The sequence below is a fragment of the Neopsephotus bourkii genome, unplaced genomic scaffold (genome assembly GCF_033783945.1).
Source record: "Neopsephotus bourkii isolate Nb327-2 ecotype Australia unplaced genomic scaffold, CSIRO-AGI_Nbou_v1 NB_372, whole genome shotgun sequence".
In the NCBI taxonomy this organism is placed as follows: domain Eukaryota; kingdom Metazoa; phylum Chordata; class Aves; order Psittaciformes; family Psittacidae; genus Neopsephotus; species Neopsephotus bourkii.
In genome coordinates, this window is record NW_026900878.1 from 2,236,415 (window position 1) to 2,380,593 (window position 144,179).

The window sequence follows — 144,179 nt, forward strand, 5'->3', positions numbered from 1 at the left end:
GTCCCAACACCAACCCCTGAGGAACACCACTTGTTACCTGTCTCCAGTTGGATATTGAGCTGCTGACCACAACTCTTTGTGTGCAGCCATCCAGACAATTCTTTATCCACAGGGTAGTCCATCTATCATACTTATGTCTCTCCAGTTTAGAGACAAGGATGTTGTGCAGGACAGCATCAAACACTTAACAGAAGTCCAGGTAGATACGTCAGCTATTCCTCCCCTATCCATCAGTTGTGCAGCCCCATCAGAGAAGGCCACCAAATCATTTGCCCTTAATAAAGCCATGTTGGCTGTCACCAACCACCTTGTTGTTTTTCATGTGCACTAGCATGTTTTACAGGAGAATCTGCTTCATGATTCTTCTAGGCACAGAGGTGAGACGGACAGGTCTCTAGTTCCTCAGGTCTTCCATTTTCCCCTTCTTAAAAATGTGGGTTATATTTCCCTTTTTCCAGTCATTGGGAACTTCACCTAACTGCCATGATTTTTCAAATACAATGGGCAGTGGCTTAGCAACTTAATTCACCAGTTCCTTCAGGACGCCTGGACTTGTGCCCATTCAGGTTCCTAATATAATCTCGAACCTGGTCCTTTCCTATAGTAAGCCTAAGGTCTTCATTCTCACAGTCTTTGCATTTGCTTTCCGATACTTGGGCAACGTGATAAGGGCACTTGCCGGTGAAGACTGAGGCAAAGAAACCATTGAGAACCTAAGCCTTCTCCAAATCAAGGGTAGCCAGTTCTCACGTTTCCTTCCAGAGAGGGCCTACATTATGTGTTCGGCTAATTTACATGATGAATGGTTAAATGGCTGGCATATAGACAGTGAAACTACCTTCTATTGCCCAGCTCCTGATAGAAGGACAGGAGCTTCCATTACTTGTCCTCCTTGGTGTATCTTTGATTTTTCCCGGAATGTTCAAGACATTCCATATCCAAATGAAAGTGCAAAGTGAGGGAAAAGAAGGCAGGAGATAAATAAGGAGAAAGTATGTCAGCAATAATAAAAGAACTGAAGGCATCTGATCAGTGTCTGGGCAATATGCCTGGGAGAGGTGTAATAGGTAGGTCTGGTACTACTCTGCAATACAGATTTCATTGGTCTTATGTATCCCCTTAGGCACCACACACACAAGTTTGTGCCATGTCTGGAAAGGATGCTGGAGGCTTCTGCTCTTTTGACCGTCTTTGGTTTATTTTCCTTTCTACAGACACAAACCAAGAAAGGAACAGAAAATATCAGTGCTGAGAATTCCTATTGTTTATGAAACAAAGTCAGCACAGACCAGAATTATGAGAAAAACTGCAGAAAGCAAGTCAGGCTGGGACACACAGAACTTGTGTTTCAGAATAACAAGTGTCACTCTCTCTTCCTCCTCCCAAGTAGGACCACAAAAATGACTCCAGCTGGCCCTGCTCAGAGGCAGAACTTCTGGAAGGAGAAAGCAACCCTGGTCACTTTTTTTTCCTTTAAATGTATGAAAATCAAAGCTGGAGACACTTTTTTTAAATGCTGAGTGCAAATGAAATACCAGCTTCATATCCTCCTTTTGGCTGAGAGGTCCCATGAACATTACTCAGTTCTCTTCTAGGACAGGATGCAGACACAGATATGCTCCTACAGATTTTTTTTTTTTTTCCAATATCCAGAGGATAATTCAGAGACATAGTTGTATCCTTTTACCTTCATTTGCTCACCCATTTTCCAAATCTGGGACTCCAAGTCATCTTATTCCAAAGAAACAGAGATCTGATTTTACTGACAGTTTTCTCTTGCTTTTCTGTCTGCTGCTGCTATCTCTGTTATTATATCCATTGCTGTTATTCCATCACCCACCTAAACCAGCCACCCACACAAGAACATACCTCTCCAGATTTACTTATAGTCATGACTTAATAATCTCCAGCACCAAAACCTTTTTTCTCATGAGATTTTTTGAATTAAATAAGAGTCTTCCTTCTTGCTAATAATAGCATGATTTGTAACTTCACCTGTCATAGTTCAGACTAAGGGGTGTCTATCTTTCTGTACAAAGAGAAACCTGTCTCAAAAAGTCATATTCCAGCCTTCTGCTACTCATGTAGCCAGGAATTAGTGGCAGACTGCACAAATCAGAGTGAAATAAAATTAGTGCTGATCATAGCAAATTCCAATGCCAATATAAAAGAATGAAGTGTAACTACTGCTAAGGTCTCACTGGAGAAGACCCTTTTTTACCCCTCCTTGCATGCTTCCTGCCCGCTCCTCCTCATTCACTTTTTGGACAGGACAGGACAGGTCTGATAGCCGATTAAACCCATTTATTGATGCCAAAATGCCAATGAACTTGGCAATCCTTCTGCTGGCAATCAGTCAAATTGTAAAAATACTTCTTTAATTTATAAAGGTTAGCCATAGGTGGACAAAGGTGAGTTAATTCTAATATTGTCACCCAAGTTATACATGCTATGCACACATACACATGCACAAAAAAATTCCTCATTATTAAATCACAAAGCAATTAAAAAATTAAAAATTTCATAAGACCCCACATAAAAGAAATACAAGTGTTTAATGATGGATTATAAAGTGAAAGTGAGAAAAAAGTAAAAGCTCAGCTGTCTCAGGGGCTTCTCTTGCAGTCTGTGATACTGATTTCTGTCTTCACCCTCACACAAGCCGCAAGAGCTAATAAATTCCTGGCTCCCCTGCCTGGGAGCCAAGGCCGATTAATATCTGCCTACCTTGTTACCTAATTCATTATGGAATAGCAGTTAATTTGATTTGATATTATTTTAATAAAATTCTGTAATATATTAGATTGTTTCAGGCTATCAAAATAATTTTCCAATTATTACGGTTACTCAAGCAAGTCTTTTTTTCCCTTCATGAGCGGCAGTTGGTCTGACTCAGAATACATTAGCTCCTACAGCTTCATCCTGGCCAGAGGAATACGAAGTATATGCATGATTACACCAGAAATGTTATTGCCAGTAATGCAAGCCTGCAGATCAAGGCACAGAGTCCAGATTGATGTGCAATTACAGGCCCCCATGATGTCATGACATTGCTGATTACTCCTCATCTACAAATGAGTTAATGCATACATATACATAGTTACATATGCATATATGTGCAAGCATGCATGCATGCATACAAGTTCCAATTATTTTCTGTATCCTACTACTAGCGTTTGAGGAGGAGCAATACATGAAGGCAATGTGGGATCGATGCTGCATCTCATAGGAACCTGTTACTTGCTTTTGGTATGGGCAGTACCAGTCTGGCCATCAGGAGAGGGCGGATGAATTTTGCAAGCAGAGGTTTTTGTTGTCATCACTTTTGGCCACTTCAACAAACAGCAACTTACATCTCTGCTCAGGAAGTGTCAGGCAGCTTTTTTCTCTTGGTTATAGCAAATGTCTAAGAGCCAGAAAAAAAGAAAGGACATGGGTGGAACTTGATTGAAATAGGAAAAGGCAGCCTAGACAAAAGAGCAGGTGCAAACACAGCCATTCCATTTGAAGATGCACTGAATGTCATAACATTCTGCCTGGGTATGTAAGAGCATCTTTATCACATGCTTCTGGGGTTGAGAGGGTGGCAAACCAAACACATGGCTTGATCTTAGTCCCACTGGACCAGGAAGGATTCTGCCATTATCTTCATTATGAGCAGAACTGGGTCTGCATTAGTAATTTAATGTAGTGTGAACATAAAAAGAATTGATTAGCAGCTATATCTCATCTTTTCTACAATACTTACTCGAAAGGCTTCTGTTCACATGAATATATAAAATATCTATACTGCCATGCTGTGAGGATCCTGAATTTTAAATGATGAAAGGAGATATTTGGTCCTCAAAAATGAGAACTGATGGGACCGGTTGCCTCTCTCTCAGATCATCATTCAAGTGAATACCTTGACATCTCCTCCTCATTCCTGAAGCAGTCTCTGACCTTGTTGGGGTCTGTCCCATGACAATGTTACAGTTCATGAAGGATTACCATTTTGCCATTCTTTCTTACTCTTTCCTCTCCTGGATTGAAAAAAGTAGTGTAAGCACCTGAGTTTAAGCTGCTGATCATATTTAAGTGATGGTTTTCTGCCTTATACAGTAACATCACAGCTCCTCTTTGATATTTTGCTTCTAAAAGTGGTTATTCCCATTCCATTCCGCTATCTTAGAAGAGTGGTGGCTGACCCATGGGATGTATGTCAAGTATGATTTACAGCCTTTTTCATGCTTCAGCAGAACTCAGCAGAAGCATAAATGGATCAGAACATACCCTGCATATGTGAGGAAATACAGCTTCTTTTTGTTTTAGCATTTGTAAATTGCCTTATTATTTCCATTGCTTAGCTATCATTAAGTGCATGAAATAGCACTGTTAATAGCAGGGTGATGGAACGACATTCACTGTGCAAAGAGCACGTTACTATGGGTAAACTGTATGCAACCTGCCAAGTGAAAGCACTATCATATCAAATGTAAAGGTTAGTATAATTATTCCTTCTGTGCATCAATATTTCTTAACTTATGTTCACATCTGGGTGGGTTTAAATTACTGAGACAAAAATGACAATGTCTACTGAAAGGACGCTAGTAAAAGATGGGGAATTGGCGTGGATGCCTAACATGAGGTTATTTGTCTCTCTAATCCTTGACAGTAAGAATGTTTGTAGGTTTTCCTTTTTAAATCCTTGCATTTTTCTACAAACTACATTTTTGTTAACCCTTATAGGGTAATAGATAATAAAATTGTTGGCTTGTCACAAAATTCACATATGCAAAATATTGTTGAAAGCATTTATGGTTTCAAATACACCCATTTCAAAAAGGAAACTCCCTATACAACATTCAATGACTAGAAATCTTGGCTTAAAATCTGTCTCTCGCCAATTTTCAGTTTTAGAATATGCTTGCATTTTTACATGACTCATATTCTTTAAAGATGTTGTAAATGTAACTAACTATCACATTTTCAAAACAGGCAAAAAGACTTGCAAAGAATCCTCACTTTATCTTTTGAAAAAAATCCAATGTCATTAATCATAACTGAAGTTCTTCAGTCACTCAGTATTAGTGATGTTGAAGTGAATTAACTAAAAGACTTTCATGCTTCTTGATCTTGGACCCCATGCCTGAAACCCTCATTCATTCAAATCTTCCTTACTTACATAAGTTGTCCTATTGAAGTCAATGTATCTCAGCATGTAAGTAGAGTTTGAAGAGAGGCCTTTGGTATATGAAAGCAGGAAACAGAGTTGGTTCTCATGATTCTTGCATAGAATCTGGTAGGTTTACATTCTTTTCAACATCCCTAATGCATAATCAGCTAAAATGATTTTAGATCCTAGAAATTGCTACAAGATGGTTATAAATTCTTTGTGTGGACAAGTTTTCCATTTGGTGGTAAAACTGGAAGGCCTTATCACTCTTTTATAACTTTTTATATAATTTTTATGAATGCAAACATAAGACATCAAAGACTGTAGGCTGAAAACTTCTCTGTGATCCAAACCAAGTGGCAAAATTAAGTCCTGAAAAAGTTAAGAATCACATCTGGTTTATGGTCTGCTTAGATGACTTGGCCTGAGAACATAGCACAGAAGTAGACTGATGCAGAATAAGGCTCAAATTTAATAATCAGGCTTGATTATTGAATACAGATATAAAGATGGATGAAATATAAAGCTTGTATTACATGTCTCCACTCATCACGTAACAAAAGAACATAAAATAAGGAGATGTTTTAGGGCTAAAAGAATGGACTGTGTCAAAAACACATCAGATGTAAGCAATATGGAATAAGACCTTATTACAGACAACACCCAAGGAAGAATGTAATGTCAATTTTCTGATACTTGGAGAGGGACCTGAGAACCTTAGGCCCAATCTGCCGTCACTCTGCACATGTGCTTCTCTTCATGTGAGTGACAGAAGGTCACAAAATCCTCTGTTATCGGCTGCCAATGGAGGGCTCTGCCAGCATATTACCACTGCAGAATGTCTGCTCTCCGCCCTTCTTCCCACCTCCCTTCCCTTCACTCCACTCCTCTTCCCCCCAGGTAGTCGTTCTCTTGGCTAGCTAACATAGTTGCTTTGGTAACTCTCACTTCTCATACTTCTCTGATCACAGCTCCTGCAATACAGCTTGTCTTGGGTGACAACAGTAGAAAAGAACATTCAACTGAAAAATTACATGCTGTGCTATTTTAATAACAATTACTATATACCTTGCTCATCTATTCAGCCACGTCTGCAAATCACATCACTGCCAATCCAAGATACATCTGAGGAGTTGAGGCACAGCCTATGGTGTATTGTCCCTTCAAACATCTTTCCATATGAACTGCTAGATAAGTATATTCAAAGGATATGCTCTTAGTAACATGCCTTTTTGGACTTTAATTGCTATTGCGCTTAGTGAAACAAATATGCACTTTATACCTTAGATTTCTCAGAATTAAGTCCTCTTTATAATATGTAACGATTTGAATAAATATTTTAGATAATGTTGCATAATATTCCTGCTAGATAAATTCCACAGTATTTTTCTGGGGTTTTTTTTATGAACACATCACAGTCATTTTCTCTAAATAACTTTCCATTTTAATACATTTTAAGGGTACGTAGACTGATTTTCTCTGCTTCTCTTCTCGTACTTCTTTTTAAGACTGCAAATTAATGCCTGTGTACAAGAGTAACAAAGCTCTGATGAGGTCAGTCTGTATGGAGAAAGCCTCATGGTATAGTGACAAATATCTACTTTTTCTATAGAACAACACATATAATCAGCATCCCAGTGACGAAAAAAGTCACATAAAGGGCAGTTCAGAACACATCCACATGGAGGTAAGAGTAGAGTATATGTTAATCAGTGCACAAATGTTACCAGACTTCTGAAATACAGAAGCATTCTTTGGGTTCAGAGGCCTCAGCATCCTCAGTCTACAGCTAAACAAGTTAGGAAACATTTCTATGGAGATAAGTAGTACATGTTCCTCTTCCATGTACTGGGGTATAAACAGTGGTCAATGGTTGAATGTGCTATATGGAAAAAAAAGTATAAAACTATTGTAAAGACTGAATAAGATTTTCTCTTATGTTAAATTTTAGATTCTTAAATATAAGTTCTTAAAGAGATAACTAATTATATCTGTTTATCTAAGCATATCACAACTTCAGGCTAAGGTCTCCAATTTTGTAACACCTACATGAATACAAAAGGTATACACATATCTGACTTCAGAGAAAACTGTAACAGAAGCCATTTTTGTGATTCAGAGAGAAAGGATGAATGAGGGCTAGAGATTTTAAGAAATGGAAGAGAGTGCATGCTTTTTCCTCTGTAGCTTTTCACAAGTCATTTAATGTTTAAGTTTTCCAGATGTAATATGAGTGCAATACCATTTCCATTTTCACAGAGGTGGTCAGAGGATGGACTTGTTGAGATACTGACCTGCACAGACTCAGCTGAATGGGGCCTGCAGAAGCGGTTGTACATTCAGCAGTTTGCCATCCTAATCAGCAGAAAAGGAGAGGCAACAATCCTAGAGGTGAGCAGTTGCACAAGAGACATAAAAGTAAAGTAATTAAAAATCATTGGGTAGAACAGTGATGAAGTTTGAGTAATTGCATTCTCCCTACTTACAAAAAATAACTCCCTGAAGCTTCAATTGGATCTACGATTTTTTTCTTTTTTCATTTGAAGACAACAGGTGTTGTGCTGTATCTTTGCGCATTGTTAATGAGTTGCCATGTTTCTCCTCAGCAGTGGATTGGCAAAGTGAATCCCTTTAGCATGTAAAACACTTTGTGGCTCTCTGAGGTGAAAGAATATATAGACGTTAAAATCAGCCTAGAAAGGCCTGATTTCTTAAAAGTCTAGAGCAGGGTTTCAGTGGTTAGAGCAGGTTTCTATAGAAGACAGCAGCAGGATCTGATTTCTCATGGGCAGTCTCAAGCTCAGCAATGCAGCCATATTCACCAGTTGCTGGTGAATTGCCCCCACAATTTTCTTGGTCAAAAAGACCATCACACAGATTTGTCAGCACCCAAATCAGTGAGTTTGGTAGAGGCAGTGTTGTAGGTTAGCACAGTTGCTTTCACATTCAGGTTAGTAAGGTAGTGAGGTTAAAAGGAGGATGGACTATAAAAAGGTTCTTTGTTTTCACATTAAGCCCAAATCTCAAATTAGGAAAGCAGAGAATTAAGGAAAGAGAAAAGAGTACTGGCACACCTGTAGCCTTCAAAAACTAGATTTCTTTCCAGTCTATTCTAGTCTCCAGTTCCTAAAACCACTTGCCAGTATAACATCTGAACATATGTATTTCATATGATAACAAATCCTTATAGGCCCCCTTCAGATACTGGAAGGCTGCTATGAGGTCCCCACACAGCCTTCTCTTCTCCAGGCTGAACACCCCCAACTTTCTCAGCCTATCTTCATATGGGAGGTGCTCCAGTCCCCTGACCATCCTCGTGGCCCTCCTCTGGACTTGTTCCAACAGTTCCATGTCATTTTTATTTTGAGGACACCAGAACTGCACACAATACTCCAAGTGAGGTCTCACAAGAGCAGAGTAGAGGGGCAGGGTCACCTCTTTTGACTTGCTGGTCACGCTCCTCTTGATGCAGCCCAGGATACCATTGGCTTTCTGGGCTGCAAGCACACATTGAAGCTGGCTCATGTTCATTTTCTCATCAACCAGCACCCCCAAGTCCTTCTCCGCAGGTCTGCTCTGAGTCTCTTCTCTGCCCAGCCTGTAGCTGTGCCTGGGATTGCTCTGACCCAGGTGTAGGACCTCGCACTTGGCATGGCTAAACTTCATAAGGTTGGCGTCAGCCCACCTTACAAGCATGTCAAGGTCCCTCTGGATGGCATTCCTTCCCTCCAGCGTATCAACCGAACCACACAGCTTGGTGTCATCAGTAAACTTGCTGAGGGCACACTCAATCCCACTGTCCATGTCACCGACAAAGATGTTGAACAATACCAGTGACATATACACACATAAGGAAGCAAGACCCAAAAAATCTCTATAGGCAAAAAAAAAGGAAATATCAGAATTTGTAATGATCCTTCATTCCCAAGCATTTATTCTGCAAACTTGCAATGAAACCTTCATAACACACAAAAAGGTATAAATTTCCACATAAGATTTTCGCATTACTTCAGGTGGTCACTTACCAGCAGACTTCAAGAATTGAAAAGCACCAAAGAAGGCAGAAAAGAAGTAAAAATGGCCCCTCCATTTAAACTTCCCATATAATTTTTTTTAAAGGAAGTCAAGAGTGAACCCAAAAGGGAGTTCATAACAAAAACAAATATATTCTGAGGTTTGTGATTTAAACACCGTAACACTAGATTGTGATCTTAGTTATAGCAGATAAATCTGAAGTAAATCCATTGACATCAAATCAAAACCAGAGTCACTGAAGTCAGTTACTCCGGATTTAGAGTGACATGGCAGAGATTTGAATTTGGCCCATGCTGTTTAGATAAGTCAATGTATATTAAGGGAAATAGAAACCAAGACAGCAGAGTGCAGAGAAACTGAGCTGATCAATAAAATGAAAGAGTTTACACATGAGAAGAGAATTACTTAATCTTGGAAGAATAATAAAGATGATTAAAAGGTGACATTACTGAGGTATTTAAACAAGTTGAAGATTACGATAAAATTAAGTTTGATGATCTATTTGAGTTTGCTGAAGAGATGAGAAGTGGAGGATTTAGGTTTAAGTAAAGTGGGAATATATGTAAGAAAAATTTAAAGAAGTACTATTTTACAGAGACTGATAAAAGAAGATGGAAGGTATTTCAAATTCAAATGTTTGAGACATGCTGTATTAATATTTAAGCAAATACAGCAAGACTATCTTCAACCTAATGCATTTAGGTGATATCAGTTAGTTTTCTACTTGGAAATAATCATTTTTAGAGAGCTTATTCTTACTAAGTTTTTACCCTGAATATCTAGATCAAACCAAAGGTACAAAGCTTAAAGCTGTGCACATTTTTGAGCAATGTCAGTTTCTACCAAGTGCAGATCTGGTCTCGTGTTTTTCTTTCACTTGGCCAGACTGGCAGACTCTCAGGCCTCCAGAACTTGGTTGCATGCATCGGCAGGGTGGCAGGAGGAAGCTTACACTTCTGTTGTCCACATATAACCTGTTTGGTGGGTAATTAAAGGATTTTTATCTCCAGCACAGTCAATCTGGCACCTTTCAATGACTCAAACTGACAGGAGCAGAAGACAAAAAAGAAAGAATGCTCTTTATTCTTATTGAAAGATTAAAAAAGTAGAAAAGATAAACAAGTCTTATGAACAGTGTATTACTGGATTTTTTTTTTCTGCATCTCTGAAACACTATTGAAGAAGACAAAGCTCAGCCTAATGCCTTACTTCCAAACATCTTTATGTATGTAATCTTCTGCCTTCCCCAATACGTACAGGTCTGCTACAACTTGGCGTAAGCATATTTTTAATAAAAGAAATCGACATGTGAGTCTAATCAGTGTTGTGCATCCGTGCAAATAAAAAGATAAATCTATAAAAGATCAAATAAGGAAATAATCCAAAGGTTTATTTCCATAGTCCCACTTTACATTTTGTCCTCCCCCTTTACTTTCCCAACCCTACAAGACTTAAAAATGAGTGTAATCAAGAGAAAGTTTTAAGTCACTGTAAAGAATGGCAATAGCAGAGATTGTTAATATTTTCTCTTTTTTCCCCTCATATTATATTGTAAGACTCTGAGGAAGTGTTATGTCTGTCATATGTAAAATCTCAACCCACCTCAGTTCCATAAAGTTTACCTTTTCACTCAGACTTCAGAGCTCCAGTATTGTTATGTGAATACGCCTCACACACCACATTGAAAAGGTTTTGCCAAGAGGACTTCATGAAGGGGTGTTTTTTGGTCATTAAATGTGTGATTCAGATGGGAAGTTTGAGGTTGAATTTTCTCAGGACACAAATGCTCCAGACTCCATTGCTCATCAGCAGTTACTCTAACACCTTTAAGCTATCAACACACCCAAACTGGTTTGTAAAGATGAAAACAAACCTGTCATTCACAAAGAAGGGAAGGGCAGGAAAAAGCACAGCTCCACGAATCCCAGCCTCAAGGAGGGGGAGCTTGGAATGTGAGTAGCAAAACTGAGGAGATAGATGGGATTTCATATGATCTGCAACCACTTCTTCCTTCACGAATCTATTTTGTTGGATATTTTGTCTTACCCCATTCAGGGTTGAGTCCATCCTATTTTATGTAAGCAATTAACTGAAAGTTGGAACCAAACTCACTATAAATTTCTTATATAAGTGATGAAGAAAGCTGTCTGTTTTCATAAGGAAATTCAACTTTCAATCCACTGCAAGGTAAATTGCCTTTTACACTTGCATCTGTCTTTCCCATGACTGTGTAGGAAGACTACAGTGGTTGCTCTCCTAAATCAAATATCTCAGTTATGCTCCTAGTTAGACCCCGTAGAGTGTGATTGTGGAGTCCAGTCCTGAAGTACCTGGGCGTTTTCAAAAGCTGCTATGTATAGTGAATTCGTTTGTGAATTTGACTCCTGGAACCTGACACCTAAAGTTAGGTGAGAAATCCTGCTAAGTCCCAGGGTCACAAAAGTTGTTAAATGAACTCATTCTACTCATAATTTAGGTTACTGTGCTAACCACTGTAACATCTTTCCCTCTTTTTAGTCTCATTTCCTTGAAGAAAGAAGACTGATGGGATTACATGTGCAGGCTGGCTGGCTGTCCACAGCTTTGAATAGTTTTTTCCTGACCAAATCTATTGATCAATTTCAATCACACACAAAATCATCAAGATGTTTAAGTTCCAACATACTCATGAAAATCATGAAGTAGAGGAAAGCAAATCTGATGTCTCAGGTGAAGAAAAAGAAAAATATAGTTCGTTGTCCACTCTGGCAACAGCCAACTGGCTGATCAAACACAGGTTGCGACGGTTTCTGCTCAAGAAAGATAAAATAAAGAGGAAGGATTGGGGGAGTATGCCAAGCAAGGGGAAGATGAGGGGACAAAAGACTTTTATCTTCCAGTTGATTGAAAGACAGACTGAACTTGTTCCATTAGTGGAACAACTTATTTTTCAACAAGAATGTGGTAGGTATTATTGCTTCTCCCATCATTTTTTATTTTTTTTCACTAGCATCTGGAAGGTAAATACATGAGGAACTTAATTGTCAAAAAAATTTTTTTTTAATTTGTTTTGCTCAGTTGAAAATATTTTGGGGACTGCACTTCATTACAAAACAGCAAATATCTATTTCTTTGTGCATACTTCCATTTCTGCACACACAAGTGACAAACGGAAAAACCTATTCCTTGGTTATCTGCAGCTGGGAAAATGGCAGAAGCAGTTTTAGGGACATACTTAATGGATCAAAAATGCTATTGTCACTTGTGGCAAAATGCAGAACTAGTACAAACTCATTTGGCCAATTCACACTTGTTTATTCACACTTGTTTGATGTATTTCAAAAGCATAATGCTATGCTAGATCAGCTATCATCTGTCTTGCTATAGCCACCATCAGCCCAGGATAAACACCATCCTAATACTCTGATTAATTTGACATAAGTACTGTCAAGTTCTCATACCTGAGCCAGATCACGTTTTGTGGAGGACAATACAGTTATGCACAGTCTGGTATTAATGAGGGCAGACCAAGGTCTAAACTACAGCTTCCTTCGCTGTTTAAGACATAAATGGTAGCCAAGTGCAAGTTACTGTCTATAGGTCTCCTCTGATGCTGTCCAGTTTTCCATATTCAGTCCAAGTACAAAAGCATTTTAGCACTATAACCATATGAATCTCACTTTCCGTTACGCTGTCCCAAATATTGCACTGAGCCTGCTTTACTCCCAGATGATTATACATAATGGGCAATGTCTGTTTGGAAGTGTGCTGCAGGGATTGTGAGCAAATGAGCTGTCTCAAACTTACAATGTGGGACTGCTCTACCGTTAACAGAATCTTCTGACATTATTTCAAGCAGTGAGATTATTAAGTGTCATACAGCTAAAGAGGAGAGGTCATTCAATGGAAATATCAGCAAACTCAGTCATACGTAAAACATAGTAGCAAGTGCTCTATGTGACATTAACCCATTTCTGCCATAAATCTATAGAAGATCTGTTTTAAACTGGCATGTGAAATAATATAATTTTATGTGTGGCATGGTAAAACAATGCCAACTGTGCATAACAGACTTTTCCTGCAGTGGAAAAGTCTCTATGCTTGGGCCCATGTCTTGCTGCAAGAAAGAAGGAAGAATGCATTTTAGGAATGCGAATTAAATACAACTTCATAGTTAAAGGAATTACGGTTACTAGACAGCTGGCAAGAGATAGATTTTAAGAATATTCATATTAAACAGCTGATCACAAATAAGGTTAGCACATCTTTCTAGATCTGATCAACTGGTCTCAAATTATGTGTATATATACATAAGTAATAGAAATAATCTCATGGAAAGCGGAATACACCATAAACCCAAAATATCAAACCTGATACCTAATCACTTCTCCCTGAACTTCAAAGAAGCAGCTTCAGACCTTGGTGGAGCCTGATCCCAATTTATGAAATAGGCATTGTGCTTGAGGGAATGGGGAAGAAATACTCTGAAATTAATTTAACCCAGCTGGAACATGTTGCATAACAACATAACTAGACAAAGTTGTGTCTCCAACTCAAGAAGAGAGCAACCCTTTCACTCTGCCCACTTAGTGAAGGACAAAAAAAAAAGCAGAGACCAACACAGAGTGAAATAGGATCTTGTGGAGAAAATACTGGGTTATAACTTAGATGCTTGAATCACTCCTAGCCTGCTGTGTGAATCTGTTGTTTCACGTTTGGCTTTCCATGCCATATGCATCTTTTCCCATTCCTTTGTACAGTTTCTAGTACAATGAAGCCTGCGCATGCTAGTATAATCAAGTGATAACAACAGTGGCATGGGATAGCCTGGCAAGATTAGAAGTGTGCGTAGGAGCAAATAAAATCTTGTGCTCTGCAATAGTCTGCTCCATCATGAAAGTGTTGCATTAAATTGCATTAGTCATTTGGAAGACTGAAAAGGAGATAGTGCTATTGTTAAACAGTGTTGGCACAAATAGTTCAGTACAATTCTTTTTATATGGAACAAAATGGTTAATTCCTGCATCCTCAGCCCCTCCTGTAGACAATAGTTGGTGTGAGACTTGCTGGAGAATTGAAAGCATTTCATCTTTTAACCCAGTCATGAGGTTCTACCACTAAACAGAGCTGAATATTATTTGCAAGTATTGCTTTGGAAACTAAGATGACAGAAAGGATGCCTTTGTGGTGAAGGGAAAGAATTATTTCTATAATGCAGGAAATTCAGTTCCAGCCTAGTTCACCAATGCCCATGTGACCTGAGGAACATGTAAGCTCAGGTTCTCAGTAGAGGTGCGAGAGTTTACCTACGGAAGGTGCTGAGGCCAGGTGTGTATTATAGGTCCAGAGAGGTGTTAGACTCATGCAGAAAGGCTAGCCTTTAAACATTATGGTCTGAATGACCTGGGTGTTTTCAAATCTCATCAAGTCTCAGTAGAGAAACTGAAAAGATGCACCAAGGAAAGATCTCTTCATAGTTGCTTTTTTCCCTTATGCTTCCATTACTGCCACTGCCAGAGACGATACTTAAAAGGTTGTTCTGCTGAGGAATGGTTGCTTTTCTGTTATAGCTGTGTTTTGATACAGACAATTCCATGTGAGTCTCAGATTCAGATCTCTGCAGGTCTCGGTTTCTCTCGTCCATCCTCTGACTTTCCTGACTAATTTGTTTGGAAGTTTGACTCTCGGCCCCACTGGCTTATGGGATTTTTGCCATTAGCTTTGCTGAGCAAAGATTTTCTCTTATAGTCTTTGAGCGCAGAACTGCCTCCTATTATATGTGTGATGTGTCTAGCTCACTGGGGTGCTGAAGTCAGTTGGGACTGCCAGATACTACTGTATGGCAAATAAATGTTAGTATACATGGAGGAAGAAGAGAGATTGTATAGGTTTTCTTTTAACCACTATATAAAAATTACTTCAAGCTTGAAGGGCTTTGAGATATTACATTTTAAACAGCACTTTTATTTTTATTTTTATTTTTTGCAGGATCTCCAGCATTTTTCATGTGCAGACTGATGGCTAACATCTCTTCACAGTATTTACAAGAAAAATACATAGTGCTAAATAATTGCCACATGCTGTGGGAAGAACTTCTGATTTTAATAAAAACAATCTGGTCTGCATCAATGATAAGGGGGCATAATTTCTTCAAATAGGGAGCCAGCTCTTTGAAAAGAATCTTACAGTCTACACTGATCTCAGATCAGGGTCTGCAGAGTAAACATAAATCAGAGGCCTGGCCGTTTTTATGAATGAAGAGTATTGTCCTCATTTGAAGGGAAATTTTGGCAAAGAGATTTTACTTGGAGAAAGAAGGTTATGGTGCACAGGACAAAGTGCCCTGGAGTATGTGGGGCTAATTGCTGCTCTCCCTTTCTTTATTTACTGGATGATTAGCTCTTGCATTAGGTCTTTGCTTTTTTCAGGGAATGAATCTTCTCAGTTGCAAGGTAGGGAGCAATAACTGAACAGAATTGCTGCCCACATCATGATTGCTTTTAGCACTGTCAACCCATATTTCATACATTACCACCTCTATTCACTGCTCTCTCACACAGAGCCCATCTCTCTGGTTTGTATGTGTGTGGGCTGCCCAATGCATTTGAGTCAAGCCTTACTGATATCCAGGGGACTTTGTCTGCACACAGTGATCCATCATACCAGGAGGACCAGGTAGCAGGACTGAGGTTTTGCTATCTTCTCCTCTTTGCTACATCTCTATCTTGCTGCTTGATAAGCTCTCCAGTCTCTCCTCTACTGTTGCTGCAGACACTGCGTCAGTATTCTCCACCCTGCATTTCTCACCAAGATACAATCAATCTAATCTTACTGTCCATTGTTTCTGTAATTAATGCATTGGTGCATGACAAATTGCTAAACAGAGGAAAAGCAGAGAGTTGTCTTTGGATTGTATGGATACCAAACAGAAACTGCAGGGATGAAAAGAAAAAGACAGCAGATGTCCAAGCAAACCAATTGTTGTCAGTGGACTCAAGGATGACATTTGAAGGGTAGGCACCAAAAGCAGATCATTTTAGGCAGCTGTACAGACAGTTACATTTGCTGCAAACACAGTGGGTTGCAACTAGAAGCACATTTCCTTGTTGAAGATCATTTTTCTAAATATTACAGGTGAACCAAATCTCATGGATTTTCTTCAGTTTTATAATAAACAATAAGGGCATACGTAGTGCCTTCATCCCACTGATCTTAACCTGTTCTATAAACTTTAAGCATCCTTCTTTTACATCTGAGAAAGAGCAGAGAAGAGATTTACTCAAAGTGACAATGTAAATTAACAATAAATTGAAGAACAGGACATAGGTCTCCAGAATTCAGCTCTACATTCATACCAATAGTTCTCAGTTGTACATCTGGGAGGCACCAGCTGATTTCATTTTGTGTAAAATGCATGTGCACAGAAACTTAGAATACAAAAAAAAACCAACAATTTTGTTTTAACTAATATGAATGGTTTGGGTCAGTTTTTTTGTGATTCTAAATGCATATGCTTTGAATACTTCCTTAGTTGTGTATTATTACATGTCTCAAGCAGCAGGTTGTATAAAAGGATACAATATTTTTCAAGTTTCTGCTATGGATGTGACCTCCAGGAAGACGAAAATTTCCATGGTGTTGGAAAAACAGAAAAACAAGACATATAGCCAACCATAATAATTACTTTTTGGCAAAGTGCTTGGTGGAAAATTTCCCATTGTCATTGTACAAACAATGCACGTTCTCCCATGAAACAGTGTCAGAGTGTTTCTCATAAACATATGCACCATTTCCTCTTCGGAAAGGTCAAGTAAAATAGCATCTATCAAGAGGAGCGTTTAGAAGCAACCCACCTGTTATTGCCAGCCAACAGCAACTCAGAGAAATGATGCTAGTGTATCTTAGTGAAAGACAACTCGGTCTGTCTATAGCGGATTTTTATGGCCTAAGAACACACTGGTTGAAATTCACAATCCATTACTTTAAACTAGCTTTGTGAGGCCCATTAAAGTCAGTAAAGATAAATCATTGAGGTTTGGATTAAATGCCTCAAAGGGAGTATTGAAAAGATATGTGCTAGTGTATCAATGGAAGAAGTCTTTTGAGCCTTCCTACAAGATGCTTCCACTTAGAGGCCTTCTTTTTTGAAACAGGAGCTACAACAATCAGCCGACATCTTGCTAACAAGAATAGTGCAGCTCAGCCGAAGTCTGTGTGCTTAAAGCAGTAAAGGCTGAACAAAATTATTTAGGCCATGTTATGCAGGACAGCAGACAATATTGTCATAATGATACCTTGGTCTTGATTAATCACAGATCTATACCACACCTTACAGACAATGATCTGCACATCCCTGATGATCCATAAATGAGATCTACAGATATGGAAAAGATGATTTTAAAAAGCAAGTTAATTTTCACTCTAGAGCATATTGTGGTTGGGCAATTTCTAAAGGAGAGAAGGGCACATTACCAGCAGGAAAATATTTATGACTCTACCAATAATGAGAGGTGAGAGATTAGCTACTGAGAGCTTACAAATAATCACACCCTGGTAAAATAAAAAAAAAAAAAATCAACAAAAAACAAACAAACAAACAAACAAAAAAAACAAACAAAAAAAAGCCAAGCAAACCAGCTTTGCTCTTTCAGCTGGTTGTGACCTTGGCATTTAAAAATTAGAATTAATCAATTACCAAAGTATCTTCCAGGAAAATTAGCCCTTCAGATTTCATTCCAATTTTCAGTCTCCCCAGTTATTTTGAAGCATCTCCGCAATGTGCATGTATATGTATTTTTATACTTATGTATACAGACCCTTTAAATAAAGTATCATTTAGGAACCTGCATTCAGGGGTTCAGAGGAGAACAAGTAAGGGTAGGCATTGAACAAACAGTAGTGAAAGGTTTCTGAGTGACTATAATGCATATGACAAATGGAAAGGGCCACTGAAATCTGAAGTCTCACAGAAGAGAAGTTTAATATGCGGGTCATCAGGGAGTGGAGGAAGAATCGGACAACTTGAAGGGCAAATCATGCTAGAATTCTGTGCAAGCCACTGAACACAAATGACAAATACACCCAGAGACAACACTCATGTGGACAAATACGCTGTATAATCCCAGACACTGTAAGAAACATGTAAACATTCAAGCTTGCATTTGCATACATTCTGAAAATGCTAGAGGACGTTTTTGCAAGCTATTATTTAATTTATTCACAAGGTCGATTTGGAAACAGTGTTCAAATGTTTTGGAAATACGTCAAGAACATCGTTTTATTTCATGGTATTGTGGTAGCATCTCATTATATTAGTCTAATATGAATGCAGCACAATGAAAAAGCTATTGTGATGGTATTGTACTAGGCTAAATAGATAGAATGTTATTACAGTACTGTAAAAGGAAAGATTTATAGGTTACCATTTGCATTTATGAGTAAGAACAGCACATGCAGCAACATACTTGGCTATTTGGACTCCCAAGGAAACTAAACCTTTTGTTATATTCAGAGTAATCAGACATTTGAGTAGTGAACGACCCTGTTATTGCTGGAAAAAAAGCAGCAGCAAGGGAGAATAGGTGTGTTGACTCTGCTTCTGGAACAGTTTCTTCTGCCACACTCCCCAGAGGCTTTATCCCCTTTCAACAAGAACATCAGGATCCCAGACAGAATAGGATCCAATTGCACATCAAAGCAGCCTTTTTTTTTTCAGGATGGACAACTAAGGGGCACAATTTTAATTTCTACAGAAATGCAGCCAGCAGGGAAACAGAACTACCTTGTATGAGCTGAGGAATGTCTTTGCCTTCTCCAAGATATTTTCCACTATGATTAGAGGCAGAGGTGATGGAGGAGAGCTGAGGGGATTTCTCTGTTTCCTTGCTAAAAACATTTTGCCAACTACAAGAGGTTTTCTGTAGGGCATCCCTTCATCCTTTTTTTTCCCTTGCTGAGTTTGGATTGATAAGATATAAGAGGCTCCTATTTAAAGGAGAAAATCCCTGTTTGCTTTCAACTTAGGTGAATAAATATGATCTGGAGAAGAAAAAATCCTGAGCATCAGATCCTCGGTGTTGTAATCACCATAGTTGTGGTGACTTGAATGAAAATACACTGATTTGTGTCAGTGAAGGCTCTGGCCCTATAACATGAATGAACCTTTGTAAGACATTTTTGTTGAACATTTCTCCATGCTTTGACTGTTGCTGCTGTCTCTTGAAAGAATACACATTTTAAAAACTGATTCCAACTGAAAATCTAATATAATAATAAGAATTCTTAAAAACAGGAAATAGCACTCAGCTGGGAACAAGGGCTTGATGGAGAGCCTGTGGAAATCAGTGGGGATCCTACTAAGACTTCTCACAGGTTTGGATTATTCCTAAAAATAAACGTTAAAAAGTGTATGAAGGAAGACTTTTAGTTTAGTGTGAGGTGTCCCTGCCCGTGGCAGGGGGGTTGGACCTAGATGATATTAATGTCCTTTCCAACCCTAACTATTCTGTGATTCTATGATTCTATGAAACAGGTGCTTAATTCTCAGTAAACTCTGCAAAATGAGATGTTATTTTCCTTAAGACCTATGGAAAATCCCAAATAAGATCACAAATACAGAAGACTTTCACATGTAAGTGAATTACAGAGAAAGCTTTTTACCATGAAATTTGCAAGTGAGGCTGGACTGATCCTGAGTGCTTTCAAGAATCCTCATGTTCACTTTGGCAACACATGCATCGATTGGATGTCAGTCAGGAAGAATAGGTTTTCAATATCACTTTATGGAACAGATATCTTTGTTTAAGAAGGGACACCAGGCTGTGAAGTGCTAGATGCTTTCTGCCAGGCACTAAATGTCTTCATTACTGCTGAAAGTGCTCCACATCCTGCCAAAGTTGGTCAGCAAGGCAGGATGAGTGTTTGGAGATAGCACCCCCTTCACAAAGGAGTCGTTGGCAGCCCATGCTCCTCCATACCAGCAGTGAGCTCATAAATACACTGGCCTGTGCTAGTAAAGTCTAAAATGAAGTAATAATGTTTTGTGAGATTTATTTTCCTTCTCCTCCATCTTTCAGTGATGGAAACAACTTGTTTCAAACTTCTCCATACAAGAGAGTATACCTCCTTTATTCATGCCAGCCCAGCTGCATGGCACTTCTGACACCCCAAGAATAAAGAAGGACCAGCAGTCCCATCACTGTTCTTCCTTAGAATATGCCACATGGTATGGGAGGCACTAACACTGCAGTCATGCAACACCTCGCTTACTTCCTTCCGTGAAGTCTGAGTCCATCCTTATTTGCTTACCATCTTACTTGCTACAGAAGCATAATAAAAGCAAGAAACAGAAATGTTTTCAGGAATTTTGAAGAAAGTATCAGCCAAGCTGCTAGCACGCTGCAGTCTGAGAAGCACTGTATCATAAACCTTTCTGCAGAAATGAAATCTCTTGAAGTACTGATATCAATGTCAAGACATGTTCTATCACTCTGCCAGGGTTACCTCCCAGCTACCTTTAAAAATGTTATTAAACTTCTTCAGGAATAAAATCTCTTGAGGAATCCATGATACAGTAATAAAATAATAACTAGATCTAAAAAAAAAAAAAAAAAAAAAAAGGAAATGTTTGAACGTTTGGCCCATGAAATCTTTATTGTAAAAAGCAGACAAGCCAGAGTCTTTAGGATGTTTAAGAGAAATTTTATCAAACCTGTTGATTTTAAGTAGAGAGTATTCAGACATTTTTGGAAGTAACAATACATAAATGATAAACAGATGGATAGGTAGACAAGCAGACAGATGTTTATTGATTAAAAAACAACAACATAACATGAAGAGATGGGAAAGGCTTTTTTCTTTTATATATGTATATAAATAACAGTCTTTGAGACGCTGGATCCTGTGGGATGAATGAGGGGTTCTCTAGTTTTAGCAAAATTGTAGTATCAGTAAGCAAATGAATTATTGCAAATAAATAGTTCCTTTTAGAGTTAGAAAATAACATTACTGAGCTGCCTGTAGTTACAAGAAACTACTGCTCAGTAATGCCAAATAATCCTAATCAATGTCTTAAGTGATTATTTAAGACCAATTTAATCACATTGAAACTATTCAAATTAAATATTTGGGGGTTTTTTAGCATAAGATATTCCTCCTCAACCTTAGGTAGAATCAAACAGAATTAACCCCTGATTTAGCTACCCACATCTTATTTATTTGTGTTAAAACTTTTTGCTGACTACTGAAATACAGATTTTTCCAAGGTTAATGATGAAGTTTAAACAGATGTTATATTTTGCTGGAGTATTTCCATCCATGTCCTACCTACAGATCTACCAGAGTTCTCCACATAGCCCAGGTGTTTGCAGTCAAAACGTATTTGAATGATGAGTTTTAGGTGCTTCATGGCCTTTGCTATACAAGTCACTGTCTTAAATATGTAATTGTTAGGTTTTTACTCCCAGAAGCATAATCCATGCTCTGGACTACACGTAAAGACTAGAAATTAGAAACTGCACTGATTGTTGATTGGTACCGGCTAGCCTTCTGTGGATCTTCCCTCAGCCTCTCAAATTTCTTGGCTCACATTCCATGAGGCTTCTCTCATTGACCATACAGGGAAAATAAAGAGATAATTTTGGTCCTACAGATCACATGTTAAGGCCAGGAGTTAATTTTTTTTCTTTAGTAAGTATGTGAAAATGAAGTATTTATACATAATCTTACTTCCACAATGTAGAAATAAGTCCACTGACTCATAAAAGCACACATATGCTTAAATCTAGGTATCTAGTTAAAGGTCTATATGATTCAGTACCTTTATGCCAAAGCAGAAAATAATAACCAACTTTTCTCTTTCATACTGTCATCTCCCAGCTGAATTCAGCTTCTAGAAGCTTATGACATTTTTCTTTGATTATTCTCGGGAGGTCACGTCTTCAAAGAACAATCATGCTACACATTTGCAAACAGAAATATTTGTTAAGGCCAATGTTCATCCCAAAGGGATCTCTCCATATTGGTGTACTGCTGAATTTTTGCATTTTACAGGAACATAAAATAGGAAGTCATTTATTGTTCTATACGGAGCCTGTGACAGACTACTAACTGGAAAACTGGAGACCATAAAACATCAAATGATCACATTTTTGAGTCCTGCTATCATGCTTGAAAGGAAATGTTTTGGTTCATTAAGCATTCCGCAGGTTAAAAACAAATTATCTCCATTTGTGTTTATTTGCAGATCTAAAGAGCTATCAAGCTCAGAAACCTCTTCTGGACTATTAAAACCATCCAGCACCAATTTTAAGAGTTCTTGGGAAGCAGCTTGCAAGCAAGTAGCACCCAAAACCAGGGGCAGACTTTCAGAGAGCTCCACCTCCAACACATTGAGTTTATTTTAGGTCACAAACAAGAAGCAATCCCTTCTGAAAAATCTGTGCTTCATTAAGAATTCTGAGTATTGTTAAAAATCTGGTGCTCACTGAAGGTGCTGAGTACTTGAAAACTTAGTGCTAGGTTGGAAAATTGGTTGCATGCCAGAAAAACTTTTTGAGTTAGAAATGCGTTTTTAAAGGAATTTCAAGGTACATATCCAGCTACCAGAATATCTTTTAAGAATGTCTACGGCACTGGTGTAGGGAAAAAAAGGAGAAGACTTTGTTGTATGGTGACATCATTACATATCACGTACTCATTTGCATCATAGAGTTAGAGAAACAAAAATTTGAGCAAGTTTATCTTGAAGAGTTTAAAACAAAGCATTTTCAGTCCACTTGTTAATAATTATTCTGAAAATGAAAGCTAACTTAGGGTTTGGGTTGTTTTGGTTTTTTTTTTTACTAAGGTAGCTGGATTAATTGCTGACATGAAATAGTGGTAGAATTTTGAGAAGCCAAGACTCAGGTTTAAGAGCCTTACATTTTAAAGCTACCAACACAAAAAGCTTTTGCGAAGTCTAAAGGCAGTTAAAACAGCAGTCATTTAGGCTGGGGACAAATTATTTAATCAGAACAAAGCAGTTCAATACTGAGCATTTGACATTATTTTTCCCCTTTGGGCCAAACCATTGTTCTGCTATTTGGAATAAAAGAAAAAGGAAAAGAAAAAAGATAATATTTTTAGGTCTTACACACTTGTACTTTCCCATTAGCTCTTCACAGGATAAAGAACTATGATGAGGTAAACTAGACATTGCCCATACAAAATAATCCCAGAAAAGACAAATTCCAATGGGCAAAATACTGTAATAAGGATTAGATAGTGCTGGGCTTTTGGATATTCATTCTTCAAAACTTCTTCAAATGTTTAATGCTCAGTGGTCAATAGACATTTGGAAAATCCCCTTAATAACAGGCTTTAACTTTTGATTGGCTCTGAAGTGGCCAGGCAGTTTGGCTAGATGATCATTGTAGGTCCCTTCCAACTGCAACTATTCTGTTCTGTTCTGTTAAATCATGGTCCTCTATGGGGACTGATAAAGCCAATGGCAAATATAAAAAATATTTATTTTCTACAAGGGTAAAAAAACCCAACTGTTTTTGGGAGGACACAACTGGGATTTACCAGGAAGAATCTGCTACACAAAGAAAGATATATAAAAATACAGCCAAATCAATGTATAAGCCAACCAGATACAAGCCAAATATCTTTTTAAAAGAACAAGAAGAGGGAGTGTTTAATATTTGTTTCTCAGGTATGCATTAATGCCCTGTCTGCACTGTAATCTATGAAACATCTGGGACTGATCTGAGATTGCTATTCCACCAGATGTACTAGATAATTTGTCCATTCTCAGGTGCAGTGATGTGGACATTGTCTGCATAATGAGCCCGTAATCTTCCATCTCAGACCCTCACTAAACATAAGGCTCTGGCTTCTCTTCTTACATATGATTTCTGATTGTTTCCTTCCTTTACCTTACATGGAAGATAAAAAGATCTAGGCTTATGAGGGAGCATTCAGTGGAGAACAGCAGTGCCATGTCCACTTTCTCCTGGTGGTGACCGCTGGATGAGAGCTCCAGGAACAGTCCTGTCCTAGCCCACCTGTAGGAAGGTGTCTATGGAAAGTGAGAATGGCTCCACCTGGAATATCTTTCTATCCACCCCCTAAGAGCAGATAATTTCCATCTGCTGCATGCTAATGCAAGGTAACAGGGAGGTAACTGTTGTGTAAAATGATCTCTGTTTCATTTCATCTGATTCAGCCCAGTGAAAAATTAGTCCTACACCCACCAACGCCCTTAAAGGGATATGTTCTTTTAATGTGTGAGATGAACAGGAGGAGGACAAGAGATGAAAAAGAACTGTGATAACTGTGGGACCTAGAAGCTATAGTGTGCTCAATTAATTAGAATCTTCACTTGTTTAAAAAAAAATGGTCTCTGTGTGCACATATTTAAAAACTGGTAATAAAATATCACTACTGCACCACTATGGAGTCTCTTTGAGATGCTCAATGAAATACTTGAATTACAAAGTAACAATTTCCATTGTTAGAAGTTGCTGCTATTCTCTTTTTATTGATGTCATAAAGTAGGTATTTATGAGATGAGGTTATTAAGATCAATAGTATAAACGGAACACCTAATTCTCTCTTTTTCAGGCCAGTACAAAGCATTCCTCTGATGGAATATGTAAGAATAAAAGGTGACTGGATACTGTCAGTTAACCCTAATCCAAATGCAAAGAGCTCACCCTATTAACAATGAGTCATTTTTTACATGTTTCTTAGATCTGAAACTATCTTGTCCCTAAGTAGCCTTTATGAAATGTACAGATTTGAATTCACTGCAGAACTGGATTTGCCACATTTACAACTAACATCAAACCTCTATTTTTGCCTTTTTTTAAATAAGGAAGAGAAGATGGAACATTTTATTTTAAAATCCATTTAGTGGTGTGTTTTTAATAAATATAATCCTTCTCTGTGAAAAAAGTCCTTTTGCAAAGACCAAAAATCTCAGATTACAGGGCTGTTACTCTTCCCATCTCCTGAATAATGAGGTACAAAGAAATTATGTATGGACTTGGTAAAATTTATATATACTAAGGAAGAACTGAACCTGTATTTATAGTTTCACTACTCAACCCAAGTACTAAGAAAAAATTTTGAGCAAAATGCAGTTACCAAACTCTCTCAACTATTTCTAACGATCTGACTCTCATTTACCTTTTTCACTTGTAATCAGCAGCGTCATCAATCACTGCTAATTTAAGGCCATGATTAAGTAATATCAGCTTATTTTAGTGGTCATTATTAAGGAAAAAGATTTGCCAACAACTGATCATGTTGTTCCTAATGACTCTGCTCCTAGAACTGCATTCTACAAGCACTTGTTAATTTCAGCAAGATTTACACATGGGAGCAAGGGTATGAGAAGTTCTTTAATCATGAGATGCTACAGAAGGTGGAGAGTACTCTCCATTGTTAAATGAAGAAAAATTTTGAAGAATTTTTTCTAAGATGTTACACAAAATACTTAGAAAGTTTGGATCAACTTCAGCAACAGAAAAATGTTAAAAAAAAAAAGTAATTAATATTGTGTAATACCCTGCATTAATCATATATTTTTAAACCATGTGGCTTTCAAAAATGCACTGCAAAAACCGCTATAATATTCAAAAATCTAAAAAAAACCAACCAAAAAACCTTTAACATCTTATTTCACAAAAAAAGTTATTCGTCCTTTGTCTTGTTTCGTTTGTAGTATTGTACAGTGAGTTAATTGAAACTGTTAGCAAACTGAGACATGAGTTTCCACTATAGCTCTTCCCAGTGAAACTTTAATAAGTTCAGTACCTCACAGAGTTCTCCTATGTGGCTATGCATAAGAACTTTGTACCCATCGAAGAGGCTGTTACTAGATACAGCAAATTTGCAATGAAAATTAAAGTACATAATCTGTTGCATACTAACACTAGTAGTAATTACTACCAGTAGTCATTGACTGGTAGTCTTTTCCATTCTGCTTACAAATATATTGTGCTTGGAAAAATCATAGAAAAACTATCAATGGGGTTTGCATAGCTGGTGACAGAATCATAGAATCATAGAATAGTTAGGGTTGGAAAGGACCTCAAGATCATCAAGTTCCAACCGCCCTGCCATGGGCAGGGACACCTAGCTCTAAACCATATCACCCAAGGCCTCGTCCAACCTGGTCTTGAACAACTTCAGGGATGGAGCATTCACAACCTCCCTGGGCAACCCATTCCAGTGCCTCACCACCCTCACAGGAAAGAATTTCCTCCTTATATCCAATCTAAACTTCCCCTGTTTAAGTTTTAACCTGTTACCCCTTGTCCTATCACTACAGTCCCTAATGAAGAGACCCTCCCCAGCATCCCTATAGGCCCCCTTCAGATATTGGAAGGCTGCTATGAGGTCTCCACGCAGCCTTCTCTTCTCCAGGCTGAACAGCCCCAAGTTTCTCAGCCTATCTTCATATGGGAGGTGCTCCAGTCCCCTGATCATTTTCGTGGCCCTCCTCTGGACTTGTTCCAACAAATCCATGTCCTTTTTATGTTGAGGACACCAGAAATGCACACAATACTCCAAGTGAGGTCTCATGAGAGCAGAGTAGAGGGGCAGGATCACCTCCTTCGACCTGCTGGTCACGCTCCTCTTGATGCAGCCCAGGATACCATTGGCTTTCTGGGCTGCAAGCGCACACTGCCAGCTCATGTTCATTTTCTCATCAACCGGCACCCCCAAGTCTTTCTCCGCAGGGCTGCTCTGAATCTCTGCTCTGCCCAACCTGTAGCTGTGCCTGGGATTGCTCCAACACAGGTGTAGGACCTTGTACTTGTCATGGTTAAACTTCATGAGGTTGGCATCAGCCCCACTCGCAATTGTGTTGAGATCCCTCTGGATGGCATTCCTTCCCTCCAGCGTATCAACCTGTCCTGGGTTTAGCAGTAGCAGTCATTTTTCTCCTTCTTGGTAGCTGGTGCAGTGCTGTGTTTTGACTTCAGGCTGGGAACAGAGCTGATAAAAATGATGTTTTGGTTTGGCCAAGGACTTTGTGAGCCTCATGCTCTGCCAGGGAGGAGGGGAAGCCGGGAGGAAGCAGAGACAGGACACCTGACCCAAACTGACCAAAGAGGTATTCCATATCACAGCACGTCATGCCCAGGATGTAACTGGGAGTTATCCGGAAGGGCAGAGGGACTGCAGGGTTGGAGGAGGTATTGGTCGGTGCTTGGTCGGGCTGGGGGGGCGAGTTATCGGTCACCTGGTGATGAGGTCTTGTATTCTCTTCCCTTGTTATTTCCTTTATCATTACTATTATTGGTGGTAGCATCAGTGATTTGTGTTATATCTTAGTTACTAAACTGTTCTTATCTCAACCTGTGGGAGTTGCATTCTTTCTGATTCTCCTCTCTGTCCCTCCAGGAGTAGGGGGAGGGTAAGAAGGGGGGGGAGTGGGTGAAAAAGCTGTCTGGCTGGTATTAAACCACGACACAACTGAACCACACAGTTTGGTGTCATCGGCAAACTTGCTGAGGGCACACTCAATCCCACTGTCCATGTCAGGGATGAAGATGTTGAACAAGACCGGTCCCAACACCAAACCCTGAGGGACACCACTCGTTACAGTTCTCCAGCTGGACATTGAGCCATTGACCACAACTCTTTGTGTGCAGCCCTCCAGCCAGTTCTTTATCCACCGAGTGGTCCATTCATCAAATTGATGTCTCTTCAATTTAGAGACAAGAATGTCGTGAGGGACAGTTTCGAACACTTTACACAAATCCAGGTAGATGACATCAACTGCTTTACCACTGTCCATCAGTTCTGTAGCCCCATCATAGAAGGCCACCAAACTGGTCAGGCAGGATTTCCCCTTAGTGAAGCCATGTTGGCTGTCACCAAGCACCTTGTTGTTTTTCATGTGCTTTAGCATGCCTTCTAGGAGAATCTGCTCCAAGAAGAAAGTGTACAAAGCAGTGCTAGGATAGAAGAAGAGTTACAGTGTAACTCAGCTCCGCAAGTCTCTGCAGACATCCCCACATGTGCACAGCACTCCTGCTCAGCCCTCTTCTCTGTCCTGGGGCACATTTCTCCTGGGTGTGCAACCAGGTGCTATAAAACCTTTACAGGTCTAATATAAAGCTAACATTTGTGCCATGCTGAAAAGTATTTGAGGACGAAAAGACCCATGCTTGTCTGCCAGGCTGTCTATTCCCCATAGTGTACTCAAAACCTCTTTACTGTTATGCCACAAAGTGTGAATCAGAGGGAATAGGGAGCAAAACCCTTCTAGACGGCAAATCTGAGTAACAATACGAAAGCTACATACTGTGCAATGCCATCATATGACTTCAAATCTTTTGTCCCAGAGAACATTATATACCTATTACATGCTTAAATACAAGCATTGCTATAGCATAATTAGAATGTTTGTGATTACAGAAATAAAAGGAGAAGTTAAAAAGCAATACTGTATTACCTCTATAGGACTGCTAAACCTTGTCTGTAGGCAAAGAAAGAAAAGCCACCAGCATGAGGCAAGGCTCCATCTGAAAAACCAAGCTAGTAGGGAGAAGTGCCATTCTCTGTTGGTATGTACATAGCAGTAGAAAACTACTTTCTCTTGGTTGTGCAAGCATGGTTCCTCAAGCAATGTTTGTGTACCTGAAATGTTCCTGTGGACACGCCACAAGCCACCGGCTTTAGTGAGAGATGTGCTTCTCCATGGTAATACTAGTTAACCAGTGCTAGTCCTCGTTGTAAGTTCTTTTCCTCTATTGAAAAAAAACCTCTGCATTTTGTCAAAAGACAAAAAGATACTATTACTAAAATACTTCAAATGCTATTTTGAGACTTGGGGTTCTCAAATTCATTGATTTATTTTTTCCAGGAAAGCAGCCAATAATTTCATTTAGTATGGAAAAACAAACCAAAACACAGGGAAATATTTAAGCGAGCATTTGCAACTAGCTTTATTAATAACTTTTCAGACCTACTGCTGCAAGCACCATGCAATGGTATGCTTTGTCTTGTTTAATAATTCTAGAGAAGTCCAAAGTAAGATTGTTGCCATTATACAAGGAACCCTTGGTTTAGCTAAGACCTAGTTACAATGTCCTGAGGACGTAGATGTAGAATGAGGACTTTGTCCTCCTTTTCTAGTTTGTTCCGAGAAGATGCTTGGGCTGGAGTATCTCCTACAACATGTTTTGTTAGAGTCTCTAGAGAGGACCACCTTCCTAAAAGGACAGCATAGTAATTTAATGAAAAAACAATCTATGGAGGTCTACTACTGCACAACTGAGAAAACCGAACCAAACAAGATACTAATATAAAAACCTCAGTGAATTCCTTTGTGCATTATATGTACTACAGCATTTACAAATGACCACATGGATCGTGTAATATTATCTACTGTGGAGAGTTTATTTTATAGGTCCCCATAGGCGAAGCGTTTAGATACAACAGAGCTGAGCAGAGGGCCCAGTTGTAAATTTAACTGTGAATTCTTCTGGGTTTATGGGCTTGCCTGTCAGCCATATCATTGCTTTAAAAATTGCTTTTGTATTAGAGAGCTTGACCTGAACGTAGTAACAACACATGTATCCCTTTAACTAAGCTCTGCATACGACTGCAAATTGAAATGTAGAGAGAGATGTTAGCCCTGTGAGTTAAGATGTCATTAGCTTCCCAGGAAGGGTAACTTTGTCAATTGTCATTAACATGGTTTTTATACTGATACTTTAGAGATCAGAAGTGTTAACCTGGAAATGGCATTATGATTTAAATCTCTTTAACATCTGGAAGGATTGGTCATTTCTTTATACTGTATTGCTCTTTGAGGAGAGTCCTGCTTTTGTTCAGCATCTGTAAATTGCCTGTATGTGGATTTCACTTAAGAGAAAAGGATCTTTTCAATTGTTTCATGAGTTACTCAAATATGTCATAAAACTGTCACTTTGGATTGTTGCTTAAACATTGGCTACAGACTGAAAACTGTATGTCCATGCAGCATTCACCCAGTTCAGGTGGAGTTTATAAAAGGGAAATTGTTGCACTGCAGGGAGATACCTGTTAATCTTATTCATTTGTAAAACTCATTACATATTTTGGCACTCACCTGTACAGCCTGACACTGATAAAGCTGTTGACAAGATGAAGTAGATACGCAATATTTATGTTCTTAGAAACTGGAGGTTCAGAGCAAACTTTATTAACTAGACATGATCTCTCTGCGTCAACCAGCAGCTCTTTGCAGGAAAGAACACATCTACCCTTTGGTTTTTAGCAAGATACAAGCCGGTGATATGCAGGTGATAGAGGACTCAAAATTAGCAGTTCCAGCTTTAAATGCATTCTTCTGAGTTTTTTTTATTCAGATGTCCTTTACCAGGCTACAGGTTGTGTGGGACAGAAGGTGAGAAACAACAAGCTCATCTTGAGAAATGTTTCACAGTCTCAGTTCCTACATACACCAGTACCCAGAAAATGAAGGATCCATTCTGCATCTTACTAGACTAGGTTCTGTATGACTGTGGATTTTGTTTTATAGTCAAGGTATAAGCTCTGAATAATGGCAAACCAGGCTTAAGAATTTTGTAAATACATCTACCTGCATGTGTAACTTAGAATTTCTTTACTAGTATGTCTTAAATTCATATCAAACTGTATTTAGAATCATAGAATAGTTAGGGTTGGAAAGGACCTTAAGATCATCTAGGTCCCAGTAAACCATCTCACCCAAGGCTTTGTTCAACCTGGCCTTGAACACTGCCACGGATGGAACATTCACAGTTTCCTTGGGCAACCCATTCCAGTGCCTCACCACCCTCACAGTAAATAATTTCTTCTTTATATCTGATCTAAACCTCCCCCATTTAAGCTTGAACCAGTAACGCCTTGTCCTGTCACTACAGTCCCTAATGAAGAGACCCTCCCCAGCATCCCTATAGGCCCCCTTCAGATATTGGAAGGCTGCTGTGAGGTCTCCACGCAGCCTTCTCTTCTCCAGGCTGAACACCGCCAACTTTCTCAGACTCTCTTCATATGGGAGGCATTCTAGCCCCCTGATCATCCTCGTGGCCCTTCTCTGAACTAGTTCCAACAGTTCCATGTCCTTTTCATGTTGAGGACACCACAACCGTATACAATACTCCAAGTGAGGTCTCATGAGAGCAGAGTAGAGGGGCAGGATCACCTCCTTTGACCTGCTGGTCACGCTCCTTTTGATGCAGCCCAGGATACAGTTGGTTTTCTGGGCTACAAGCACACACTGAAGCTGGCTCATGTTCATTTTCTCATCGACCAGCACCCCCAAGTCCTTCTCCGCAGGGCTGCTCTGAATCTCTTCTCTGCCCAGCCTGTAGCTGTGCCCGGGATTGCTCTGACCCAGGTGTAGGACCTTGCACTTGTCATGGTTAAACTTCGTGAGGTTGGCATCAGCCCAACTCACAAGCGTGTCAAGGTCCCTCTGGATGGCATTCCTTCCCTCCAGCATATCAACCGAGCCACACAGCTTGGTGTCATCGGAAAACTTGCTGAGGGCGCGCTCAATTCCACTGTCCATGTCAGCAACGAAGATGTTGAACAAGACCGGTCCCAACACCGATCCCTGAGGGACATGAGCTTGCTGCATGCTCTTCTCACTGTCCTGAGGATCTCTAATTTGACCATCTTGCGGTTGCTGCATTCAAGGCTGCACTGGAGCATCACATTTCCAACCAGCCCTTCCCTGTTTGTGAACACAAGGTCAAGCATGGCACTTTTCCTTGTCGGCTCCTCTATTACTTGCAGAAGGAAGTTGTCTTCTACACAACTGAGGAACCTCCTGGATTGCTTGTCCCGGGCCGTACCGTCTCTCCAACAGATATGAGAGTAGTTGAAGTCCCCCATGTGAGCAAGGGCCTGCAAGCATGAGGCTGTTCCTATTTGTCTGTAGTGTGCTTCATCCACAGATTCCTCTTGACCAGGCGGTCTGTAACAGATTCCCACAGTAATGTCTCCCATAGCTGTTCTCCCTTTAATCTCAAAGGTATTTTTCTACAGTTAACATTGGATTCTCACCATGTCAGGAAGTTCAGTGAGGAAAAACTGCAGAAAACAAGAATTAGGTGGACCAAAGTGTATTAATTTTGTAGTCATTATGTAGTTGTTCTTGTTTACCACTGAAAAATTACTGATTTCTGCTAGAATGTTTGCATAGATTCCTCATATGGTAGGATTGGAGAAAAACCAAGTGAGAGATTTTATCATGATCAAAATCTGTCAAGAATTGCTTTATCTTAGCTGGTGTGGCTGCCTGGTTAAGGCCTTTCCCTGGATGCTCACTGTCTTGGCCAAAAGGGGATTATATTGCACAGTTTTAGGTTGTTGGTTTCTCTAGGGATTTCTGTTGGGACATACACAGAAAAAGACATATCCCCAGCTTAGCTTACCCCCTGAACCCCCCTCTCTACCTCCAGAATACCGTATTTTTTGTTTTACCTTCCAACCCTACTGTGACTCAGCAAGACGCTTGGATTTTTCCTTTGATTACATACCAGCTTTGCAATATGAGCACTGTATTGCAGGCTGGGATTTCATATACTGTAATCAAATATGATCAATTCACTGCAGGTGCTATGGCAGGCAGAGGATAATACAGTCCCTGTTTTTTAAATGCTTCCAGCCTAACCTCTAAACGTTGCTACCAATAAGGGTGATTGGCAGTGCCTTCTGTACTGTGAGGAGATAATTGTGGTGCTACGGTATAAGCAAGTGAGACTCATTCTGTATTTTTGTTATAGTGTAAAAAAATTCTGATAAGAGCCATATGGGGTAAAAGACTAGGGTTACAGCAATACAATTACATGGTTGTTTTATCCAAGCACAGGTGTGACTGAGACGACAAGTGAATTTTCCTACCATATATGTATGCAGGCAAAGAATCCAAAAGGCTGTAGTGTCTATTTTTAACTCAACTTACTATGACCACTGAAGAACAGGAGAATTTTCAATGAGGAATTAATGTTATGAAGAGGTTTAATAGTGTATATAGCTCATGGCACACCAAAAATCCTTGGCTCTTAGCTCATGATAATCCGGATAAAATTTAACCTACAAAACTTAAAAGGTGAGTCTGCATCACTTTTAAGTAGATAAAAAAGTCTATTTTATAGTGTCATTCAGGTCCAATCCAAGGCTCTTCAAGTAAGTTAACAGGTCTCTTTCCCTCGATTTCAGAAGGCTTTGTATCAGGTCCTCATAGTCACAATTCTTAACTGTGTGATATGTAAAAATGTCTTTTTTAAGTGCTCCTTGCAATCAGATAAAACCCTCTCCTAAATGGCATCATTCAATATACAGATCGTAGCAGGTAATTGTAATTGTAAATTACAGTAGCAAGCTTAACATCAGCTATTTAAGTACTCACCTGGCAAACTGCAAAAGCTAACTTTTTTCCTCCATACATTCCAGGATATATTTCATTTTTCATGGCTCCTTAACTCAGATATTGCAGTGGGCATTTGGATTGAAAATTGGCATAGAAGTTGTCAGCCTCCAAGCAAATATTTGTCACTTAAAAATCATGAAGCTGTTGAGTAAAACTTGTCAAACTCTTCTAAAACTGTATATATGGCAACTATATTTGAAAAGTATTAATGCACAGGTACACATGCACTCTGGAAAAACACTCACTCATGCATGTGTGAGCAAACACACAAAATGCACAAATATTTTCTTTCACATCAGTACTCTCCATAATATCTTGTTGATGACTGTGTTTCAGACATCTGACTGTGAACATCATTCTGGATGTACCTTCCATAAAAAGACTGCTTACTATCTTATATTCACTGGCATAATAGGGTCTAATCCCTCCAAAAAGGGCTTTCAATGACTAATATGCACACAGGCACATTTTGAAAGTGCACGTTTCAAAAATATGGAAATAGAAGCATAAAAGGTAACCTTATAATTTCACACATAGTATAAAATTGTACAGTATTGGGCTTTTTACAGATGTCTCAACAAGGGGGAAAAGGAAGAAAACTATAGAGTTATTTCAAGGGACTCCATAGCACTGAACACTTCATTATCTAATTATAATTACCAATTTATAGCTTCATCTTGCCAACTGCAGAAGTGCGGAGAATCTTTTACAGTTGATGAGTTTACAGAGAGTTGAGGCTGACCAACAGTTAGCAGTTCTCAAAACCTGTAGGACTGAGCTCTTGGAACACACTCTCTTGGTGCTTCATGATCAGCAAATGAGACACCTCAATGAATGGGAGATATTCAGAGCCAGGGATTCAATGCTGAAAGCTGAGGAAAGAATTGGAGATGAGAATAATAATGGAAGGTGTAATTCATGCCAAGCCAAACATGAAGGGCTTAAAGCCAGCACACAACCAGAAAGAATGACCTAAAAAGATCACAGGCCTACTCTTTGCCAGTGTAAAGATATTTTATCAGCTGTCTTCTTCAGCAACTGTGACTCAATATATTAACTCATATGGCAGACACTACACTACAATAAAAAATAATCAGTTGAATTTGAGGCAGATTGGAAACTTTAATTTAAAAATGTCCATGCTTGTCAATTCAATTAGATGAGAATTTACTGGCAAGACAAGCTAAGGAAGGCTTGCCAAAATGTAAGGAAGAGACAACTCATCAGATAACTGTCTGAGACAGGTACAACCCACCAGGCTAGACATTTCCCTTTGCTTTAAAAGTTTCCTCCACTGCATCCATATGTCAATGTTATCCCACCCCTGAACTGAGGACAGGTTGCCATTGAAAGCTGCCTATTTTGCCATCCCTCTCCTCTTTCATTCTGTGTCAGCCTAAATACTTTGTCGTTTTTACTGATGAGACAGAGGGACACAGTGAGGTGATCTTAGCTGCCCATCTCTAGGTGACTAGCCAACTCACTTCTGACTTAATCTCTGTATTTTCCAGCAACCAAAACTAGCAGATATTCCACAGGTGTGGGAGGACAGACCACTGCTACCAGAGTTCTCTCCTAAAGCTCTTACAGTGAATAGCATCGGGTTGGAGTTTTGCTTTGGTTTGGTCTGGGGAGGGGTGATGGGGAGGGAAAGTTTGAAACTTTAAACACTGAAAAAATTGAGCTGTGATTATGTGACATACAGCTAATTAAAATGTACTACAATTGCTGAAGTATTTTACTGAGGTTATTTTCTTTGTCCAGCGATGGGTTTACCAGATGATATAACTTGTGGTTTCTCTGTCTTTGCCGAGAAGCTCAGAGTTAAGTACAGAGGGTGGGGTCAATCCTGGACACCAAACTACCCTTCTCCCCATGAATGACAGCAATTTTTACTAAGCTCTCATGCTCAAGGCTTAAGTCAGGCTTTTTGCCAAACACTCAAGCCCAAGACAAATAGCCTATGTGGGTGTTTTATGCACCGAGATGACTGAGGTTCATTTTAGCTAGATGGATAAACATTTTGAAATCTAGCTTATTAGAACTGACTACATTACAGATCAGACTTAGCTGTTTATTGAAAAGCACTGTGTGAGAAATGTAAATTACCCGTGAATCAGAACAACCTAGGAGTGAAGTACCAGTGGCTCTTGGTGAGTATGTTGTCATCTATTCTTGTAAACAATGCTACCATGTATGTAAGGTAGATTCCTTTTTTTTATTTTTTTTTTTAATTACCATGTTCCAGTTCTGTCATTTTAAGTTTCCCTTGCTCCACAGAAAAATGATGCACAGACGCACAGAATTTTGCACTGAAAAATGCAAGACTCTCTAAATCTCATGACTAAAAAAAATATATATATTTACTACAGCTCTATTCCATAAGGGCTATTTTCTGATGGTGGTAGGGATGAAATGTCCTTCTGAGTGAAAAACTGAGGTGATTCTGAGGCACTATTAGGCCCTAGTACACTGTGGATCCCAAAATAGCTTTATGTACCAGAGGAGGTAGGTTTGGGGTTTGGTTTTGTTTTTTTAATGTCAGCGGCTGAAGCTCTGTTTTATTAAATGTTCTGCCCCTAACCCTCCACAGTTTACCACTGAAACAAAGTATTCCTGACTCATCTTGCACCTACAGGTTCCTTTGCCCCTTTATAGAATCATAGAATAGTTAGGGTTGGAAAGGACCTTAAGATCATCTTGGTCCAAGCCCCATGCCATGGGCAGGGACACCTCACACTAAACCATGTCACCCAAGGCCCTGTCCAACCTGGCTTGAACATTCACAGCTTCCCTGGGCACCCCATTCCAGTGCCTCACCATCCTCACAGTAAAGAACTTCTTCCTTATACCCAATCTAAACTTCCCCTGTTTAAGTTTTAACCTGTTACCCCTTGTCCTATCACTACAGTCCCTAATGAAGAGTCCCTCCCCATCATCTTTAAGGCCCCCTTCAGATACTGGAAGGCTGCTATGAGATCTCCATGCAGCCTTCTCTTTTCCAGGCTGAACACCACCAACTTTCTCAGCCTATCTTCATACAGGAGGTGTTCCAGTCCCCTGATCGTCCTCGTCACCCTTCTCTGGACTTGTTCCAACAGTTGCATGTCATTTTTATGTTGAGGACACCAGAACTGTACACAATACTCCAACTGAAGTCTCACAGGGTATCAACCAAGAGTCTTGGGCCCCCCTGCCCTCTAGGGCTATATCCCATGGAACCTTACTAAGCAGGTTCCTGAAGAGGCCAAAGTCTGCTCTTTTGAAGTCCATGGCAGTGAGCTTGCTGCACGCTCTTCTCACTATTCTGATGATCTCGAATTTGACCATCTCATGATCACTACAACCAAGGCTTCCCTGGAACATCACATTTCCAACGAGCCCTTCCCTGTTGGTGAGCAAAAGGTCAAGCATGGCACCTTTCCTTGTCGGCTCGTCTATTACTTGCAGAAGGAAGTTATCTTCCACACAGTCGAGGAACCTCCTGGATTGCTTGTGCTGGGCCGTACCGTCTCTCCAACAGATATGAGGGTGGTTAAGTCCCCCATGAGGACAAGGGCCTATGAGCATGAGGCTGTTCCTATCTGTCTGTAGAGTGCTTCATCCACAGAGTACTGTTGATCAGGTAGTCTGTAACATATCCCCACAGTAATGCCTCCCATCACTGTTCTCCCTTTAACCCTGACCCACAAACTCTCTGTTGACTGGTCACCTGTCCCCAGACAGAGTTCCATACTCTCCAGCCTAACCCTAACATAAAGGGCAACTCCCCCTTCCCATCTGCTGGGCCTGTCTTTTCTAAAGAGCCTGTTACTTTCCATTCCAACACTCCAGTCATCGAAGCCATCCCACCATGTTTCTGTGATGCCTATTATATCATACCCACATAGACGTGCAGACAGCTCTTAATTCCTTTTGTTTGCTCCGCATGCTATGGGTGTTTGTGGGGAGGCATTTGAGCTGAGCTCCAAATGAAGCCAGATCATTGACTGGAGCGGCTGGAATATATCTACATTGCTCTGAGCATTTATTATAGGTGCTGGCAATTAACTGGTTGTGTTGGGATGGAATGATGCCCCCCTCCCCCAACACATCTAGTTTAAAGCCTCCTTGACCAGTCTGGCAAGCTTCCTACCAAAGACCAGCTCCACCAGCCCCCAGTAGACCTGGCCTACAAACTTGGGTCCCGTGTTCAGGACACCCAAACCCCTGACCATGACACCACCCTTCTAACCATTTATTAACCTGGCTAATCCTCCTAGCTTTTTTTTAGGTCCTCCCCTGTATCCTAGAGAATTGACGAAAAGACTACCTGAGCTCCAAAGCCCCTAACCACCTCTCCCAGGGTTTTGTAGTCCTTCTTTATGTCCCCCAGGCTACTACTACCTATATCCCTAGAACCCACATGTAGCACTAGAAGTGGGTAATAGCCCGTGGGATTTACTAGAGCACGCAGCCTCTCTGCAACATCCCTGATCTGTGCCCCAGGTAGGCAACACACCTCCCTTGAGATCGGGTCAGGCCAACAGATGGGTGCCTCTGTTCCTTTCAGAGTCCCTATTGCTATGACCCGCCGCTTTTTCCTGGCAGCACCATAGAGATCTTCTTTACCAGTGCACCAGCTGGCTGTTTCTGGTGAGAGTGTATTTCCTCATTAGCCTTCAGCAGGACAGCAAAGCAGTTCTGCGTGGGGACAACAGATTCAGGAGGAAGTCCTTTGTTTTTAATTGTCCTTTTCCTCCTTTTTTTGTTGATTTTTTCTGTCACTAATTCCCAGCTTCCCGGGTTAATGGCCTCTTTCTTTTCTTCATAAGCTACAGAGGAAGCTTCAGGCCTAGGGCAGCTTTTTAACCGCTCAGGGCTGGTGCTGCTCCTCCTGGCTCCGCCCCCTGTCAGCTGAGCTGCCGGCTCCTGGGCAGGTCCTGTCGAGGCTTATAAAATGTGGAAGCAAAAACAGGTGGCCTGGGAAGAATACAGGGGTGTTGTCTGGGAAGCTAGGGACCGGGTTAGGAAAGCTAAGGCCCAGTTAGAATTAAACATGGCTAGGGATGTGAAAGATAACGGGGAGGGATTCTGTAGTTACACTGTGAATAGAAGACTAGGCACAATGTGGGCCCTCTCCGAAAGCTGTCAGGAGAACTCAATACCCTGGATTTGGAGAAGGTTGAGGCTCTTAATGACTTCTTTTCCTCAGTCTTCGCTGGCAAAGGCTCTGACCACACCACCCAAGTTTTGGAAGGCAGATACAGAGACTGTGAGAATGAAGACCTTGGGCCTACTGTAGGAGGGGATCTGGTTTGAGACCATCTTAAGAACCCGAACGTACACAAGTCCATGGGACCTGTTGAAATCCATCTGCGGGTCCTGAAGGAGCTGGCAAATGAAGCTGCCAAGCCACTGTCCCTTATATTTGAAAAATCATGGCACTCAGGTGAAGTCCCCGATGACTGGATAAAAGGGAAATATAACCCCCATTTTCAAGAATGGGATGTAGTGGTTTAAACCCAGCCGGCAACCCAGAACCACACAGCCGCTCACTCACTCCCTCCCCCTTCCTCCCCCTGGCTCCCAGAGGGATGGGGAGGAGAATCGAAAGAATGTAACTCCCACGGGTTGAGATAAGAACAGCCCAGTAACTAAGGTATAACACAGACCACTGCTGCTACCATCAATAATAATAATGATAAGGGGAATAACACGGGAAGAGAATACAAGCACTCATCACCTGCCAACCAATACCCAGTCTGACCCAAGCAGTGATCTAGCCCTTCTGGGTAACTGCCCCCCATTTATATAGTGGGCATGACATGCTGTGGTATGGAATGTCTCTTTGTTTAGTTTGGGTCAGGTGTCCTGTCTCTGCTTCCGTCTGGCTTCCCTTCCTCCATGGCAGAGCATGAGACTCACAAGTCCTTGGTCAGACTAAACATTACTGAGCAGTAACTAAAAACGTCGGTGTTATCGGCACTGTTCCCAGGCTGAAAGTAAAAAACACAACACTGCAGCAGTTACTAAGAAGGAGAAAAATGACTGCTACTGCAAAACCCAGGACAGGGGGAAATGGATGACCCAGGGAACTGCAGACCAGTCAGTCTCATCTCCATGCCTAGCAAAATCTTGAAGCAGATTCCCCTGAAAGGCATGCTAAGGCACATGAAAAACAACAAGGTGCTTGGTGAGAGCCAGCATGGTTTCATGAAGGGGATATCCTGCCGGACCAATTTGGTGGCCTTTTATGATGGGCTGGAGAATTGATGGACAGGGATAGAGCAGTTGATGTCATCTACCTGGACTTGTGCAAAGCTTTCCACACTGTCCCTCATGACATCCTTGTCTCTAAACTGGAGAGACATCAATTTGATGGATGGACCACTCAGTGGATAAAGAACTGGATGGATGGCTGCACACAAAGAGTTGTAGTCAGTGGCTCAATGTCTGGCTGAAAACCAGTAATGAGTGGTGTCCCTCAAGGATCAGCACTTGGGCCAGTCTTATTCAACATCTTTGTTGGTGACATGGATTGTCAGCATGGATTGACAGTGGAATTGAGTGCACCCTCAACAAGTTTGCTGATGACACCAAGCTGTGTGGTTCAGTTGATACGCTGGAGGGAAGGAATACCATCCAGAGGGATCTCAACACAATTGTGAGTTGGGCTGATGCCAACCTCATGAAGTTTAACCATGACAAGTACAAGGTCCTACACCTGGGTCAGAGCAATCCCAGGCACAGCTACAGGCTGGGCAGAGAAGAGATTCAGAGCAGCCCTGTGGAGAAGGACTTGGGGATGCTGGTCGATGAGAAAATGAACATGAGCCAGCTTCAATGTGGGCTTGCAGCCCAGAAAGCCAATGGTATCCTGGGCTGCATCAAGAGGAGCGTGACCAGCAGGTCAAAGGAGGTGACCCTGCCCCTCTACTCTGCTCTCATGAGACCTCACTTGGAGTATTGTGTGCATTTCTGGTGTCCTCAACATAAAAAGGACATGGATTTGTTGGAACAAGTCCAGAGGAGGGCCACGAGGATGATCAGAGTACTGGAACACCCCTCGTATTGGAGATAGGCTGAGGAAGTTGGTGGTGTTCAGCCTGGAGAAGAGAAGGCTGCATGGAGACCTCATAGCAGCCTTCCAGTACCTGAAGGGGGCCTTAAAGACGACAGGGAGGGACTCTTCATTAGGGACTGTAGTGATAGGACAAGGGGTAATGGGTTAAAACTTAAACAGGGGAAGTTTAGATTGGATATAAGGAAGAAGTTCTTTACAGTGAGGGTTGTGAGGAACTGGAATGGGTTGCCCAGGGAAGCTGTGAATGTTCCATCCCTGGTGGTGTTCAAGAGCAGGTTGGACAGAGCCTTGGGTGAGATGGTTTAGTGTGAGGTGTCCCTGACCATGGCAGGGGGCTTGGAACTAGATGACTTTAAGGTACTTTTCAGCCCTAACTATTCTACAATCCTATGAGTCCATGATTTCAGTTGCATTGTGTGAAGACTATCAGTGTCTGTTCAGCCCTGCCTTCATTACTGAGATTGCCAGTTGTGTTCTTACTCAATACGTATTATTTTACACAAGGCAGTGTCATGGGAGGGACACTCCAGTGAGTTGAGTTAGAGTTACGGAGTTATCAGGTTAGCACACAACTCCATTAGCTGCCGTATCATGTTCTCCAGCATTTTAATTTGATCAGACCTAACCCTGACTGTGATAAAATTAGTATTCTTTTGCTACTATGCAGTAACTCTGCATTGCACTTAACATGCAGTGTAGGCATACTTCTAGAGTCAAAGCAACAGGACTTTGGGATGTGAACTTGCATAGTCAAGGACATGGACTGAAAAGCACCATATAACTTCACATTAGAACTCAAGGAAACCAGAAGACTCTAAAATGTTCTGTTTACTGATGACCCAGGCTGCAGCTGACCCAACAGTGATGAAAATAAAACCTGGCAAAATTTGGTCGTAGTTGATTAATGTGGTGTTGACAGCACCCTAATAGTTGCTATTAGAAGCGTGACAATTATCACCGTGTTTATGGTGCACCTCTGTGGGGTTTGAGGAATTACACATTCTGCACACGTCCTAATTACAGAAACATTCAAGAAATGCTTTAACAAAATGGAAAAGCATTTTGGCAAGTCCTCATAAGGCAAATGCAGCTGTAATACATCCTGTTGATCAAATTACATTAAAATTGCACAGACCGTAATGGAAATAAAACAAACTATAGAATAGCATCTTATTCCATAAACAGCACTCATCCTGTGTTCAGAATAAACTCTGGATCTTATAGGAAAACTACAAGGCAATTATGTAATTAATATTAATATAAACCATATGTCTAAGTGGCTTAAATTCAAAGCTGAACAGTCAACTTTAATTCTGGCACTATGTGATTGTTTTATTTTCAAGTTATTAAATACTGCTATAATAATGTTGCATGTTTGATTAATTTTATGTTGTAGAACACTATCGAGAGGCTACTTTTGTGCAGCAGTGACCATCACAATGTTGCTCCCAAGATAGCTAGAATAACCATTAGGGTTTGTATTCATTGTAAGGTAAGTATTTCCACATAATCAACAGCAACTATACCAGCACACGCATTGCGTGCTACAAAACAGAAATGAATTGGCATGTGCTTCCCTTGCCCATTCAGAAATAACAAACAGCGCTGCACATGGTTCATGTCACCTGATGTGCTGTTCCTGTCCCCCCACCATCAAGGTGCCTTTCAGCCCTGTAACTACCAGTTGCTAATAGGTCTGTTTCACAACTTCTTTTTTTTTTAAAGCTCCTTTCTGTTACACTGCTGGCATCTGTTTCTTCCCCCTTAGGAGCTGCTTAACCTAGGTGCATAACACTGTTTTATAGTGAATCCAAGGCCTGATCCAGAAGTAATTTTTAGTACAGTTCAGTGGCCAAGCCAAAGTAAAAGATATAAGGAACACAGAAAGGTCATACTGACAGGTCTGTTCAGAGACTCTCAGAGGTGCATGAAGCAGCACAGTGACAGAAGGACCATGGCTATCTGTTCTGTAAATCCGTGTGCCTGTTTGTCACTAGTTTGCATCACAGCGAGTAGCAGGTTGTTACAACCTCTGTGGTTTCTCTTCTTTATGAGACCATTAAGCACATTATTTCCTCCTTGCTCTCAGACATAAATCTTACTTGAGCCCCTTGTATTTCTGGAGGCATATCTTGCAAGACTTCCCCCTGGCATTACTGGCCAGTGGATCAGGGGCTTGCACAGACAAGAAGCAGCTGAGCCAAGTGAGTTTTACACACAAACGTTGACCTATTTCTGTATAACCTGGAACCTGTTTCCCACATATCTATGTAAAATTGCTTTTGGGCTGTGCAACAGGCCTCTTAGCACTTATAGGCATACAATGGGAAATGAACGTTTATTCTTGGATTCGATACCTGATTCAGTCATCTGTCTGTACAACCTCTTTGTATAAGTCTGTAAAGTTGGAATTGCTACCTCATTTTAAGTCTCATCAGCTGAAGTGGTACAAGATTTAGTGTGTAAGCAGGCCACCAGAAGCAGCTGAGGTACAGCCCTCAGCTGTGAGTTGATAGCAATGTGTATATGTGCTTCTAGCCTGTTGCAAATAAGAAACAAAACTGGTTGCCTGAAACCAAACTCACAGTGAATTAAAGCCACTTCCTAGGTAACTTCAACTTGTTTGGTTTTCACATGTATCAGATCTACACAGGCATGTCTCAGCAGGGGGGTGGTAAGTTTAAAGGACTCCCTCTTGTCATTCGATGCAAATCACTAGCGAGGTCTTTACTTTCTGAGATGTTTGGGACAGGATAAAGTTTTGGTTTAGTATTTAAGAAAACTTGTGCAATGAGACTTACCCCATTATTAAAGCTACAAGTCATAAAACTAATAAACATAATAAGGTATATAAACATTAGTATTTTGGTGTCATGGATATTCTTGTAACAAGACTTTTTTACTGTGAAGGTTAATTCATTAAGGCCTGAAAAGCATTTAGAGGTCCCTGTAAGAAAGGAGTTAAAGAAATGCAGAAGTGTTGCTCTGGTATTGTGTTATTTATCATCTGTCTGGTTAGCATTTGTGCTCAGTCCGCAGGTTTCACATGTAAATCAAATGCAATGAGTCTATGACAACTCACAAGATTTACACAGATGGGACCTGACCAGCCCTCTCTGAAGTCACTGGAGGTGGTCTGGGTTCCCTAATGATTGCAAATAGGAGACACAAACATAAATACTATTCACTTTTATAAAACTTTTAATTAGGTTAATAAAATATCTCTGCATAAAAGCCTATTGCTCATAAAAACCCAGACACTGTGCATACCAGAGCTGGTGTGGGTCAGGATAATAGGAACAAAGAATTGCATTACCATGCTAATACAATAGGGAAGTTTCCCGTCTCTGTTTTGAATGACCTCTCATGCAAATCTGAAATGTTGACCATGACACTAAACCTTCTTAGGGCACTAAGTTCTGTTTTCCTGTGCTTACAATATATTTGATTTCAGTACAAAACTGCAGACTCATCAAAACCCCACCTTTCTGCCAGCATTCAATTATTTCAATACTATACGGGGAGGGAGGGGTTGCCCCAAATCTTGCACGGAGTACTTCAGGCAAGCTCACAAATAATATAATATGAAAATGACAAAAATCTAAGTGGGAAGAAATTTTAATCAACAAATTCCTTTTTAGCTATTAGTTTCCACCTTTTCTCACCCTTGACCAGCTGTTTAAAATACTGTTTCCAAAATGCATTTAAGCATACAACAAACATATAGATCCAAACTGTCTCCACAATAATGCTTCTATGATCTTCTTAAAGTCAAAGGCAGGTTTATTTGTAATTGGGGTCATTATCTGCCCACATGCTAAATTGTTTGACCACATGCTAAATATTTGAATTATCCAAAGGTTCATTATTGTTATCCAATTACAATATGTTTAATTTCTCATGCACATAAAAATGGAATATTTATAAATATACATGGTACTTATGAAATGTTATCAACAGAATCAGAAAAATATAGAGAGAGATGTTCAGTATACACATACACATATATATATAACTGTTGCTCACAAAGTTTTTTTTATTTCATGTGCCATATGCTTTCTTCAGTTCCTAGAGATCACAGTGCCAAGGAAATAGTAAAATACATAAAGGATGATTTTAATTGCTTCCCATTCTAATAGACAAAACTCTAGTTTGCTTTGTACAATGAGACCTGTTCTAATCATATGGGACAATTTTACAATTCTTAGGGAGTAAGAAATATCAGAATTCTTCATTTATGTGTTTCTAGAAAAATCCCCCATAACATAATGTTTACAGAAATACATCTAATTTAGTGTTCAAAAAATGTGATATATTGAAACTAAGAGCTAACTTCTTTTTCAAAATGTATATACATTGTCATATAATAGTTTTCTCCTGCAAAATCTAAAATGTAATGAGTTTGTAGTTTAACCTCAGCACTATTAGCATCTGCCTTTGTGCAGCCTAAAGACAATAGCTTTGAAGGACTAAGGAGCTGCCATCCAAGCTGTGATTGTATTGCCCTCCTGATTGACGCAGCCCAGTGTGCCAGGACAGGGACCCTTCTGATATCCACCAGCAGGAAGATGCAGAGGTTTGCCACGAGTCACCGCCACGAGTCACCAAAGGTGGGATGTGCCTGTTCTGTATGTCCAGCTGGAGTGCAGCTCAGCAAGTTGCTTAATGGGTTCAGTGTATTGCTCCTCCAGAGCCAAAACACTCGTGCTTTGACAGGCATGAGACACATCCTCCAGGGACTGTGGTTTCAGACCTCCACTGGTCATCTTTGATGCTCTGTTCTCCTCTATTCCCCGTGCCTACCCACAGCCAGGACATCCCACTCTCTTCCCTGCTGCATCCTGAGGAGGAGCAGCATGTAGTACCCAAAGCCAGCCATGTCTGAATGAACCATGCAGCCCACTTTCCTTGTGATGGATGCTGTCTCTTTCAGATTTGTCTCTGATGGTTGAAGGGAAAATGTCCCCCATATTCAACAGGTTTGGGGTCAGATCCCAGACCACAGACAAGTTTTGCTTCAGAGGAGCTTGGAGTCTAGGACATAAATCTATATCTTTGTTGCAGACCTAAACATCATTTGATTCTATTAGCCATGAATAGGACATAAGAATGTGCATGTTCCCTGCCCAAACTGTGGATGCCACTAGAAAGCATAAGAGTGTTGCGGGCTATTGATTTTTACCACAGTATTTCCTTGCTTAGAGTGTTTTCCACTATGAGATATTTGCACCATGCCATGGTAAATGTTGTTTTTAACAGCGCTCACTGCAGTCTTGTTTGAGAAACTATGTGAACAATGTTGAGTACTCTCTCAATGCTGAGCTACTCAGCTGGGCTGTCTGATGTCCTGTTTAAAAAAATAAGTAGGAAGAGCTAAATGGAATAAAGCTGAAACAGGTCAAAAGGCAGATACTAAAAATACTAAAAACTGAACCCCCGTTAAGTAGTTTAGATACTAATGATATTAAATCAATTACTATATTCATAGATAGAGTTTAGATTTTTATTATATTGACCTGGATCAGAAACAAACAACCAAACCAGACCTCACTTACCTTCCAAAACAAATACATTCAAAGATGAAGTCATGTAAGATGTGCTCTTATTTATACAACTTACTTTTCCCTTATCCTGTTATTTTGCTAAGACATTCACTTTCTCCACTGTAGGCTACTAGGGAGGAACAAGAGGCTAGAGGGAAAGGGCAGGAGAAAATTAATACTTATAAATGAATAAACAAGCTGAATATGCTTCTAAGTTACAACCAGTAATTAAATAAATGTAGATGAGATCATCTGTTACAATGAGGTTCATGTTTCATTTAAGTGCAATTGATTTAATTTTTGTCCTTTGCTTAAGGTGGAATAAAATTATGTTTAAAAGAAACTGATCTTTGTTGATATGAATTGACACATCTCCCTTTTTCTGGATCTGAGTTTTTAATTTCATAACTCAGAGATTTTACAAGTAGTTAGATTATATGATTGAAAGCAGACAAAATATTAGTGAAATTTAACTAAGACATATATATTTAGTGATTTCTTCTTATCCTAGATGGATGTACTGAGTGTTCAATGGGGATCTGTCTTATGTTTGGCACTAATCTGTATTTCATTAGTTTGTCTGTTAATTGAAGATGGAATAAATTGTACTTGCAGTAAACATACAGATGATATGCAGCTAAATCGCACTTTAGGCACTTTGGATTAGACTTCAAAATTAATTGCATGAAATAATGGCCTTAAAAAGTAGATTACAACTTCTTAAGGATAAAGGTAAAGTTCTACAGTCAGAAATACTCATCATGAATGAGTATGCCACGTTGTAGGAAAACACTAAACAATATGTATAAAAATTGTCATTGAAAAGGCACCTGGATAATCTGTCCTGTCCTCTGAGCTGATACAACCACAAATGGAAAATTGTATCCATCTGTGCCTTATACTTCAAGAAAGATGGAAACTTATTGAAGAGACTGGGAGATGGCAGTAAAAACAAGTGCAGATCCAGAAAAAGACATTAGAAAACAAAATGGAATCATCTGCTCTCCACATTATAAGGCAACATATAATGAGAAAAAAAAAAGTAACTGTAAATTTTGGATTGCATTATCTAAAGATATGATGGAATCTAGATTGTAGGAAATTCTTAAAAGCAGGCTAGATAACAGTGATAAGATTGGTACAGCTCATTCTGCCCTGGGAGACAAGGGAAGGTCTGAGTTTTTTGGTCCTCTTTCAAATTTATTTCACATAACTGTATGTTAAAATTCTATTACAGTTACTATGGATAGAAGATATTAAATGGGAACATTCTCATCAGCATAGATACCCACGGAAATCCCTTGACAGGACCATTTTCATGGATATCCCTGACAAATAAGACCCTGTGTCATTTCTGAAAAGCAAATTTCCCATTGGCTTCACTAGAAAAGAAAGAACTGGACTATTCAGTCCATATATGTAACTGGAAAAGGAAAAGCCAGACTGTTGGAGACAATTAGCTTCAGGTGTACATTTTCACTAAGTCTGCAGAGAGATGTCTTTGAGAGATTTATCATCCTAAATTACCACTGGATCTACATAGGAAATAAATCTTCACAGGTATCTACTTGGAACAGGAAGAAGAAAAAAGAAGTAAAATAAAAGAAGGTTAGCTTTCCTGTTCCAGGTTGTATTTTAACATATTTCTTTTTTACAGGCCTCAGTAAAGGTTTTCCTTGTAATGGGCTGTTGAAGATAGAAGATACTTTTAGTCTTTGTTTTGCTTTGGATTTTAAGTGGGTGCAGGGGGAAAAGAGAAGTCAAAACCTCAATATTTTTTCCAGAAATTCAAGGATTTACAAATATTGAACCATAAAAGACACTATGAGGCTCTATCCTTTCTCACCCATCTATTTTTTGTAATATTATACTTCCTAGCAGGACTATTCCTGGAGCATCTCCTTTCTTCTTGTCTTATCTGCATGCACCATAAGAATTGTACAGTTACAGGGCATCATTAGAGAGGTACTCCACTGAAGGAACTTGTCCCAAAAAAAGAAAATGGAAACAGGCAATTCCTGAAATACAATTCCCATGAGGTACCACATCCATATTTCAAGTAAAAATATTTTCAGTTTTCAGGTGTTAGGTTTTTTGTCCTACACTGAAATTATCAGCAAAAAGATGGCCCTCTTTAAATGGGTTTATTAAAAAATCTAATCTTCTCAGTTGCAAGCATTTGCTCAAATTAAGTGAATTTATCATAATTCCAGAGTATGATAGTCTTGATTTTATTGAAGCATCAGGTTTTTTGACATTTAAAAATTACAGGAATTGAGTAAGCATTGGACTTAACTAATCTTTCACAGAGTGCATACAAAAAAGCATTAAATTTACTTACAAAGAATGAATTATATATTTATTAATAGTTTTAATTGTCATTCAGATTAACTATATTTCAAAGTATAACTTGAATTTATCTGAAAATCTGCTTGATTTCTGCTTTGTTTGATCTAGAGATCTCGGGAAATAGACTATATCAGAGTAGACAACAATGGGGAGTTACCATCTCTTCCTCTTTTGCATGTGCCACACAGTTAATGGTTGCTTGAATTGCCAGGTACTTACGATGCTCCTTAGTTTTGTTGTATTCAGAAAGTTATTCTTTAAGTATTAAAGGAGACTAGTCCTCACTTCAGTGAGTTCGCGAATCTAATCAGATGTTCTTTATTGACAGACACTGCTGATGTGGAAGAAGAAAATAAACTGGTTGAAGAAATTCCAGGACAGGTCAATAAGGACTACTTAAGAACCAGAAAGGATTTCTCGAAACAGAGTGGACACTGATCACGTCCAGTGACACTAAAAAGAGTGAACAGCCTGACATACACACTATTGCTAAGGGATTTGAAGTTGGTGAAAGAACAGAAGAGAAATACTCTGCAAAGTTCAGTAACTGCCCTCACAAGGTATGTTTAGAGGAAACAGCTGGCTCGGCAGGCAACATGTAATATATCCTTCTTTGGATATACATTCATAAGAATAAGTGTAGTATAAAGAAAGAGGAGTGAAAGTTAAGAATAGTCAAAGAGAAAAATGGAAGTGGAAAAGATGAAGGCAAAGAATTTCAGAATGTTTCTCTGGCCACAGCATGGCTTTGTATGTGATCTTAGGCTAATGTCAAAAGCTAGACAGGAGATCTCTACTATCAATCAACTACTGTAATGAGGTCAATTTTGCATTTATTAAAAAGCTTTAGCAAATGCACATTCCAGGTACTTCACATTATGGTGACATTTTAATGGTGATATTTTAAACAACTGGGTTTAAAATGTCCCCCCCATCCACTTCTAGCTGAAGTTCTATCTGCTGCATTTGAAGATATCTTTAAGACATGCTTCATCAAAGGAGATGCCACTTTTTCTGCATAACAGTTGGTGGATGTGTCCTGACTTGGAAACTCTTCATCTCAGTTCACAAGAATAATTTCTGAGGGACCTATATCAGGTCATTCTGAAAGACAGTTCTCAAATTTCAGGTACTGGTCCTTTCACAATTCAGAACAGGTCACAATATTTTTTTTTAGTTTCTTTTTTATCTTTTAAGCTTACTTCTTGTTTCTGGACAAATGAATTTCTGGGATGTCTGTGATGTCCTTAATGCTCGGGAATTTAGGAATATTCCATTGAGAGAAATGTCAAAATCTCCTGACTGGGTTTGAAATTCAAAGATGTAAGACTTAGGAAAGTCTTCTAATTATGGTGAAAGCTGCAACACTTGTTCATTTCCTAGTTACAACAACTTTTTAAAATCTCATGAAAACTGAGAGTAAAGTTGCCCATTCTATAGCTAGTGCATGATAGTTTGCCACCAAACAAAAACATAGTCTGCCAACATGCAACTCATCTGCTCTCTGTATTTCATGCAGGAAAATCAAAATCAACTTACATGAATGTTTGAAGAAAAAGTCATGCAGAACCTACTAAAGCAAAAAGCATACTAGAGTCACTGGTTCCCAAAAAGAAGAAAAAGTAGCTACAAACTCCATAGAAAGTGGAAATGTAGACATTGTTATACAGACCTCTAATTTATTCTGCAGTGTTATGTGTGGAGAGGAAAAAACGCCTTCCTTGACCTCTCCAGGTGACCAATTTACACTCTGAAGCCTGAGAACTGATCTGTATCTATTCCAAATTAACTGGAATAGAAAGAGGCACAAGGCTAAAACATAAAGAAATAACACTGTAGTAAGCAGAAAGTACCTTATTCATCAGTACAAGATGATATGTCATTTGCTAGCAAAAGAGTTCCTTTCATAAATATGCCTCTGCAGATTTTAATATCAAAAATACCTCAGAACTCTCAGTGAAAACAATCACTGCAGGTACTGGTCCAAAACCTACTGAGATCAATAGAAGTATCTCCCTCCAGTGCAGTACACTCTGGATAAGGCCCTTTGTAACAAAGGTTCCTTCCATCAGAGGGTTTAAATGTCTCCTCCTTCCTACCCCCTTCCAGTACACTCAACTTCTGTTTTGAAGCTGACAGGAAAGAAACAAACAACCCAGGTGACTCTAACTGGAAATGTCCATTCAGATGGGAGAAGATATGCAAAATCCCATCAGCTTTACGCAGAGCTGAGATGTTACAATCCTATTCACTGTATTAAATGTGATCATCATGCGGTATAATTCTATAGCTTTTTTTTTCTTTTCCCCAGGTCTACTGAACTTCTGTTATTTCCAAAATGTTAAAAATACCTCATTTGCTAATATAAATTATTATAATTGACAGTGCATTGTCAATCTATTGCAAAACTGATTTAATTAAGAATGCCAAGGGGCATCATCTGGGGCCAGGTATCTAAGCCACAAATTTTTTTGATCTCAACCTCTCCCTATAGGACCGTCCACACTGGCACCAAAGGCTGGAGGGCAAGAGAACAAAGGGAATTTTATGTGTCTGAATTCAAATTCTTTCCCTTTGAAATGAAGCGTCCAGAATGGGCAATAAAACTGTGAAAATGGATTTCTGGCCGCATTTGATGTTAAGCCTTTAGTGTCAAGAGCCAGGTCTTTTTTTCTCTTTCTTTCTTTTTTTTTTTTTTTTTTTTCCTTTCTTCCCTGAATGGTCTTATGGGGAATTTGTCCTATAAATTATTTCTTACAGTTTATATGCATACAGTATGGTCTTGTCTCATGGTTAGAACTCAAAAGTAGGCTATTTCACGTGTAAGTTTTTATTAACTTGTGTTTTCTGTAAAATTGCAATGGAAAATATTGCGCTAAAGAAGGTTTTTTTACCTATCAGCCTGTGTGAAACTATTGGTTATTAAGCACTTCTGTGGAAAGAGTAACTTTCACTCTGGTCTTTTTTCATACCCAGTAGTAATAATCCTTTGTGTCATGTCTTCCATTCCCGTAGTATTCAAATGAAATAAGAAAAGCAGAGGTTTACACCCATTTAGAATGATCATGCAGAGGGATCTATTATAATAATGATTACACCCATTTTATCTTCAATAGCTAGCCACTGATGGAAGGGCAAGAAGGGGAGAAAGAGAGACAGAGAAATCAAAGAGACATATTGAAATTACTTGTTCCTAAGCTTTGACTGTATATGAAAATTGATCTTTAAAAATTTATTTCTAACAAAAGCAGTTGTCAATACCTTATTAAAGCTGGTTAAACGAATTTAAAATGTTATGCACCACTTAGGCAGTATATTCTTGCTGTCTGAAGAAAAATTGTATCTGTATGTGTGTGTGTATACATGCCATTTAATTACAAACCACTTTTTTTTTAATAAAACTTATAGCAGTTCACCACCAATTTCTCTGCAGACCATATTTTCATGAACCAAGATTACAATGATTAGCAATTCTTTTCCTACCCAATCAAGTCAAGGTATTGAAAGCAAAATTTAGTTTCACAAGTATATGGAAACCTTTTTGCCAGAAGCCATACACAGGTTTTCTAACAGAGAATAAAAAATGTTTAAAAACATACCTTTTGACGCTGTTAAATAAATAAAAAAAAAATCCAAAAAAAAACCAAACAAATAAACAAAATAAAAAAACACAACAACCCACAAAGCCAAAAACCAAAATAAAAATCTTCTCTTTGGAGTATTCATGGATTTTATCTTGTCTAGTCCTATATTTCTTCTCTTTCAGCTCCTCCTTTTTTTCTGATATTCTTTTCTTGTGGTTTTCTTTCTCTAGGCCTCCCTCAGGCTTCCTGCCATCTATCTAGACTTATTCTCTTTTCCATCTACTCTGGTTCATTCTGATCTTTTTAATTTTGTTTTAGGCACTACAATTACTTTACTTTTTACTCCTTTCTCATATATAGTTTTTCCCTGCTTTTTACATTTTCCTTCTCTGTGCTTGTCTATGTTTCTAATTCTCTGTTTTCTGCATTTTTAAGCAAGCATTTCAGACTGTTATATATAAATCTGTGCAAATGAAGAGGAGAAAAATTGCAATCAAAGGAATTCTTCAAGATTTAGGCAGCCTCCATTTCAATCAGCATCTGAAGCCAAGAGAGTAACACTAACAAACTGATATACCAATGTCTGTCATACCAGAATTGGGACCAGAATGCTTTGAATGAAAATAGTAAAAATTTTACAAGATAGGTAATTATCTTGTCTAGTATTGCTTTACAGGAACTCTTATTTACCAGCAAGTTAATCACAGTACTTTTGCTGATTTCCCCTAACTCAAACTTCACCGAGACACTTTTGTGGGATCCTATGGGAAACACAGGTTATCCCACACAAAAAGGAGTGCCAAGGTGATTTTCAAGCAAACCAGATTTTCTCTGGCCTATTTAGTTCTCAAAGGAATGCTTCTACAGGTACCTGTATGAATCCAGTAATGCCCTAAAAACCATGCTTTTGTTTGATATCAAGACATCGTATTCAAAAAACACAAGGAGCTCTTTAACAGGCTATGAGGGAGGGGATTTTTGAACATTTAACATCCTGACTTTACTTAAAATAGATTATATGCATTACTGTGATGAGTACTGTTCCTTTTAGCTTGTTTGCATGAATAGAAGAATCAGGCTATCACACACTTAATATCAAAGTTATGCCTTGTATAAACGAGTCTATCTATTAGATATTGACACATTTCACTCACGATTTCCCATAGTTTAGGTCTGGGGTTTTTTTAATATATAAATGCAGACTTACACTGCTTCTCTTTGGTCACCACCCCCGCCCTAACCTCTGAGTAACAAACAATTATAGGACTGAGTTGCACCTATTCAAATCTCCTACACCCACCAATTTAGTGAAATATATTAAGCTACAACTTCATTTCAGTGATCAGGTCCTACAGTTTAAAGTTAAGCATCTGTGAAAATGCTTTATTGAAACATCATTTTTATAAAATAATGAAAACTATACCGAGTGAAGTAAATAGAGGGATCAGAAATGGAAGGAACTCCATTTTTTATCTGTATATACAGGTTGGTACAGGTTTGCTAAAACACACTTTAGTACATTTACTACATTTGCATGTACACAAAGACCAAATATCTTTAATTTAGTTCAGCTATGTAAGTAAAATACTGTGTTAGCTGATTTACGCATAGAATAAAAATCCCAGTTAGACACAAAACTTAGAAAATTTGGAACAAGTCTTCAAAATTTTCATCATCATTGATGCTTTTAGGACAGACATACTAACTGCTATGAACACTCAAATTGATTTAAACATTTTTCAGAGGAAAAAAAAAGAAACATAGTAGCATAGAAAACCTTTAATAGAAAATATTCGTTTCACAGACACTCTGTGAAACAGAAAACAGGAACATGTAAGATTGTACCAAAACCACAGCCAACATTCATGTATTACATCTGTTAGCCAGGCGATGCTCTGTCCTGTCCAAGATGTGGTCAGCTTTTGAATTAAAATTTGCTGAAAACAGTTTCCCAGGATCCATTGCAGACTTACAGCCTCAGGCTGTGATAATGTGAGATTTTGGCAACTAAGTAGGATAGGGCTTGCCCAGTAAGTGGAGAGGAGAATCTGAAGAGAAGCAAGGCACTGCAAAATGTTTGGCTGCTTTTCAGTTCATGATGGTTTGTACCTTCTTGCTGAGACGGGCAAGATATTTCTCTGAGGGCACTGGCATTGTGTCCTTGGTTTGTGGTTCCCCTGTCCTGACCACGATAGGGCATTGGAGATTCCTCATTAGTGGTTTACACTTCAAAGCTTCCTAACTCCATCCTGCCTCGCAGCAAAATCAAAAAGGGAAATGAGCGAACAAATATCAAAATATTTAATCTTGGTACCTTCTTCACAGCTTCCTGCCCTTAGCGCAAGAATTTGCTACTCAGGAGCTAGCACACTCCTGTATAGATTCACCCGCAGTCCAGGGACAGGTAGGGTTTTCTTTTAGAGCTCATAGGAATCATTAAATAATTATTTGTCACTAAAGTAGGTTTTTCCTTATAAATATTATGCGTACACTTTCTGCTTACAGTTGGCCCCAACATGCACTTTCAGAATTAAACATTTTTATTAAGTTCTTCAAATATATGATAAAGGTCATCTTAAAATACTTCTGTATCATAGAAGCAGTATGGATGCTAAAATTGCTGATCTTGATTTCTTGATTTTGAACATTGTGAAGCACAAAATAATTTCCACAAGCCCTATGAACCCCTTTTTTGCTTCCCACACACATTCACCTATACTTCCACACCACAATTTCTGCAATAACAGATGTTTAAATGTTTTCCTTGGAATTTTGCTTCATTGGGTCAAGACGCTATGTGAGAATTTAAATTTTCATCGTTTTAAAAACTTGAAAATGTGTCCCACATAGAGTGCAAAACTCAGAAGCAACAAGGTAAGAAGCTAGAAAATAAACAAACAAGCAAAACCCAAATAAATTCATATTTACTCTTTTTTAAAACAGGTTTGGGAGTTTTATTTTTATGCCATTTATTTTGAGGAAAATAAAGCACCAGCCAGCCATTTTTAAGCAGCACTTAAGTTAGATGTATGAATGCTGCTGAGCCACGAAACAGTCACTCAGCTGCTGTAACAATAAAGCAGATTCTAGCAGAAAATGCATTGCATAGTCTATATTCTTTTCTTCTCTTTGTACCAAGGCTGTCATCAACCCACAATTCACTCAACCCGAATTCTGTAAACCCAGAGGCTGAGCTCTTGGTGTCACAGATACGGATTCGCACACATATGCATCCCTGTAATTGTGAAGCCTGCTTGTGCCAGGTACCACACACAAAGGTCTTGACAAGAGAAAAATGTAACAGTCAAAGTGTTCTGCCTTCTGGTAACAGGCAGCAAAACCTCTCTATCAATGTGAAACTCTTTAATCTGAAATGCAAATCTTAAAACCTGAAACGTTTTCAGACAGGAATGCTCTAAACCAAAAACGCCTTCACTCTGGCCAAGGTCTTGTATTCACAAGTGAGGCCACAAAGTGACTGTCTGCGACACACAAGAATCATAGAGCAGTGACCTTGCACATATGAGCCTGATTGAAAACAAACCACACATGCGAAGCCAGCATATACACTAATGCAACACTGACATAGAATCATAGTGTCATAGAATAGTAAGGGTTGGAACGCACCTTAAGATCATCTAGTTCCAACTCCCCTGCCATGGGTAGTGACAACTCCCACTAAGCCATCTCACCAAGGCTCTGTCCAACCTGCCCTTAAACAGTGCCAGCGATGGAGCATTCACAGCTTCTCTGGGCAACCCATTCCAGTGCCTCACCACCCTCACAGTAAAGAACTTCCTCCTTATATCCAATCTAAACCTCCCCTGTTTAAGTTTGAACCTGTTACCCCTTGTTCTATCATTACAGTTCCTAATGAAGAGTCCCTCCCCAGCATCCCTATAGGCCCCCTTCAGATACTGGAAGACACTTATGAGGTCTCCACACAGCCTTCTCTTCTCCAGGCTGAACAGCCCCAACTTTCTCAGCCTGTCTCCAATACCAGGGGTGTTCCAGTCCCCTGATCACCCTAGTGGCCCTTCTCTGGACTTGTTCCAAGAGTTCCATGTCCTTTTTATGTTGAGGACACCAGAACTTCACACAATACTCCAAGTGAGGTCTCACGAGAGTGAAGTAGAGGGGCAAGATCACCTCCTTCGACCTGCTGGTCATGCTCCTTTTGATGCAGCCCAGGATACAGTTGGTTTTCTGGGCTGCAAGCACACACTGCTGGCTCATGTTCATTTTCTCATTGACCAACACCCACAAGTCCTCCTTCATGACATGCGGCAGCTGGTTTCAGGTACACAAGTAGATGAAGTCTACCCGAATGTAGCCAATATTGTAGTAAGCTACACAGAATAGGTTTTTTTCCCCAGAGGCCTTTGCAGCAAACACACAAGTTTTTTGGAGGTAACTTCACTGCACAGTTTTCAACTTGCTGTATAAATTATAATGGTTATTCACTGCTGGTACTGCAGCAGTAGCTATTTCCATCCTTCAGCTCGTTTTATTTATTTTCTTTCTTTCATGAGTGCCTGAAAGTGGAAAATAATACTTGATGATTAGCTGGATACCTTTTGGGTATAAAACTTCAAAGAAGGAAGAGCAATGATGAAAACGTAATAACCAAAGTTTCCACGTAGATTTATTACTTATTATTATAATGAACATTTTTCAGCTTTTAGAATGCATGCCATAAAGAAAATGCATTTGAAGCTTTTGGGTTTTAACATTCTATTTATTAACAATAGTTCCATTTAATGTCCATAAACAGCAGATGCAATTTTAGTGAAATCCATAAGCAATAAAGCTACTCATATTCTAATTCAGGTATCTTGACCCATTATTATCAATTCTGGTTCTTGTGATTATTTAGTTCCATTACAACAGTAAGTGCTAAGTGCTTTCTAAATTAAGATTCATGATAGTCATTCCAGCCATGTTAAGAAAAAACAGCTCTAACCTGGTTATCTAAATAACATCTTACACTAATACAAAAAATATTGAATGCATTCTTGATAATACCAGTAAGACTCTTCTTAACAATTTGACAAGATTGTATTTAAATTAAACGTATTTTATACATGCACAGAATTTATTGATTGTTGAACTTCAGAAAGTGCAGCTAAGGTTATAACTTATTTATCATTCAAATGTGTGCTAGGAGATTTCACAATTATTAAAAGTGAAGGGTCACCTTTGAACTATGACCTAATAGCCAAATCCAATATCCAAGGAAGTTATCCATTATGACATTTCAAGGGGACCACTCTCTGTTCTACACAGCAAAAACCAGCAGGGTGTGCTTGGCTAAATAAGCAAAGACACATTCATTTAGGTTTTTTGTCCTTTCCCCTTAATTCTGATTAATATTTGCTTATTACCCTCTCTGCTTAAATTGTATAAAAAATTAGGTATGCATCTAGGGAAAGTCATGTCTTCCTTGCAAATTCTTGCATGGTGGACTGTCATCTGTGATTGGACACACACCATACACACCTCTTATCAAAATCAGCATAGACCACTTTATAAGAGCTACTTTGCATTCAGCCATAACATTGCTACACTTTCCTTGTTTCTGATGCATGTTTGCTGGGCACAGGCAATTTATGAGAAAATTTCAGTTTGATGGCCCAGTTTGCATTTGAGAGAAGGACTCTCAGAGACCTTTACAATTAATCTGCACTGAATCTTTTCCTTCCAAAAGTCAAGCCTCCCTTTTATGGAAGGGAGGAAGGGACTTGAAGTTTGGATCAGAAGCAGCATTTTTATGGATTGTTTCATAAAGAGCCACACAAAGGATTAAAAAATAATCATGTCAGAGAACTGATGAGCTTTTGTAAAAATAGACAATATTTGGATTCAAATATTTATGAGATATTTACTACATCACAATGCATTGTCTTTCCAGCCAGAACTTTTGCAGCTGAACAAGTATTCAGACTGGAGTCTATCAATCTAAATTTAGAGGTTTCCTTCTGTGAGCAACAGAAGACATGCCTCCAAATCTATAGCTAGGTCTGAAGATCCAGTGTGGACTCTCTGAGGTCAAACAATGTTTGATCCACTCAGTTGCTCTTCCATCAGTGGGGCTCAAGAATGTTAGCAACTTCTATCTACTCTGAATAGCTGTCAGCTTTTATAAAATCTGCAGCAACTTTATATATTTGAGATCTTTGCCTCTTAAATTTGCTTGAGTTTAGCTAACATGTTCTAAATGTACTGATGTACAGATAACACATACACATAGTGTAATCATTATTTTTTCCCTTCCTCAGCAAAGCAGGCTAAAACCCAGACAAGGTAAGCCTCTAAGACTATTAAAGACCTCCTTTGTTAAATGCAGCATTGCCTCTTAGTGCGTACAACCCCCATAGTTTTGTCCAAGCCAATTCTAAATGACATCATTGATTTGTGAGAGAAGTATCTAGTAATTAGTTGGGGTTTTTAACTGTCATGCCATTTGACATACTAAATGTTGTGCATTACTTAAACAATCGGGTAGAAATATCAATAGTCTGGTGCCACTGTGTATGGCTCCTTTCCATTAGAGTGCATATATGTGTGAGGCTGTGAATGGTGAGTAACAGGGGACTGGTTTTCTGATACTTCTGGTGAAGTCAGCATTAACTTCTTATACAGCAGAGCTCTGGAGGTAGACAAAAATATAAGGATTTTATTTATCTTTCTGGGGCTTTAGCAGAAGATTATTTTCAGGTTTATTATGAAACTTAACTGGATTTTACCCTGAGAGATCCCTTTAAATGGACCTCCCCTTTGTCTCACTGACAACAGGCTCAGTAGCTGTTTTCTTCACTTAGTGCTCTCTGTAATGCTAATGGCAAGGGTTATTTTGGGTCTGTGTTGTTACTGTATTCTCTTTTCTTCTTCTTCTCCTTCCAGTGCTGTTGTTTAGCCTGGAGAAAAGATGATGCAAGCGGGAACTAATCCTACTGTGAAGGTTATTGGAAGATAGAGCCAAAGACTTCACAGCAGGGCATAGAAGGATGAACAAGAGTGAACAAAGAGTTTGAAATACAACCCCATCCCTCAAGATTTCCAAGAACCAGCTGGGCAAAGCCCTGAGAGACCTGGTGTGAATTCAGTGGCCCTGCTTTGAGCAGGATGTTGGACCAGAGACCTCCTAAGGTCCCTTCCAACCTGAATTATTCAGTCATGTTATAATTCTATGTCTTTTAAATTCACTTTCTGTACATACCTGAAGACACTGGCTTGCCATAAGATGTCAGTCTAGTGAAAGATCCTTAACAGTCATTTAAAAATTCTGCCTTTAATTGATATTTCTGTAATATAGTTTTGAGTCTGAAAGACTTCAATCACATAGCTGCTGTGAAACGCAACATCCTATGTAAACATAGGGTCTTCTTAGGCCCTCACTGACTTTTGGTCTGCAGCCAATTTGATAAGCTACACGGGATAGAAATTGTCCCTGGGGTCCCTAAAGCTGTTGCTAGATTTTCATGGTTCCTTAGGCCATCAGATCTGTAAGTTTTATATCCTACTATAACTTTATATAAGTGAGAAGGAAATGAACAGTGCACATTTCAACCCACTAAGATCTCTAGATGGTCATATATATATATTTAAGGAGTAGAAATATTTTATACTGATGGTCACTGGATGCATTTAGACCTCACCTGGCTTTAGGTGATTTCTTTAAAAATATCACATTACTGAGAGAACTTGCCTTCAATAAGGCGTTTGCATTATGGGCAAAAGTTATTTACAACCTTGGTGGGTTCCCCTTTGAAGTCATTTGTCTTGTTGAGAGAGGAAGTGGAGCTGGCCTTTGAAGACTCTCATTTCATCTTGGATCTCTCCCTTTGAAGTACACTTTACCCTGTGGGCATTCCCATTGGAAAATCTCTCATTGTTCATGGGTTTCCTAAGAAAATATTCCCCAGAGGCATTCTTCCCTGAAGAATAATTTACCTTGGAGATACAAGCAGTGATGTATTTTTCATCCTTGCCAACAGCAGGCAGAATCTAGTTACATCAGCTGCGCAAACTATTTTATAAAGAAAGTATAGCTGATTGCTAGCTTAATATGTAGAGGGCAGTTGCATAACATACAGTGTCCAAATCTTGATAAACTCAGCTTCGTTTATGCTTCTGAAAAATTATAAAGCATTTTGGTAGCAACACTCTGCCTTGAGGCAGCCCTAAATTTTTGCACCTTTGACTCTGAAATCTTCTCATTTTTATTTTCTACCAGGAAAAATTCTGTGAAAGCCTCAGAAAACCCTGTCAACCATTTGCAGGCCTGATTGTGTTCAAAGATATCTATTCCAAGTGTGATAAAAACAAAGAGAAGGCACTTTTCCTCTTTAAAGAATTATCACTTTTTTTTTTTTTTGTTATAGAACTTCAACAAACAGCAAAGAAAACCTTTCTTTATGGCTCAGTGCTCATTGAGGTCTAGTACCTCTGTGAGGTTGCAAACTACAAATTAGGAACATAAACACAAACAAACAGCCACACCTATGGTCCATAAAAGCTTTTCAACCATTAAAGCAGTGCTACTTCTGCTATATCCTACCATTGCCTAATTTCAAAGGCATAATAAAGGGTAATTGCTATGCATACAGGATCAGCTCTAGGCACAACCAAAACAAGCAACTAACTTGGACAACAAAGTTCCAGAAAGGAAAAGCAGCCACAGCCCTGCTCCCTGTTTTGCTTATACCACCGCCTTAGAAAGCCAAACCGGCTGCTGCAGCTGTGTCAAGATGCATGGTACGCAGGTGATGGGGTCAAGTGGGAGCCCTCCCAGAGGCAAAAATCATTGCCCCAAGCCTTGTGAATCCCCTGGCAGCAGAAAGCCCAGTGAATCTGACCTTGTGTGACTTCTCTTAGGGCTTCATTTCTGACTGTTATTGCAAGATTGATTGCATGTCCCACAACTTATTTTGAAGGGTTGCAGTGCTGGAAGTCTAGAACCAGCTCAGCACACTACATATGTTCTTAGGCACTGATTTAATTTAGTCTTTGCTAGCAATAAGCTTACCGTTCTACAGAATGCTGGGTCACTCAGAAAATCTATGGCAGATTCAGGATTGCTGCAAAATTATCAGATTAAATTCTCACATTTCATTCTGACTGTGAAGAGAAACACTCAGTGGATCACAGTGGATATTATAGCATGCACAGTTTGTAGTTTGTTTATATATATATATAAATGTATATTTAGAAAACTTCAATTACCTCTGAAAATAGAGGATTCAGGCAGAAGATAAGAGCTCAGCCAACTTGACTGTTTCTTTTTAAAATTATGTAACTGATTTAGGTAAAGATAGCATGATAGTTCCCATTGCACTATATTTAAGCATTAATGGATTTTTCCTATGAAATCTCTATCTCTCTTCTCTAAGGCAACCTTTGACCATCTTGCTTGTCTGATATTATGGTCCTTTCCATGGCAACAGATTGTGATGCCATGCATGGACATATTATGAGGTTAAAACAGTCCCCAGGATGAAGCTGGAGGAAAAAGCAGGAAAGATTCTGAAACTGCATAGACACTTTTCAAAGTAAGTGCTCAAAAGACCTGGAAAACATGCTTATAGCAAATGCAGTAAGAGGCTTTATGGTTGGGTCAACCCTAATACCCTCCTCTGAAATCCGATTGCTAATAAAAGCAACCTGGTTTAAGGTATACATGATAATTTACACAGAGCAAGCTTGGTTTTTAAAAGTCTGGTTAAGACACACCAAATCCTCCTAAGGAGTAACTGAGTGCCATAGACTTTTCCAGCAACCACATAGGTTTCTTTAAAGTGAGTTCAGATGTGCCTGTGCAACACCGAAACTTGAAGGCTGCAGGTATCATTCCTTATGTGAAATTATCCCTCTATAAAATGGGGATAATACCACATTCAGATGAAGTGCTAGGATGAAAACATCAGTCTGGCTGTAAATAAAATAGTAGCCAGAGGTTTCTATTTTTATTTACTGGAAATAAAAAAATTCTACCTGGAAATCTGACACAAAATTGTATCTGTTTCATTCTTTTCATGCAAGTATCACAAGCACCAAAATACCAGGAAAACACACATCAGTAAATCAGATTAAACATGGTGAAACAAAGGCACAGGTTATTCTTTTCTGCTTTGTCTAGGAAACTGTTGACAGGAAAGACCCAGTAAATCAGACTGTGTCCAACGTCTACAATAGGTAACAGATGAACACCATAAGGGTTGAATGTCATCAATGGGAGATTTGAGCATGAAGATACTATGGAATCACACTCTGTGACTTAGTTTGAGACTGATGATTCAGTAGAGAGCTCTAGTTAATCCTACGCTCAGTCTCTAACCGTTCCAGACATATTCTGCTCTGTTTCACACATTCCTGTTTATGTGATCATGTCTTACCTACACAATGATGTACGTAGATATAAAAAAAACTTTTTATGCCTTATATCTGTGCATGGACATGCTATCCCAGTGTTTAATGCGGCCTTGATTTTGTTGAATTCTTTTAACATACTAAGCACTGTCTTAGAAGAGGATTCCTTTCTTGCACACAATTTTGGTATATTATGAACCCTCTCAAATTTAGCATAGAAGGGGGAGGAGGGGGAAGAGGTCTATTCAGTGAACAACATGTCTTAACACAAACTAAAGTCTGGAACTTGCATAGGATGTTGTGGGGTCTGGAAGGACAAAAATGTCGAGAAAGGATTATGCAACTGTGGATTTTTAAAAATCTAGTAACAATCTCCAGTTCAAGAAGTAGCTAAATTGCTGACTGCATGAACCTGGGGAGGGTACACTGGGAGAAAAGTCATTCTAGATTTACCTGTCTTCTTATTTTTTCCCCCGGAAATGTACTATTGACTGCTGCTAGAGAGAGAACACTGGGCTAGATGGAGCTCTGGTCTGCCTGAGGATGTAAACTCTGGTGTTTATTCTGCTATAGTAAATGTTGAAAGGCCTGAAATCAAAAGGGAAGTACTAAGGCTTGGTTGCACTTTCATAAGAAAGTCCATTCTTGTTAAATAAAGAGATCACCAAATTCCAATGAATTCAAATTTAAACTGTGTCTATAAACATAACATTGTTTACATCTTTCATTTATGATGGTATTTCAACTAAGTTTTTCTAAAATTGCTCTGCTTTTGCGCTATGTCATAAAATGGAAGCATATATTACATTAAGCAGTAAGGAGCTGTATCTCATTTAAAACACATAACCACATAATTTCATCGATATATATCTATATATAGATATATATCTATGAACAATGAAATTGCCCCAAAATTAAAACCCTCCTGGCAGTGTATTTGTAAACACAATCAGCCTATAATCCAATAAAGAGACTCTGCTTTGAATTAATGTGAATTGCTTCTCTATTCTGCCTTTACAAATATAACTTTTCATCTGAACTTCCTCACTCCCTCTCTTCTTTTCGCTAAAAATAATTGTAGTGATTTTCTTCCTCACTTGTAAACAGCAGAGGAAACACTTAAAAAGTAGAATAAAACTGAGTTGAGGAAAAATATCCAACAAAACCAACTATAAAATAAAAGAAGCAGATATAACTCCTTTTATACCTACAAACAGAAAAGGCAAATCTAATTTCTCAGAACTTTTGGCATTAAACACTTTGCATTTTAAAATGAAACCATCACTTCAATAATTTTTTTTTTTTTTGATAATGAAAATGAAAGGTACACTGTTAAATGGAAAGTGCAATAATTTTATATACATATAAAATAAACCCATTTCTTTAATTTTGGTAATTTAAAAGAAAATTTTCAAAATGACAACCTTTTAGTTATAATTCATTAACCTTTCATGCAACAATATTTGGTACAGAAGCAAATCTTAAGATATATGGATACAAATTAAATATTTAGAGGTTAATCCCTGAACAAGACAGGAATCCAAAGGAAGCTACATGGCTTGTAATATTTACTGAACTTTCAAAAAGGAAAGAAAGATCTTTTTCTCAATACAAAGTACACAGAGTTTGGACAGTAAATCAAAGACTGACACATTTGAAATATTCAACTACAAGGTTTTCTTTCCACTTAGTATGTGCTTTTCTTCAAATTTCCAGAAATTTAGTCATACTAAATTCAGTACAAAGAAAATTTTACCTATTTGTGAGGCTTTTTATTTTTATATCTATTTTGGGAAGCTGAAGAAACATTTTCTAATAAATTCTTAGCTATTAAACTTTGACTGCTAGACATGATAACTATATAGACCAGATGGTATCAATTCAGCTTTCTGACTGATGCTAGCACAATTTTTTACTTATTTTCTCAACAGTGTCATTTATCTGCCTATCTTAAGCTGGTGGGTTTGGAAATAAAAGTTTTATTATGTGAATACAGGATCGGTGCTCCTTCATGCTGCAAGGAAATCACTTTAAGGATATTTGTTCTCCCATCTCCTTACTTGCAAAGGGAAATATAGTCTCTTTTCAGTGCTCCTTGCCCTAGATCATACCACCCGGACTTTCTGGTCCCATAGGAGTCAGTGGTCAAGTCCCACTGATTTTGGTAGGACTGTGATACTGTTATGTCAACTCAGAAAACCCAAAGACTTTGAGGACTGAAGATGGGAGGATATGTGAAGACTGGAGTTGCATATTCTACTGGGTTCACTCTGTTCTGTACTGTGCTTCGGAGTGTGCCTGGAAGACTCTAGTCAAGGTGTCAGATAGGCAAATGGCAAAGGCTATGGAAAGTGAGAATTCAAGGATACAAAAAGCCCAGAACTTATGAAAGAGCTGGAGAATTAGAGAGCCCTATGTCTCTGTCCTTATAAGCAACTCTGTACATGAGACTACTGCAGCTCCTCCCCAGACATGCAATGCTTACCAGCAGCATCAGGATCTGTTGACAGAGCTACTAAGCAAATTGCACATCTTTAGCGGTGTGAGAAAATAAAAGTACATTGTTGAACACATCAGAAACCTGCAGCATATTTACTACCACCATAGAAATCTCAATTTTTTTTAAATTGTTTCATTAATCAAGCCTTACTTCTAATGAAGGTCCACAGGGCCAAAGCAAGAGGAGGCCAAAACTGGTTACCCTCAGGGCAGGCTGCAAGTTTGAAGGTGCGAGAGGGGAGCTTGGCCTTGTAGCTTGTGCATATGGAGGAACCCATAGAAACAAATGCATCACAGGGCAAACAGGCACAGTCTGCAGTAAGTCAGTGCCAGTCAAGGCAGCACTGCCCTTATCAGTTTGCACACTTAATGCATCCCACACAGACCATGCAGCAGTCCTTACTTAACCTCCCATTCCTTACACCGTGTTAGGTGGGAGCAATCTCCTTCCCTGTGGACTGCCCATGTCCCACCAAGCCACAGAGAAGACCTTTTGTACCTCATCATCCTAGGCCAGCCAGAGCCAGAGGCTCTCCCAAACTCCAGTTCCCCAGAGAGAAGGAAAGCAGGACCCTGTGGAAGATCCCCCTTCCCTGCTCTCCTGCTTTCCCCTCCAGACCCACTGGCCCTCCCTTCTCCCCCTGTGGCTTCAGATCAGAGACGGGCTGTTTCTTTAAATCCTCCGGTTTAGATTGGTTGCAGGCCTCTGGGAGTCTGCGGCCAAAACTAAAGCCAGGGACAATTCCTGAACAAGTAAGCTCACAATACCCTGTTTATTTATACAGCACAAATGATTGAAATCATTATGCCCCAGCTTAGTAGGACCTATTTATAAACAGCATCTCAAGATGAGCAATATAGCAGGACTCTCCATCACTTCACAAGATCCAGCCCTATCCCCTCATCCCCACTATAAAGCTCCAAAGCCCTTCTGACTTGCCACATGAAAGATGCATTCCTCGCCTGTTAAATTAAAATCTAATCATATTCTGCAGTAAACAAGACACAAAGAACACTCCTGAAATTACGGGATGAAAACCAGCGACACTAAGGGCCAAACTCTTCCCTCAGATCTATACTACAGCTCTTTGACAAGTGAAATCAGTTAAACATTTGAGTGCTTGACAACAGCTACCCCACCAGACGTTTGATCTGCCTGGTATTCAGCCCTCTTCCATAAATTATGGATCTTCAGATCTGCATGTTCTCCATGTTTGTTATGGCTGGTCTCCAACAGAGAGGAGGCTTGGGAAGAAGTGGATATTTCTCTCAAAACACTTAAATTACTCCTATGTTTCTGTCTATACAAAGCAGATCTGGAACTACTTAAGTGGGCATCGGTTGCATTTAGAGCCTTGGAAGGAATAACTTTTGCTTTTCATCCTCTTCAGACACTCATCCAACCTAAACAAAATGTGAGATCTAAACAGCAGCCTCACACTTCAGTGCCATCTGGATGTTTTATTTGCAGCAGCACCCTTCAACTCTCAAAATGCTCGCACTACCACCTAGAAACCCATACACAAGAGGACAGGAGCACGGCTGGAATCGTGATTTGGTGGCAAATCCCATAAGGAGCTTTTCAACTTGTCACGTGATACTTATGGATCAACATGGATGACAGGTCCCTTACAGTATAGCCATATATTGCATATCCAGAATCAAGTGCTGGATGATTATTTGGGCTGTATACTTTAATAATCTTACTAGTTTACTTAAATGTGGTAATCACAACGAGTCCTTGAGATGGTTACAATTTAAGAATTAATAGCACCTCCATAGTGCTTTGCATTTTTCTTTCCAGAGTAGAGAACAAGCATTAACTAATTGCTCTTCAGAAAAACCTTTATTATCACAGTTTTATGAGATGGAAACTAGGAGGTTAAGTAACTTGCCTGAAGTTATACAATAAGTTGCACTGGGATTAAAATTTAGGAGATGCTGGCTGCCAGCCCTACTTTTTGACCACTGGACCACTCTGCTTCTTACTGTAAGGATTTAATTCACTTGGCAGGGAATGCATCTTTCATGTGGTAAACTGTATATTGCATTTCTAATGAAGTTGAATCAAGGTGAGAAGGCCAGCAGATCTCATTGTGAGCTGATGAAGAGTCACATCATGGTAATTCTGTTTTAAAGTCTTGATCTAACAGAAGTTCACTTCTACTCTCTAAAAAAAGAGCCTTTTTTCAAAATATAGATGCTCATAGACAAGTATCTAAATTTCTATTGATCCATCTAAGTAAACTGTGACAATCAGTACTTCTGGTATTTTAAGACCTATATCCCATATATTTCATCAGAACTCAGGCAATGTTTTGACACCCAAACACCAGAATATATGTTTTCTTCACCCAGTCTTCTGCTCCTGGTTCAAGTTTTTGCTTATGTTTTCTCCTGTTATATTCTTCTTTTCAAAACCCTTTTTTTCCTTAATGTTGACTTTTAAAATCTGAAGATCCACAATAAAGACACAAGCACGTAAGTGTATGTGTGTGCATGATGGCAGCGACTATATAGCTAGAAATATACTTTCATGTATCCCTTTTTTTTTCTCCAGGCTAATGATGTATTAATAAGAGATGTTCCGCAAATACTGAAAATCAGTGTTTCAATGGTCACCATCTGGAGGTAACAACAGCAACAGATCTCTGTCTATGTCTCTGTGTGTACACGTGAGAGTAAGAGGGGATATATTTTGGACAATCACATCTCCGCATATATCCATCCCTACTGTATTAAAGCCTCCAATGAAAATAGCCTCATTCATATACAGGTAGAAGAGCTTTATTGACATTACATTCCAACTCCAATCCGGAACTATGCAAGTGTATCATAAATTCACCACTAAACAAAGACGTTGTCTTTTATTCTCTTGTAGAATAATTGTCAAAAAAATAAAGCCACAAAAGTGAAGAAAGAACTGTCAAAAGGATGGTAATGACCATTAAGAGAATGTCTGGAGACCTGAAGAAAGAGCAAAACCTGCATCTGAACACAGACTTGTTTCTGCAACAGAAAAACAGCACAGTGGCTATACGCAGATCCAAGAAAAAGATCATTGCCATTAGTGGGAGAAAAACCTTGATCATGCAAGACACTTTAAAAACAGTGAGGAAGAAGAATGAGAACTTGATAATATGAATGATATCTAATGCCAGGGGTTTAAGTTCGCATGACTTACGAAAACAGTCATTATTGAAAAAGTATTCTGACACGTAAAAATCACCACTAAAATCACCTAACAAATAAAAAAGCACACCTGCAATAAATTTTAATTGTTTTTGTGTACAGCAGATACACACATTTGTCAAAAGCCCAGTAAAAGTTATTTGTTTAAACTCCAGAAAGGTTTACTGACACCTCACTTCATTTAACCTGTTTGTTTTCTTTAAACATAGTTATTTGATTTTTACTAGGCTTTGTCATTGTGGCAGTACCACAGTAGTTACCTAAAAACCACAAAACTTATTGTCCACACTCCTACATCACTTATATTTTATGTTCACAAGCATGGATATGAAACCTATGACTGAACCACTTTGTTAGCAATGGGCACTTAGGAAAGAATGCCGGTTTCGGCAGATTTGTCCACAATGCTCATTTGGTCCTGGCTTAAGCCTGAGGAGTCTCTTAGTCCATGTAACTAAAATTACTGCTGGTAACTTTGAAAGATCTAGAAAGATCTAGTAAGATTCCCCAGTCATCCAAGTAACCCTGTGCTAAAGATCTTTTCATGAGCTGTAAGAGCGATAGGATTTTGCTGAAATCTATGATTAGTTCTCTCCATACTCAAAATACTCATTGCAAAAATATAGTCCTTACTGGTTTTCTGGGAAAACCTGTGGAATTGAATGACTGAAAAGAAAAATTAGTTGTCTAGAAAAATGTCTTTCTCTTCACAGGGATCCCAAGGCTCCTGAAAATCAGTAATGTTGTCCCAAATTATGTGAAGCTAAGAGCAACCTGGACTCTGCTGGTGGCATTCTAACAGGAGGGCATTTCTTATCGGGACAGTAGCCATTGTCACTTTCAGTAAAGCACAGCATGGGGGAGAGAGGCAGGTGATCTTCAGAACGTTTGAACCTCTCTCTCCCTTTTTTTCCTCCCCCCACCTTTTTCTTTTTTTTTTTTTCCCTTCTTCAAATGAAGAGATCATGCAAGTTTAAAGCTGGTGATTCCACCATGCAATTTTTCAAATTCCTTATAGCAGAAAAGTTTTCCATAGCTGCACACCTTCTCCTGTGAACTACACTGCCTCTGCCTGGACTTGTGAGAGGATGTTACTCCTGCCACCTGTAAAGGTGGATAATAGTATAACCCCAGTGGATTTGTAGCATCTGGTTCAACCTCTAGTCTTTTTCCACTGTTTCTGTGTCTCTAGAGCTATTCCTGTGGCAGAAAAATACTGATGGCAATCCTAATCATCTTCATGTATACCCTATTCCCTTACAAGCATGATACAAATGGTGATGAGCTGGTGCCTGTACCACAGGGATCTTGAATTCAGCTGACACAAGATCAAATGAAGTCTGTAGGCACCCTATCTAAATGCAACTTCAGTCTTCCTGCAGGAAGAATATGGAAGAGTACAGCCACAGTAGGACAGTATTGACATAGCATTTTCTTTTTCTCTATATTTGTTGCTAAGACAGTTAATACTCCTAACTTACCAGTTTTGCCAGGAAATTTGAAGCCAAACTAAGCTCTGAGCTATACATGTAAATCATTGTGGGTTATATGCATGAAAACAAGAGTAAAACTTAAGACCACAGATTTTCCAGGGAAAAACAAGTGCTGCATTTCAGGCAATTAGGAGCAGTAAAGTAAACATTTAGTCACCATTGACTCACAAGCCGAAAAACACAGTAGTCAATTACAGCTTTCAACAGCAATAATTAATATGGCGTTGATGAAAACTGTGTTTTTCTCTCAACATACAAAGCTATTCCAGGTAATTAAATGTAACCTCATCTATATGAAATTTGTCTTTAATCTGCACATGATACCGTATTTTAACTTCATATCCTGTATTCTGGAAGGCAAATAATATAGGAACATTACCTAAAGCATATAACCAATAACCCAGACATGATTTGTTTACATTTAGAATTATATCACACTTTATGATTAAAGATTTGACTATGAAAAGGTTTGTAATTTAATCATTTACACAATTTTTCATACATTTCTCTTTATATCTGATTTATGGATACAAATTAAGAGATCAATTCTAACTATGTACACCACATAGACATTTATTTCTTTGTATGTTTTAACATCCCATGGGTTTTCCAGAGGCAAAAATGGAAAAAAAAAATTAAATACTTACAAAACTGATGACTCTGGAAATTTCGGATGAAGGATTTATGGTACTGTGAAGCTTTTGAATAGAGAAAGAGGTGTTATGTGCAAAGTAGACTTTAGTACACTGTATAGCCCTGATTTTCCAAACTACAGCTTATCTACATTTCTCAGTGAAGCTAATGGAACTTGAAATACACCTCTAAAAATTAATGCATATCACTGCCATCTAAGTCACTGTTTATAAAACCAAGTAATTTGAAGTCAACAGCCAGCATGGCTTCACTAAAGGGAAATCCTGCCGGACCAATTTGGTGGCCTTCTATGATGGGGCTACAGAACTGATAGACAGGGGTAGAGCAGTTGATGTCGTCTACCTGGACTTGTGTAAAGCGTTTGACACTGTCCCACAGGACATCCTTGTCTCTAAATTGGAGAGACATCAATTTGATGGATGGACCACTCAGTGGATAAAGAATTGGCTGGATGACCACACACAAAGAGTTGTGGTCAATGGCTCAATGTCCAGCTGGAGACAAGTAATGAGTGGTGTCCCTCAGAGACCAGCACTGGGGCCAGTCTTGTTCGACATCTTTGTCGCTGACATGGACAGTGGGATTGAGTGCGCCCTCAGCAAGTTTGCTGATGACACCAAGCTGTGTGGTTTGGTTGATACGCTGGAGGGAAGGAATGCCATCAAGAGGGACCTTGACACGCTTGTGAGTTGGGCTGATGCCAACCTCATGAAGTTTAACCATGACAAGTGCAAGGTCCTACACCTTTGTTGGAGCAATCCCAGACAGAGCTACAGGCTGGGCAGAGAAGAGATTCAGAGCAGCCCTGCGGAGAAGGACTTGGGGGTCCTGGTCGATGAGAAAATGAACATGAGCCGGCAGTGTGCACTTGCAGCCCAGAAAGCCAACGGTATCTTGGGCTGTATCAAAAGGAGTGTGACCAGCAGGTCAAAGGAGGTGATCCTGCCCCTATACTCTGATTCTATGTTCGTTTTCTCATCAACTGACACCTTCAAGTCCTTTGCAGGGCTGCTCTGAATCTCTTCTTTGCCCAACCTGTAGCTGTGCCTGGGATTGCTCCAACACAGGTGTAGGACCTTGCACTTGGCATGGTTGAAATTCAGGAGGTTGGCATCAGCCAACTTCACAATTGTGTTGAGGTCCCTCTGGATGGCATTCCTTTCCTCCAGCGTATCAGCAGAACCACACAGCTCTTTGTCATCAGCAAACTTGTTGAGGGCACACTCGATCCCACTGTCCATGTCACCAACAAAGATGCTGAACAAAACCAGTCCCAATACTGATCCCTGAGGGACACCACTCATTACTTGTCTCCAGCTGGACATTGAGCCATTGACCACAACTCTGTATGCAGCCATCCAGCCAGTTCTTTATCCACCGAGTGGTCCATCTGTCAAATCGACGTCTCTCCAATTTAGAGACAATATAAACTTGTATACAATATGAAATAAAAAAGGTTGCTATTACCTGTAGAGAACACTATATACTTTGTATTATTCCTTTAAAAGCAACCTAGCCATCTTTCTTGTCACAAAGGGAACTTCTTCCAGAACTCTATCAAAGCTTTGCAGTTTCTAAATTAGATGAATGGCTGTTGTATAGTAAAATATTAAGTTACTGGGCCTTTAGCTCTGATAACCTTTCTGATAACTGTTTTAGTTTAATTCAGAAAAGGCAAATAATTCTCAACTCTTAGCATTATCAATTCTGTCAAGTCAAATAACATGAAAACATGAACAAAATTCCCAACCAATTCATTTTTCTGTTAATGGCATACCAAAATGTTCTGTACTGGTGGCTATCATTTCAGTTAGCCTAAACATTTACTACAAGCCTGAATTCTCAAAAGCAATGTCTTTGAGCAAAATTCAGGAAAGATGTGTAGTTCGTTCAGGTGGATTTTTGGTCCGTGAAATGTACGAAATGCAAAATTGCAAGAGTTTTTTATACCAAGGAAATTCTCTAGCTTTGGCATCAAACAAACTCTTTCTGTGAACATGAGCAAGAACAGTCGTTAACAATTCCAGAGGGGGGGGAAAGCCAAAAGAAAGGGCACAATCAACCAATAAACAAAAAGCACAACACAGTGTCCTACATGTGCATAAGTAAACTTATTTGTGTTATTTATTTGAAGGAACAAAGGGGCTTTTTCAGAAATCATCTGTACATTTTTAAAGAGTGAATTACCTATAACCTTCAGAGAAAACGATGCTGTTAAAATAAACTTGGGGGTTGGCAGGAATTGGGTTATGAACATGGTGCTGTGTTAGAAGACTTAACACTTCTCTGGATTTCGTCTCACTGGTTGCACAAAACCCAGGTACAAAGGGATGCAGGCTTTCAGCTGAGAGACATTGCCACAGCTGTCAGGTCTGGAGCCAGGCTTACTGATACCCAAATTTTGTGGTTTTTCTTTGAAGTTGTCTTCTGAAGCACCATAACAATAAGAGGAGGGAGAAAACTTAATGTCCTCTGGCTAGAATGTAGAAACACAGATGGTAAGCTAGATTTCATGCTCAAAAAATTGTTAGTTAAGAACCTAAAACTGAGTTTAAAATAATAAAGTGCATGATGGAGTCTCTACAGTTACCTTTGGTTTTGAACAGTTGGTGCACTTGAGCAAAAGTTCAAGCTTTTCACCATAACCACAGGCACTGGAAACTTCTGTTCTCTTTTAAATGAAAAATGAGATTCTCACATGGTCACTTTGTTGAAAGCATGAAAGCTTTAAAGAAAACACCAGTTAGGGTAAGTTCCATGATAAAATGGTAAAATCTGGCAAAGCTATAGGTATTTTCAAAATTCATGAGCCTCAAAAGAAGCTGGGCAAAATCCTCTTGGTTTCAAGTTTCACAGAAGCTTGCAGCTCAGCTAAAGTTTGCCCTAAAGTTCACTAAAGTTCAGCCTTTCAAGTCATTCTGATTCAATTTATGGTTTTTTCCTAAACCATATAAAACTTGGGTTATTACATGGATTTCACATGAGCCAGGTAGAACTCAGTAGTTTCAACAGTGGCTTGATTTGAGATTTTGAGTCTGTTTAAATGCAAAATAGAAAGCAAAATTCCATCTTCCTCCAAAGCCAGATAAAAGTTTCATATGATGCCCTGTGAGCCAAATTCACTTCCTTCGGAGTTCTTGGGACTCACAGAAGTCCATGTTTGTGTAACTGTGCAGTGAGGCTAGTCTTTGGGGTCCCAGCACAATGCCTGCAGGGAAAGCCAGGAATCCTGGAAACACTGCAAAGAGAAGGGTATAAATGTGCCTTGCTACAGAGAGAGTATTTACCTCTCCCAGGGATGCAGAGCACCACAGTCAGTCCTCAACACAAGACTTACTAGGGCTTGAGGCTTAGTTTTCTGTGCTAGTGCACCTTTGCAGGGTACATTTACAGTGTATGCTTCTTGGTGCTGATAGGGTTTTTCTCTCTTTCCATCATTCTAGCTAATAGAGGCAGAGGAAATGGAGTATAGCTATCAAATAATGTTCTGGATTTCAAACTATCTTCCATTCCTTATTCAATGAAAATTAAACGCCTAAAACTTCCTGAACTGACAATTCAAGAAAAGTTCAGGAATTTAACAAGCCAGCTAAAAACAACCACTCATAATGTCAAAGTAGTCAGTGTACATTTTAACCATTAGCTACAAAACCGTTACCAATCTAATATTAATAAAAAAACCCTATAAAATATTTCTGAAAGTCAAATATTATAAAACTGCATTTTGTGAAGTGATTCATGAAAATGTTTGCCTACAACAGTCTGCTGTGGATCTACTCACGATACAGTTATTGTCATCAGTTCTCTTTTCTAAAGTTTTAATGTGCAGAAGTCATATCGGAAGTGAAAACCTTTCTCTTTTATTTTACCTCTAATTTTTGTGGTGAAATTCTCACTCTAGTTAAGAAGGCATAGCCAATTGTCATCCATTATGACAGCATTTTGAGTAATGAGACAGTTCTGAAGTGAAAACTGTGCTATTTTAACACCTTTGTATCTCCACCATGTAAACTCAATTAATATAAAATGAAGCTCTGAAGGATTTATTAAATTATTACCAATATTTACTGGTTTAACAGGAAAACAGAAGATATGCATCTTCTGTGATTATCGACATCATTTTTATACAGTTATTAAACTTTCCCCAAAATATTATTTTAATAATCTTAAAACACAATAAATATCCTGTTAAATTGAACTCTTTAGTTTGGGAGAGTAATTACTCATTTGAGACATTTAATTTGAAGGTTTACCACAGATCCTTATCTGTGTAAGTTAGATCTCAGTATTATAACTTCTTCTTATAAGTTCATTTCAGGGTAAAAATCATGCTTGGACATTTCAAAGAGACTTAAAGCCCAGATTTAATTCAAGTAATATTAAACCCCTTCGCAAAGTATGTAATGGTGCAAACAATTGTTCTCTGCTCCCTTTATACGATTACTCGAAAGATCTTATTTTTTTATTTTGATTATATGGTTAGTTTGTTGTACCAGTGTTTCTAAATTCTGCCCCTGGATAAATGCCTTAGGAGTGACAAAACCAGACATCAGATGCCAAGCATACATCTTTCATGAAACCTTAGTTTTCTCTGAAAATTCCAGCCATCATCCAGATTTCTAGACAGGGTGGAAGCAGTAAGAGCATGAATTCATTCATATTTTTCCTAATAAGGAAATATGCAGTCTTTATAATCCACAATTATTTTAAATCATAAATCTGAAGTTTAGGAAGTATCTGCAATCTCTATGGAGTTAGTTGTCAATCTGGCCACTGAAGACTGTGAAGTCCATTTTGGAGCAGTACAGGAGAAACTTCCAAGCTTCTGCTGCTGCAAGCTGATAATAGAAAATGACCTTTTTCTTCAATACTTTCTCTACTAAGCTATATTCTATGGGGTGGTTGTTCAGACACTCCATATTATTCATGTCTTCTTGTGCATGCATACATGCATCCATCATTTCCTTTTATTTCTACATATTAGTGAAAAAGAGCTATTTTAGCCCTCTGTGGACAACAGTTTGGTTAGCAAATGGGAGCGTACTGCAAGTTAATACACTGCGAATCAGTTGTTCTGATTACAAGCAAAAACATGTAACAGTGAAATACTGTGGTTGCTTGTAAAGTCGTACTAACCTTACATGCACGAGTCCTGGATTTCTGGCCTCCTCCTCCTTTAGCTTAGCTCTCCCTTGAGCATTTATTCATTTGTTTGACCTTGCCAAAATAATTATTCACCTAAACATAGCCCCCTCATGATGTCAATGGAAGTCTGAGCAACCTACGGCAGAGAACGTTCAAAGCTTATATTGCCACAAAGCAATGTTGTCTTCTGGTTTGTTTTGTTTTCCTGGATATCCTGTTCTGTGAGAAGAGTAATCCTGTAACTAAGACTGACTGCAGACTTTTCGTAGTATAACAAAGTATAACAAAAATGCCTCTGTTTCACGTTTTTAAGATTACTTTGCAGATCACTGCAATGCCCTGAGCCTTGGACATGAAGGCACACAAGTAATTTTGTGCACATGAGCAATTCCACTGAACTACTTGGGTCTACACACATGTAGCACTGCACATATTCCCATCAGCAAGATCAACAACTAATTTTGTTGAGAACATCCCTAGCAAAGGAATTTTCCTGGAAATAACCATTGTCTACATTAGCAAACCTCACAGCTTTGCTTTAGTGCTCAATCACCCACAGAAGTCACTTACTGCCTTACATAGCACTTGCTTTGAGCCATATTCCTTAAGTAATTTGCTTTAAATTCTTTAAACACTGTGATAGCACAGTTTACTGAAGCTTTCAGAAAATTAAAAAAAAAAAAAAAGGTTATAACCACTTATTGTAGGTAGTTATAAGTCATTGCAAATGGTGTATTTGAAAATCAGAGCTAACAACTTGCCAATTGATATTTCATTCTGCATTGCTTAGTGGTCAGAGTAATGGCTTCCTATCTTCATGCAATTTTTTTCACCTGATAATGTTGAATTTTTGAGCAACAGTGTGAGCACAAGAGCAGTTTGTGTAAGTAAATGAACCATGTCAGCAACTGTAATTCAGTCAGCACTGAAAACATGATCAAAATGTATTAAATTATTTGTGATAGTTTCTCTCTGCAAGAAGGCAAATCTATCTGAACAAAAAGAATTTACTAGAATATGAAACTGCAATAATAAAAATGTCATGTCCTTTTAAATAGTATATGAGTGCTCAGATATTCTACATCTTAAGTGGTATTTCATTCTAAAGGAACTAAGAAAAGTAATTTGTGGCTAAATGTAGAGTGCTTCAAAAGGATTGCTCTACGGGTAGATTAAACAATGCCCAGGCCAGAAAACTCCATCTATTTAACCATTCTCAAATAGGCAATACATTTTATGCAACATAAAACATAAGCTGCAGTGTTATATGACAGCTAAAAACTTTTGTATTGATTCCCAAAGATATTGATTTAAATTTATCAAAATGTATTTATTCATCACTGCTGCATCAATGATTTTCTGTATTTTATATGTAAATAATCTATTCTATTCCCTTGATCATGTTAATCTTACTAATGACAAATTATCATTCTCCACATACAGTTCCTAGATATACAAATTATCACTCCTGCTTTCAGGGGATTGAGAATCAGCCACGCTTGCTAATGCCTCCATGGATCGCCTGACACATAGCAGATTTTTATATTCCCTTTTAAAGCATTCAGCTCACAAGAAATAATTTATAAATCTGACTATCACTTGCACTTATCCTCTTACTGCTTGAGGGGGGAAAAGAACAAGATCAAATTGGGAGGATTATTAACAGTGTAAGAACTTTATTTGCTTCAATTAACTCTTTGCAGGAATACTAAAGCCCACTGGTTTTAGGAAAGGAAGGTGAAATATCCTGTCTGAATACCCTGTACAGAACTTGTAAAACAAGCACAAAAAAGTACTATCTACAAATACTCTTCACCCCCACCCCCACCCCCCAATTTTAAGAAACTGAAACTTTTTTAATACTAAGAGCTCCTTTCAGCAAACAAGGCATGACTTGTATTAAGGAATGAAAACTGTCACAAATCAAGCAAGCCAAAAATAAGGACTTTGGGACTGTACCAAAGTCTTGATCTTCACCTGTGCATAGTGAAAAAAAAATGCTACCACAGTCTTTGGGACCCATCCTCCCTCCACTTGATATTTCCTCTTTAGTTGTAAAAACGGTTGATGCCACAATGGAGAATGAGATCCTCAAATTTCACCCTTCCTTTACATTCACCTGTCTTAGTGTAACCCCTGACTGAAACCTCCTTCCCACTCAGAGACAAAAGCCTGTGATAGTCACAGAGCAGTCTGCTACCTTTTATTGCAGGAAACTCCTTAGATCTTTCAGTGCAAAGTCATGAACAGAACTAACTGTAATTACTGAGCAACTGTTGGAAAGAAAAGGTACTCAGCTGCTCCTTTATTGTAAAAACATTTGGGGTCACTTTGAAAATTCCTACCACCCCTTCAGTGTCACGGACAACAGTAGGAAGACCAGCAATGTAAGATGGGATTCAATAACCCAAGAGTGGTGCCTAAATGGCAGCTAAAATGGGTCAGAGTTTCCCTGATGGTTTCTAGCTGCCACTCCAAAAGGAAAAGGTCTCATGAAGATGTCTTAGATACCCAAGGCATCTGAAATACTAAGAAGTACCTAGATCAAGTGAATAAATATCTCCTACAGAACCGAAGAAATTCCCACCACAGCCAGTGAAAGTTTCTATTACAATTATAATAGATAACACTAATTGTAATCAATATCGGTAATCAGTGTCTTCTGATAGCATAACATCTCTGTGATAAATCGTTAAAGATAAAAAATAATGTTAAGAAAGCAGAGGGCTCATGACATCTACTACAACCTGATCTAGCGCATACAACTGGTGCCAAAATCTCCATTTGTCTGCTCAGCCCCCCAAGAAAGGGCTGGTGTAAAGAGGATCCTACTGCTGCTCATCCCCTTGAAACAAAAGGGAGTGAACCTGAGATCACTGGGAAGCAAAACTGAGGAGCCTTCTGGGGTGACATTGTCCCTTATTTACATCAGAAATTTTTGCATGGTGCCTCTGTGTTCCTGATGCTCTCCACTCTCAACATCTTTCCATAGGGGGAACAGAGACATGAAAAAGCCCACAGCTGATAAATCCTCATGCTGCAGGGAAGAAATTACTGTGAAGGCTTCCTTTAACTTCACTTTTGCCTGACCATTCCCCATACATAGCCACAGTACTGACCGTATGTGTGACAGGATTTTTACTCATTAAGGCCTTTCTGCCTACAGAATAACTTTAAGTAACCTAATGTGAACTATAATTAGCAGAATACAATATTTTTTAAGAGACTTCAAAATCCCACTTCTATTTCATTAAATTGAAGTTCATTTTAAGCAGTCTATGTGCCAATAAGTATTTACAATCCTCTTGAAGCACAACTTACAGGCCTGTACAGTACAGCCATTTCCATCTGTCACACTGATAAGTATTTATGGACTACCTAAAATACAGACCAGATCTACTACAATAGTTGATCATGTAAATTCTCCTTAGTTCAATGGTCATTGCCACAACAGACTTACAGAAGCATTGCAGTTGATCATGCACCTAACCTAAAGAAACCTCTTCCCGATACCCATTCATTATGAGGTTATCAGATGTATTTGGGATGAGCACAAACCCTGGAAATGGATAGCATTTGGACTTTTTTTTTTCAACTCAGATGGTAAATGCACCTTTATATGCAAACTTTCTCCTTCTCCATGAATGACACAAGATTAAGCACCCTTCTTTCTCTATGCAAGTGTTAAGATTTTAAAGAGAAGGAAAAAAATAGCCTTGTTTTTAGAGAATAATATTTTTTTCCCTCCTGAGTTAGAGACTCCAGGTACCTGTGCAAAGCGTCTTATTACAAACAGGCACATCTATTTGCATTCTCTTTGGGAATGTCAGGTTAGAAAGGGACCCCACTACCTACCACTTCTTATAGAAAGGTTGAAAATGCTGCATCTTGCCTTGTACGAAGAGCTCCCAGCTCTTGCTATTGCTAGCAGGTATTCTAAAAACAGTTTTCTTCTGGAATTATGAACTCCTAGGCCAAACTTTGGTTACAAATAAATGTATCAAAAAAATATGTGTGCTCCACCCTATGGCACAGTTTGAGTTAGTTGGGACTCCACTGCATTTGCATTATGGTTATTATTTTTCACATAGCTGGAACACTAACTCTGCAGCTGAACAAATTCTTTACATGTCTACCACAAAAAAAAAAAAAAGAAAAAAAAAGAAAAAAAAAGAAAAAAATAATCGAAGTGCAGCTTCAGGGTAATTGTAGCAGGTAAATCCAAAGTGGTTAATGCAGTTAACTTCATGTTAATATTAGCTAGAATCTGAGGGGTTGCTGCCTGCAAACACCTATTCATAGCTTTAGTCACGAGTCATTCAGTGACAGACAATGAAAATATTTGATGAGTAAACTTCCATATACATTTATAGGCTCCAGTCCTAACAGGGCACTAATAAGCAATTCAGATATGTAGTTTACTTCCTCATATGCATTAATGTTAATTACAAGTAACCAAAATTATACAGACAATGTAATTGCATACTAATTATAGCATAACCACAGCTACTGTGTTATAACTGTAACTCTAAAAAAACTTTTAAGACATGTCATCTAAACACATGCTTTTAATCCTAATTTTTTGTAACCTACCTTTCAACAATGCACTTCTGAGCACTCAAGATTTTGACCCAGCTTTCATTGCACAGCAGAACAGGCTAAATATTATCTAATCATATTTTAAATTAAGAGATATTCACATTGCCTTTAGTCTTTATAAAACGGGAAACAGAAGAATTATACAGGCAGATTAACTTCTATTTCACTGTATACACAAGACACAATTTTTAACTCATTGCAGCGTTACTCCAGCAAGAAACACCACAAAGTCCAAGGCATTTGATGACACAGATGGAGCCCTTAGTTTCCCTTGGGAACTAAAGGAGAATAAAAGAAGCAGAACGAGATAACAAAGCATACCAGTTTCGAGAAACTTTATGTGCTCAGCTGTATGTTTCCCGGCTGGAAGAAGGAAATGTTACAGAAAGATTATTCTTCTCCACTGGCAAAGGGCACCATTGCTAAACAGAAGAAATTAAATAAATCATAAGACAAAGCCAAACAAACCCAATTGTCTTACTCCTAGTCTTAAAAGAACATGAATCTTGTCTCCAGGGTATGTGTGTCATCCTACACACCTGTATTACAAAGCCTGGCTAGTAGCATCATGCCCTGAAAGATGATGACACCGTCAGGTGGAAGTGATTCGTTCCTTGTTTGCCATAAGAGGAGCCTCCTCAGTCTTCTGCAGAAGCTGCCCACATGGTCCCAGACCTAGCTGGAGTTCAGTATTCACTTTCCACTAAGTACTAGCTAAATATGCCTACTTCAAATCTTGGAGTGAAAGTTTCTTTGAGACTCTGAGTCTTTGCCATGTTGTAGTCTCTTTCTCAAAGAAGTGAGAACAAAAAACTTCTCTGAAATATCAAAGCCAGCATACAATGGCTGAAAAAGAGAGAAAATTCAGTACAGCTTCTACAAAAAAAAAAAAAAAAAAAAAGCTTACTGGCTTGTGAAGATATTATTCTGATGAATTCATGAAATTTTAAGTTAAAAAAAGAGGGTCAGAGGGAGATTGGCAAAGGCACATAGGAGCCTGTCAGGCCCAGAAAACCTGCTGATCACAAACTGAGAACAGCAAGAAGGTGGGGAGAAGTTCTCCACCATGGATGGTAAATACACAACATTAACCTAAAAGTCTGAGACAAGGTAAGCAGATTGAAGGTATTATATTTCAGGGCTGTAAGAAGCTGAGGATAGTGTTAAAGCCATTGTACTAATTTGCTATGTATGTCAACGTTAGAGATAGCATAACTAGGCCTTTTTGTAACTCACCATACAGATAACCTTCATAAGGTAGTAGAATCAATGACATTTAACAATTCATTCATTTATATAACCTCCAGTTGTAGATATAGCACGAGTCTTCCCTAATTATCCATAGGCAAAAAGAGTACTTTGAAAACCCAATATTACCCATAAGCCATAGCCAGATTAGCAAAATAAGGCACAAACACTGAGAGTAACCCATATGCTTAATGCCAGCTGCCAGAGCTGCTGTTCTTCAGAACTGGCATTAGTGTGATGACAGGTCCTTGAAGGCTAATGTAGTCCACAGTGGTACATTCACAGCATACCATGTCATCATCTGCATGTATGTTTAAGTTTCACTGGTTGGAAAGCCTTTACATGCCTAAATTCAATAGGGAAAAAAGACTTAAGGGAAAAAACCACCCATCATTCAGTATTTTTTTCCCCCAACAATAGACTAAATTAAATGAATGTGTGAAATAATAATAAGTGAATCATTACATTTGCCCCAGACAAAAGGAAAAGGGCAAAATGAAGGGCATATACTATAATGAAACATCACAAAACACTATATACATTCAGAATCAGTTGTTCAGAATAAATAAAATTTAAACAATATAGATGAAACATATCAATTAGTGGTCAGCACCAGATGATATGCAAATTCATCATTTTGGCCTTAATACAAATAACCAGTATGAGTGTATTTTAAGAACAGGAAAATAATAAAATTAGATTTTTTCTAATGTTGGGAGACTCAACTATGCAGCTCACCCTTGTCATCCTATATGACAAAGCATATGTAGATGGAGACACCTCTCAGATGTGTCTAATATCTATATAACTAGCAGCAACATTACTAAAAGTTTTAAGTCATAAGGTGGTTGATTAATCTCCTCATGTTACCCAATGCAACTGTGATAATCCTATCAAGCATTGTTTTAAAATTAAAAAAAAAAAAGCTTATGTTTATTTTTTAGTAATTTAATAAAATTTTATCTGATACAAAAGCACAGACCCAGAGACATAGAGAAACTAAATTATTCACTTTCTGCACTTAGGAATAAGCAGCATTTCCAGAGAAGTGTAGTTTGAAAAGCACATGCACATTTACTTGGGAAACAGTCTCACCAGCTATCTGGAGATGGTGTCCTCTTAAAGCCATGAGCATATAAGTAACCAGTATCCTGCTTACACTCACCTCCTGACTGTATCATATGCACGTGGAAAAATCTTATTGCTGGTCTGAATGATCTCCTGTCCATTTCCGAATAGCAGGAGTCTGCCTGATGTGAGCAGCCTGCTCACAAACCTGGCACTGGAGTGCAGTGCTGGGCAGCTGCAGCCCACAGCCATCCCTAGCCCCACTCCTCCTATGTCTAGGAATCCACTCTTCCCACAGCTCATCTTTAAGAGGAATCATTTGCATGCACATCCTCTTTTTGTTTTTGCCTAAGAAAGAAAATAGAAACTGGGGAGAAGTTTCTGCATAACATTTCTGTCCACCTGTTCTCACTGGGCAGCCTCTGTAGGATCTACGGTAGGATATGCGAACATGGTCAGAGTAACACTTCATGCTAGATATATGAGCTATTATATCCTTAGCCACACATTCAAAAGCATGATCACAAACTTATACCCACCACTTTTTAAGTACCTTCATTGTAGGGGTGTGAGGTGGGTATTAAACATGCATGTCTTAAGCTGTTTTTCTATAAAAAAGGCCTGGCCTCTCAACATTTTAAAGGCCAAGCAAAACTCCTAGAGAGAAAGTACAAGCAGTAGAGTCGTTAGCCAAAAAAATGAGTCAAATATACAACTTTAAAAAAAAACAACAACAACAAAAAAAAAAAAACACAAAAAAAAAAAAAAAAAAAAAACAAACAAAAGCAATACCCCAAACAACCAAACAATCAACTTTCATCCAAACTGCAAGCAAGCAGTTCAGGAGTTCAGGAAGCAAACAAGACAGCAGCTAGCATGTTATCAGAGTAAGGAAATCAGCAACAAAGATCAAAGCGGTGTGTCAGCATACTAATTTTGAAAATGTCTAGCGTCCTAGTGCTCAAAAAGACCACAGCAGTAATCTTGGTGTAATGCATCCTATCAGCAGCAGTTTACTTGCAGGGTATAACAGGAAACTCTCACATTTATCAGCTCTGCTCCCTCATCAGTATATGTCTATATGCTCTTCTATGTCACTGTACTGTATGTGTGCCAATACCATGCTAATTTATCAGCAAATTAAAAGCAGAATAAAAATTCAACTTTTTTTTATCATTTATTTCTTTCAGTGCTTTATTTTGCACCCTACATATTAAAATGCAGGAGCTTGTATCTTGAAATTCTGGAAAGCAGATGAAGAAAAAGATCAATCCAGATTAAACCCGCGTTTGGTACAAGTGTATAAACCCTGTTTCTACAGTCTACCCAGTAGGGCAGAAACTTCAGCCTGTGCAGTCCTCTTAACTGCCTGAAGCTCTGATAACCATAGTCAGGCTGGAGAAGCTTTCCAGCATCTCCCTGGAATATGGGCTCCAAAGTACTTTCTATTTGTATGATAAAGGAAGGTTATGTCCAGAGTAGGCAGGCTTGTTTTTCCCCTCTGAAGCTGTCACTTGTAAAAGCTGATTAAAATGTAGTAAATGTGTGAAATAGTACATATGGAATATAATCCTAAACCAGCAAGAATTAGGTTTTGGATTTGCAGAGAGTGGAACCTGGCATCTTCATGGATTAATTGCCTGTATCCCAACTATCAATCAATTTTATTTCCTTGCTCATTGGCTCTGGCCTTGGTCTGGTACATATAAGCATACCTACACAAATGTGGAATCCATGCACCTGATCAAGTTCGTTTAAAAACATGGTTAAAGCTTAAATGTAAAGATATTTAATCAGACGTGTTTTGAAGCTGAGACAGACAAGATCAATGGCAAAATCAAGAGAATTAATATGCTTTCTGCATCTGAGGATTTTCAACTCAGGATCTCAAAGCAAAGCAGGGAGAGGCATCATTTAGTGCAGTTTCACTTATAGACATAGTATGTAGCAGTGGTTTATTACCGCACAGGCAATATTGCATGACAGTTAAGAGCCATGCAGAGAAAAGTATCTAGCTGAAACCAAAGGAGATGGCACCGTGTAATGCACACACGCTGTATAAATAGCACATGGTTTACAAGCTAGGCTGAATTGGTCTGCTAGTTCTATAATGAACACAAGCGGTCAGGGTGCTGGTTTGCATCTCAGATGAAAAACAGCTGCCCTGGAGCTAATGTCCTTAACACTATGGTGGGTTAGTGTTAACACAAAGGGAAAGGTGTCACCTGCAAAGTCATCAGCATCTACTTCTGCAACTGCACATCGGGGTGTTTGCTGGCAATCTTTTCTTCAAGAAAAGAATGACCTGACCTTGCTTATGGGTTTTATCCAAATCAAAGTACAGGCTAAGATGGCACATTCAGAACAAAAAGTGAAAGCAGAAGGAAGAGAAGCATGACTTCTCTATTTTTCCAAAAGTCAGGAAGCAAAATTTTTCTTTGTGTTAACATTATGTAAGACGGCAATGTTTTTTCCTCTAGTTATTCACCCCTTTGCAGAGCCAGATAGTGCGTGCCTGTGCATATATATATGTGTACATATAAAATAGCTTTTCAAAATGTTTATATAAAAATCTACTTCATAAACTAACAGTCTGGAACATTTTTAATAACTCTTTCTGAGCTCAAGGAAGAAATCTACCACATCAGTTCCTTGTATCTCAGAGAACTATTGCAAGCTCTGGTTCGAGAACATGTGAAATGTGACATAACAACTTTTCTCTGAGCATAATGTTCTTGAAGCCAGACCTGTGCAGGAAACAAAGATCAGAGCTCTGTTCTGTGTTCTTTTCACCTAAGGGTCCTGAAAAAGACAAAAAAAAAAAAAACAAACAAAAAAAAAAAAAAAAAAAAAAAGAAAGGAAGGAAGGAAGGAAGGAAGGGAGGGAGGGAGGGAGGAAGGAAGGAAGGAAGGAAGGAAGGAAGGAAGGAAGGAAGGAAGGAAGGAAGGAAGGAAGGAAGGAAGAAAGAAAGAAAGAAAGAAAGAAAGAAAGAAAGAAAGAAAGAAAGAAAGAAAGAAAGAAAGAAAGAAAGGAAGGAAGGAAGGAAGGAAGGAAGGAAGGAAGGAAGGAAGGAAGGAAGGAAGGAAGGAAGGAAGAAAACTAGCAAGAGCAAATCTTGAAAGCAGATATAAATCAAACTTCTGAGCTCAAATCATGCCTAAATAGTTTGTCTATGATGATAACATCAGCAAGATTAGAGAATGAACAGTTAACTTCATTCAGTACCAGTTAAAAATGTGGCTCTGGTAGGACAGTAACTGCACATGGAACAAAAGGTCCTTGTGATAAAGTTATGCTCCTAAATACAGGCCACTGAGTCAACTGATGTTTACTTAAGTACTTCTCATCTAAAGCAGGAGCAGAGAAAACCATCAACATTACCAAAAGCTTGAGACACCAATTTGCACCCAGTTCCAAGAGCATGTTTTATTTATTTTTAATCAGGATCAATCAGGAAAATAAAAAATCAATGAAGTTGCAGTCATGAGTGGTGTTTGGCCATCTGGGGGCCCCAGTATCTCTCGGCCTGCATTGGAGGCAAAGAAAAAAAAATTTCAAGAGCACGGAGGAGCTCCATATGGTTGAGATCAAAGGTGTTGCTGGGTGCATGGTTCTGCTTTATTGCCAGGCACTGCTGTTAATTAGAAAACAAGATCAGAGGCAGTATTAAAATCCAATTAAATTGATATGAACAGATTGCCAAGTGATGTTCACTAATGTATAATTGAGCACCATGCAAATTTCGGTGGCTGCCTTTTGTTTTTTCTCCCCTCACTCTGGAGTGAATGATGAAGCTATGAAGTTTTTCCTCATTGTAAAAGATAAACAAGTTAATGCACTGATCTAGGGGGTATTGCTTCAGTGATTGATGAAAATGAGTGGAATATTAATGTGTGACTTTTGGGGGGCTTCTTTTATAATCTTATTTTGTTCTTCATTCTTTTATTATTGTTGTTGTTGTTATTCTTTTTCTGGTAGTATCCAAGTACATGCGCAGACCCTTCATCATTCCGTCACTTCAGATACAGTTCCTTTGTAGCTGGAGATTTGATTCAAACAATTACAAAACCATGAATATTTCAAGTGACAGGCCTGCTACTGCTGGAAATTAACTTTCCAAGAACTATATGGACTTTATACCGTATATCTTTGTTTAGAATCCGCAGCTTCTATTAAATTTAATTACTTCCCTGTGCAGCTTTATATTGAGGGTGACTTCAAAACGAGGGCAGCAGCCATTAAATTTAATTACTTTTCCCTGCAGCTTGCATAGTAAAGGTGCATGGTTAAGGTGCAGCTACTAAATGAGGGTAGCTTCTAAACAAAGATATACAATATTTATACCATATATATTTCTCCTTCCCTACCTGTACTTTAATAGATACACTTAGCGTGTGTGTGTGCACATACCGCAAGTACATGGCTAAGTGAAAATATTCAATGCAAAATGCTAACTTTTAAGCTAAAATTTATAATACTAAAGCTGCATCTCTGCTTCTTTCTCTCTTTGGAAGGCTCACACAGTTCCACTCACAATTCAGATTTCAATGTCACCAGTCTTAATAAAGAACAAAATTCCAGGACGTAAAATTCATAAAAAATGTTTCAGAAATTATGAAGTTTTTGGGAAAAAAAAATGTATTTTCATACAGAATCTACTATATGGAATATAGTAGGTCCACAGATAAATGATAACTGTCATCCTTGAAAACCTAATATATTAGTATCATTGTGTTTAATCTAATCTATCATTTGCTACCTGTGAAGATGCATTGATGTAAAAGCTGGTTTTAAAAAAGGGATTAAAGTAATGCATAAAATAAATCAAGTAAGCTAATGTCTGACATGGTGTTCACAAGACATTTGTGGAGCTTTCAGAAATTGTTTAAATCCTCTTAAAAGGACACATTTGATCAAGTATTATTAGTTGTGCATGTAAACAGACCAACCAAAGTCCTGTTGTATTTGTGCTTACAGAGAGATATGAAGTTGTGTTTGTTCTACCTGTGCTTGTCAGTGCAGGGAGTACAATGCAAACAACATTATGGGTGTAGGCAAAGGGAAAGGTGAGCAGCACCAAACTGTTGTTCAGGGTTTTACACCTCTGTTCCATTTTAAATAAACACCACAGGACATTAAGCTATCAAGACAATGTCATCACAGTGGGGCGCATGCTACTTTTGATTAATTGAAATGCACCCCCTTCCCACATAAGGCAGAGAGCGGTGATAGGAATTTGTGTAACATGTCTATCTTACAAGTTAACAAAAATCCTTGGAAAAATTAACATAAACCATCAGAAACTCTGTTACAATGTAAGCAAATGAAGATACTGTGAAGTGTTGGATAGAGTTCCAAAAGAATTTTAAACAACCTGATGCTACCCCAGCATTAGTGGTGGAACAGGAAAGGGTACTAGGAATTTCAGAAATGTTTAGTGTTCTGCCTAAACATTTTAAATATTAGCTGTATGGATGCAGGGAAGTTAGCTACTACTCATTTACCAGCAAAAATGTGATTTTACATCAAATATTGCAATGGTGATCAGAATAAAATATATTTGGTTAAAATTCTGCAGCAACTACAGGTGTTAATAAATGTTTTGTTAGAAACTTTTAGAAATTAAAATGGCCTTTCTTTTAAAAAAAAAAGGAAAAAAAGATTTATTTTGATGGAAGGTTTTCTATTTTGTTCCTTATTTTTTCAATAAAAGAATTGAAGGAATATAAAATGAAAAAATCAAAGACATTTCTGTTTGCTTGGTGTTAGAATTTTAGGGGGCTGGGGTTTTCTCTTTGTCCTTCTCTTCCCACTTTGCTTATCACTTTTTCCTGGTTTTCTTTCTTCAGGTAAAGACTGTTACCATTTCCTTGCCTGACAGAGTGTTTTGGTTAAGGTGTTAATCAAGCATACTTAAAGATCCATAATTCATTCCTTGCCAAATGCCTAAGTTCAGTAGGAGCACTTTATTGATCAATAGATTTTGCAAATAACTACCAAGAGAGATGAACCCAGTCCTAAATGAGAACACATTATGTTCTTCCTCTTTATAGGTTAGGAAATACAGCACAGTGCAAAGGTAGTAAGTTTTGTCTGGGAGCACATTTTCTTTATCCTGTCCTTTGGGAAAAGACCTGTTTAATTATTTATTGTCTGTTTATACAGCTTTTGGGGTCTTTGGATCCTCGCTGTGATGTCAAATAATTACTGTAATACAGAGAAAAAAAAAATGAAAAGGAGGAGTAATTAGAGGAGGAAAGATGATGAAACATGTTACTCAAGAAAAGGGATCATCAATTTACCCACAGTATATTAATGTTGTGTCTGAGACACCAAATTTCCTTCCAAGACCTACAGAAGGAGATGACAGCTATTACAGATGTGTGATGTTCTTGCAGAAATCTATGCTACTGCTTGTAATTTAGCCGTAGTGGTGCTGTGGTCACAGAGGTTAACCAGTTAACACCTTTCAAATTAGCTGAGTCTTTCTGCATAGCACAGAACTGAGCAATGAAGACTAGCCTGGAGGAGCATTTCTGCATGTGAAACGATATACAAATGTGGACCTTTTGAAGGCCACTGAATTTTATAATAATGAGGGAAACATGAGCTAGGAACATCACATGCCTAGCTGAGGTATACAGTTTGCAATGACAACATCCCTAATTCCTTACAATAGCTAACATCTAGAAAAGAAGATTTGTTATGTCACCATAATATATGACCCCAAGCTCCATTAAATAAATGCCTGTATTTTGACTTCAGTGTGCTCTGAATGGTCTTCCATTTTTAAATAGTAGCAAGATTCATTTTCTCACTGTGTGAAGTTACTGGCATTTATCTCACTTTTTTTCTTCTGACAAAGTAGGGCAACTGGATCCAGGGTAACAATTTGTTCTGCTGTTTGTTCCTCCATCTCTAGGGCCGAAAGTAGAGAGTATATTTAAAATACTCCACAGTAGAAATTAAGTTCATTTCTTCATAGCTTGTCAACATGACAATTGGTGCAGGTACAATGGACAAGCTCCTTTTCACTTTCTTACTGCAAGTGTTTCCCTTTGAGCTTTACATTCAACATCACTCAAGCTTTACATATTGGATGACAAGGATAATTTCATACTACTCTGTCAGTGGCTTTAGTGTGAAGTTTGTCTTTAACAGAAAGCTAACTGCTGATCTTCAGACACAAAGCCCAGGAACCTATCAACAGAGTTCAAAATTAGCTGAGTTCTTATGGACCAAGGGCACCCTGGTAAGTAATGGCAATTTTACAACCATTATTTTTTGCCTGATGGGCCAGTAGTAAGTGGGACCATAAGCATAACCCAAATCTAAGAAAAAGGCCTCCCAGCCCAGCTTTTTGTCAGATTAGGGTTTTACTTCTTTAAACTGGTTTCATTTTATTACCAAATATAAGCTGTGGTATGCTTGATTCAAAAAGGATGGAAGAACAGAAATCAACCTAACCTTAGCAGGGTATTAAGGACAGGCAAAAGGTGGAGAGAAAGGATCTGGGGTACAAATCAGCACCATACCTGCTGTTCTCTACTTGATGAACTACAGATCCAAATCCAATTTTGCCTTACCGTGTACATTCAGTAACTGCCAAACACAGTAAATAAGACACAAGATTTCTACTTCGCAAATAAGTTTCTCAGTTGAAAGCTTTGGTTTATATACTTTCCTAATAGTATGTTTTTAAGATCTGTACAGAGAAAACAAACTCCTCTAAATAAATTTATATTAAAAAAGTTCTAGTCCTTATTCCTGGGATGCTTTTTAATTTTTCAACTAATAACTACATCATGTACAAACTACAGCAGGGAGGAGGGCGAATAACACCTTGCTTTCATTCGCCAGCTGCTTTTCAATTAGAAGAAATTGAGATAGAATTTCTGAGTTGAGGCAGTGGGAAAAAATTCAACGCTGAATAATTTCAAGGAAAGCAAAACCAGTCATTTTTGTATGCTTTAAGGTGCTGCATGATAGAAAGAAATTTCCCAACCATCTCTAATTTTCAGAAATTCACACAACAGAGCATAACCCCTTGGATAACAGTTTCTGCTCTGCATAAAAAGGAAAAACATCAGGTTTTGGAGTTCAGAGAGTTAGAATTGTTCAGAGCTTGTTTTCAAAGAAGGGTAGATTGCAGTTTGCCACCTCCCTTTTAGCTATTTATGTTTCTGCTGAGCCCAATAATCTCTGTTTGACTAATGTTTCTCTTTGAAAGTCCCAGGATTTGGGTGGGAGAACAGGTTGACTACTGGGAAGAGTGATGGTGGGGGATCTGGGGATGACTTCCAGATGATGCATGTAAGTAAGAGGATAACAAGACAAGGAAAGAGTGGTGTGACTGCATATGAAATAGTAAACAGTGCTATTACAAGAAAGTGGGGTGGTTATGTTGTGTGATTGTCTATCAGAAAAATACAGGCACAGGTTATGCATAAGTAGAAATAAAATACGGAAAGCCTGGACTTGTGGGAATGAGACCCAGCCTTTGTCACTGATCTCATGCACACTTTTTCTGTAACAGTCTCTTCAGCTGTAAATAAAATTCAACTCTATCTACATAACATCTCAGTACTGTAACAATTAACATTTATAAATGTCTTGTCACCCAGGACCATAATACAACATAAGTACAAATTAATACCGATAGCAAAAGGCAGAGACTTAGCAGAGATTTTCTCCTTCTATACATAGGATGAGTTATGCAGTGCTTTATCTAACCAAACAATATAGATTGTCTCACTATATTTCCAAATCTCACCAAGCTATTTTCTTTGCCAACTGCTTTGTGCTTGCCTTGTCTCCTCTATATTTCCCTTAAACATCTACATCCACTTTAACACAGCACATGGGCTTAGACAAACTTAGTCTAAACAACTAACATGGCCATTTCTACTATTCCTAAGGCTTCTGTCTTATTTTTAGATTGTAGATTTTGATGGGCCAGAATAACCATTTTGTGCTCTATTCCTACAGCACAGTAATAATCTGATCTATACTTGTCTTCCAGATGCAACAAGAGCAACCTTGGTAAGGGGAAGACAAACTGTTTCATTAGTATATCCAGACAAATAAAAAAATAATTCTGATCATCATAAGGCAGTAGAAATGTTATTGTGTCCCTTTTGGGTGAGTTTGTACTATTTTTATTTACACTGTTTGTAATGACAGACAGTTTTCTGTCTTGGCAAGCCCCAATGGTACTGTTCATCTGAACTTTGTCCACATTTGGGTGCTACAAATTCTTCAAAACTGTGAAACAAGAGCCATCTCCAACAGCATGGCCCCACTATTAATGCCCCCACCATGCCAGTTGTCATGAAGAAACAGGCAGTGGACATTGAACAGCAGGTGTAAACCAAAGTTCTTCTCTTGTCACAGTGACACCTGATGACAGCACATTCACATGAAGGAAAACAGGGAGGGCTGCAGACATACCTGCTCCAGGAGGTGGACTGGTGGTCACAGAGAACAAGAGAGCTGTTACCATGAGTGCAGGGAAACAACTAGTGGGCTGCTGAAGTTAAGACAACTCTGGCCCAGGATTTGAAACTTTCCTACTAGAAGTAAGAAACAGGTCAACAAAGTCACTGATTGATTGGCAGTCCTTAAAATTCTCACCTCTTAGAAGTCCTGGTGCTATAACATCCGTTCCTAGACTTTGGTTTATTCTCCTGGAGCTTGTTTGGGTCTAAAAATCAGTGAACATTTATTTTTGTCATTCACAGAGAAGCTAGGACTGTGAACTAACACAGGAGTGGGTTTATTGAGAAAGAAGTTGCCATTCAAAAGTTGAACTGTGGTTCAACTATTTTGGAGAAATATAAGCAGATAACACATTGCTTTTTTTCATACTGAATATGCTTGATGGCTATTGCAATGAAACCAAAGATTTATCGAAGTGATCACACAGTTTCTGGTACCTGTGGGATGAAGTGAGGAAAGAACAAGGATATTAGGTGAGGCAGGTGAAAAGTGTTCTGCTACCCTTGCTGAAACTAATCCTGCAGCATGAATGAAAACTGCACACCTGCACTAGATCATTTTCAAGCAATAAATGAGCACAGTGACTAATGCTGAAATCAAAGTAAGACACCTCTTACTTACACAACATACCCACATGCTTAGTTGGGTTCAGAAACACCAGCATGATATTAGTGCCCTGATATCAGATCCACTCACCTACTCTCAGCCTTGGAAGGCAGGGCAAATTTGGTAGCTGCTGACTAAATAAACCATGTGGGAGTATGTCTTTCAGACACAGATGGTATTAGTCCTCCTAAACTAATGAGATCTTGGCAATCAGGAGGGGGACAGGAACTGCAGGAGTAGTGGCTAACCCTAAATGAGAAGGCAGTATTTAGCAGTGGATTGCAGTAGAAAGAAACCCACATAACAAAGACAGACTTTCCACAACATATTTTCTTTTTTTTTCTTTTTTTTTTTTTTGCTTGCTAGTGGGATTGAGTAATTTTTGTTATTTAAAAAAATACTGAATCGACACTTCTTTTTGCAAATTAAACAGCTCTTTTAAAGAGAAATGCACAGTCTGCTGGTGGTGTTAATCTCCTCTGATTCAGCTTAGAAATCACACAGAAGAAGGCAGAACATAGCTTTCACTAACATCAACTACCAATTTGACTGCTACATAGCAACTGGTAGTTGCACCAGCCAGCCTCCTTGACATCTCAATAGTCCCCTTTCTAGGACACTTCCTGTCATTTTGCATCTGAGAGCAAGGGTTTGATCCCCTGAAGTAAACCTACTTGGTGATGAACCTGCACTGATTTCTTACATGCCCAAGGAAGATAGGGCCCCAAACTCTATTAGCTCTCAGTAGAGTTTAGGGTTTTTTGAAGATTCCTGACTCGTTCCCTCATAAAAGCAGACCTGCAGATATGAGTCTACAGCCATTGATGGCAGTAGAGAGATTTTCATCCGTTTCATTGGAGGCTTGCCTAGAAACTAATTGACCAGTCAAATGGCTTTCTTAACAAAGATACAGAAATATTTAGAAAATGAAAATGAACAAAGTACTATGGAAAGACTAGAGGTAATCAGTGATAGGTAAATCTTTGGAGAAGCTTGAAAGGTTTTTTTCAAACATTATTTTTAGCAGTCACCCTAGAAATTCCTGATTTTTTTTCTTTTTACATATTTTTGAATTCTGCTCTTGTATTGCTTATCCCTCCAGTAATCTGCTTTCGAATATGGATGAATCAGCTGATTGAAAATTATATATGAATATCCACGTGCTTTATATATTTAGTAACAAACATATACAGACATATTTACAGTGTATTTGCATTGTTGCTTGGGAACAAAATGCCAATTTTTAGTTAATATCAGGTGATTTTAATTTACGAGAGCTACCTTGCCTCTCAGCATTTTAAAAAGCATACACAGAGGCACCTGCATGCTTCTAATATTTGATGTATCATTAAATATGCCTTCTCACATTTGGCACATAAACCCTGATAAAGTTTCACCTTTTAACAAAATAAATGACTCAATTAACAAGATGAAAAACAGCAGTGTGGTGGCAGGCCCTCTTGGTGGCCAAAAAAAAAAAGAGGATAAAAAAGAATTATCTCAGCAGGGTGTTAATACAAAGAGCGCCACAACACACAGCGGGCACCTGGTTTGACTGACAGCCACCCAGCAAACCTGACAGATTTGTCAGCTTGCTGACCGCTGGCTTGAGTCTCTCGCACCACCCTAGGAATAAATTGTTGCTCAGGAATGGCTGGGCAAGCACTCACTTGTCTCTGTTAATCTAATTGAATTTCTGTGTTTTCATTTTTATCTGCTCCTGTGTGGAAAAGTTCATCCTTGAGCAGAAAATTTTGGCACCCTCAGATGACTAACTTCCTCACAGTGCTGCTGTCTTTTGAAGGAATGCACAGATACAGGGCCAAATTAATCTCTCAGCTCCCACAGCTTGAGTGGATATAACTGAGATGCAGTCTGACCTACCATGAGGGGAAGTTGCCTTTTTTAATGGGACTGGATCTTAGAGAACCTTGCTTCTCCGTAATGTCCCAGCTGACAAGGAGCACAGTTCATGCATGACATATTCTGTACGACCAGAAACCAAGGAGAAAGAAAAGTTGGAAAACTGTTATCTCTTTCCTTGAAGTGAACATTCAAGGAAATCTTCATGTGAACATCTGATGCTCTGTTCAATGGGAAATTAAGAAAGCAGTAAGGATGCATATGGAGAAAACTGGGACATTGACTCAGTCAGTTCGATGCAGTAAAGTAGGGATGAGCCTGACAATCAACTGAAAATCTGGCTAAGGAAAGGTACCCAGAGAAGAGATGATCAGGAATTGCACAAAATCAGTCTGTTGGATATCACAGTTTCTGAGGTCAGTAGATGTAAAACCACAACCTTTATTATATAATTCATGTGCCTACATGAATGACATCTTTATAATTGTATGCTGTGTCTCTCTATGCATTGCATATCATTAAGCACCCAGAATATGTGCAATCAGTCTAGTTCTACCATTTATAAAGTTTTTTTAAAGTATGACATACACAACTAAATATGTTCTGGGTTGACGCAATGCTGGTCTCTCAAATGCTTCCAAAAAAGGCCAGGTTGCTTCTAATAAATCTTTTGAGATTTTACAAAGAAGACTTAACATTGGATCTGTTCCGAGGCACTGAATTCTGACCGAAGGAAGATACAACTAAAATAACTTGATGATAGTTTTTACTTGTGTAAGACAGTTTCACTTGTATTTGTGCATCAAAGAAGTATTAAACTTCAGTGCTCAAAAGCCTCATTTAATTTCAAAAGGCAATGCTCCTACTCACATGACAAAACCCTAAGATTAGCTCTTCAGTTCCTGTGAATGAAGAATATTTTCAAGCACATTTCATATTACCTAAGCACCAAAATGTCTTTGTAATATTCCCTAGGAATGGACAAGTCTAACAATCATTTAATTCAAGTTGTCATGCTATTCTCACAGTTATAGGTCTCCATACTGGTTTTCATCTTTCCTCTCCGTTGTGATTTTAAAGAGAATATCTTTTTACTTTTCCTCTGCTTACTGTGGTGAAGTTCTGTTTTCTCTAATGAAACAATCCTCATAAAATCAATAGGATTGTTTGCTGAATCAGATTATGTCAAAACAAAGCATACACTTATGAGCCTGACCTTCAGCTAAAAACTTTCATGATACTTAGAGAGGTGATTATTTTTAATATAGATTAGTATTTTCACTTCAAACTGTCAATGTCAGGATAAATAAAGGTATGCATTATTTTCTGATATATTGAATAAACTCCGGAAAAAAAAGTGTCTTATATTCTGCAGTAAATGGGTCTGCATTTGCTTTAACATTTTTTATTTATTGACACCTTCTTGGGAATAGATTCGTCAATAAAACATGTGAATAAAGATTCTGGGAATATTTCCTTAATTTCTATACAGTACACCTTCAAAAGGTGACATGTGGAAGGAATTAAATTTGATAGGTCTTCCTCAGGACCATTTGACATTAGTACTGAAAATAAACCTAAGAGTGAAATATGACCAAAACCTGGGTAGGTCTAGTACTAGAAATTACTAGTTTCCAGCATTCATTTAGAAAATCATTCAGCTCCACGTCTTTTGTATGCCTCTTATCATCAGAATGGATGATACTGATAGGAATAACTATTTTGTTTTACTACAGATACCTTTTTTCCCCTTTTTTTAATTTTAATTTCTTTTTGTTATAGTCAACTTCACAGAGAGAAAATGGGATAAAACTGGATATTTTTAAAAGAGATTGTAGTTCTCTTCCAGAAGAACAGAGCACTAGAAGTCAAGTTCTAAATAATAAAAATCAGAATTTTACATTGATCTTCATGTGACTTTTGTGATTTTGAACAGACAAATATGTTAGCTTTCCCTGATTATGTGTGTAAACCTTTTTTTCCCTTTTTAATAGCTGTGAACAAAGTTTCAGGGTAAAGGGAGCAGTACATCGATAGAATCATAGAATCATAGAATAGTTAGGGTTGGAAAGGACCTTAAGATCAAGTTCCAACCCCCCTGCCATGGGCAGGGACAGCTCGCTCTAGACCATATCACCCAAGGCCTCGTTCAACCTGGCCTTGAACACTTCCAGGGATGGAGCATTCAGAACCTCCTTGGGCAACCTATTCCAGTGCCCTGAACAGGAACTGATTCAATACTCCTTGAGCTTGGGGATAGTTTCTCTTCAACCACAAAAGCAGAAAATGTTACTACACAGAATGTGCAGACACACCAAAAGGACACATGGTATAGAAATGTTCTTCAAGAAGACATTTTCCTAAGCAAATGCTTCTCTTCTCAATGCTATTTGCTCTATACCAGATTTTGGTACTAGATGAAAACACCAAGTCCCTTCAGGTTTATAACACAGTATTCGCAATTAAATGAGGTAACAGGCAAGTGTGATTTCAGACAGCTAAGTGTATTACAAACGCTGCAGAGAATTCAGCATTGTGTTTCCTGCGAAACACTATTTCTTAAAGCATGAAGGCCCAGTAAAGATGACATATTTCAAAAATGCTGGAGTGTGGAGTTATAAATAAATATGGTTTTACATGCATTTTCACATACACACTGAAGTAAATTAAGAAAAAAATACGTATGTTATTCTGAGTTACGTAACATTCAGTATCCCTATCCAGGAAAATTTTACTCTATACTGAAAAGAATATGTGTGTGGCAACAAAAATGGCATTAAGTCTTTTTTCCATGCATGTTAACGGAAAAACTCTTATTGACTTTATTAATGGGCAGCATTCTTTGCACCTATGCAACTCAGAATGCTCCTAAGTAAAAGTTTATTACTGTTAAGCTCACTTGTCCAAATATGAACATATATATTAAGCCCAATTCACCACCGAGTCACTGCCATTATACATGTAATAGTTTTACATTAAGTTAATTATTCTCTTTACAAGTGAAACAAGTTGTGTCTGATTCCTTCAGGAGGTAATACAAAACACAACAGAAAAATTTTTCATATTTGTTTGTTCTCATTTGGATGGTGTCCTAAAAAGACAGTTTGGTGCTTTCCTATACTGTAAAATATTTAAATTTCAGGAATATCATCCTTAAATATCACTTGGGGTACAAAACTAAGAGCAAATGACACATGCAGGTCAATACAAAATACGGAAGGCAGATCAGTGAATAACACTTGCAGTGACCTTTATGCACAAATGCACAAAAGGAAAAGCAAAACACAAAAATTTTCCAGAATTTTGTGATGGACTTGCAGAAATTCAGCCTGTGCTGAAAGGGTCAATATAATGTGAAAACTGTTCGTTGATTTGGCAAGCTGTACTGGTATTAACTGAAGTGTTAAGTATCTTAAGATATAACTTAAAATTCTCTGATTTTCATTCTGCAGAAATTTGGTTGAAATCTTTGCTTATAAAATTTACGATGCTCATCCATCATTATAAGAAGCAGAACCATGTTCAGGAATCACATACTTTTTTTCAATTTTGTATGCAAGCAAAAAGAAATACGAAACAGAATTCAGCACATGGATGAATAAACCCATAATTTATTAGATCGTTTCTTCTCTGATCAAGGGAATAGCTCAAAGAAAAGAGGTCAGAAGTACTAGCGCTGTTAATATGCAATTGATGAAATCCTCAAACACATATTGATCCACTTTTTATTACATTTTTAAACCCTTGACTGTGAATATTTCCCAATAAGACAATAACTATAGCAAATATAATTTGCTATTCTTAATCACAGTAGCTGTTCTTCCCCCCTAAAGATCATCACACTGAAGATATTTACATCCAATACACAATGCGATTTTGCCATAGATTGCATTTCATATACTGCCCTCGTTTTTGCATTTGGTTCTTCAAGCGTATCGTCTCTATATTTGACACTATCTGTACTAACATATTTTAGTCACACATGGAAACCCCAAACAAACTTTCCTGACAATACAAATTGTTACTACAAAATAGCATAATAATGCATTAGACCTCTACCCCCTAAAAATCCTTCGCTGCCTTATTCATTACTTAAATAAAAAGAAAAAGCTAAGTTAACTGTCAGGAGGTTTTTTTCTCAGAGCTGTAGAATTTCACAAGGAATTCAATCTACAGGGAAAACTGGGGATAGCTGGTCGTCCAGACAGGCCTGCCTGGGGAAAGTCTTTCTACCACTTGTGTTTGACACAGCTTGAGGCGAAGCAGGTTGTATAGGCCTTGACCCAGCAAGGTCATCATTTTGTGAGCAATTCTGAGGCCTGACATCTGCTGCCTGGCTTTGAGTAAAAAACAGACCCCCTTAGCCAAAGCACAGGCCTGCATAAAATAATCCCTCAGCAAGGATCCTAGACTTCAGTGAAAAGGCTAAATGGCCCTCTTTTTGTCTGGGTGTCCAGACTCTTTAGTCCTTCCTCATCACGTAGCAGAGAGTGCAGAACAAAACCATTCCCAAAATGCAGATAAAGGCCATATTCTCACAACTCCATGCCATAACTTCTTCACCTCATGTGAAACTAGCATTTACACCCCTGGTGCATGGCTTTGCAAACAAAATGGATGGGCATGCAGTAGCTCAGAAAGGAGAACACTCTTCTAAAAATTTATTCAGAATGGTGCCTTTTCCTTCACAGTTGAGATTTTTGTCTGTTTGTTTGGTTTTGTTGGGTTTATTTAATCCACTGTACTCAATAAAGCATGTGGCGTGTACTTGTTATTTAAAAATTATAAAGACTACATAAAGAAGTGGGAGACCCGAGTCTCAGATTTCCTTTTTCTCCAGCTGGGACAAGAACTCAGAGGAATGTGGTGATCCATACAGAGGTGGCTTTAAGCCTTGGCTGCCACTTGATTCTGAATTATATTGAAAGTCTTTCAGTCATTTTAGCATCTGAAATTGCCTGACAGAAGGCACCTGATAATAACCTGCTTTCAGAAAAACTCTACAAAGCTAAAGTGGTACAAGGGCTGCCACTGGGCAGGACATCTGGAGTGAAATAAAAGCCTAACTAGAGGGCAGGTTATGGCTGTTAGCATCCTTTTCTCAGAGACAAGTTAAAGCCCTCTTGAAGTAAATTAATCACATAGCAAAGGTACGGGAAGGCCCTGGATTTTTCTACAACACAAATAAGTGTTTTCTTCTTCTAACCCCCACAGCTCCATCTAGCCCCAATCGCAAGCAGAAACTAACTCCAAAACAAAGTGATTCTGAAAAATTTATTTATTTTACAACATAAAACACACAGTCTGGGTATTCTACTCTAAATATCCAGTATCTCTCGCTTTGGCAGCTGCAGTACTGCAACTCTGCAATGATGCTTGCTTCATCCTAGTAGAAATTGTTATTTATGACACTGTCTTCCACACCATCTTCTCTTTACTCATGTTAACAGAAGATGGAAGGTGGAATGAGGACCAAGACAAAAGTGTTTGCTCTACTGCTACCTTAACCTGTCAGTGTCTCCTGGTGCTCATAGCTCAGTTCCCCAGGAAACAGTCAGAAAAGCATACAGTCAACCTGAGGCACCCTTATGCACCTTCTCCCAGGGACGTGCTCGCCCTTGTGAAACCGTAGGTCTAGCATCAAACTCACCAGTCGCATTCATAAAGCACTCGCCTGCCATGGCTGCTTTTTAAATGTGACAGGCCATTACCTAAGGAGATGGCTGGATAGGAAAAGCAAGCATGATAAGATATCATGAGCTCCTGTAAATGTATTTGGTGGAAGGGAATAACTTAAGGTAAAATATCAGCATAAGCTAAAAGATCAAACTCAGTCATTAATAAATCTAGACAAAAGTTAGGTAAATTCCTAAATCTCCAAACGTATAAAGCTCTACAACAGTCTTCCAGACAAAAATTATATTTTTTCACAATAACACTGATTAAATTATGGAAAGGGGTTTGTAAATAAATGAGAGAAAACACAAGGATAAAAAATTAAAGCTTATTATGTGTATTTTTGGATTAGATTATACCAAGATCAGGTGAAGTCACATGAAGTTCCTGATGACTGGAAAAAGGCTAATATAGCCCCCATTTACAAGAAGGGGAAAATAGATGACCCAGGGAATTACAGACCAGTCAGTCTCACCTCTGTGCCTGGCAAAATCTTGGAGCAGATTCTCCTGGAAGGCATGCTAAGGCACGTGAAAAACAACAAGGTGCTTGGAGATAGCCAGCATGGCTTCACCAAGGGCAAAATCCTGCCTGACCAATTTGGTGGCCTTCTATGATGCGGCTACAGAACTGATGAACAGGGGTAGAGCAGCTGATGTCATCTACCTGGACTTGTGCAAAGCGTTCGACACTGTCCCACACGACATCATTGTCTCTAAATTGGAGAGACATCAATTTGATAGGTAGACCACTTGGTGGATAAAGAACTGGCTGGATGGCTGCACACAAAGAGTTGTGGTCAATGGCTCAATGTCCAGCGGGAGACAAGTAACGAGTGGTGTCCTTCAGGGATCGGTGTTGGGACCGGTCTTGTTCAACATCTTTGTTGGTGACATAGACAATGGGATTGAGTGCACCCTCAGCAAGTTTGCCGATGACACCAAGCTGTGTGGTTCGGTTGATACACTGGAGGGAAGGAATGCCATCCAGAGGGACCTCGAGACACTCGTGAGGTTGGCTGATGACAACCTCATGAAGTCTAACCATGACAAGTGCAAGGTCCTACACCTGTGTTAGAGCAATCCCAGGCACAGCTACAGGTTGGGCAGAAGAGATTCAGATCAGCCCTGCAGAGAAGGACTTGGGGGTCTGGTCAATAAGAAAATGAACATGAGCCAGCAGTGTGCGCTTGCAGCCCAGAAAGCCAATGGTATCCTGGGCTGCATCAAAAGGAGCGTGACCAGCAGGTCGAAGGAGGTGACCCTGCCCCTCTACTCTGCTCTCATGAGACCTCACTTGGAGTATTGTGTGCAGTTCTAGTGTCCTCAGTATTAAAAGGACAAGGAACTGTTGAGACAAGTCCAGATGAGGGCCATGAGGATGATCTGGGGACTGGAACAGCCCTCGTATTGGAGACAGGCTGCGAAAGTTGGGGGTGTTCAGCCTGTAGAAGAGAAGGCTGAGTGGAGACCTCATAGCAGCCTTCCAGTATCTGAAGAGGGCCTATAAGGATACTGGGGTGGATTCTTCATTAGGGACTGTAGTGACAGGACAAGGGGTAACAGGTTACTAGAGCTGTGAATGCTCCATCCCTGGCGGTGCTTAAGGCCAGGTTGGACAGATCCTTGGGTGAGATGGTTTAGTGTGAGGTGTCCCTGCCCATGGCAGGTCTGTTGGAAGAAGATGATCTTAAGATGCATCCCAGCCCTAACTATTCTATGAGTCTATGGCGCATCAAGGGGAGCTGCACTGCATTTACAGTATTTGCATTAATCCCAATCTCAGTGTTCCTGTGGTTGCCTTGCGTCTGTTGGATGCTGAATGTTGAGGTGTTTCATTGATCTGCCATGTAGGATCACTCACTAGTTGTGTAGCAGAATTCAGGTCATTGCAGATACCCAGGAACTAGCAGTGCTCCAGGACTGTCCCACTCCCTCCCTGTAATAAATTACAGTTGTGAATACTGGTCTTCATTAATGACTTCAAATTTGTTTGGGTTATTGACAAGCAATTGATTAACCAAGGTGTGAGGAGTTAATGACATACGGACCCTTCTGAGCTAAATGGCTGTGAGTTGTATTTACAGAAATTGAGCACACAGTATTCCAGGCCATTCCTCTGTCTTATGTTCATAAGTAAGTGCAGATATGGCATGCAGTATGGCCAATTTGGGGCTGAAATAATTTGAATCAAAGAAAGGGGAGAGTTATATCCCTGCATTAATGGGAAAATCTAGTAAATAAAAATGTTAGAGAAAGCTGACCATCATTACAAATGTACACTAAGAAAATTCAGTGTAAAGGAAACAGTGTACTTATGGACACCAGTTACTTCCACTGTTATGCTAACTGCCATAAATACATTCCTAAAGCTTTCCAACTGAATCAAGTCCTCCCCAGACTAGTAACATTAGCAATAGCATTGGAAATAGGCTTTCAGCTAAAAAAAAAGTTCAAATAATAAAATTCTACACATGAAAAAAACATTCCAGGGAGGTTTTTTCCTTGGCTTTGGCTAACTGTGGGCTCTCACTTGAGCTTTGCTTGAAGATGGGCTGAGAGACAAATCTGAAGAGGTGTGCAGTGCAGAGAGGGGATTATCATTCCAGTGAATGTCACAAAAGAGCCTATTGCAGAAACAGTGGTACATTGGTCTAGAGAGGAATGAGCATATTAAGAGTAAAAAGAAAGAACAAGAAAAAATGAACAGAGAGCACCCATAGGATGATGGAAACCTTTATAAAATCAGAATTTCCTTAGTTGGCCTATTATTCTGAGCAAGGAATAGCTGTGTTCAGATAGTAATGCTTAATGTTATAAATTCCTTATTTTTACTCAGATATTGTAAGACTAGGCAAATAAGCTCAACAGAACAGCAGAACAGCAAAGGCCAAAGATTTCCTGAGAATTGCCTAGGAGCTTCTAGGCAATATGCCATACAATATTTTTAACCTGGAGTACCCTGTATGAATGCAGCTATTCACCTTCCAGCACATCATTCTATGACCTTTTGTCCCCTTCTCCTCTGACAGAAAAATCCAAGCTGCCCTCAGACTTTACTAGCACAGGATACATTACTTGGACTGTATACTGCCAAATCAGACCAAAACAAGATCTCAATATTTTTTGTTCTGTAAGTATAAGTCTTGTCATTTTTATTGACAATTGTAGAGTTTTTAGCCAATGTCTATTGGTCTTTGGTAAAGGCTCAGGGGAATCAGACGAACAATGTAGAAATTGATAACCAGGGTTCCTTTGGAGAAACTATGACAATGCTAACAGAAGCTGCTCTGTAAACACACTGACTACATTGGTGAATACTATATTGGGCTGTAGGATGGTTCTGAACTAAATGTATGTGAGTTTCTCTCCTCAAGAAAATCTGTATTTCAAGCAAATTATTCAAGGGTTTCTATAAATAGGAACATGCATTTAAATAAAGGTAACGTCCTTATGAACCTCTGCTATCACACAAAGATTGTCAGTCAGTGTGCACATTCAGCACTGTGGGTGAGTATCTTGCACTCCTTTCTATTACTTAAAGTCTTTATGTGTACACAGAAGTACAATCACTCTGTATCTGTACACCAAGCTTTTCAAAGTTGTTTGTTTCACTTTAATATATGGTGATTTGTTATGAATTAAATCATTCTCTGTACCATGATTTTAGATAGGTGGGAACACTTCTAACAAAAATCAAAATCAAAATCTGTCAAGATTTTGGTTTAAATCTGTAGACTACTAAATATACCAGCAGAGAAAGCAATTCTAGTAACAAGATATTATAGAAAGGGCAAGTGAGATTTCAATTCACAAAATTTGGAAGATTGGCATCACTCCAGAAAAGCTTAAAAAGGGATCCTAAACAGTATGTTAGGCTTTTCTTTTTGAGCTTGGTCAGGAATTTAAGGGACTGATGTGATTGGCCTCAGTCCCACTGTCTGAGATAGAGAGATAAAGGGATCAAAGAAATAAAGTTGCCATCTACCACTTTTTTTTTCCCTGCCAGGCCAGGAAACTGTGATAGCAGAACAATAATTTTTCTTCTCAACATGACGAGTTCCCTAAAATCAGGATATGCAACAGTGTGCCTAGGGGGAATGAGATAGGAGAGGGATGCCTCAGCTGGCAGAGAATGTTTTCTGAGAATAATGTCTTCCATCCATTAATACCATCAACTGCCTATTTGTCCCCTTGTTTCCCTAGTCTCGCTGGTAGACCAGATAGGCTTAAATCAACATAGCACTTTTTCTCCTGTTCCCTGGAAAGCCTGCTCTTTACAAATTCCCAGGTAACTTTTTTTTATTCAACCAAGTTATAATTCCTACATATTTGCATATCAGGAAGGACCTTTTCACAAGCTAAAGGGTAAAGGAAAAAAGAGGTTCACTATGCAAGTGTTAAACCCTTCTTTCTGTATTTCATATGTCACTTGATAAAGTTGCAAACATCTTAAAATTATTGTGTGGCACTGAGGCTTTTCTGACTTACTAATGCTATATGATATGCTGTCTGTCTTCCTTGGCAGTTGTTCTAATGTACTTCAATAATAACTTTAAAAAAAAAAATGAAGTTCTTGCAATGTGCTTTTCTTGGATTTGTATTGATAAAAAAAAACCTAAACCAACCTACTAAGGTTTTATCAAAAAAGGGGGCTCTGATAAGATTTTTATATTAAATAAAAAATAAACTCTTCTAAAGATTTGTGCATGTATTAATTATGCACTGATCAACTGGATTAATTTCCTGGATGATCAAAGCATGGTAGGTACTTTATAACGCAGCTACAGAATGATGGCTCTTAACAGCCACATGATGCAGTATGCTTCCTAAATCTGGCCCAGCTGGCATAGAGAAGGAAAAGAGGCCAGCAGAGAACAGATAGCAAGTGTATTGTTGTCTAGAGCTGTTCTGATCCAGAAGTTGGCACATGGCTTTATAAGAAAGATGGGGGAAGGTATGAGTGACAAGTAGCTAGAGGTTATGGGGGCAGCCCCTTCTACAGTGGGCACAGTCACCAGTTGTAATTGCTTGTTCTCAGGATCTCCACAGAAGCTATAATTTGGAAAGAGAAATAGTAGTATTTGGAAATTATATTACCTCACTTCTACACAATAGGTCCATATCTGTAATTGGCAATAAATATTCAGTTTGTATTACACAGTACAGTACCACTGCATGAGCTGTGATGCTTACCAGTCTTTTCTACCATGCGTTTGACATTTCAAGCATTTGCAAGAACCAAAAGACTGGTGACAGTGGGAATGGCAACCTGGGTGACTGGATCAATCTACCTGGATTGTTAAACATCCAACAGTTTCTTGTCTGTCATGCACATCATCCTGGAAAAACAAAAAGGAAGAAAGTTATTTTTTGCTTATTTACTGGAGTCCTCCTTCCCATTGGCATCATACTGGCATCAAAATGATGGCATTCACAGCCTGGAATCCTGTCAGAATTGCTCCAGAAGTGCAAAACAGTCACACCAATATGGAGCTCCACCTTTCCCTCTCCATTCTTAGAAGCCACCCTTGAACCTTGATCCTGTGCAGTCACCCTCCCAGTATTGCTGTACTTGGTGCTGTTGACAGGTTGAAGTATTCTGGGGATAGATGTGATCCACAGCCTATTTGGGACACTGAAGAAATGTGCTGCATTGTGGAGGAACATGTGAGGTGTCTTTGGTAGACACTGGACATGCAGAGAAGCTGAACCTGTCTGTGCTAGCACAGAGAACTATCATTCAGTTACCTTGACTTCGGGCTAGAAAAAGGTATTTCAATAAACAAACTGGACATTTGGGGTTAGCAGCAAAGATATGTGGAAAGCAACATGTCAGACAGCAGCATGCTACAGTGTAAATTCTTTGGAAAATAAATTAATTCCTGTTTTTGCAAGAATTAATATTCCCCAGAAATCTTGACAATGACATCCTTATAAAGGATGATACATATTTTTTAATAGTAATGCAGGCTGGTTTGTACTGGTAAGAATTTCCCATATAGACAAAATTGTGATGTCACAAAATGTGTGTGCGAAAAGGGAGAGGGAGGGAATCATATTGCTAGATGCATCTCAATTTTAAACCAAAACAAATGTGTTTGAGCAGTTTTTTCTAGTCTGTCAAGGAGTTTCAGACCCTAAAGGTATTTGACCCTGTTCCCTTTCTCCTTAGGTACAATTACTAATTTCTCTCACTACTTTTTTTCTAAGATGCAACCTACTTACCTACCACATAAAATGCAGAAACTCGTATTATCATGGTTCAGCTTTAGAGATTTACATTAGAATCAGTGAACCTTATTTTAGCACAATATGTATGGTGAGCAGTGAGAGGAGACTGGGTTTATTCCCCAGATAAGTCATTTATTTCTTTCCTCAAAGAAAAATCCAATATCCTCAGATCAGATGCATACTGAAGCTTTGGTGGAAAAAAAAAAAAAAAAAACCAAACAGATTTAGGTTGGATTAACAAGTTCAAATTGGACAGTCACTATCTGTGTTCTCTGCAGAGCTGACTCCATACATATTGCTTACTGTATACCGCATAGGAGATTTGCTTAAATGTTTCCCTTGAAAAGGTACATGGCCTGAACTTATTTACCTAGCAAATAATATATGAAACCTTGTATTTCTTTCCATGTCAAAGTTTTATTGTCATATTGTTTAATGCATTTGTCAGCTATGTATTTCAGAGTTTCAGGCCATGAAACAGAAGTAAATATCATGAGAAAGTCTTTATATGTACAAAGCCCTCAATTAACAGTTTAGGAAACGGGTAGATATTATGGAGTTATTCTGTTTTTTTGGTGGTTTTTTTTATCAAAAACATCTTAAGATTGTTATAATCCTTTTATTGCAAGAAGATCAGGGAGGAGACTTCAAATGATCAAACTGGCACTTCTAAATGGTCATTTTTTTCTCAGCCAACCATCTGCCAAAATCAGAAATTATTCAGATTTTTACTTTTTAGGCAAAATGTAGAAATGGAAAACCTCATATTTAAGTAGGCATGAGGCAGAGGTACTACTACTACATTTTTCAGCCAGTTCTACATGCATGTTTCCAAGTCCTATGATGATCTGCAGCCTTTCCATGCCCATGGCATCCATTCTCTCTCTCCTTGCTCCTCTCAGCTGGTTACACATTAAGCCCCCTCTACCGATTTTTTTCTAAAGCACTCACACAGATGCCACCACAGGGCACCTCAGGGCTTTTGTGAGGTCTGACCGAAAATGATTACTGTGTGGCATGGGATCTTTACAACTCAACCAAGCATGAAACCCAGACTTCAAGTCTGAGTTTCACAATCACAAGATTGTCTTTTGTCTGTCAAACTCTGATTAGATATAAGGAAGAAGTTCTTTACTGTTAGGGTGGTGAGGCACTGGAATGGGTTGCCCAGGGAAGTTGTGAATGCTCCATCCCTGGCAGTGTTCAAGGCCAGGTTGGACAGAGCCTTGGGTGACATGGTTTAGTGGGAAGTGTCCCTGCCCATGGCAGGGGAGTTGAAACCACATGATCTTAAGGTCCTTTCCAGCTCTTACTATTCTATGATTCTATGAATCTATGATTCTGTGAATTATTCAAACTTGAGATTCATCTACTGACCTGATTTAATTTAAGATTTTGGGGGTAAAAAAATCTTTTTATCATATATATAACATCTTTGGCAAAATGTAGGAACCATTCAGTGTTGGTATACTAAAAACATTCTCACATAATAAAAGCAGCATTAGGGTACATACTATCAGAATTAAAATGGGAGCTCAGTCAGTAATCAAGACCTTCACTTGCTGAAGTCCTAACAAAAAGATGTCCTATACACCATATTAGCTACAATCTCACTTAGAGGAAGGGACAAAAAATTGTTGTGCATAGCTGGCTCGAGATTGTGAACACAGTGCAATCATAAGTGATCAGTACAATATGCAGTGGCCTCAACAATTTAACTACTGCTGAATTTTTCCTAGAAGGGAGCAGGTCAGTCACAATCTTCTGAGCAGAAGGAATGGGAAGGAGATCACCTGCTCAGAGATTTGGCAGCGAGTTCTGCACCAATTAAGGACACAGAAGAAGGCAACTTGAAATTCTGACTTTAATCTTCAAAAAACTTGTTTCTTATACAGTAGCTGGTTCAGGAGTGGCCCTAGGGTGCATTCAGACATGAATGGTTGCACAGGGTGCCATCTGTAGAGATGCTATGCTTAGGCATAAACTCTACCACCTCTGCTCTTGCCAAGGGCTGGGCTCCACTGAGCAGCAGCAGCTTGAAAGCCACACACCTTCAGCAGAACATAATCTTAAAAGACTCCTCCTCTTAATTTTTTGTTTTTCTTTTGGTGCTGCAGAATGCTTCTTATCCGAAAGAACACAAATGTAAAGCAATGCATGCTGGAACTTAAACTGCAGGTGTCTTATTGAGGGCACCGTCTTGGTTGGTTTGGTGCTAGTTACAGTTTTACCCCTTTTCTCAGTGATTTTATTTATAAATTATCCTGGAAGGGAGGGAGCAGAAAATATCAGCACATATGGCATGTGAAATCCCCTACTGCTTGGAAACCCCTGAAATGCTTAGGTACAACAGGACATGCTTAGGGCTCTGAAAATCTTGCCTTTTGTCATTTTAACCCAGGCCCTTAACATTATTTTAATGGGCTTGTTTTGAATTTAATTATGCATCTGTTGTATAATACACTTACAATAAATACCTCTACTTATTGCTTCTTAAAATCCCCTTCTTTCCAATATTGACTGCTCTAATTTACTTTTATGCAAACAGCCTAGTCAGATTTAATAAAAGTCTTAGTAGCATGTTTAATGACATCATTCCCGCTAGGGACAGTTGGGAAAATGACCTTCCATTTTACGAAAGAAGAGGATTAATTTTTATTGTCTGCCCCAGTTAATGCGTGTTTAGACATAAAGGCCCGATCAATATGACAGAGAGTATAGTGATTTTACTCACAGTAGTTTCTAAATGGACATTTCTTGCTAATCCATTTTTATAAATCACTTTAAAGGCCTTATTGATCTTTAATTGGGAGTTACACCTAATCACTCTAGTGAAACGCATGGCTAGTTTGAAACATTTTAACCCTTTCTTCACAACTCTTTAAAATTCATATCACGAGAATTTTTACCCTCTCCTCCCTTTCAATAAACATTAAGTAGCATCCTTAACACCCAAACAGACCTTATGCAGACCATCACACATCAGAGGAACAAGATACTAAGAAAGTTATACCAAAAACTGTAAAGAGACAGTGCTGCATGTGTGTGTCAAAAATATGCCCTTAAAGAACTAGGTGGGCAAAGTCTATTTCTTCAGACTTAAAATGCAAATGCACAAAGCATTTTGGGGAGCTACACTGTATGACAGGCTTCCATCTCTGACCTCACCAAGCTTATAATCATAATTGTTAACTATTCTTTTATTAAAGATCAAGTCATGCTGCACAACTGTTCTAACAAGCACACAAACACATGTTTGAACAAACATATTGTTTCGTGGAGAAAGTTCAGTGAAATTTAGAAACTCATAAATGGATCTTATAATTTTGTATTGTCCTAGGATTCATAATGGAGTACAGTTCTTTCAATTAACATTATGCAACTATTCTTGTTGTGTGATACATAGAATCATAGAAACATAGAATAGCTAGGCCTGTAAAGGACCTTAAGATCATCTAGTTCCAACCCACCTGCCATGGGCAGGGACACCTCACACTAAACCATGTCACCCAAGGCTCTGTCCAACCTGGCCTTGAATACTTCCAGGGATGGAGCATTCACAACCTCCCTGGGCAGCCCATTCCAGTGCCTCACCACCCTCACAGTAAATAATTTCCTCCTTATATCCAATCTAAACCTCCCCTGTTTAAGTTTTAACCCATTACCCCTTGTCCTATCACTACAGTCCCTAATGAAGAGTCCCTCCCCAACATCCCTATAGGCCCCTTTCAGATACTGGAAGGCTGCTATGAGGTCTTCACGCAGCCTTCTCTTCTCCAGGCTAAACAGTCCCAACTTTCTCAGCTGATCTTCATATGGGAGGTGCTCCAGTCCCCTGATCATCCTCGTGGCCCTCCTCTGGACTTGTTCTAACAGTTCCATGTCTTTTTTATGTTGAGGACACCAGAACTGCATACAATACTCCAGGTGAAGTCTCATGAGAGCAGAGTAGAGGGGCAGGATCACCTCCTTCGACCTGTTGGTCACGCTCCTTTTGCTGCATGTCTTTATGTGTTTGTAGATGTATGGTGGTAGGAAATGTACACATGCACCCACTATATAAAATTATGAAGATACATCAGTATGTACACAATGAAAACAAGAAAAAAGAAAGCTCAACCTATTTGTAAGGTTTTGAAACTGTATTTTTGCATCCTTTCAGAATTAAAAAAAAACAAACCCTGAACCCCAAGAGTTTATTTCCATCTCACCAAAACATTCTTTTGAACTGAGTAGTACCTTTTGACCTATACAAAGGTACTATTGTAATATATGGTAATATATATTGTTATATTACAATATATTGTAATATCGTAATATGATAATACTTATACTCATAGACCAGAAAAATATCTTCATCTATTTTTACTATGTAGCATTTTGTGAATGATTTTTGAAAGAAACCCTGTAGTTATGGAGTTGACAGCACTGGACTGAAATCTATTTTATGACTTAGGTAGTTACCCAAATGGAAAACATCATAAAATGTTAAAATTCCTTAGTTACCACATTCATATAGATTTCCTGATAATGGCTGAATTAATTTAAAAAACATTTAAGAAAATGTCCTCCTTGACTGAGATTTTCCAAGCCAAGAAAACCCACAAATGCAGTACTTTGCAATCACAGTGTTTACATTATTATCACATCAGTAATATTAGCCTTTCTCTAGGACAGTGAAGCACAATCTTGAGATAGAAAAAAGGAATTTGGTAATAATTATTAAAGTCCACTGGATAAATTTAATCTGCTTATTTGCTACAACTTTCCACCATGGTCTTCTACAGGATTTGCTTTCATCAAGGATCACTATATCAGAACAAAGACTAACACAGCACACTTGCCTAGGGCTTTTGGTCTGTAACTGGAACAACCTGGAACTACACTGGGCTCTTAACAAGTTCACAGACCCTTTGACTGAAAGGCTAATGGATACATCTGGGTAAAACCCAGCAATGGCAAAGATGGCTTTTCATATTTCAAAACTGCATTTAAACAAATAATTGTCTACTATATTCTGCTGACATTTCAAGAAAGTATAGACATTTCCCAGTTCAAAAGCACATAGTGCCATAAGCTTCTAGAAGGAAATAAAAGAAATTAATTTTTTTTTTAATTTTTAAATCAACATTTTTTCTTCCTTTGAAAAAAATATAAAGAAAGAAAAAAGAAAGTGATTCGAGTGCAGCTCTGGAATATTCCTCTAAAGCTTCTGCCTTGCAGCCCCACATGTGCCCGTTTTCTCCAAGAAAAATAACCAGATGCTAGATTGCACTTGTAATGCTGAAGCTGATAAAGACACACTATCATTTTGAAAACTGGAGTAGATTCTGTGATGGCTTTTAATTATGATTCTGATCAGTTGGTTAGGAATATCTATTTTTGAACATACTTGCAAAGCTAATTTCAGAGGTAAATACTTCTGAGTATTTTTGGTGAGTTAAATGGAAGAGCTTGAAATATATCTGATCTTGCACTAGAGAAGGGAACATCTCATGTCTATTGCAATGATAAATTGCAGCTTTTCTGAGAAGACAAGCCAAAATCTGTACATTTAAGATGGGCAAAAAGTGAGTAGGACTTAAGCTGGATATGAAATGCAAATATTCCTAGAGCTGGCTACATACACAGGGGTAGGGATACCCCATCTAGAAACTGGACAAACCCTGGCCTGCTTTAGAAAACTTCAAAATAACCCTGATGACTAGTGATCCACCTCCATTTCAGCAGCCAGTGACTTTGTGAAAAAGACTAATCTAACTGATAATTTACACAAGACCAGGAGTCATCAGGATTTTACTTTCAGCACAGTGAAGACTTTATATCTATGAAAAGTGCAACCAGCACTTGTCTGAAACAGAAACAGCAGCAGTTTCTACTACAGAGAGGGAACCTGTGTTGAGGAAAGAGGGAGGTGCAGAATTCGTTTTAGATATGTAAGTGATGGGGTCACATATTCTATGCAAGAGGAGAGAATGGGGTGGAAACACTTATACACAACTATAACCAAGCCTAAGCACTTGGAAAACAGGTTGAAACATGATTACTAGATGAACTGAATCCTCATATAATATCGGAATCATCTATTTCTTTTGTCAACTGTAGTTATGAGGTGACTATTAATATGACTAGTGTCTAGCAGGTGATTCTTCCTTCTCCTAGACTCTGACTTTTAAATAAGTGAACAGCAACATGATGCTCAAGTTTCTTCATTAGTAAAATAACAGCATGGAAGTATCAATTGGTTTGTAAGACAGATATAAATAATAGAATCTGAAGTGGAAACGCATACGGCAGCACCCTCGGACTTAAAGAAAATATTACAGAAAAGATTTCTTCTGTATGTGCATACACATAGCGAATGGTTTTCTTGATGATGAGGAAACACAGGAATAAGAAGTATTTTGATCAGAGATTGTCATTCTGTGAGATTCAGAAAGCATAGTTATGTCATTAGGTAACAATCTATAATTAACTCATTCAAATATCTGTGAAGGACATGGCTGAGCCAAGGACAAGAACAGCTATTCCACCCACATGCTCAAATAAAAGCAAACAAAAGTTCTTGCTGTCTACCACCATAGTCAGAACCTTCACAAAAGCTGGTTGATGTGCAGTCATTATTCTAGACGTTATCTCTCACTAGAGAGACTGAAAAAACTTAATTTCCCTGCAGACAAAACACTGTATTTTAAAGGAAATGTGAAAGTTTAACAACTGGACAGCTAAATTTACTTTAAAATAACCAAAAATCAAACCATATTTGAAAAAAAACCTCAATTTCAAATGTTCTTACTTATGGAAAAGAAGTGAAACAGTTTGGAGTTGCTACTTTAACTCCTGGCAATCAAAAGAGAACAGCAGAGTTGTTTGGCAACCATACTGTTATCAACCACTTCAGCAATAGCACAGATCCCAGAATTGATTTATACTCTTTGTTAGAATACATGTCATAAAACATGGTCAGGAGATGGGAAGAAATGACAACAGGACAACTTTGAAAAATATGCAAATTATACAGGTGTATTAAATGCATACAATGAAACATTAATCAGGCTTTCCTTCTCCTGCTATTCTTTAATCATCACAGATTTACAAGGATGTTTATAATATTCCCCAATTTTGACAAAAAAAATTATTTTGTTAAATTTTTTTTTTCTGAAACATTCCCAATTTTAATTGAAATACAGTTATCGGTTAAAGATTAATAACTTAATTATTTTATTATATATGTAGAGGTAGATCATAATTGGTCATAAAATTTAAATAAATAGTTGCAGACTTACACTGATATGACTGAAAGAAAAATTTGGCTCATGTTTCCCAGTTATTACTCCCACAATCTCACTGACTTACAGGATGGGTGTAAATGAGAACATAATTTAGCCCAAATTATGCAGTTATGGATACTAATTCCATAAGGATAAAATTTGGTTTGAGGGCACTTTGACTCTCACTAGTCCAGCATAATGTGATTGACACATGTAATGTGTGAGGGAGAGAGGGAGGGAGGGAGGGAGAGAGGAAGGGAGGAAGGAAGGCAGGCAAGAAGAAAAGGGAAAGGAAGGGAAGGGAAGGGAAGGGAAGGGAAGGGAAGGGAAGGGAAGGGAAGGGAAGGGAAGGGAAGGGAAGGGAAGGGAAGGGAAGGGAAGGGAAGGGAAGGGAAGGGAAGGGAAGGGAAGGGAAGGGAAGGGAAGGGAAGGGAAGGGAAGGGAAGGGAAGGGAAGGGAAGGGAAGGGAAGGGAAGGGAAGGGAAGGGAAGGGAAGGGAAGGGAAGGGAAGGGAAGGGAAGGGAGAAGATGTACACTCATAACAAAGAGCTCTGATGTTATTTGTTAAAAAACAATTTGACTATAAACTTTAATTCATGTACTAAATGTCAAGCACTACTGGATATACCAGCAGTTTCTTTAGCCCTCCCTGTTATTAATACATGCTTAGCTGCAGTGGAAATTAGGTCTGTAATAGTACCTTTCCAAAAACACTTGAGATGAAAATTTTGGTTTGAAATTTACTGAGAACTCTATTACTGTAGTAACAAGTTATATAAAAGGCAAATGTTACAATAGAAGCCTTTCATTTAGAAGAGCTTATTCCTGACATTATATGTATTCTATTTTTGCAGCGCTGTTAGAGTCATTGAATTTGACCAGTATGCAATGCACTGCTAAAGAACACATTACCATGGGGTTTCTTTTCTTTTAAAACCATCTAATTTCCTTAATACCTAGAATCTTTGTGCTGCACTTGTCATAAGCTTTGTCACATCACTGTTTTGTCCAGCATGAACCAAACAGTTCTATGGTAGAACTTCCTCTGAGATGTATGCATGCAACCCTGGATAGCTTAGTTTCTTTCTGAAAATGTAATCAAAAGTAATTTAAATTATTCTATATACATTGTATTTTCCTGCCCAAAAAGGGCATTGTAGGCTTTACAGTCACAAAGGAGAAAATGTTTTGTGCACATATATTTCATGGGGGGGGGCCCCCCCCCCCAAATTGTAACTGAGAGAGCAGCTTGGAAGTTGAAGAAAGAGGACCAACCAAGACGACATTTTGGCTCAACAAACAATTTTTAACCCAGTTTCCTCATACACAGCACTGACAGACTTTTTCACTTGTATAAGACTCCCAGCTCCTCACCTAAAACTGTCTAGGCATTAAAACTAAAACAAACAGGAAAGAGCAATAAGTTGAACTAGTATGTCTTTCATGAGCAAATACAAACCCAACTTTATTATTAGATTTTCAGAAGGTTGGTAGACTAAAAAATCAGAAGATTTATTTATTTATTTTCAAGTTTTTTGAGGCTTGAAAATACAACCCTGAATATATGTTCCAGATTTAAAATATTCCCGATATAAAATGGTGGCTTTGTGTTAGTTGTATTTCTCTATTTATGTTGAACATCATTATATAACAAAACTGCTTTCAACATTAAGGACTAAGCGATTTTCCTCAAGAAATATTTGCTAATATTGAATAGCTATTCCTTCTCAGAACATCTCCAGTTTTTTTATAAACCTCACCATCTCTATGCAACACTATAATTTCAGAGGGCCTTGAAGTGCTGTTACCTCTTGGAGTAACTTGACAACTGTTACATAGAGAATTGCAATTTAAGATGTCCAAGGTTACCAAAGTCCAACTCACCCATTATATTTTTTTTTTAATGTCACATAAAAGAGGAATGCTAGTAGAAACTGGTCAATTTTGCCTACTTATTATTGAAGTAGCATAGCTAAGGGGTCCTTGAGCTACCTGGTAAAGTCACAAGTTGGCATGACAACAGTCTCAGAGAGTCTAGAAATAGGAGAAAATGTATACAGTTCAAATCACCAGAATGTATTTTGCTTGGTTCACTTAAATGACATGGAGGTGAGATTATTTTTTCTGCACAATATTTATTTGGCAGTTGTTGAAGAAAAGTATGAGATACATAGTCTGGAAGAAATAAGCTTTACCAACATGGTTGTTGCCAATCATACCATTATCTAAGGCCACATCATTCACCATGATACTGCTGATCATCTGCAATATTCTCACTAGGTGGGCTGAAACCAGATGGCATCAGTATGTCCATTGGATGAACATATAAAGCCATAAATATTAAGCTATATCTGAGATGTAAATATTAGTTTTTCCCATTCACCCTAATCTAACATTTTGCTTTCCCACCACACTACCTTTCTGTCTAGCTCTGTCTAAAAAGCACCTGTGTTGGTGAGGCCGGGCAAATCCACATTTTGTATTACTTCTGAGAATTGTAAATAGAGATGCAAGTGATCACAGTTCATTAAACAGGCTGATACTGGTAAAATTTTGCCAAGTTTCTGTGTGCCTAAGACCCTCTGTTGTGCTTGTGTGATTTCCCAGAAGCTCAACAGCTAATAAAAGTATGCTTTGCAAAGTGAACGTACATTTTCTGCCATTGCTATTATTTATTTGTACTTTTTTTTTTGTCTTTTTTTCTCTTTAAAAAACTGCTACAATAACAGCAGTTAATCCAGACAATTTTAACTATTTCTGATCAAACAAAAAAAAAAAAAATCACCACAAAACCCATTTAATTCTAGATAACAAATATTTGATAAACTGCTTTTGGTTACACTTTCCTGGGAAAGGGCAGAAAAAAATTGCTTGGTTGATTATTTCTGAATCACAGAAATATTCCTGCTGATTTTCACATCAATTCTGAACAGAAGTTTACCTCAAAACAGATTGGAGATGAAGAAAACATATTTCAGCTACAAAACTGCTAAGTTTTCATATCAATTTTTATCCTCTTATTTTGTCATTATAGAAGATAAAATAAATGAAATATTGCAAAACAAAAAATGAAAACTTTTCAATTTAAAATGTGGAAGCAAGGTGTTTTTTTTCTCCTCCAAACTGAAGTTTGGCATTTTTATTTCAAAGGAACTGCTTTTTTATTATGTTTTACTTCTTGTTGATAAAAAAATTGCAGTTTTCCAATCAGCTTTAAATGTCATCTCACTGAGAGGCTGACAAACAGGGGCTTCCCCCTTAAGGACTCAATGTTATTAAAGAGAAAATAAATAAATGAAAGCTTTCCCTCTAAATTTAATTATTTATATCTTGAAAGATTTCTGAGTTATTTTACTTTTTGTGCCTTAAAGGGTTAAGAAGTATTTCCTTAGTGATTGATACAAAGAGAAGCCAGCAATAATTTGACATGGAACCTGAGACTACCCTTAAATTGTTTGGTTCTGTAACAGCAAACAAGAGTTTTATTAACATTTTATCCCTTGCCAGCCGGAAGATAGCCTCTTATCAACACAATACAACACAACAACGTCACAAAAGAGATTAGGACAGAAAGGGATATAAAATAATACTGTACCATTTGAAATGGCAAGGGACTGAGTGTTTCAGTTTCTTTATGGAGAATCCAATCCATATCTATTATTCTTTATACTTAAAAAACTCACAAATCTCTTGCCAAAATTATGCTTTTTCTTTCCCTTTTAAATCTTCTCACATTAATTGCAATACAATTTGTCACTAGCCTGCCTTGGAGTAGTATGTCATTCTGAAGTAGAATTGGAAAAATAATTGATGTAATGGCCGTAACCTTGAACAAACTTATTCCTGATTATAAAGGGAAAATTTATTGAAAATCAGGAAGCCTAAGTTAGTACTTGTTTATGGTCATAATAACTTTTCTGTGCAACTATTTAGATGTGAAATTACTCAAGCACTTTCAGTGATAACATACATTGTAAAGGTGCAATATGAACAGTAAAGTTGACCTGAAAAAGTTCCTGCAAAGATGTCTTCTGAAATACCCATACACATATAAATGTGTTAGGCAAGGTTACAGCACAGTCGCAATGACTCCTTTACTTAGGTTGCGCAACATATTCCATGATTAAAAGTCTTCTGCCAGCTTTATCCGAGAACTAAAATACCACCACTGCTTGTAGTTAGTGAAATTTGGCACCAGAGTAGTTTTTCGGCTAAGAAGGTGACTTTTGTTCATCCTATGGAAGCATCTTTAGGTTTGTCAAAGTTACATGGAAAAGTATTTCCACCACTGGCAGTTAGAGTCTGTCTCTTTCTGGTGAACTGGGCTGGGAGCCAGCAACATGCAGCATCAACCCCTCTTCTGTTTACTGATGTAGTTTATCTATGGTCTGAGAGCTTGCTACTTATCAATGCCTTCCATTTCACTGCTGACATGGGCTGGGAAGAGCACACATGCCCAGCTGGACATGTTTTTGTCTCAGTTCTCCATTGGACAACACATTTTCTCACCACACAACCTTGGTTCATTCAACAGAGTCCTGCAGGAAAAATAGATTTGTTTTTTATCTTTTTCCTTTTTCGTTTTTTTTTCATATTTTCATATTTTTCAGTTCAGATCAGCTAAAAATTCTGAAGTGTTGTAAAGAAGTATTTTAAGCCTGCTAACAAGATACTAATTCTCACTTTGACAGGAAAATTTAAATCCTGTATAGTCTGATTCCTGGAGCCACAGGTGACAATAGCATTCTTTTCACATCCTTTTTGTTAAATGCACCTTGGACATCACACACTATATCTGCATATATACATAGACAGTTGTGTGTAGCATTTCTAGGGAAAAGATGTGGACTTATAAGCTAGGTATGCCAGTTCCGCAGACTGCAGTACTATAGGGACATTCAGCTCAGCTTTCAGCTGTCTTGGCAGGAGTGCTGGACCCTGCTGAGATCCATGGTCCCATCACCAAATCTAGCTGGCTTCATTCAAGTGTAACTCTGTCTATGCTACCTTTCAAACTCATTTCGATTTTTCTAAAAGCAGCTTTTGGCCCTGCAGACCACAACAATCTGTCATGTCACTTACCAGCAGTAGTACATAAACTGGAGTGTTAAATATTCCCATTGAGAAAATGGACAAAGATGTGAATGTGAAAAAAACCAAAATAACTAATTAATTACAGTGCTTCTTTTCTGTCCCAGCTATTCAAAGTACTGTTTGAAATACACATTGCTCTTTAACAAAACCCAGCTCCACCCATGACACAAGCAAAACACATATGACACTTCAATCCTTTTGTTTGCCTTAATGAAAAATTTGTAGACTTCTTGTGCACTGTCTTGTAAGTCAACAAAACAAAGTTATTTTATTAAGTTCTGGAATATACCAAAAAAGATTGGAACGACAGGTTTTGTGGTATTTGTATGTACTTGACATTCAACTTTCTATTATTTCTAAATTTTCTTGAAGAATTGTTTTTTAAGCTGATGGTTTTAATACCAAATCTGAAGTATAAGTATATTTTTAAGGCTGAATGTTAATCCCTCAGATGGGACAAGATATTTTAACCACCATAGGGTGAATTGTTAAGCCAGAAAAACTAATGGGATTTTAATGGGATATAAGAACAGTTGAAGTTAAAACAAGTTTTGATCCTTATTATTACATACATGCCACATACTTTTTTGCCTCAGTATGCAGTTGTAGGTGCTGCAAAATTTGGCCTAAAAAGCAGAAGTGAGCCTGTGACTGACAAGACAAATGCCCATTTATCTCTGAGCAGCAACTACTTAAGCAGTTTAAGATCACTTTTAATTTTTTCACACAGGTCAACAAAATCAGTCCTTTGGAGATTCACTAATACAAGTAATACAATTGTGAGTACGTTAACACCAAGACAGAAATGCTGAGGTGAGCCTGAGGTATCTCAAGCTAAATTTTTAATTGATACTCATGTAACATCAACAACTCTTAGTAGGAATTTTTGAAATACAATTTTTCCTCAAAGTGCAATATATTCTCAGCCTGGTTTCACTTTAGGCTTTACATTCCTTTTAACTAGAAATGAAAGCTAAGACTGAAAGCAGGGTAAAAAAAAGTGGTCAGGAGCCTGAAATGGCAGAAGTTTGCAAGGCTTTATTTAATAGTGAGAAACAATAGCTTACATTATGAAAAATTGTTTTACATCTAAAATTACATTATGAAAGATTTATAAAAAATGTTTAAGTCAAAGCTAGTTTTGCATTTTTTAGGATCATAAAAAATCAAAGTGTGAAACCACAAACCTCTGCCTTTTCTTTTCCTTCCATTTTTTTCTTTTTTTTCCAGTCTTTTTTTTTTTGCTTTCTTGAAGCTTAAAAAATATCCAAGTGATTTAAACCATATTCTGTAAAAACAAGTTTCTCCCGTGCCGAGACCTTGTGTGCCAAGTCTCAGCACACAGCAAATTTTTATAGGCTGAGATATTAACCTCTCAAAACAAGAGCATGTAATGGAAACACTGTTAATCCCTTGACTATTGCAGGATAATGAGGCATTAACCTACTTGCTCTCAAAAGAGAAAGGGTCCAGTTTCTGACCTCAGTTATAGTGGTCCACGTTGAGAGGAACTCCTTTATTTTCAAGTACTTTATACACTCTCAAAAAAATGTTTTCTTTTCCAAAACCACTGTTCCCAGGAGGGAAACTCTACAAATATGAAAACTTAGACTTATGATTTAAAGCATGTTCCTGAAGGTAATTAAAAAGCTGTAGATAACTGTGATCATGCAGTGCAGTTTTACGGAATCATACACACTTCAAGATTATGCACTAGCTGTGTTTGTAAGTGGTAACTGTGTCATTAGCTTTGAGATATTTAATGTTATAGAGAAATTCCTACAACTGTGAGAAAAAAATGAGTGTTGTCTAACCTCTAATATTTTTTATGGCATTACTTTTTGAATTAACTTCATCACTAGCAAAAGTATTTGCCAGCCCATAACGTAATCATTCTCCATTCAAGTGAATGTTCCTTCTTTTAAACCATTTTCAGTCTAGACTCCGATTCCAGCAGCACAGAACATTTAAATGTAACAGCTCATGTAAAGGTAAATAACTTCTGGAAACAGTTCAATATGAAATATTATGTGATTTAAAACTCACGTGATTATCAACTCAGTGACACTAGACTGATGGAATCACCATGGAACTTCTAATGAAAGAATAAAGGATAACTAATTTAATAAACAGTACTTAACACATACTGACAATCACTAACATACTTTAGGGCAAAAGTTGAAATATTTGATATGTATGTTATACATATGTCACACATTTATTCCTGAACACAAAGGTTACCTCTGTGCTGCAATCAGGATATGTGACTTCAATACAAATACAAATACCTGCTGTCACCTCAGTGCAGCTCCCTCAGGTAACAGGGAAGCAAAGACATGACAGCAGAGACTTCAACCTCATGAGCAAAAACCTGTTTTCCCCGGCACTAATTTACACAGCCTATGGTGAAGCCCATACTGCAGCTACATGTAGGCCCCTCAGTGGAGAAGCTGAATTAGACGCAGCACCTTCAGGAAGGTGAAGAATACAAGCCTGTTTTCTGTCCATCACTTACCAAAGGAGCCTGAACCTGCCTGAGTCTTTCAAGAAACCATATTCCTAAATTGGTCATTTATGTTTGTAGAAAACCTAAGGAAAACAAGTATCCTCATAACCGTTACCTCAGTAGGCTAAAAATGATAGACACAGTATAATGCATTTAAATATTATTTTAGATTAGGTTTGCTAATATTTGCAACAGGGTCACATCTGTCCATGCACTGAATCCCATCATATACAAAGAAACACAAGTAATGACTGGTTGTAGCCTCACTTTAGCTATCTTGCACCCACAAAAGCAAAAGTCTTGAAGGATTCTGGCTTTTTTTTTTTGAAACATTTAGTCTCTTATAGCTGTTTAAAAGTATAAAATTATTTAGTATGTTGTATTTGAACAGAGTACATAATGCTCTAGTGTATGCATATTGTATAGGATGTTATTATATATAACATCTACTGCCTGTGTATAATACACATTTCAAACAGAAAATATTTGAGAGTGGGAAGACAGACATTCTCTATTACAAACTTGTTTGTTTAACATTTTCACACATTCAAAAAATGTTACAGTCTTTAGAAAAATACATTGAAAAAAACTTTTTTGCAAACAATATTGGTTTTGTGAATCAGACATTTCTGATTAAAGAGTATTCATTAAAATAAAACTCTGGCAAGTCACAACGCTAACTCAAGCATCCCTTCAGTCAGATGACACTGTAATACTTTATGAGGAACTTGGACACTGGCTCTTTCATTATTTTTACTAAGAATAATGGCAGACAAATCCTGCAATGAATTCCATTGCTAGGTGTGTTATACAGACATGCAGCTTCAGTAACAACTTAAACCCAAGCATTTAAGCAAGCAAATAACCTATGTCTGTTTATGGGTAGATGAGACCAGAACTAAGAAAGATCTTGTACATTTATAGCCTTTCCCACATTGCTTTCCAGAGAATCACTGGCAACCTCAGATACAAGTTAGGCAAAAAGAATCACAGAGTCGTATAATCATAGAATCATTTAAGTTGGAAAAGATTTTAAGATCACCAAGTTCAACCATTAACCGAGCTCTGCCAAGTCCAACACTAAACCATGTCCCTGAGTGCCACATTTATACATCTTTTAAATACCTCTACCATTTCCCTCGGCAGCCTGTTCCAATGCCTTCAGTGAAGAAATTTTTTGTAATATCCAACCTAAACCTCCCCTGGCACAACCTAAAACCATGCCCTATTGTCCTATAGCTTGTTGCCTGGGAGAAGAGGCCAACTTCCACTTCTGCTTCCACATAATTGTCGAAAGCATTACTATCCCCCTCAGTCTCTTTTTCTCCAGGTTAAACAACCCCAGTTCCCCTAGCCGCTCCTCATAAGACTTGTGCCCTTCTTTGCACATGAGTTCAGTCCTACAAAGATGTTAGTTTTGTTGAGCTTCTGCTGCTGTTTTAATATAGGTAGCTGTAAACTGAACAAAGGTATGAGTCTAAATGAAAGTTCTATGAATTTTATTTTTAGGCTTAGCTACTCAAATCCAATTTTGTACCCCTAAATCCTACAACATGCAACTTCTGTGGGCAAAGAGTACCAGTAGATTTTGTCATCTAATCCTCCCAGCAAGGCTCCAAACCCACACTCCCACTTTCCTTTCCATGGAAAAAGGGCTGTGGGATAAAGGATGGTACATGTCAGGATTCTACCCTGTAATGGAGACATGATATGACAGCAGAGTGGGAAACTTCTCAGTGTGTACACATTCTGAATGCGTGTAAGCCTCAGGCTCAAACCCTGCGGACAGCCTTAAAGAGGGGTCACATCATAACAGCTCTCAGGGGGAAAAGCATGTTTCCCAGTATTTTTATGTTGCAGCTGGCACATTTGGGGCACTACTGTAAAATAAGTAATAACCTTTCATAAAATGAGGTTGAGGTTGACACCCTGCTCCAAGCTCAAACTCTTAAGCATTTTGTTTTGCTTTTGCCTCAGAGGCAGAAATAAAGAGTGACATATCCCACATGGTTAAAATTCCTTGGCATTTCTCTCAGTCACATTAACATTATTAAAAACATATAAACTGGGGGGGGGGGGGCTGTTGTTGTTTTGGTGTTCACATTGTTATTTTGTTTGTTTCTTTATTCTACTCCAACCCATTGTTTTCACTTATTACCCATGCCACAAACAATAACTGATGGAGCAGCAAAAACCCTGTGCAATTGTTCGGAGAGCAGCAGTAGTCCCATCATGCTGCCAGTATTTCGATCCAGCATGCCAGTTCAGCATGCAAGGTTATCAAAAACAGGATGAAATAGCTCAGATCTGCCTCTCCTATTTAGAAAGATGGGGAAAACTCATAGTTAAAAAAGTTACATGTGTGGATGAGAGTCACTTGCTCCACAAGGCCCCCCTAGAGAAAAGCTCAGCGCTGAGGTGTAGACAGCATGTGGCTCCTTAGCACACGGTACTCTCCCATGTCCCCATTAGATGCATAGTACACAACTTTTAAAAGCACATTCTTTTACACCTCAATAGAGCAAAGTTCAAAACATCTATTTCATTCTAGAAATTAATATTTCGGGAAGAAAATATTATTGCTCTTATTAATGTTGTTGCTACATTCAAATTTGAGCACGACAGAAGACACCAGTTTCAGCTGCTAACCACCTAAAACATACCCCAGAAGCATTAGAGAATGTTTAAAACTGCAACTTGGGCAGCCAGCTTTCACCCAGTAATTATTTTCTACCACTCTGGTGTAGACTGTGTCAGTACTTCCCAAAAGCACTATCATAGAAATACAATTTGCTACAAGCAGACAAGGTCTTCACATAAAAATCTGCAACCCATTTCATATAAGCATAAATGTATTTACTGTAAAGTTATTTGCAAGTTCTTAATTTTGTTCTAAATATTTCAGAACACTGAGAATGTTACTAATAAAATTCTTATGTTCAAAACATGATGGACTTAAAGGAGAAAATGATTTAGACTTCCTTTTCTCATTCAGAGCAAAAAGTGCACTATTTTCTGAGAAGTTTAGAAGGAAGATATAAGGCACACAATACATTTCAGCATTTTATTTTGAAGATCACAATAATAACAACTCTGCAACTCAAACAAAACATTCCTTTTCTTTTGTTCTCTGAAATAAGAAGCATTCAGAGTGATAAGAACCTGCAGAAAAAGATACATTGATTAGATTAGATAAGCATGAACAGCAGCAGAGATCAAACTCGAAACCAGCACAAATAACAGCTACAGAGAGCTATTTTTATCATCTTTGATTTATACTCAGTGATGAGACTCAATTAGGAAAAGCGGAAATATCAATTAAGTGGGAGAAAATTTTTATTAATAGGACAATAATGTTTTTCCTCCTGCCTGAGCTGTCCGTTTGCTTTTAGCCAGAATAAAGCATCTTTTTATTTTTTTGGAGAAATTAGGATCTCTAAATGACTTTCCAGTAATAGAGAGCAACATGCTACTGAGTCTTTAGCGCTGTTTCTGCAAGGAATACATCAGCGCTCATTCACAATCTCACACCACTTTGCCATCCCTGCTCAGCACTCAAGGGATCTGCAGCCCCATCCCAGTGAGCTGCCAAGCTCACCCCAGGGCAGCTCACCCAGGTCCGCTGCACCAAGAAAACCACCAAGAAATGGAGCCATAAATACCTACTAGCTGTAGTGAATGCAGCATTGAAAGCCTTGGTTGGGTTTTCATCTTTTTTTTTTCAGTTTTACATTGTAGACAGTTTACGCTTCCACTCTCAAAACAGATTTTATCCTAATAAAGGCTTTTATTACTATTATTCACCTGTCATTACACGGCATTAGACAATTAAGCAGCATAGCCCAACTTTCAGAGCAAGGAACATTGGGGGAAGACAACATAAACAAAACATTTCATTAAAATATAGAGGTGCAGCTCTATTTATTTAAAAGAAAAAAAATTAAGCATTGCCAAGACTGCCACCTACACTTAAAAAACTTTGCTATGAAAGCTCACTGGCATGAGCAAAAAGGGGGAAAAAAAAAATCCATGGGCATGAAACAATCTTCAGTCACAGTTTGATTGCCAGGCGATTGACAAAATAATTTGTACCCGTCGATTTTCATGAAGGAAATTTTTACAATGGATTTGCCAAGCAGATTTTTAATTTTAATCAGTAATGAAAAAATGACAACATGGATCACAACAAGACATCAGCCGTTAAATGGGCTTTTGCGATTGCTGTCAGGATGACTCCATTAGGCAGCCATACCTTTGTGGGCATCAATCACGCTCTTCAAACTCTTGTACATCTTCGAGATTTAATTAGACATTTAAGTTCTTTACTAGCAATTTGCAAAACTGTCACTTACTAAAAGTGCAAGACACAAAAAAAAAATTTAAGAGCGAGAGAGAGATTTCTTCTGAGCCCTAAGAGACTGTTTATCTAATTCCTGGAAGCAGTTTTAAAGCCACCAGCACCTTTTGCTGAGTCTGACCAGTGCCTTTGAAGGCTAATTGCTCCCACAGACTGAAACCAAGCAGAGAAGTGCCTCAGACACAGCTGAAAGCAGCCTTCAACCACTCTGCTGCAGCAAAAGAAGTGCTGAGGAGGGTGGGTGCGTTTGTGCCTGTAAGTATTTGTTCGATGCTGCTTGCAGTCATGGGCGGCAGAAAACAATTTTCTCAACTTTCCGAGTAACTGCTGCATCTGGGTTGGGAAAAGCTAATGAACACCTGAGATTGCTTCTTTCCAAACCATGTACAAAACCATCCCTTTGCTGTAATTCACAATGAAGGCGTGCACCAGGGTGCTGGGCTCTTGGGCCAGTGAGTCAAGGGCTCCACCACTCTCGGAGGAAGCACCCATCCATCATGCCGTTCTCTTCCAAATCTCTGTGCCTTGGGGTGAGGGGTAGTGCATTGCTGGGACTGCCTTATCTGTTTGTTTGGAGATGCCAGGACATTCCTGAAACAAACAGGGAACTTTTTTAGTGATTTTTTAGTTTGTCACCATTTCACCAAGCAGGTCTTTGCAGGCTCTGTGATGGGAAGGAGAAGGAAAAGCACTAGCTGATAAAGTTTTAGGGTTTGGTAGATATCTTATTCTTCTCCTTCAGAATTCCAAAAGCAAAAACTGTAGTCTCCTTTAAATGAACTTTGGCATACTACATAGCATTAGAGCGATAAATATAAAAGGTGGATTGTGAAAATGCTGTTACTCACCAGTGAAAAATTTGCCCTAGGCAAAGATGTACAGTAGAGAGTTATTTTCAGGCTAAAGTTTTTTTTTTTAATAGGATTTTGTTTTCTCTGTGGCAGTGAAATGAGGGGGCAGGGATGCTCAGTTCTACAGATCTTCAGCACAATGACCAAGTGCATCAAACTTTAGCCATTAGCACATGAGAGCTATTTATTAGTCACCAGTCTGAACTGATATGGGAACATTTTCATATTTTGCAATTACGCCCTCACAAAGATTACCTGTTCTCACCTGCATAAACTCCTCGTTGCTTTACTGAGGGAGACAGATGACTCTGTGTCTTATTATTCAGGCAAAATTAGCTCTTTGCATTCCCAAGCAACCACAGTCATTGTCATGGCAATTTTCATGACTCTCCTGGGTAAATATAGTACCCGTTCACATCAGTGAGTGAGCTGTGGCAGGGTGACAAGATGGAGGCAGTCATATATTTAGGAGCGTCAGGCCAACAGCTGGGGTGGCAGTCACTGCACACAGAGGGGGTAACTAGGGCAGAGCCACCACTGGCTGAGCTTCAACCCTACACCACTGGTCTCCACATGCTGGGGTTGTGGAGAGCAGTGGTGAATGCAGGCTTGTGTAAGGCTTTCTCTGACCCTCATGCCTCATGAAGCAGTCCTGCATGTGCAGCATTGCTGGCACAGGGGACATCAGCAGTGGCAGGGTGACAGGCATCAGGAAAATCAAAGGAGACATCTGGGCTCCAGGGGAGGAAGCCAGAGAGTTTCTCACGGTGCTGAGGGGGACGTGTCGCCTACGCCAGTTGTCCTGGCCAGAGGAGCATCAAGCTCAGGGAAATGGGGGCAGGAGGAAAGGGAGTCATCTCTTCCCCAGAAAACAAACTGAAAAGGAGATCTGAGGAGATCCTGCCTTACCATGCAGCTGGCAGGAGCACATGTGCCTGGTCAGCACATACACGTGGCAAATCAAGGAAAACCAAGAGGGTATTACCCACAGCAACTTAGCAGTTTTGTGGTCCTCACTGGTGAGGACCATTATCAAATCCCTTTGATTATGTACCAGTACCTCAGTACTTTTGAACTGGAGAGCACATGGGCAACATGCATCAGAGCCCTGCACTTGTGGCAGCACACAGCAGTACACGGCACACGTTCAGCCAGACCTACCATAGAAATAATCAACACCACAGCAACAACATATTATAGCATATTATATCTTCTATTAGCTTCCAAACTTTGTAGATAATTAAGCTCTACATCACAGCTATGGACTCATAGCTGTTTGGTAATAATATCAACATAAATGACTTTTCAAATGCAAATACTGAGGCTACCAAGAAACGTGATCACAGTATCACAGTATGTTAGAGATTGGAAGGGACCTCAAAAGATCATCTAGTCCAATCCCCCTGCCGGAGCAGGAACACCTAGATAAGGTTACACAGGAACGTGTCCAGGCGGGTTTTGAATGTCTCCAGAGACGGAGACTCCACAACCTCCCTGGGCAGCCTGCTCCAGTGTTCCGTCACCCTCACTGAGAAGAATTTTCTTCTCAAGTTTAAGTGGAACCTCTTGTGTTCCAGTTTGTACCCATTGCCCCTTGTCCTATCATTGTTTGCCACTGAGAAGAGCCTGGCTCCATCCTCGTGACACTCCCCCTTTATATATTTATATACACTAATAAGGTCACCCCTCAATCTCCTCTTCTCCAAACTGTAGAGACCCAGCTCCCTCAGTCTTTCCTCATAAGGGAGATGCTCCACTCCCTGATGCCTGAGACTAGAGCTCAAGTGCTACACCCTGAAGTTTGACTCCATCTCACTGCTGTTTTTATAAATTACTTTAAAAGGTTCTGTCTTTGTAAATGTGTATGCATGTGTGTACATACCTAGCCTCTTTCTCCCTCTTTTCATCTATGCTTACACACACATATATATTGTAAAATCTAGCATTCTTCATAGTAAAACTCTGCTCACTTCAAAATGTAGGATCCTGTCACAAATGCCTTTTCCACACTGCAGAGAGAGCAGCCACAGGACTGAGAGGAGCAGGACTGGAGAGGAGTATGGCCCCACAGCATGAGCTGCTTTTCCAACTTCCTTACTCAAGCACTGCTTGGAAAAGGTTTTCACTGACTCAATGAGGGGTTCACCTGAGTAAGGCTTAAAAAAAGTCTGTGGGATTTGGCCACTGAAGTGTGGTGACACAAGGATGCAGATGGCAAAGCTTCTTACACTCTGGTGCTGAGCCAGCAGGGTGTAATGCAGAGGCCCCAGGAGCACCTCATGAATCAGCCATTTCTCATTGACCACAGGTTTCTAGGCAGTGCTCACACCCGCGCGGGACCATCCCTACCACCAACCACATTAACCACACCTGAATGGGCCATGGGCTGGGGCAGCATCCCCACTCTTCCATACCAACAAACTGTCCAAATTCTCTTCTTCCAGCTTGTAGAAATCAGTGGCACTTTGCTATTTCTTAAAGCTTTTTTGGCTCTTCAGAGCCACATACTTTGTTGTACAATGTGTCATGAGTCAGACGTCTCTCTCAATGCCCCATCTGAATGTATTGAAGGAAAATATCTGTACTGTATGAAGGAAAAAAAAGATAAGTTGCAATAGGGCAGGGGTAATTGTTTTAAACTAAAAAAGGGGAGAACTGGGCTGGTCATGAGGAAGAAATATTTTACAATGAGGGTGGTGAGACACTGGCACAGGTTGCTCAGAGAGGTAGTGGATGCACCATCCTTGGAGACATTGAAGTTCAGGCTGGATGTGGTTTTGGGTAAGCTGATCTAGTGGAAGATGTCCCTGCTCATTGAAGGTGGGTTGAACTAGATGACCTCTGAAGGTCTGGAAATAATGCATTTAAACAGAAAATATCAATGCTAATAATATTGTTTGGGCTATGCTTTCAGAGTATCTGACACAAAACCCATTGAAGATAATATGATTTTTTTCACTGGTTTGGATGGACTTCATCCATGCAGCTCTTATCACTTTGAAACACTTAAGGCATGTATTTATATTATTTTTACTCCACTTTTTCAGTCTTCTAAAATTCATGTTTGTACAATAAAATTCTAGTCCCTTCATGTGGATTTTACCATTTACTTTACTAATGCAACCAAAATCTCATCTTTGGACTCCAGCAATTTTTAATAAGCCTACATTAGCAGATGATCTTTATAATTCTGAGTGATGAGTGTAAACTTAGTACTAAAAATATAAAAAAGTCATATGTAGGCTAATACTTAGCCTCAGCTACATCAGGAAAGAGCTAAAGTAATTCAGTAAAGCTAAAATTTCCAGTTTTACACAGAGTCTCACTGGAGATTGTAGTTTGAAGTAGATGAAGTGGCTCTATATACATTATTTTCTCATCACATGTACAGACTAGCAGTTATTTCAGGCAAAGTCAAAATCACAAGAGTGCTAGTCCTGTGTAAACTGTTCCAAGGCAAATATTCCTTCATTTTGAATATTGGTGATGATTCAAAGCTCAGTAGAGGTGGGCTGAAAATTTATATTGTATGTATTGACAGATTTGATTTTGTTAGCTAATTCAGTCTCTGAAAGAATGAGCAATAGTCACCCAACAGAATCCCACATCTCTAGATTAAAGATACTTATACACTCAGTTAAGGCTCTCTGATTACTACTAACTAATTTCTAATGAGGCTGGGCTGTAATTTGCAGATTTGCCTCAAGTCCAACTTCCTCCATCCTCAAAGCCAAGTTTTACATCAAATAAGCCTCAAAATTCCCACTTAATTTTTACTTCCACTTAACTCCTTGACTATCTGCCACTGCTCCCTCTCATTCCCACAGGTATTTATACAAACACACAGACATGCTCATGCTCTAGTGCCATTGCATAAGGATCTTCTGTTGAAAAAGGCCTTCTTCAGACGTAGAATGACTGCAGCAGAATTCATCCTTTCCCACAAGCTCTCCATTTCTGTAAACCTAAAACCAGGACTAAAAAGAAACAAAGCATGCAAATGTGAAAGGGAAGCTTTAAGGACACTGGAACTTGAAAAAATATCCATGGTTTTGTGTTCAGGAAAACACAAATCACTAGGTATCCTGAAGCTTCTGGCAGTACCATGGGCAAAATATAGGTCCAGATATTAACCAGCAGGACTATGCTGCTTCTTTCAGCCTCATCTGGCCCATTATGATTTCTATGCCTTCTTTTTCTTTTTTCTCTTTTTTTTTTTTTTTCATGTAAGTACCATTAATATCCAGGAGCATTCGGCATGTTTTCTTTTCTATATTCTTTTTCTCTGGTTATCTGACTCACTACCAAAACAAATAAACTAAAATAACTCTACACACACGCCTATTGTGTCCTATCCACAAAGGATTCTGTTATTACATATGCAGAAGCGGAACTTCTAAAAAATAAAACACGAAACAGTTTGAGTCTCTAAGGCCAATTACAAGTACTCTGATTTAAAAGGATTATAGGGAAGCAGGCTCTGTGCAATAATTTCCAGTCTAATTACAATTTACAAAGAATCTTCATTGTTGTCAAAAATATTTAATGTGCCTTGGCATTTAGCAAATAATCTAATTCTTTTTTTTTTTTTTTTTTGGTCACACAACATGATCACACACAATTCTCCAAGCTGTTTACAGTGAGCAAAATTACCCTTGCAGCTAGATAGTTAGATCCTTCTGAATTGGTAATCAAACATGATTGTGATTGCACTGAATTTTTAGTGCTGTCACAAGTGTGTACTTACTAATCGCACAACAATGAGAATAGCTGCAAAACCCTAAGCTTTATGAATAAAATTCACCATGAGAGCAAAAGAGAGAGAGAATGACCAGTCTTTAGTAGGATTATTTGCTATCTAATAGAGGTCAAAACCCCAATACAGTTTAACAATATAACAGGCATACACCTAAATGGATATGTCAGTTTTTACGGTATTAAATTATTTAGCAGTAATTACCCCAGCATGTGGATACTATAAATGTAGGTCTTATAAGTATGAGAAAATAGTCTGCTTTGTTCATTCAAATTGATGGTTTGGCGGACAGCTATAAAAGTACCTACAGCTGCCATCGTTCTATGTTGTGTGCAAGGAAGAAGTGGATAGAGACTTTCTTTGGTGGAGAAAATTTTAAAATAAAGCTCAGAACTAATGATAAAGGTATGTAAATAATGGGAAGTGAAGAGCTCACTCTTTTCACAGAACTGGAAAAGTGTAACTGGAGCATCACAGCAGGGTTGAAGAGACATTCCTCCTTGCAGCCAAAGACTCCTAATTTTGGTTCCAGAACAGCCCATGCTGCCTCTAACAATCCGCTCTATCTTGGCTTTTCTGTTGATATTTCCAGTACAGCTGAAAGTTACAAAGATGAGTTTTAGATGTGACGGGTCTGACTGCTTTGTAGAAATTAAAAGTACCATCTATTGTTATGCACTGCTCAATCTTGTTTTGAAAAACAACAGAAGAAAATCTCCATTGACCAAATGCCAGCAACTGAGCCATCCACATTTCAATAAATATGTATGATACAAGACTTATATTTGCAGTAATGCCCTTCGGATTCTGCAGCAAACTCTGAATTCTAAAGCATCTTCCTTCAGTATCTTTGTATTGACATTTTAATTAATTAAATATAAATCTGAACCATACAGTTATTAAAGGGGCATTTGCCTTGTTTACTTTGACACTGGAGTCTCACCTTGAGGAACATGAGATGTAGTTTCTGATAACAAAAGAGGCATTTTATGAGCTGTTTCCCTTAAAATGACAAACAATGAAATAATGTGAATTCAGCTGATTCAACAAGATCCTGTATATTTAAGTAACAGCAATGGCATTTGAAGATTCATCTTTACATTAGAGAGCTAGCAGCATTTAGGAAGAATTTTAAAATTCATATTGCTCAGCAATTATTCCAGGTTGTCATCAGATTCATGAAAACAGCAGTCATCATTTCATACTCAACATAATGTTCACTAATATGAAGGAGTCTTGATATACTCTGATAAATTCCAGGTGTGTGAGCTAGGATTTGGATCCTTTGAAAAACAGGAAAAAGGTAGCTATGTTCTTTAGCTAAATGAATGACAGCTCTCTGTAGGCAAATGGGTGAAATTAGATATTTCACAGCTGACTGAAATAAAGAACTTCAGTAGTTTTCTCATATCAGAGAAACTGTTCTCTGACTCAATATAATGATACTTGCATATATTATGAAACTTCTGCATACCAATCATGTTGCAGATGCTAAATCATGCAGAAGAATCTTATAACCCACACAGATCCATTCAGTGCATGGGGATGGGGTACATATTTATCCATATTTGAAAGAATTATAAACATAAAATAGATAGCAAGCATTTTGTTGTTATGACAATTTGGCATCTTCTGAGCAAATGTATTTGTTTACTATATATACCTCTTCAAGCTGTCAAGTAATTGGACAACCATTGCCCTCTCCTCATATTACAAGTTTGATTAAAATGGCAGAGGCCAGATGCCCAGCTCACTCACAGATTCTTTAATTAGAGGGTCTCCTGAACCTCGGAACCACTTGAATGAAAAAAAAAAAAGAGCAATTAACACTTTTCCAGGGCTTCCTTCGTCCATCTGTCACAGCACAGGTGAAAAAAAAAAAAAAAAAAAAAAAAAAAAACAAAAAAGGAAAGAAATATGATAATGGAACCTTTCTCCAGAAAACACTGGACTCTTGAGTGTGCTCCTCCAGCCAGTGCCTCAAAAACATCCCTCCCTCCCCTGCAGAAGATGAAAAGCCTCTAGTTTCTTAAGTATGCTAAATGCACAGTACAGCGTCTTGGGGAGGAAAATCAGTGGAAGCTACACAGACGGGCACAACATGTCTTTAATCACCCCCGTTTCCATCAGGCAAGAAAGCTTCACAAAGCTCGGCTGGTTAGATGCAAAGGCTTAACATGTGAGGGCATCCACTTCCCACCCCCATGCTGCCCCCCCAGCCATCCCCAGTATCAAATGAGATCTGTTATCAACCTTAGTTAGATCATAATGAAATAATTGCAGGACTCAGTTGAGGGTGACTGCAATGTAGTGAGGTGAATTAATTTTCCCACCACAGCAGGGCATGTCAGATCTGGCCACGAGCGGGTCAAGCCATTATTTTTTTGTGGGTGTGTGAAAGTGATTGACTGGATTTCTGCACTTTGGGAGCGTTTGTGGGGAAAAAAAACCACCGAGGTGCACCTCAGCTATGCTTTCTTCTTTAAATGGCAGGCACAAATTAAAGTAAAACAGTTCATAAATTAACACAGACAGAACCTTTTTAATCAGGTTTTAAAAGAACCTCATGCAACTCCAGAAATTTCATAAGGCGTCTGTAAAATATGCATTTCAATCCACCTCAGGGAAGATGCTGAATTTTATTTTAGGGTTATAATAAGTTTATGGCTAAAACATTAGCAATATGCAACTTCAAATGATCAGTATCAGAGCTCCCATTCCCACAAATGGGAGTGCTACATTGAAGATAAAACATTCGGTATAACTGAGAGAGGTATTTTGGATCCAAATACCTTGAAACATCTCACTGAAGGCCACACATTGAGCACATTGTGTGCTCAGTAAAGCTAACCAAATGTCTGCCATTTTTCCCCAGCTATTTAGGGGTAGAGACAATTTCCAAAATTTCCTATGTTTTTGTAGGTTATGAAAACTGCTGCTTTTGTGAATTTTGGTAAAAACAAGCAACTTTTTACTTAAAAAGAGCTAGTTATTTTAATCAGAGCTCACATAAAGCATAAAACTCTGCAATTATGATTTTTCTCTGAAGAAACTACCTGAAAGATAAATAAAATTTCTATGAATGTTTCACTCTGTACTTCCATAACAATTTTTTACATGCTGTTAGCTCAGCATTTACATTCACCAGCAGTGAAATAAAAATGTGGAGCCCTACCATAGTGCTATACTATTTGGTAAAGATTTTTTTTGTGGGGTTTGTTTGTTTTTTTTTTTTTTATTTTTACAGTAGGTACTATGGGAGAAAATCCCCATCTGAATTGTATGGCTATGTTGTACAACTTTTCCAAGAACAATGTTGTGAAGAAATTATCTTCACTGAAGCCACCCTCAGAATCTGCTTCGACTCACAGAAATCCCCTGGCAATTTCCATTGTGGCCATGAAGATGATACACAATGTCTGGCCTCAAGAAATGGAAAATGCTTGTTGAGAAAGTTCACCAGCTCTTGCATACTACTAGAGATGATTGGAACGATGAGTACTTGGAGACCAGTGGAATCTTATAGAGGAATTAAATTAGGTAATTGAACAGCATGATTTTAATGTAAAACACTCAAGGCTGAAGTGACTACTAAAAAACAGCATTAGGAAGAAAATACACCTGCACTACAAACCTTCAGGTTTCCCCTCACTTTCTTTTTGAATCTAGGACTAATGAGAAACACAGCATTAATTATCTTCTGTATTCACTTCCCATCAGTGGATGGGGGGGAGAGGCACATTTTCAGAGGTGACTTTGCTGATTCCTTTCCGTTTCATTTTTTCCCATAGCATTTAGAAATAGGCGATGAGATGAACGAAGGGAGCACTACTCAGACTTCTCTTGTTAAAAATAAATGAGATGAGAAAAAAAAATTGTGCAAACATCTATATAAACCCCAAGCTGTGCTTTCTTAATTACAGAGGAGGCAGAAACACCTCTAAAATACCCCTAGCAATTATTCACCTATCTTTCTTTTTAGCAGCTTTCCAGGTCCAGTCACCTCAGAGGCTCCAGTACAATCTCCTGACAAGCTGAGTGAGAACAATGTGATTATTTAGCATCAGGAGAATAGAAAGCATAATACTACAGCACCTCAGATGAAAAAAAAAAAAAACCCACATTAAAAAAATATACATCCCTCATGAGATACTAATACCAGCTTATATCAATACCTGGACTGCAGCAAGAGGTACCAACATTTCTTCCTCAGTGAAAAGGAAAGAGAAGAAATGGGCAATGAAGGATGATAAGACTTTTCAGGCCTGGTTTTCTCTTCTTCAGCCTAAGGTTCAAGCTCATTTTTTCTTCTGATGTACAAAGTGCATCATTAGAGAAAGCATATATTAATGCCTCAAAAGAAATTGTATGTCAAACCACTTTTAGGGAGTATTCTTTCTCTATAGTGACTTTATTTTCCAGTCAGTTTATATACCTGTATCTAAAATAAATACATAGGTATGTCTGTATTTCTGTCTTGGTTATCCTCACTGATGAGCCTCTCATTAACCCCTGGCCTGCCACTCCTGGTCCCTCAAACTGGGGAATCTCTCTGCTGCTGAGTACACTTTGGGAAAAGAGGAAAATATCAGACTCTGGCCCCAAGTACTGATAGAAGTCCATGGGAGTCTTTCTGGAAAGCAGTGACATCAAAGGGACAGGAAGAAAAGGTAAGAAGGGTTTTTCTTGAGTGGGGAGGAATAAAAAATACTCCAGCAAATGCTCACACCAATGTATTTTCCAGGTTGGCATAACTCGCAGCAACACAGTGCTGCTTGTTACTGCCTGGAGAATTATTTCGCCTAAACCTGGCGAAGTAGAAAGTGACCTTTTACCCATTTGTTGTCCTTTGTTAAATATCTGTTTCAGACTATGTTTCTCTGCTTCCGGTTGATGCTGCCCATGAGATGGAAGCCTTCCCTGCCTCCACAATCTGCTGACAAAGCACAGTATAAAAAAGCTGTTCTCTAGGGTACACACCCATGTTTTTTTCACACCACCTTGACTCCTTCCCTCCTGCCTCCCACTGCCTTCCTCTGATGTCTCATACACAGAATTTCCTTGGCCTGAAACTATAAGACCCTCCAGGCAGAGACTTTGTCTTTCTGTGTGTTTGTAAAGTGCTGCTCCTTTCCCTCTAGTTCAGCCCTTTGTTACTCTTTCACCTCTTCAATAAAACCGAGCTTTACTCTCTCTCTGATATAAAATCCTACTTTAAAAATGCTTTCATGCTGTTGTGGATCTTGAAGCTCCAGTAGCAGCAAGGCAACGTATTCTATAAATGGCACGAATGCTGACTGGTAATATCATGTGTTAATTGGCAATATCTGCCTTCGGTAGGCCCTGCAATATGTGTTATAGCACACTGACTAGTTACACACCCGTGATAGTAGGTATTAACTGTTTGCAGGATAAATGTGTGCTTCTTTGAAGGAAGCATGTGAATTTAGTAGTTTTGTTTTAATTAGCTCTTACAGCCTGTCAAAAGGTGGAAAGTGAAGAGAGCATCCATCGAATATGACATACTGTCAAAACCAGGCAAAGCAAGTATTGTCTCCCCCGCTGTACAATTCCCTCAGAAACGTCCCCTTGAGATAATCATCTTAGCAGTATCAAACTCTTGGCAACCCTGACCTGACCCAGAGCTCACAAAAGGCAACAGGAGTCTTCCATGGACTTCACTGTTTTTCAAGTGCATCACTGTTGCTCCTTTGGCCTTAGCAGTTAGACAGCATTCAGTTCCCCCTAGGACCACTCTAGATGAGAAAACAGTGACACAGTACAGTGATATTCTCTAGGTTGTGGATTTTACTTCTCTTTTTTTTTTTTTTGCCAAACCAGAGATACATTTCCCTGAACATGGAGGGGGGGTTGGTACCCAGTTTCTGCACAATAATTCACCATCCAGCTCCACTAAGGTCTGCACCTGAGACCCTCAGTCCCATTCCTGCCACCGCAGTCCTGCTCATAACTTCTATTCCTGATTTCACATGGCTCTGCTGCCATTGGATGCTCAGCAGCTACAAAATAAAAATCCCATTCCCTGTGTGCCACCAAGGAAATCCCCCTGCCTACATGCTCAGCTCTGACCTGGCATGTGCTGTCTGAAATCCCTTCATTGTTTCTGCTATTTAAAGAGGCTCAGTTGCTGCTTCTTCAGAGCCTGAAAAGGAGTGTTTGGCAAACCCACTGATTTTAATAAGACCTATTACTGTCTTTGGATCAAAGGCTCACTTGATGGCAGCTATTAGTACCTTTCACCAAAACAGTAATTTAGAGGTGACCACAGGCATCTGCTGTTTACTCCTCAACAGCACCCCCTCTTTTTTCCACCCAGATTGGAGAGGTCTGTGGGCACATACTTGACCAAGAATGAACCTGGTGTGGTGTTTTCACTGTCAACAAAGGTGTAGGAGGGGGAAAAGGAATCTTGGTATTATAATCCACACTATTTCCTTGTGAATTCAGGAATAAAAGCTTTAGTTTTCATCCTTTTGTGGGCACCGCTATAATCTCTTCGCTTACATAGCCGGCTTTATCTAATTGGCATCCAATATAAATGAGAGCATCCTGTTCACCACAGTGGTATATAGCACCCACTTTTTACCTTGCCTAAACTGCTATTATTGGAGGGAATTACTGGTTTTACTAGGGAATTACTAGGCTGCCCCTCACTTGAGGAAAGTCAACTCCATGCTTTCTCCCCTCCTTCCACATACTCCTCTTCCGCAGCTGTTTTGACTTCATGGGTGAAAGTAAAACCAGAACTTTCTTCTAACGGCTGAAGACTTAAATCAGGCTATTCCTGAGATAAAAGGGAGGCCAGAAATCTATTTGTTTTAATAAATAGTCAAATTTTACCTTACACAGGACTGAACTGATAATCAGTTGATAATATCTGAGAGTAATATCTAATTTATAATACTGATATCACGGATTAGATTTTTCCAGGCTGTCCAGCTAATGCACAGGAGAATGCCAGGTCTCTGGCATGTCATTTTTCATGATGGCCTTCTGATAAGCAGCGCTATATGTTAAAAGCCATTAAATATGCTAACATCTTCTGTTGTCCAAATATCTACTAAGCCAGGTGCAGAGGCACATGGCAGAGCCTAACATCCTTTGAAAGTTATCAACATTGCATATAACCACTCTTTATTTATTATATGACTACAAAAGATGAAATAAGGAAAATGAAAGACTTGCACTATCTCCAAGAGCAATGGTTTCATTCTGTCTGTTTGTGTGACCTATAAAGAAATTTCATGTAACTATTCTTGTCAATCATGTTCAAATAACACAGCCCTGCCCTTTCTGTGTTGCTCTGCCTTCTCTCCACTGTACTTGCAATCACTGCTGCCACTCTTACAGCTATTAAAGCAAAACATTTAACCACAAATTGTTAATTTCTGCAGTTATATGTACATTCTCTCTGTTCTATTTCATGGAACTACCGCGAATGTAGTTTATTTTTTATAATGGTTTCCAATTAAATAGCACTAATTCAGTCTTAACATCTCATTTTTTACTTAACTTCAAAGGCGACAAAGCAACTTACACACCAAATTAATTATGTCTATTATCACTTAAAGAAATCCACTTAATTCTGTCAAGCCTGGCAAATGATATAAAAATGTTGGTTTGATAATATTAACATCAACAACTTAAACTGTATTTAGGGGAGGGAGAAAATAGAAATAATTAATTGCTCATCACAAATCTGCCCAATATGGAATGCCATGTGGTTCTGCTTTTCTAATAAATTAGTTTGCTTTCTCTGCAATATTCTTTGTGAGGTATATAAGTAGTTAAAGGAGCATATTGAAAAATGAACAATCAGACTAACGAGGAAAGTGATTAAAAGTTATTAAAACCAGAGCCAAAATACTGAGAGACATGTAGAAGTTTTGAAATGTTTCATGTGAGCAGGATCAGAAAGTATTCACCTTTTCCTTCTATTCTTCTGTTTGTATTCCTGCCCTACCCAGCGCAAGAAAATTATATGATGAAAAATAAAACAACAAACCAAAGGAGAGGAACTGGGACAATCACACTGATTTATGTGCTAGAACTCACAAAGGAAGGGATAAAACGCAGGTGACCTCAGACCTCCAATGTTATGAACACTTGCAGTGTGATGAGTTTACTAGGGCTCTGCATGGGAAGCAGGTCTGTCTCTTTATATTGCATCAAGCCCAAGCACAAGGGGAGCAGCTAACAGCAGCCAGCACCCCTCCTTGCTCCACTCCACCCAGAGCCCTTGGCAGCAAAGGGAGCCAGCGGACACTGGCTTGGTTGGGTGTCACAACAATCTAAACAGACAGAGCAGAAATGAATTTCACCACCAGAGATTAGCCAGCAAATTTAAGTAACCTCCCTGACGGAACAGCACAGTGATGGAATGCACCTAACTGTTCACCGTGCTCCAGAGAACTGTCCCTCAGCCCCACTGAAACCAGTGATGGGGGACATTCAGTTTTCTGGCTGGGCAGTAGCCAGGAGGAGAAGATGCACTGCTGGTGCAGCCCTTAGAGAAGGGGCAAAACCTCAGTGAAAGCCACGTTCCACAAAAGCCTCCAGCAAAACAGAGAAACAGATCCACTGCAAGTTCGTTACTCGGTTTACCCAAAGGGAGCAATATTGCCTTACAAAAATTGATGGTCCAAAGTTCCGCACTTATTCCCAGGGCAGAGTCTCATTTAGGTCTCAGACTGCCCCCCCCAAAAAAGCACTCACAGTGTTTGCAAAGTGAGGCACTATTTACTTATTTTCTGACACTAGAGAAAACCCCTCTCTCTATCAGTTCATGTTCTCACACATTTCTATCACTTTATTTTCTAAGGCCATGTTAGCCAGGTGCATAACATGACCAGTACTGGCTTTCTGAGTGATCTTTCTGACAAAAAATTTGCAGATTTGAAAGAACAAAAAACTCCACATTAGAGTGAAAGTTTCAAAGCTGGGTACAGAAAAGGAGAATTCAAGACACTGTAAATAACTGAAATGCTTTGGTTAGAAGTGCTGAGTGGAGGGGAGCCCAAGCACAGGCACCTCCAGCTCAGCTATGGCTCTACAACGAGAGCAGTGTGTCCAGGAGCCCCAGAACCTGCTGCCACAGAGGTGTGCCTGGCAGCTGCAAGGGCACCCTGGGGCTGCAGGAGGGCCAAATGAGCAGCAGGGATGACATCTGCAACTACCCTGGACCAGGCATCCCAGAGGGTGGACAACAGAGAGGGAGCAGTGAGGAGCCAGGCTGGTTTTGATGGAAATCTTCACTGTCCAGTTTTGAGATCATTTGGAAGATGTGTTAGAACAGGCCTGTTATTTTGAAATGTCTCAGTGCCAGCAAACAAGTGTGATTTTAACGGAATGAACATTTCAGCACAAAAGCTTTGACCAGATTTACAAAGGACCACAGTCTGTTAAATGTCCTCCTCAGCAGTCAATCTACAGGATATGAGAATCTGATTTAGCCAGAAAAATAAAAGCCCAGTTTCTTCACTCGTGCTGTCACAGCACACACTTGTACCTTCAGAGGTCAACCCCCAGCATTTAGCTGAGACAGCAACCTGTAACAACACCTCTGTTGATCACTGAAATCCATGTATAAATCTAATCCAAAATTCAAAGATGGCAGGAGGTTTTCTACCACCTTCAGTATACACAAAGACCTTAATGAAGAGTGTGGATGTTCCCAGACAGTTTTCACACATTCATGACTGGCTTTCCACCCACTGAAAGGACTGATTTTATCTTATACTGCTTGAGTCCAACCATGGGATGTACTGATTGGAAAATCTCAATGCATGAAAGAGGAACATCTGATAAACAGGGATATAGGATTCTGCCCTGACTCAACCCATTCACTGCACTGCAGAATTGAAAAGGGGTTATCATGCCTCCATTGCTTGTCGGTACTGAATTCCCAAAGCAAAGAAGTATTTGCTACTAGCATGAAACCTCCAGAGGCATTTCCTAACACTAAACTCAACTCCTTCCCTGTAAGGCAAAGAAGGAATGAGACATGTCTGGGAGCCTGTTTGTGGATATAATCTCCATTTTGTCACCAAAACTTCAGTGGCAAAGATTCCCTTAGCAGCTGTTTCAAATCAAAATAACAAAGCAGCATCTAACTCACATGGCAAAAGGACGACCAGGAAATTCAAGAGTCAGTTTTCTACAAAACGGGTGTTGAAGTGGGAAAAAAATCAGTCTTCTGCATCTAGCATCCTCTACCAGCCTCTACCCTCAGGAAGGACAGCAAAACTGAACAAAACTTGGAGCAATAAACCTGGAGGATGAGAAGTTTAAGCTCTTTGACCAGCAGTGAAAGCAAGCTGCAAAGTCAAAACCTTTCTTCTCAGCAAATGCCCAGAAAGTAGCTATTTCTGACTTGCACACACTAAGTGTGTTTACATCTTTCATGCAAATTCCCATGTAAAAGAGGGACTACACAGCAAAAATTACCCATCACCACTTTCCCTCCATCATCCCTGCTGGAGAGCAGGGCTCATGCTGGAGAGGTCTTGTCCAGCCCCGCTGGGAGACTTTGAAGAGAACCCTTTTCTAGCACATGATCCTAAGTGGTATCAGAAATAGTAATTCAGCCATCTCTAAGCAAACAAAAACAGAGTCTGTAAGAGACAAGAGGCTGCCAAATCTGAAGTGATGCATGTAAGGTTTTTTCTTTCAGAAAGAAGGGATATTTTCTCTTTCATCTGTTTTTTGTTTGTTCATTTAGTTTCATTCATTTACAAGAGTGTCCTTTTAACCAAAGGGAGAGAAGTTGATGTTTATTTACATCTTCTCTGCATAATAAGGTCCTGGCCCTTACACTCATATGTGTAGTCCTGCTTAAATTAATGGGATTACTCTCCTGAGGAAGGTTAAATAAGTACCAAAGTCCTTGAAGGAGTAAGGGACAAAATAGCTACCTACTGACATAAAATAGCTACCTTTTGCAGTAATCCAAATAATCAGATTTGGCAGTTATCCCCCTTTTTCCCCATTTAATCCACTAAGTTGTGTTCGATTTTGTTGTTAAAACAGCACAAAGTTATCACCAGAGTTTAGGAGGCAGCACCCAGACTGATTTCCACACTGCCCGACATGCAGCCCTTTGTTATAATCATCATAATAATATTAAATAAAAGATAAGGACCACTGTCAAAAAGTTATCATCAAAAGCTGGAAACCACATACTGAATCTGTCAGTCGTCTGAACTGGACAGGGTCATGAAAACGAAAGGGAAAGACTGTGCAGTCCGCAGATGATGCTTACATGCTAATAAAAACCAGCCAGGCAAAAACATATATGCACAAGACTGAGCAATTTGTCACCCTGGACTATCATTGCTGTTCCCCTGCCTATTGTAACAATGCCAGCATTCAAAATAGTCAGAAAGGAGCTTACAGGAGCTGAATGCCAGCACATGTGTTTTTCCAGCTGGAGCCGTGTCCTGGACCAGCTTCTGAATTCTAGTTTAAGTTTCTTACTCTTTCCCTCAAACAGGAAAAACACATAATGCAAAGACTGAAAGCCCTAAAATAAAAATGTTGAAGAGAAGCTAATGCTGGAAGGAGTCCTAAAAACATAGCTGCAAATTTGGAAGCGTTAACCGTCCCCCTGCTGCACGCATACCTTCCTCTCCATAGAGCCTCGCAGAGGCTCGCACTCCCGCAGCGCAGGAGCCTGGGGACCACGGATCCCCCGGCACCCCCCTCGCCTTGTACCCACAGCCCAGCACCTCCCCGGCCCTACCCGGGCTCTCAGGCTAGGAATGGCTCTCTATATTTGCCTCAGCCTGGTACTGGACTTAGTGCCTCAAAATTCTCAGATGCGTTGATCCTTTCACTGTTTTGGTCTTGCCGTATTAATAGAGCTTCCCTCTCAGCCCCTTGCCTTCTTCCGTAGAAATAGTTTAATGCTGTGTAATGCTGCTTGGTTTGGGGTTTTTTTTGTAAGAAGAAAAAAAAAAAAAAAAAGAGAGTTTTCAACCCTCTCCAAAGTTTACAGTCATCTACTCCAGGCATAATCATTTAAAACTCTGCAGCACTTCACATTTGGTTAAAACCACTTCAGTTTAGAAGTGATTAGAGGTTGAAGATTTGCAGTTTAAATTTTAAATTAAACTGTTTAAAATTATTGGAACACTTCACACATTTAAAGCAAATAATTTGGGGGGTTTTATTTATTTATCTTTTCTTCCCAGCAGTTCTGGATTTTCAGTAGCAAACTGCAGAGCTGAGGCAGCTATTAAAGAATCAGGGCAGACCAAAACTCATAGTTAGGTTTTCAAATTCTAGTAACTTATAAAAGAGATGGCAAGGATAGCAAAAATATCTGTAGAAATATATAGAGAGAAGCATAGGAATAGATAATAATAGTGTGAGGTTTAAGGCTTGTGCTAAAATATTACTTCAGATCATTTGCAGCCAAATTCCTTTATTTATGGAAAGCCTATACCAGAGGCAAACAAGCACACTATCCTCTTTTTTATCATTTTGGTTTGGTTTTCTAGGACTTCATATTTTAGTTAGACAAATTAATCTTTCTCTCTGAATATGTCTTTTTCTTCCCCTCTGAAAGACACAAACATCCCCAAATTTATCACTCTGACAAATATGTGGCACAACATAATATTGGTATTTGACCTGTAATTAAACTGCTATCTCTTTTCTAAAAATGAATCCCAAACTCCTCCCAAGAAGCAGTAGTGTTTATGTCGAGCTGCAGCTCCCAGCCCAGGGTAAGAGCCGCAGACAGTGCACACGTACATAAATCGGGGCTGAGTGGAGCCGTTACACAGAGCACAAAGGCTGAAAGCCTTTTGCTTGCATCTCGAAAGGTCTGACAAAGCAAGCCGAAAAATAAAATAGTTCCTAGTTTACATCACTGCTAAAACCAGAAAATCCCCGCTCTCGGATGGGCTGGGCAGGAGCAGAGGAGAGCACAGCACAGCCGCCTCGCAGACGCTTCAAAAACAAATCCCGGTTCCAGTTTTCCATCCCCCGAGGCAGGGCAGGGCGCGGGGCCGGGCAGAGCCGGCAGCTCGCACCCAGATCCGCTTCCACCCCTCAT